Raw genomic sequence first — 101,031 nt, 5'->3', positions numbered from 1 at the left:
CAGCGGAGGCAGAAACAAGGACTCAGTACCGAACCCTCCGGCTGAATTTCAAGCCCAGCCCAGTTCCTGTGGAGATGCGAGGCGTGGAGGCCAGGCTGTGAAGCTTCCCGGCCCTGCTCTCCACTGGAGACTGAATTGGTTCTCCCCAAATGCAAGGGGCAAATGAGTTAGGAGTGAGTCCACATGGGGGACCTGGGAAGGGGGCCGGGGACGGTCACCTGCCCCCACTCAGGTGGGGAAGACACAGAAGGGCCCCTGGGGTCTGCGAGGGGCGTGGATGGTGCCTTGCTTCTTGGAAGAACCCTGGAGGCGGCGGGGGCCTTTCCTTTCCCGCTGCCACGTGCTCCTTAGTGTATAGCAGGGTTCCTCCTACAGGCATCATGGACGGTTGGGTAGTTCTCTGTCGGGGACCATCCTATGGAAGGTGGGGCGGCGCCCCTGGCCCCACCCACTGGATGCCAAGAGCACCCCCAGGCATGACAGCCACAGATGTCCCCGGCGTCGCCCAGTGTCCCTGAGTGAGAACAACGCACCAGGGTTACGGCCTGGTGTGGTCCGTCCGCTGAGTAACCGTGGGATGAAATGCACTCCATCTGCTCCTGTCTAAAACAGCAGAACATCTCTCGCATATTGAAGAAGCTTCCACTCCAAAGGGCACTACGCTTGGGTTCGAGTACTCGGACCCTGATGAGGGGAGTCTCCTTTTCTCCCACAGAGGCAGCGGTTTCGTGGCTGCAGCAAAGACCCAGGAGAATTTCTTCCTCCCCAAAGTCGGGGTACCTGCAGCCCATGCCTGCCCAGCTCGAGACAGAAGGGGAGACGAGGCTGGGCCCTGTCCTCTGGGAACATTTTTCCTTTTGGGTGTCCAATACCACGTATCCTAAGTGTAGGCCTTTTCACAACAGACCACAGCCATGTAACAGCCCCAACGCCCCCAGACCAGGGGTCCTCAAACTTTTTAAACAGGGGGCCAGTTCACTGTCCCTCAGACCGCTGGAGGGCCGGACTACAGTTTTTAAAAAAAACAACTATGAACAAATTCCTATGCACACTGCACATATCGTATTTTGAAGTAAAAAAACAAAACGGGAACAAATACAATATTTGTATTTGCCTGTGGCCCGCGGGCCGTAGTTTGAGGACCCCTGCTCAAAACTATGTGAGATTCCTCCATGTTCATTGTCACCGCTAGGGGGCATTCCACTGAGTTGAATGGCTACACCATGACGTTTTTGTCCATTTCGCTGTTCAGAGGAACTTGGGTTTCCAGGTCTTGTGAGCTCCTGACTTTGGAAGGCACAGCCACCCTTGCTCACATCCCACGGGCTGGAACTTAGTCACAGGGCCATGCTTGGTTGCAAAGGAGGCTAGGAAATGTAGTCTTTTTTACACACACACACACACACACACATACACACACACAGGCTGGAGTTCTATTTCCAGGGCAGCTGGATTCTGCTCTGTAGATACCTCTGACAGCAAGCAACCGAAACGCCTGCCTCTGATGGGCTTAAGTAGAGAAGCAACGTGTTATCTCCTCCTAAAAGAGGCTCCTGGACTCCACTCTGCTGCTCTGTGCTTGCTGTGGCTCTGCCTCCTTTTACACTGTCTTCGTCCTCAGATGGGCATCAATATGGCTGCAGCTGCTCCAGACAGCTCCTCAGGAAGCTGCAGTGGCCACAGGCAGAAAGGGACCACTTTCTTGGGCCTCCCTCTCAGGACCAAGGACACCTCCTGTGGCCTGCAGGTTAACAACTCTCAAAGGTGTCCACACCTAACTCCCCAGAACCTGGCCATCTGTCCTGTTGCACGTCAAAGGGGAATCAAAGTTGCAGATGGAATTAAGATTGCTGATCCACTGACCTTGAGATGGGAGATGATCCTGGATTATCTAGAGCAGCGGTTCTCAACCTGTGGGTCGCCACCCCTTTGGCGGTGGAACGACCCTTTCACAGGGGTCGCCTAAGACCATCCTGCATATCAGATATTTACATGACGATTCATAACAGTAGCAACATTACAGTTATGAAGTAGCAACGAAAATAATTTTATGGTGGGGTCCCAACATGAGGAACTGTATTTAAAGGGCCAGAAGGTTGAGAACCACTGATCTAGATGGTCTCAGTGTAACGTGAGGGCCTTTCTAAGTGGAAGCAGGATGCAGAAGAAAGAGAACAAGAGAGAACAGCACAAGGAACGAGTCCGCGTTGTTGAAGGGGTCACGAGCCTCAGGATGCATGGGGATGCAGTGATCTCTAGCAGTTGCTCCCCTGACCTCACTCACATCTCATTGGCCAGAAGGGAGTCACATGTCCACACATAAATGAATCTTCAGCAAAGGGGTAGGACCCCACTGAGGATTCTCAGCAGCACCAGGTAGGATGGGTTTCCCTGAGTCACACAGGGTGGCGAGTGGACACCCAAGCAGTATCCAAGCTCTGTCCACAAGGAAAGTGGGGGCTGGTGGGCAGACAATGACCCTAGAAGCACGAGGGATGGAGCAAAGGGAGGTGTCATCACGTGCGTGGAGCAGCCATGGGGGGCCTGCAGGACGCAGGGCAGCTTGGAGATGCCTGATATGGACTGATTACTCGTATAACTGCAGACCAGATGCCCACGGCCTAGCCCTACGGTGTCGCGGCTAATGTCCAAACCCCGTGGCCCCAGGAATTTAGGCTGCTTGGATTGGCTTGAGTTGTTTCTCCCCCAAGACACATGTTTTAAGTCCTAACACCTCTCTCCCTCACTGATCTAAGAGGACCAGGAGGTCCTCTTCACTCTTTGTGGTCTCCAAGGCTCCATTAACCCTGACTTTCCCACAGCTCGGCGGGGGGTGCTCGCCCCATCCCCGCTGGCTGGGCTCTCTCCTCTGAGCTGTTGCCTGCTGGCCTGGCTGCCACCGTCTGTTGTCGTGGCAACCTGCTCTGTACCAAGGTCCCTCTAGTCATTGGGTCAGATATGAATACTGTTTCTATGTGAAATTTCCTAATCTTAATAACTGCACCAGGTTAGAAAAGAAAATCTTTTTTCCCCCCAGAAAATATGTGGTCTGTGTTTATGGATGAAGAGACGTAGCACCTCCAACATCATCTTAAGTGGCTCAGGAGATGCATATCAGTATATGTATATGCACATAGCTAACGGATGGATGGAAACCCAGGTATTGCTAAATGTAGATGCAGAATATAACCAAGCAAACAGGGCTACACGCAGCCAATTGGGGAACCTGGACAGAATTGACAGGAGTTTATGGTCCTTACCGTGAACTTTTCTGTGTGTTTGAAATTATATCAGAATTTAAAGTTGTGAAAACAGCAACCAAAGGGCAGAGTTCTGGACCCCCAGGGACTCGAGTCTGCAGGTCTAAGCAGATCTAGGGTCCGATCTAACCAGCGGCGGAGGACCGCAGTGTGTTGTGGGCTGAATTGTGTTCCCCAAACAGAAATGTTCAAGTCCCAATTCTGTGACTGTGACCTTATTTGAAAACAGGAAATTTTCAAATGTAATCAAATCAAGGTGAGGTCATCCTGGAGTCAGGTGGCCCCTAAATTCAATGACGGGTGTCCCCCTAAGAAGGGGAAACACGGACACAGACACACACACGGAGGAGAAGGTCATGGGAGACAGAGGCGGAGACTGGAGCCGAGGGATGCCAGAAGCCCGAGGGGACCTGGAATACATGGTCCCCCACGCCCCCCAGAAGGAGCAGCCCTGCCAACACTTTGACCTCAGACCTCTGGCCTCCAGAGCTGTGAGGGTTTCTGCTGTTTAAGCCACCCAGGGCGCAGGCACTTGGGATGGTCACCCGGGAGCTGAGTACAGAGGACATTCCGGGCAGGGAGGCAGTGGCGGGACTCCCTCACCCCCTAGGGTCCCACTCAGCCCACGGGGGAGCACTGGCCAGGTCCAGACACTTCCAGAAAGAGCTGGCCGTGGCCCTGGGCAGTCACTCATTCATTCCCATCCGCTTTAAGCATACATTGGGCACCTACCCTGTGCACACTGGCAGAGGGCGGACCCAGCGGTGAACAAAACTGATCAAAATCTCTGCCCTGGAGCTGATTTCTTTCTTTTTCTTTTTTTAGATGAAAAGGCATTTTATTATTATTTTACTATATGCCATAGTAGTGAATATATCTGATTGCATTTTCTCAAATGGCAAATGAGAACGGGACAGCATTTTACGGAAAACCTCAGTATCATCTGTCTTTTGGAGGATTCCGTTTCCTAGGGCGTGTCTGATACTGCCCATAAAGATACCAGCGGTGCTCAGTAGTAAAGAACATTTTGCTAAGTTGTTCTATCGCGGGTCCTTGCTCCAAGTGTTCATCTTTCACTTCTGATCTGGTTTTCAGTATTTGATCCTGTGTTTCTTCATAATTATGCACGGGACCTGGCCGAGGGATAGGCTTGGTGTGTTCACACGGAATATCCACAGAAGGATGGTAGCAAACTGTCGTCCTGCCACCAGATGTCAAAGCAAGTTCTACTTTGCAATTACAGTCATCTGGAAGAGAAGCGTATGTGGATTTATGACAAACACAGTATAAAGCTCCATTTTGGGTTGGAAATAAATGTTTCAAAATAGTTCTGTTTGCTGTCGCCCATTTCACTGCTGATACGGCCATGGTGAACCAAGAGGTTTGATGTCTGCTCACTGCGAGCCCGCCATCTTCCTCCAGCCGGGTCCTAGGACCTGGAGCTGACTTCTTAACAGGAAGATGACCACACACACACAAGGGGAGCGTGAAGGAGGAGAGAAGGCCAGCAGGGATGAAGGGTGGCATGGGTGCAGATACATAAGGCGGTCATGGGGGCCTGGCCCTGACAGGGAGGGAGGAAGCTTTGGGGTCCGGGGGACAGGGCACCGGCAGGGGGCACAGACAGAGTAAAGGCCCAAAGGTGAGGGGTGTTGAAGCCTGGAGGGACCTCCTGAGAACAGTGAGGCCAGAGTGGCGTGAGGGGGGTGGGAGGGCATAAGAGACCCCATTGTATTGCAGCTGTGATTTTACAGGACCCGCCTGCCACCCCGTGTGTGGGTGGATGCCCGTACCAGGCGGACACCTGCATGGGAGAGCTTCCCTGGCCTATGAAGGGGGTGTTGCGAGTGTTATGGAATTCAGGGGGGCTGCCGCTTTATTTACTTGCTGCGAGTAAAGAAGACAGGGACTTATATCCAAAGCTCTGACTCCCAGAAGGGAGGCCTAGCCATTAGTTACAGATACCATTTGGTCAATTACAGGTTGCTTTCTTCTTTGTAGTTGGCTACTTTCATCCCAGTGAGGCCCCTTCAGCTCATTCTGTTTACAGCTGGTCTGCAAAATACTGCACTACGTTCTAACACTTAGCAGGAATAACATTGAGTAATAACATTTAGAGCTGCCCTGACCTGGGGACCCTAGTCCTAGCTGACACAAGGGGGAACATGTGAAGGACCATGTGGGCTGAGCAGGCACCCACAGATCTGCTGCTTGGGCGTGTGATTTTTTGTTGGCTCACCCATCAGCTCATCCTTTATTATTGTGCAGCGAAAACACTCAGGTGGGCCATCAAGCAGTAAAAAATAGCCCTTCCCAGTCATCCAGAGAGAGAGCCTGAGAGTGTGAGCGTACGTGGAGGGTCTGCAGCTGCCTCTGCAGGTGGGAGGAGGCCCGCCTCTGCCCCTCCCTACCCTTGCCGACTTCTCGGGAAAATGCAGCATCTTAGCTTCTTTTTTGTTAACTCTTCTCGACCGAGGTTATTTTTTTCCATTGATTTTTTTTTTGAGAGAGAGAGAGAGTGGAAGGGAGAGAGACAGAGAAAGAGAGAGAAACATCGATGTGAGAGAGACACATCAATCAGTTGTCTCCCACACGCACCCCAACCAGGGCTGGGGATGGACCTGCAACCCAGGTATGTGCCCTTGACAGGGAATGGTACCTGAGACTCTGCCACTCTACCACTGAGCCACATTGGTCAGGGCACACCTTAGCTTCTTCTTCTTTTTTTAAATATATCTTTATTGATTTCAGAGAAGAAGGGAGAGGGAAAGAGAGATAGAAATATCAGTAATGAGAGAGAATCATTGATTGGCTGCCTCCTGCATGTCCCCTACTGGGGATCAAGCCCGCAACCCAGGCATGTGCCCTTGACCGGAATCGAACCTGGGACCCTTCAGTCCACAGGCCGACACTCTATCCACTGAGCCACATCAGCCAGGGCACGCCTTAGCTTCTTGATCATCACTCACTGGGTCATTCATTCAGCAAATATTTGTCAAGCACCTACTATGTGCCAAGCACCCTCTAGTCCTGGGACTAGAATGTCTCTCCTGGAGTGCTAGGAAGAAAATAAAGAAGGGTAGGAAGGAAAGGGGTGGAGGGATACCCAGGGAAGGCGAGGGTACTATGGAAGTCTGGGGAAAGGGAGCACCCGGACAAGAATACAGCCCGTGGAAAGGCCATGAAGGTGGACAGTGCTGGGCGTGTTGAAGGAACTGCAGAAAACCTGTGTGGCTGGAGTGGAATGAGTGAGGGAGAGAGGGAGGAGGTGAGGGCAAGGAGGTGACAGGGCAGGTTGTCCAGGGTCCCGTGGGCTCGAGACGACTTGGGCTTTTACCCCAAGAGACATGGGAGCCACGGAGGGCAGTGGGCAGAGCAGGACCGGGCGGGTTCAGTGCTCACTGTCGCCCTCTTGTATCTACTGACAGTAGGATAGGCTGTGGGGTCCAACACCAAACCTGAGTTAGGTGCTCCCAGCGCTCTCTGGTGGCTACCAGGGAGAACAGACTGTAGACCGCACCAGGACAGGGCACCAGGGTGGAGGGCACTGCGCTGGTCCAGGAGGGATGGTGGGGGCAGGTAGTTGGGCCCAATCCCAGCAGGGACCGAAAAGCGGGTAGAAGCAGGCAGGTTCTGGGAAATTGTATATCCTTTTAAAAAATATATAATTTATAGTAAAGTGTTCAAATCTTAAATGTATCAAGCACAGTGAACTTTTTTAAAAAATTGAAAGAGTCAGAAAATTAAACATTTTAAAGTGAGTAACTCAGTGCCATTTACCGCATTCACAATGTGTAACCAGCACCATTATCTAATTCCAGGACATTCTCATCATCCCCAAAAGACGCCCCATCCTCGTCAGTAGCCGCTCCCCTTCCCCCTTCCCACTCCTGACAGCCACTAACCCACTTCCCATCTCTGTGGATGTGCCCGTCCTGGACATTTCACAGAAATGGAATCACACACCGTGTGGCCTTTTGCGTCTGGCTTCTCCCACTGAGCATATGTTTCAAGGTTAATTCATGTTGTAACAAGTGTCAGTGCTTCACTCTTCTTTAAAAATACATATACATTTTTAACAATATATTTTGTTGATTTCAGAGAGGAAGGGAGAGGGAGAGAGAGAGAAACAGCAATGATGGGAGAGAATCATGGATCAGCTGCCTCTGGCACACCCCACGCTGGGGATTGGGCCCACAACCTGCAGAGTCCTGACGCAGATGCAGTGGGTCATCCTCTCACCAGTGCGGGTCCTGTAGTGTGTGTACATACCTTATAGAACCCTGGAGGGAAGTGCCTGTAATGTCTCCATTCACCAGGGGGAGAGCCAGGCAGCCCGCTGTGAGCAGTGGGCCCAGGACTGTCGCTTTTGCACCTGGTGTCAACCCATGGTCATTGGTGCAATTCAATACCAAGAGGAACCCCCTCGTTGGGGTGTGTTGAAGGAAACTTTATTCAATGCCAACAGCTCTGTAGTGTGACAGCTCAATAGCTGGACAGCACCAGAGTAAGGTGGCCATCCACAAGGTGGCTGTCCAGCTAGACAGCTCTGCTCCATCCAGACCCTGGGTGGTTCAGCCTCAACCAAGGAAACATAGTCCTCAAGTGAAAGTATGCTCCCGGGCTAGCCAAAGGGAAGCTGACTTATATAGACAGAAGCCTGGCCCCTGGTTCCAGATTGGTCCATCCTTATGCAAATAAGGACTTCAAATCTCACAGTTTGATTGGTCCTAAAAGCCCTGTCCTGATTGGTTGGAATGGAGCCACTCTGGTCAGTGAAGATGCTACTGACATAGAGCTGTGCAGCTATAATTGGACAGGGAAAACCTCCTACTGGTTGAAATACAATGCCAGCAACTCCTGTATAAGAGTGGGCTCAGCCAGCAGGCAGGCAGGCCAGTGCAGGCGTCTCCCTGAAGGGCAGCCTGTCTGAGAGGCCCAGGTTTAGCAATGGTTGCTAGGCTCTGTTTTTACATTTGAGCCACCAGGAGCCCTTCTTGGTAGGCATCTTCTTTCTCCAGGTCAACACTGGACACCCGCCCCGTGCTCCTGACCTCCGTGAGGGCCTGGGTTTCCCCCTGGTGGGAGGGAGGGCATGCACATGCAGGCCTCCCTCTGCAGCGGTTCCTTTTTATTGGAGTCATTTTTTCTCCTCCTGTCAGCAGACCCAGCTGCAGACAGCCCCTCCCTCCCACTCTCAGAAGAGCTGAGAAGAAAACAAAAGCTTAATTGAATCCCACACTGGAGGAAGGGGGTGCAAGCAGCTGGACAGAGGGGCAGGTGCAGTGGGGAAAGGCCCCCAGCGCAGGAGGACCAGGGAAGCCACTGACCTCAGTGGGTCTGCTGGCAGCCTATAATTACCACCCTAATGTGATTATGTTATTGCTATATTGTGCCTGCTTCCACAGAACATGAGCTCTTTCCACACATGAGCTTGAGCCTCATCACCAGGGCTGAAGCGTTGCTCGTGGGGAGCCTGAGACCCACACAAGTCACATGACTCGCCCACGGCCACACTGTGCTGCAGAGTGGAAAGTCCCAGGCTGGAATTCCACCATGGAATGCTCACCGGGCACGGTCAGGGTTCAGGTGTGCTGGAGAGATGGGCACCACACAAGCAAAGGCTCCAGGAAGGGTGCGTGGGCTTCCCTGTGGGGCATGCACAGGGTGGGGGGCCATGATGAGCCATGGAAGGTTCCCAAGCTGGACAGCAGGAGAAGGCAATGGACAGATTGGGGCAGGCGCTGTGGCCGAGGCTGAGGGGGAGTGGGATGGAGGCCCCAGTTGGCTGGACTCCTGAGCCCCTTCCCTTTACCTCTGGAATGTGCCTGCTACCCCAATGCTTCTTCCCTATTTCAGGTTCTGTTCCTTCTGCAAACCCTTCCTTGATTAATGCTCACTCCCTCTCCCCAGGCCCACATTCCCCAGCTCTCCAGGACCTACAAATCCCAGGTTCTAGGATATGCCTTCCTTCCTACCAGACTGGGGCACCTCGCTTGGTGCACTTCCTCCTTCCTTGTACTGGAGACTCGCTGTATCGGTGCCCCTTGGCTGCAAATAAATAAATAAAAAGTCAAGCTAGGAAAGGACGTTAGCCCTAGCCGGTTCGGCTCAGTGGATAGAGCATCGGCCTGCGGACTAAAGGGTCCCAGGTTTGATTTCGGCCAAAGGCACATGCCCGGGTTTTAGGTTCGATCTCTCCCCACCCCCAGTAGGGGGCACGCAGGAGGCAGCCAATCAATGATTCTCTCCCATCATTGATGTTTCTATCTATCTCTCTCGCTTCCTCTCTGAAATCAATTTAAAAAATATATTTTTTTAAAAAAGGACTTTATTGCTTCTCTGAACTGAAATGGTGAGCAGTTATGGACTTCAGGTACAGCTGGATCCAGGTGCCCACAAGGTCTCCAGGCATCTAACTCCTCATCTTTTGGCTCTCCTGTCCACTGTGCTGGCTCCACTTTGGGAAAGGGGCACCATCCTGTGATTGCACCAAATGAGGTGCCCACGGTTAGTGGTGGCCCCGGATGCCCATGGCCCTTCTGACAGTAGGAAGCCCCAGATGATAGCCGGGCTGGAAGGAGAGTGCAAACGTCACCTGTGTTTGCACCATGGGCTGAGCACTGGGACAATGCAGGTGCAAATAACAGATCATTCTGATCAGGTCGGTAGTACAAGCCGGTGTGTTACACTAACAAGCAATCTAAGAAAGGGTCTGACTTTGTCGGGTTGGGGGCTGCCCTGAGGAAGAGGCAGTGGGTCGAGACCTGAAGTCTGAGTGAGAGGACAGAGGTGAGGGTGTCCCCAGTGAGGAACCAGCATGGAGAGAGGAGGGAGGGGGCCTTCTGGAGCCACTGGTCCGATTATGTCCTTTTGGACATTGTGAGGCAGAGGGCAGCCACAGCACACACACACAAGCACACACATGGTGACACACATGTGCACAATTACATAGTGATACTTATGCACACTCACAAGGTTATATACATGTACACAGTTACACACAGAAAAACATGTGCACAGCCCACATGGAAATGCAAGCACACACACACACACACACACTTGCTGACACACATGGCTACACTTATGTGCATTCTGCACTCACATGATTGTGCCCACACTGACACTTGTGCACAAACACAACTGCACTCGCACGTGTACGTCACTACACTAGCATGCACATGCATGCATGTGCATAAGGTATACATGTAGTTACACATGTGCAGAAGCCCACTGTTGTGTGCATGCACACACAGACGGTCCACACAGACACACACAGAGACACGCAATCCCACATGCACACACACAGGCTGCCCAGTGATGAGTGGCTGGTGGGAAAAAGGAGAGAAGGCGCCCGGTTGCCCTGGCAACACATCCTGGGTCCCGACCAGGCCTTGTTAGCGCAGCTCATCTGGCAGTTGTCAGCCAGTGGAGGGCTGTTTAGGACCCCAACCCCACACAAAGGCTCCTGGTGGCTCTGTGACAGCCCTGACAGCCTGGACCCCTGGAGAGAGGAAGAAGCAGGCCTGGGGTCAGGGCAGGAAACAGGGCCCTGAACTGGGGGCTCTGTGGGGAGAGATACAGCCTGACCTGGGGGGGGGGGTGAGAGGGACAGAGGGGTGGGGGCTGGCCTCCTGGCTGACATACTTGCTTTCTGATTCCTGTCTGATCGCAGGGACTTGGGCAGACCAGATGAGGATGAGGGTAGGTCAGTGGGGGTGCTCCTGTGTTGGCAGCTGATGGGATCCAAGGGGGTCCCCATTAATGATTGCACCACATGTCCAGTCTCTGTCCCCAGGAAACAGAACCCGGAAGGGGCAAATCCTGCCAATTCTCTCCGTGGTGGCCACAGTGCGGGCGCGAGTTCGAGTCCAGACTCCCATTGACGAGGCTGCCTTGACAGGTTACCGAACCTGCGAGATGAGGATGTGGACAGCCTTCTCGGGGGCTGCTGTGAAGGCCATTCGTGTAGATCAGTGGTTCTCAACCTTCCTAATGCCACGACCCTTTAATACAGTCCCTCATGTTGTGGTGACCCCCAACCATAAAATTACTTTCGTTGCTAATTCAAAACTGTAATGTTGCTACTGCTATGAATCATAATGTAAATATCTGATATGCAGGATGTATTTTCATTGTTACAAATTGAACATAATTAAAGCATAGCGATTAATCACAAAAACAATATGTAATTATATGTGTTTTCCAATGGTCTTAGGCGACCCTTGTGAAAGGGTCGTTCGACCCCCAAAGGGGTCGCGACCCACAGGCTGAGAACCGCTGGTGTAGATGGAGAGTAAGAGCAGTGCCCACAGACACCTGCTGAGCAAATGTCAGCAGCTGTTATAACAGGGCCTGGGGGTGGGGAGGGAGGCCAAGGCGTCGCCCTGGGCAATCTGGCTTCCTCCCCACCCCAAGCAGAGGGTCTGAAAGTGCTGAGGACTTCACTGACCGTGAAGGCGCCCGCCATCCTCCTTGGAATTCAAGATTCCTCTCTTGTTATTAAACAGCAAAGAAGGCAAATCTCCACCCCCGCATTCCCGAAACACCTTTATTGCACTAAAAACAGCATTTATAAACAAACACACTTGGGAAGGGTGTCATAAAGGCTTACCCACTGTCAACTTCGAACACAAAGGTCTGAAACAGCGCACGGGGCATATGAAAATGGGAGGCCCCAGAGGGAAAGCGGGGGGCGGAGGGGGGGGGGCGGGAGGGGAGGTCAGGGTCAGAAAGAACAGGAGGGGTATGAGCTCCAAGCATCTAGCTCCTTGCAGGGCCCTCTGTTGCCCACAAGCCTGGCCCTGGTGGTCTCCAAGTTCCAGAGTGAAGGGGGAGCCCCTATGAAGGCAGGAGCAGGAGCATGAAGGAGCAGGCACAGGACAAAGACCAAAGGGGGCACTAGAAGGGACCCCAGCTCCAAGGGCCCCTCCATCTCAGCGCAGGGTGCACTGGTGCTTTCCCCAGCCCTGGGGGAAATCTGCCTCTTCACCTCTCCCCTCGTGGGGCTGGGAAACCTAGAGTCGAGGGACAATGTTTGAACAGGGAGGGGCGCCCCAGGATTCAATGCGCTGCCCTGGTCCATCCATGCCCAGCAGGCAGCCCAGGAGAAATGCAGGGACAGAGCTGGCCTGGCCGAGCTGGCCCCTGCTTCAAACTGTACCATTTGTTTCTCTGAGCTGGAAAACCTCCTCAAAAATTAAGCAAGGCTATGCAGCCCCCTAGCAGCATGAGAAGTCACACCAGGGTACCCCCCACACACACCCAGCCCGCCCCTTTGTCCCTTTATCCCACCTGCCCTAACCAAAACCTATTTACACACGTGGAGTAAAAGCCACAGCCATCAGTCACTGGGCATCACTCCCTGGTGTCCAGTTGCCAAGGGTGCTGGGCAGGGGAGGGGGGAAGGGGGGTAGCGTGGGAGGGAGGGGGGAGGGGAGTCATGGGCTGCCCTCTGGTGCTTTCAGAGCATCCCTCTCCAGGGGAGGGAGGCTCCAGAACCCCAGCAGCACCAGGGCTCCCAAGCAGATGCAGTGGACCAGCCAGGCCGGCCTGTGCCCGAAAAGCAAGCCAAGAAGGTGCCGGAGGGAAACGGCCCCGGGAGGGCTGTCTGGCTCCAGGGACAGAAGCAGAGCCATTGTTCCCATCATTGTTCCCATTTTCATCCTCTGGGATTTCCTGCACCATGAGCTCCTCGCTCTGCTGCCTCCCACAGCCCCATGGGGCACTGGCGGCAGAACCTGGGGCCTGGCACTGATTTGGTGGGGGCCAGGGGGGGGGGAGCGTCTGGCAGACCTGGGGGATGAGGACACTCGTGCCACACAGGAAAGGATTCCGCCCAGGCTCAGGGCTGGAGACCTCGAGGTCTTCCATCCACCTCGGCCACCTCCTGGCACAGGTTCCCAGCCACCTGAACTCTGTCAGTGGTGAGGCCACACCGAGGGACATGGAACTGGGGGCTCAGGGGTAGCGCTCAGGCCTGCAAATGGCCTTCTCTTCCCTGGCAGCCCCCTCTTCTCCTCCTCCACGTAACTTAGTCCCTGAAAAGCGGTATCCTGGCCACCATGCAGCATCCCAGAAGAGGCCCCGCAGCTGCCCAGCCTGAGCTTAAACCCACCTCCTCCTCCCCCCCCCCCCCCCCCCCCCGGGCCCTGGCGCAGCCAATGAGCCTCCTGCCGCCCGCCCGTCGGAATCCGAGTGGGGAGGGGAGGTGGGTCTCCCCTGGGCACCTGCGGGAGGCACGGAGGGCGGCAGCCGGGGGGCCTTTACAAGAAGGGGAGCAGGGAGGTCAGGGGCAGCTCCTTCTCCCCCAGCAGCGTGTCCCGCTTGAGGCTGCTGCCCTTGTTGACCACCTTGATCCTGAGGGCCAGTTTCCGGGCGCTGGCCGGCCCGAGGCCGTCGAAAAAGAAGTCCTCGTTGAAGACGGGGTGGCGGCTGTTCTTGATGATGGTGCTGCGCTGCTTCTGGAGCTTCCCGGGGACCAGGCACAGGCCCACGCAGCAGTTGATGCTTCGGGCATCGCAGAGGTGGTCGTACAGACCCTCGGCGGCCAGCAGGCGCACCCGCAGCCGCGCCTGGGCCGCCTCGTACTCGGCCAGCAGCCGCACGCTGCCCCGCGGGCCCATGCGCACCGCGTGCTCCGCGCGGGGCACCGGGCCCGGCTCCGCGCCGCCCGGCTCCGGGGCGGCCCGGCGAGTGAGGCGGCGCCGGGCGCCCGGGCTGGTGTCGGGCGTGCTGTCGTCCGCCGACAGGGAGCCGTGGCGGCCCACCGAGTGCTTGAGCTGGCTCACCTTGGCCTGGCTGTCCTGGGCGAAGCCTTTGAGCAGCGACACGGAGCGCGAGAGCAGCGGGGACCCGAACGGGGACGACTCGGCCGAGGACCCCGTGTCACTCTCCCCGCCGCTGAAGTAGCGGCTGGGGCTCATGAGCGCGCCGCCCGCCTCCCGGGACGCGCCGTCGCCCCCGTTGGCCTTGCCGCCCCCCTTGCGGCGCCGCGCCCCCGGGGAGCCCACCTGGGCCAGGGCGCCGTGCTCGCTGTGGAACAGGGACTCCTTGCGCCGCGTGTGCGGGCTCTCGGCCAGCGTGGCGAAGCCGTAGGACGTGTGCGCCTTGGGCACGGAGGGCAGGGACATGGCCCCCTGCGCCTGGGGGTCGGCGTTGGTGGCGGCCTCCTCGGCCGGCCAGTCCTCGGCGCTCTCGATCTGGATCACATGCCGGGTGGCCGCCTTCAGCAGGCTCTTGCTCTCGGCCGCCAGCTTGGCGGGCAGCCGGGGGCTCCGCGGGGCGCGGCGGGGCGAAGCCGCGGCCGGGGTCGGCTCGGCGGCCGGGCCCTGCTCCGCCGGCCCTTCCGGCTCCGCGGGGCTGGCCGGCAGCTTGGGGGGGATGAAGAAGTCGGGGATCTTGTCGGGCGTGAGCACGTTGCTGTACAGGGGCCCCTTGGAGGCCTTGTCTCCCGCCTCGCCCCCCGCCGCGCCGTTCTCCCCGGACCCCCGCAGCCGCTCCAGGAACCACATGTTGGTCTTCTTCATGGGGGCAGCGCAGGAGGCCAGGAGCGCGCAGCGTCTGGGGAGGGAAGCGGGGCCAGGAGCTGCAGGCCTGCAGGCACCGGGTGCCGACGGGGGTTCCTGGCACCTGTCCGGGGGGCCACCTGGACGGGGCCTGGGCCAGCAGGACCCGGGGGGGGGGGCGGGGGCGGGATGGGCTTGACCCCCCCGCCTCCCCCAGAGGTCGCGCTTAACTTACAGGCACAGCCGGGGGAGGCGGGGGTGCCCGGACTCTTGGGGAGCTCCCAGGGGAGAGCGGCCCCTCTCCGACCCCCACCCCCGTTTTGAGGATCTCAAAGCGCTTTTTAAAGGGTTTCACGCTCTGTCTACAGGGACCACACCTCGGGGTGTGGTTGGACCCCCGCGTGTCCCAGCTCCGCCCCCCCCTCGGGCTCCCACCCACCTGTGGCTTCTCCCAGGGCTGAGGGTCCAGGCAAGTGGGGTGGGGGCAGGGAGAGGGAAGGAGTCTGGGGGCCCACCGCGCAGCCGGCTGATCCCTCCCCTCCGACCCTCCCCTCCACCCCCCCACCATCCCACCCCTGGGTTAACTCAGCTGGGGGTGGGGGTGGGGTCCGAGCAGCCCCCGCGGATCGTGGCGGGGTCCCTGAACTCACCTGCCAGGGGTGGTGTCCCGAGGCCGAGGCTGTCCCGCGGGCTCGCCGGGGTCTCGGCGCGGAGGCTCCGGGTCTGGGGTGGGGGCCGAGGCTGCTGCTTCCACCAGGGCGGCGGCGGCAGCGCAGTCGGACTCATTCACCGGCCGCGGCGGGAAACCGCCCAGCCCGGCCGCCGCGCCGCCGTATTCTCCCTAGTACCGCCGCCTCCGCCCCCGCCCCCCGCCTCGCGGCGCACCCCGCGCCACCCCGGGGCCCGGCGCACAGGAGCCTCGCGGGCACCCAGGGGGCCGACGAGGGCAAGTGGGAGGGAAAGCAGGTGGTCGCGGTTTGCTGATGGACACCCCTAGCGCTGGTCCCTGCGGACGGGGGAGCAGGGGGAGCAGGAGGAGCAGAAACCCCACGCCTCTGCTTCAGTTCATTTGGGGAGGAGCGCAGACCCATACTAGCCGTGGGCCCTTTCCCTGGTGAGCAGCTTTCCCGACTTACAATGAAGAATAAAATAATAGCAGCAATAATAACTGCATCTGAATTGACTCCTGAGCGCTCTCTCAGTGCCAGGCTCTAACTTCCTTCCCCCAGCTCTCCCCCTCCGTAGACGTGGATGAGGAAGGTGAAGGTTTCCTTCTAGAAATCAGGACCCAGCAGCTCCTCCTGGTGAATGGGCATCCCTTAGCGAAGCCGCCCCAGACGCCAGAGAAGGAGCTGCTCCTCCATGTCATGGGCAGATGTTTATTGAGCACTTACTGGATGTTGGGCAATGACACAGACGCTAGGGACACAGCTGTGACCAAGGGATGCAGGGCCCACCTTGTGATGCATCCCACAGAGGCGGTGCCAACTGAGGGACACAGGTGAACAGAATTGTAACAGGAAAATGTGATTGGAGGAGAGCAGGGAGAGCGCAGGCGTGCTACCCACAGAGAGAGAAACCAAGGCAACCCCTGGCCGGCAGCTTCCTAGATCTCAGGGTCCCTCTGGGGTCCCACCCCGCTGCCTTGTGACCTGCCAGCCCTAACCCCCCTGCTTCCTCACGCTCTGCCCTCCCTCTCAGCCTCACTTTCCCCTTCTGGCACCCAAGGCCGACCAGTCCCAAGTCCGGTCTCAGTTTGTGGGGAGCCAGTAAGATAATGTGGCCAGCTGGAGGCCCCGCCCCTCCAACAGATCCACTGGACCTTGGAGTGAGGTGGGGTTTAGAGCCCCGTGGTCCACATGGGGAAAGCGAGGCTCAGAGGAGGCCATGACTCCAGGAGGCCTGTCTCAGATTTGCTCACCCAGCAAACACTGAGCCCCGTTTTGTGCTGGGGTGACACCAGCATGCCAGGGGAGGCAGATACCAGTGGATGCATCACCTCACCACTGCCTGGGCCAGCCCCGTGTTACAGCCTGACAGAGCCCCCTGAACCCCAACTTGAGCTGTCATGAAGAGTGCCCTAGAGCAATTACTTGTGTGATTCTACTGCCCCCCTGGGCTTGGAGCTGTGGTTGGAAGGGTGGCACCTGCCGTGTCTCCAAGACACTGGGGTCTTTAATGAAAACTTGCCAGACAATTGGGCAGATTACAGGGAGGATGACTTCTGGAACAGTGCTCCTTTCTGCAGCGGGGGGCCGCCCCACCTTCCTCCATTGACAGGACAGGGACAGTGGGGCCCAGGAAGGGGAAGTGACCAGCTAGGGTCTGCAAGGAAGGGCAGTGCCAGGCTGACCTGGGAATTGGGGGCTTCAGTCCCCACTCACCCTTGCCCAGCTGGGGGCAGGGTCTCTATCCCCAGTTGGGTTGAAAGAGGATGCAGTGAATTTATTCTGTGCTGATTCCTGTGCTAAGCAACTCAAACATTAATCTGGAGCCACTTAATCAGGGTTCGAATCCTAATACCAATATTTCCTGCTTTGTGACTTCTGGCAAGTGTCCAAACCTCTCTGCCTCCTTCTCCTCTGTGGTCCACGGCCATCACAGCATCAGAGCTACTGTTTGCAAAGTACTTAAACATGTGTGATGTGTTGGTCATCAGTTCACGAAAGCTGCTGCTGGTGAGGACAGAGACTCAGCCAGGGGGAGGTCTTGCCAGGCCTCAAAGTGAACCCCAGAACCTTGACCACAGCCCCGCTCAGCCAGAAGCCCCACCCCATCACATTTGGGGGCTGGGGAAACTGAGGCCAGAGGGAGAAGTACCTGGGGATAGATTCCAAGCACCTGTCCTGTGGGCCACCCTGGAAGGGACCAGGGCAGGGAGGCCACCAGCTCTGACTCCAAACAGGAACCTCCCCAAGTCAACAAAACCTTCTGCTTCTTCTGCAGAGCCCTGTGACTGACAGGTGTGGCAGCCCCCACCCCTCCACCAGGACTCCCCCAAACCCTGAGCGGTGGCCTCCCTGGAATCAGAGATGAGGAGGCTGCGGGTTTCAGGCCCAAGCTAGGGAGGGGGCCCAGACGGCCCTCACCATCCCCACCCACCCTAAGCTGTGCCCCTCATGCTGTGGCCTTGGTGGCCACCCCCTCCCGCCTCAGTCCTCACCCTCTCCTCCATTCCCAGGAACATACTATATGGACAGGGGAAAGGGGCAGGTCTCCGAGGAGATGCGGGAAGGTGGTACTTCCCAGGATTCAGGCCTGAGTCATAGGCTGCCCCCTGTGGCATCCAGCGGACAGACTTGGAGGACACACAGGGAGGCGGCTCAAAGACAAAGAGCCTGCCATCCCAGCGCCAGGCCTGAGGAGCCACCTTGTGCCCAGGCAGCTCCGGGCTCTAAGCTGCCTTTTCCTTTGAAAACGGGAGGAAAGGCCTGTCTGCAAGCTCCCAAGGGGGACCAGGCCCAATAGGCACTGAGGGAGGGGGCAGTCTTCCCGACAAGGAAACGGAGGCATGGCGGAATGGCCTGCTTCTGCGGAGGCCCGGTTCAGGGAAGGGAAGTAACTGGTCCACGGCTGCACAGCAGAATTTGAACCAACATTTCTACTACCTCCCACCTAGCTCCCTGCGAGGCTAGGGCAGGGAGCATTTGCTAACGGAATAGCTGCAGATAGAATGGACTGGAGACAGGGTGGGAACCCAGCTAGAGCCAGGCTCGTAGCTCCTGTCACCATGGGGGCTCCCCCGACAGAGCTTTCCTGGGTCCAGGAGCAGGATGGGGGAGGTAATGAGGGTCGAACCCCGGCTCTGCCACCTCCCAGCGGTGTGGCCTTGGGACGCCTCCTCACGCCTCTGAGCACCCTGAGTTTGTGCACATGCCTAGCAGGAGTCCTAGGTAAAACTTTTAAGGGGGTGGTGCCGGGCCTGGAAGGACCCAGGGCTATGAATGAATGAATGAATGAATGAAGTGCATTTAGACCTCTTTCTGGCCTACAAATCTTTGGAATCTGACACTTCTTCACATTATTTGGTCCAACCCTAAGAGCATTCTCTCAGCCACCCCCATTCCTATCCTGCCCCCAACAGTATGTCTCCCACTTGGGAATCTTATCACCTCTGTGCTTAAAAGGCCCCTGGCAGCTCTCCCTGGCATCCAGCTTTGCCTCCGCTGTGTCCACGCCACAGCTGGCACTAGACACTCTGTGATGGTTTGCTGATTGATGTCATCTGACTGCTAATTCCACGAGGACAGGTCCGCCTTGGTCACTGTTGCATCCCCCTAAGCCACCAGAGCTTCTGGCAGATAAGAGAAGCTCAGTACAGACAATTAAAGGCTCTTAGGATGCTGGAGGAGGGGGTGTGGATGGACAGACTGATGAATGAATGAATAATGGATGGATGAGTAGGTGGGTGGATGGACAAATGGATGGATGGGTGGGTGGATGGACGGACAAATGGACCAATGGGCGGACTGGTGGCTCAGTCTCCATGTCACTGAAGTAAGAGACATGACATCAGAGTCCCCTTCTGGCTCTACCTTTGGATGGTTTCACCCCTACTTAGGGGCAGAGCAGAGTGGCTTTTGCTCCCCACACCCTTACTAGGCCCCCCAGGTCTGCAGACCCGAACCCTGGGCAGGGATGTGGCCCTGGTGGGCTGTGGAGAGGGCTGGGGACACCTTTGGGAGAGATGCCTCCACGTTTGGGGGCGGAGTTAGAGGAGGGTCCCAGGAGAGTGTGGTCTCTGGGAGGGAGCGTCCCAGAATCCATGTGCAGGAAGTGCTGGAAGGTAGGAGTCGGTGCTGGAGGAGGAAGTGGGCATCAGGGAGAAGTAGGGGCTTTGAGGGTGTGGCTGCATCTCAAGAAAACAGGGAGGAAAGAAGCTGGGATCCCTGAGGGATCAGACCGTGTTCAGGGGCAAGACAGGAGCAACTGGAGGAAAACAAGGAGCCTTCTGTCAGATATATTGGGATATCTCAAGAGAGAGGCTTGTAGCATTGGGGAGATAAATAGGTGTTTCCAAAGAGAAATTAGGGTGCATTTAATAGAGAAATTGGGGTATTCTTATCTCTAAAAATAGAGGTATTTGAGAAATGCTGGGGGAATTCTAGGAGAGCGAACCACCCTTTTACTCCCCCTAACAGGACCTCAGCCCCCCATCTCCTCCAGCCCCCAGGAGGCCAAATCTGGTGCCACCTGGCTTTCCACTGGGGAGACTGACTGCAGCCCCCAACCAAGAGGGCCCCTTAATGTGCAGTCGGCTCACGTTCCTCATGGTCATTCCCAAGTTTAATTACAAACAGATTCGAAATGTCCAGTGCAGGTCAATACCCCCAAGACTGCCCCCCACTTCAACATCAGCGTGTGTCCTGGCCTGAGGACCCAAAGCACCTCAATTCTCCCTCAAAAACTGTGCACCCATTTTTCAGGTGAAAACACTGAGTTGGGCCAGAACAGGACTCCAGCTCCAGGCCAGGGACCTGGGAACCTTCCCCTCCCAGGGAGATGAGCTGAAGTCCAGCCAGGAAAAGAGACTGTGTCTCCCTACCCCACCAGGACCGCACCAGGACACCGAGGGATTTCTTTTATATATTTTCGTTAAAGGCGAGAAACGGTTCTGTCTTTGGTATGTACACCCTCACTCCAGGCAGAAGAGAGGAGGCAGGGGGCTCGGTGAGAGAGAGGGGGGTCTTGGGCCCCCATCTCCTGGCATGGTTGACCTGGCCCAGCAAAGAGTGGGCTGGAGAAGAGAGATTCAAGGCCCACGTGGAGGAAAGAGAGACTGCAGCGGTTCAGCCTGACCAGGGTCCAGGGAAAGGCTGTAAGGCCACAACAGGGACACCTGGGGAGCAGGGACAGGAGCCCGAGGCGGGAACCATCACCTGAAGGAGAAAGCGGAGAAGTCAAGGGTCAGCGGAGACAGCAACCAGAGACCTGGGTTCACGTGTTAGGGACTCCAAACCTTGGTTACACTGCAGCAAAGTGACACAGCAAGGAGGCTCAGGCCCAGGGGCCCGGGTTCAAGTCCCAGCTCCTCCATTTTCTGGCAGTGTGCCCCAGGGGAGAGTCTTAATCTCGGTGCTGTTTCTTCTGCAGAATGAGAACGCTGATAACAGTGCCTGCCTCAGAACCTCGTGGGAGACGTGGGGAGGTGAGCACAGTCCTTAGACACAGCAACGGCTGCATTAGCAACTATGATAATTGCCATCGGCGTCATTTCTCAGGCCACAAACAACTTCGGGGACAGAAGGCAATCAGATCGTACCCTGGCACATGCCCCAGAGCACTGCAGATCACTTCAGGCATTCCACAGGCCCACCCCCGACTCCTGAAGCCCTTCCCCAGACTGGGAACCCCAACTCTGCCAGCAGCCAGGCCTGTCTGGGGGCAGGGAGGAGACCTGCAGTGAGTGGGGAGGAGGCAGGAAGGAGACCTTTGTCATGGGGATAGGAGAGCAGCCCAGCCTGGCCCAGAAGCTCCTCTTGCTCAGCCCTTGGGGGAAATTCAGCACCTTCCTTCCCCTTCGGTCCCTCCCTCCCTCCCTGAGCCCAGCTCCAGCTCCCAGATCCTGGGATGCCCAGGCCCTGTCTCTCCCTCCTCCACAAATGCAGCTCATGTCACTCTACCCCTCGCACCCCAGCTCAACCATGTCCTCTCCTGCCTGGCCCAGCCCTGAGTTCACCCCAGAGCCCTCCTCTCTCACCAGAGAGGTCCTATATCCGCCTGGCCCTTCCCCACTCAAAGCCTTCCTGTGGCTCCCCAGCACCAAAATCGAAAGGCCAAGGGTGCACCTTCTCATCTCACCACGCCCCTGGCACTCCAGCCCACAGGACCCAGGCCACACTGGTTCCCTCTTCCAGGGTGGCCAAATGCTGCCTCCTCCTGGAGATCTTTATCACCAATTAAACAGTCCCCATAACAGCTTAGCCATCCCACTCCTGGGTAGAGACCCACCCAAGGGCAATGAAGACACAGGCATACAAACACCTGTACACACATGTTCACCGGGGCCGATGGTGAGTGGATAAATAGAGCATGGCCCATCCACACACTGAAATATTCATCATGGAAAGGAGGTAAGTACTGACTCTCTACAACATGGATGAACCTTGAAGACATGAGGCTCAATGAGAGAAGCCAGGTAAACAAAGCCACACAGTGTGATTCCCGTTTATGTGAAATGTCCAGAACAGGCCCATCCACAGAGACAGGAAGTGGGTTAGTATTTGTCAGGGGCTGGGGGAGGAGGTGGGGAGTGACTACTAAGGGAGACAGGGCTTCTTTGGGGGGTGATGGAATGTTCTGGAATTAGACAGGGGGACGTTGCACAACTCTGTGAAGATACTAAAAACTACTGAGGTAGCCACTGTAATGGGTAAACTGTGTGGCATGTGAATTCTTTCTCAGTTTTTAAAATGAGAAGCGTGATGGATGGGTGATGGCCAGAAGCCAGCAGGGCCAAATACACACCTGGCTCAGGGCTCCCGCTTGACCACACCTCGCAGGTGCAGCTCGCTCTCAGCAGCTACAATGGGCTGCCCATTCTGCAGGTGGTAGTCGATCAGGTGGCTGATGCTCTCAAACAGCACATCCTTCGTCCGAACCTGTGGGGACGGTCTCAGCATCAGCACCGCCAGAGAGCAAGCTGGGGCGAGCCCGGCCTGCTGAACTGGAACCTGCATTTTCCAAGCCTCCCCGTGGCTCTGGTGCACTCAGGTGTGAGCATCACTAGATCCAAGATTTAAAATTGGCCTCAGGATTCCAGAACTAATTATGGTTCTGGAGCCACACTTCCTAGCGGGTTGAATAGTGGCCCTAGAATGATATGTCCACGCCCTGACTCCTGGAACCTATGAATGAGAATGTATTTAGAAAAAGCATCTTTGCAGATGTGATTAAGTGGAGGGTTTGAGATGAGCTCATCTGGGGTTACCTAGGAGTCCCCAAATCCAGTAACTTGTGTCCTTAAAAGAAGATAATAGCCTGGTTGGCATGCTTAGTGGTTAGAGCATCGGCCTGTGCACGGAAGGGTCGCAGGTTCGATTCCCAGTCAAGGGCACATATCTGGGTTGCAGGTTCAATCCCCAGCCCCTGTTGGGGTGCGTGCGGAAGGCAATCTCTCTCTCTGTATCTCTCGCTCTCCCCTTCCCTCCCTTCCTCTCTCTCAAAATCAGTGGAAAAAGTATCCTCGGGTAAGGATTAACCAGAAAAAAAAATACAAAGAAGAGAACAACTTGGACACAGAGACACAGGAAAAACATGTGAGAAGATGGGGGCAGCGATCAAAATGACGTGTCAACAAGCCAGGGACTAGCAAGGACTGCTGGCGACCATGAGAAGCGGGGAGAGGGGCATGGGACAGATCCTCCCTCAGAGCCTCAAAAGGAACCAGCCCTGCCAACACCCTGATTTCAGACTTCTGGTCTCCAGAGCTGAGAGAGAAGAAATCTCTGTCGCTTTAAGACACCCAGTTTGTGGTCATTTGGTAGGGCAGCCCTCAGAAATGAATACCCCTGGAATCTCAGAGACACATCTGAAAATCAGAATCACCAAATCCAAAAACCATCTGCGTCTTATGATGAGAAAATCTTAGCTCACAGCACAGAGACCCTCCGGACCCCTGCCTGCCAGACCTTGCATGGGTAATGCTGGGCTCACTGAGCACATGTCACCTGGACCAGTGGTCGCCAACCGGTGGTCCGCGGACCGCTGGTGATCCGTAAGGTCCGAAAGGTTGGCGACCGCTGACCTGCACAGCAGGCTTAAATGCACCTTTCTGGCCACACAACCACCTTCCACCTGAGTCTGCCCTGTACCAACAGACAAGGAGTATATGCAGACTGAGGGCAGTCCTGAGGATTCTTCTGGACAGGTAAGAGCAGTTGGTAAGCTCTACGGCTTTTAACTCCTCCAAGCACCTACCAACTGAGAAATAACTTTTAAAGCCCAAGGCCCTTGGATGCTGGAAAATATTTCACAAATCTTAGAACTGCTTGTAAATTGGAGCATGTTCTTTTTTATATGTTTTTGTTGATTTTAGAGAAAGAGGAAGGGAGAGGGAGAGAGAGAGAAACATTGATCCATTGCCTCCTGCACGCACCCCAACCTGGGATTGCACCTGAAACCTGGGTATGTGCCCTGACCAGGAATCGAACCAGCGACCCTCTGGTGCATGGGATGATGCTCAAACCAACGGAGCCACACTGGCCAGGCTGGAACATGTTTTGTAACAACTGAAATGCTTTAGGAACTATAGAAGACCAAATCTCATTGACTCAAAGCAGCTGTTAGATGCATCACCATTTCATGAGCCATGGTGGTGGAAGGGGAACATGAAAAATGAAATAATAATGTGTTCAAAGATGCAACTGATGGGTAAAATAAATAAATAAGTAATTCAGGCCCTGGCCAGTGTGCTCAGTTGACTGAAAGATCCCAGGTTCAATTCTGGGTCAGGGCACACGCCAAGTCTGGGGGCTCCATCCAGGTCGGGGGTGCATGTAGAGGCAGCTGATTGATGTTTCTCTCTCTCTCTCTCTCTCTCTCTCTCTCTCTCTCTCCCTTTCTCTCTCTTAAAAAATCAATAAAAATATTTTTAAAAAACACAAATTTATTATCTAAAAAGGGGAAATTTTTAAAAATAATTCAGACCTCAAAAAAAAAATAATTCAGACCTCAGAGATGTCAAAATGAGAGGAAAGAAAAGTGTGCATCAGAGGGCTGAAGCATTCAGTAACTTCAGACCTTAAGACCCTTGTAAACTGCAACCTGCTTTGGAACCCTAAAATGCACTAGAAACTGAACTTTTCGTATTGATCAAAGACATCACTATTTGTAAGATGCACTGGTGATAATAGAATATGAAAAAAGTGCATCTTACAATTGTTGAGATATGATATTTTGTAAACCCTGAAAGGCCTTGAAATTGGAAAAGATTTTGTAACCCCATAACGCCTTATAGACTAAGAAATACTCCGAAAATCCAAAAATTCTTAAGCTGGAAAATAGTTTGTAATTCTAAAGTACCTGGTAAACAGAACAGAATCTGTAAAGGCTTTGTAATCCGAAAAAATACTTCATTAAACCTAAAGGGTGCTAAGAAGATGGGCACCTCCCACCCCGCCACCCCACACCCCCTCAACCCTCCCACACCCCACACCCCCACACCCTACTAGCCAGCCCTCCCGCGCCTGGCCCTGCATCCCAGCCAGAAGCCTGGCCCGGCTCCCAGACGCCGCCCGGCCGCGCCCCCACCCGCCCCGGAGCGTCGCAAACCCGGCTCAGCCTCCAGCCCCGGCCTCGCCCCACCCCTCGGCCCACACCCAGCCCCGGCTCCCGCCCACGTCCACCTTACCACGCCCTCGGGGTCCACAAGAAGCAGGTGCTTGGGCTGCCCCGCGTGCATGCCTGTGAGCACGTACTGCCCGGGGTTGGTGACGCTGTCGCGCACGAGGAAGTCCCCGTCGGCTCGCAGCAGTTTCTCCGCCGCCCGGCGGCTCATCTGGCCGTGGTACCAGGGCTCCTGCCGCAGCTGCTCCTCGGTGGGGGCAATGGGGGCCCTGCGGGTCGGGGGGCTGGGCCACTGGTCCTCCAAGGGAAGGGAGGCTGCTGCGCCCGCGGCCGCGGAGCACTCGTGCAGCTTCAGCGCATCCTCGAAGGGTCCTGCGGGCAAGGACGGGGTGGGGTGCGGTGCGGGAGGCAGAGGGTGGGCAGCTGCCTCCTGCTGGGAAGGAAGGGGGCTGGACCGGAGGAAGGACCCGCCCTCGGGACCCGGGTAACATTGATGGAGCACCTACTGTGCATCACACCTGCACTGAGCCCACCGCAGTGGGTCATTGGCTGTGCACTGTGTGCGGGCCAAGCGTGTGCTGGTCTGCGTGCTGTGTACTCAGTGTGCGCTGTGTGTTGTGTGCTCTCTGTGTGTGTGCAGTGTGTGTGCTGAGTGTGTGCTGCATGCTGTGTGTGCTGTGCTGAGGGTGTGCTGCATGCTGTGTGTGCTGTGTGTTGTGTGCTCTGTGTATGTGCACTGTGTGTGCTGAGTGTGTGCTGCATGCTGTGTGTGCTGAGTGTGTGCTGCATGCTGTGTGTGCTGAGTGTGTGCTGTGTGCTATGTGTGCTGTATGCTGTGTGTGCTGAGTGTGTGTTGTGTGCTCTGTGTGTGTGCACTGTGTGTGCTGAGTGTGTGTTGTGTGCTCTGTGTGTGTGCACTGTGTGTGCTGAGTGTGTGCTGTATGCTGTGTGTGCTGAGTGTGTGTTGTGTGCTCTGTGTGTGTGCCCTGTGTGTGCTGAGTGTGTGCTGTATGCTGTGTGTGCTGAGTGTGTGTTGTGTGCTCTGTGTGTGTGCTGTGTGCTGAGTGTGTGCTGTATGCTGTGTGCCGAGTGTGTGCTGTGCTGAGTGTGCTGTGCTGTGTGTGCTGAGTGTGTGCTATGCCGAGTGTGTGCTATGCTGAGTGTGTGCTGTGCTGTGTGTGCTGAGTGTGTGCTGTGCTGAGTGTGTGCTGTGTGCTGAGCATGTTCTGTATGCTGTGTGCTGAGTGCATGCTGTGTGCTGAGCATGTTCTGTATGCTGTGTGCTGAGTGTGTGCTGTGCTGTGTGTCCTGAGTATGTGCTATATGCTGTGTGCTGAGTGTGTGCTTTGCTGTGTATGCTGTGTGCTGAGTGTGTGCTGTGCTGTGTATGCTGTGTGCTGAGTGTGTGCTGTGCTGAGGGTGTGCTGTGCTGTGTGTCCTGAGTGTGTGCTGTATGCTGTGTGCTGAGTGTGTGCTATGCTGAGGGTGTGCTGTGCTGTGTGTGCTGAGTGTGTGCTGAGTGTGTGCTGTGTGCTGAGTGTGTGCTGTGCTGAGTGTGTGCTGTGTGCTGTGTGTGCTATGCTGAGTGTGTGCTGTGTGCTGAGTGTGTGCTATGCTGAGGGTGTGCTGTGCTGTGTGTGCTGTGTGCTGAGTGTGTGCTGTGTGCTGTGTGTGCTGTGTGCTATGTGCTGAGTGTGTGCTGTGTGCTGTGTGTGCTGTGTGCTATGTGCTGAGTGTGTGCTGTGTGCTGTGTGTGCTGTGTGCTATGTGCTGAGTGTGTGCTGTGTGCTGTGTGTGCTAATGGGAGCCTGGCAAAAAGCACCTCTTTCTCCACAGGGGTTGCTGGGCTCTGTGGTGACCAGAGGGGACAGCCTGCCTCCCAAGGAGCTCACATCCAGCTCCTCCTTCCCCATTGGAGGATTGTTGTGAGGAGCCAGTGGGGCTGCGCTCTTAGTCCGGTGCCTGGCTCACCAGAGGTGCTCAGTAGAGCCACCGCATGTCATTATTGCAATAAGATAGCCAGTTGTCAGGTGGCAAACATTGTGAAGAAAGACATTTCCAGCTGGCTTGGGAGGTGCTCAAGGAAGGCCAACTAGGGAGGTGTCCTGAAGGACGGACCACTCTGCCTGGCCAGCATGGGCACCACACCTCCCACAGTGCTGTGGGAGAGGATGGGACTGTGGGGGGGATAAGAAGGGCATTTTGAACACAAGCCTCCTCCATCAGACTGAGCCCTCCCTCAGGCCCAGGCAGAAGGAAGGAACAAGCTCCACCATCGACTATCAGGACCTGATTAGAACCCCCTCATTGGACTAGGGATCCCCCAGAGAGCAGACAGTGCCTCCCCCATCAGGCTGGGATTCCCATCAGAATGGTTTTGGGCCTCCTCCCTCCCTCAAACCATAGAGTCACATGAGGATGGAGCTCAAATCCCTCCTCAGACCCAATGGTAGGGAGCTAGGCCTCCCCCAACAGACTGAAGAGTCCCCCCAAAGAAAAGGGGCTGAGCCTCCCCCATCATACTAGCCTCTTTCTAGTTATATGAACTAGGCCTCTTCCATCAGACTGGGGACCCCCATTAAGAGGCAGCTATGTTACCCCCAAGAGACTGGGGGCCAACAGAGGGGGAGGCTCACCTCCCTATCAGACTAGGGAGTCCCGTAGGAAACAGACTTCCCACCCCACCAACATCAACCTGGAAAGTCCCAGGGGGAGAAGTCCCCAGGGGAGGAGGCTGTGCCGCCCCCCTAAGACCATCCCCCTCAGAATGGCTTGTCCCCACATACGCATGTCAAACAGGTCCTTCTTAGGGCTGTCCTCGGGCTGCAGAGGCTCTGAGGCGTCCAGGCCCTGCGTGTTGACGTACAGGTGGTCCTCGTAGTCTCGGGGCCCCTGGGCATCTGCCTGCACGTAGCCATCCCCTGGCGGGGCTGGGGAGGATAGAAGGGACGGTGAGGTCAGCTGGTGGAGCCAGGGGAACACTGAGGCCCTAGGGCACAGAGGAGGGCAGGACGGGACCCAACCTGGGAGCCCCACCCACACCCATCTCACTCCTAGAAGGAAGCCTCATGCCCATTTGAGCAGCACCATCAAGAGCGAAAAACCTCCAAAGATACCCAATCAGGGGTGGGGGGCACCAGAGTCCCTACTCTGGTGGGACAGCCAGAGGGAACAGCCACCCACCCAGGCTGCCCCCATCCGCCAGGCAGGAAAGCGGCCCAGGGGGCCCGAGCTTTCCAGTTTCCAAAGAAGCCAGAAACCTCGATGAAAAAAGAAAAAGAGCCAAACCGGTTTGGCTCAGTGGATAGAGTGTCGGCCTGTGGACTGAAAGGTCCCAGGTTCGATTCCGGTCAAGGGCATGTACCTTGGTTGTGGGCACATCCCCAGTAGGAGGTGTGCAGGAGGCAGCTGGTCGATGTTTCTCTCTCATCTATGTTTCTAACTCTCTATCCCTCTCCCTTCCTCTCTGTAAAAAATCAATAAAAATATATTTAAAAAGAAAAAAAAAAAAAAGAATTAGCTGGTGCTGGGGAAGCGGTCTCTCCAGTCTGAAAAAAAAAAGAAAAAGAAACTGATGCTGTCAGATCTCACAAGAGCTTGTGGAGTGACTACAGTCTCGCAAGTGAAAGTGAAATGATGCAGAGAGGAGAATCGGTGAAGGGGGACCCAGGCACCCAGTGGGGGAGGGGCCGGGCCACTCCTATGGCCCAAGGGCACCCTACCCTACCTGAGGGGCCCAGCTCCCAGTGCAGGCCATGGGTGTCTCTTCGAGGAGGAGATGCTCCCTGAAAAAGAAAGTGAGAGTTCCTCCTGCAATATGCAAGCCCCTCTTCCAGCATTCCCACCCAGTGATTATGCCTAAATCACTGGGGACATAAGTCAGATGGGAAGCGCAGCTCACACCCTCTAACCCAGTGGTTCTCAACCTTCCTAATGCTGCGACCCTTTAATACAGTTCCTCATGTTGTGGTGACCCCCAACCATAAAATTATTTTTGTTGTTACTTCATAACTGTAATTTTGCTACTGTTATGCATCGTAATGTAAATATCTGATATGCAGGATGCATTTTCATTGTTACAAATTAAACATAATTAAAGCATAGCGATTAATCACAAAAACAATATGTAATTATATACTCCGAGTATGTGTTTTCCGATGGTCTTAGGCGACCCCTGTGAAAGGGTCTTTCGACCCCCAAAGGGGTCACGACCCACAGGTTGAGAACCGCTGCTCTAACCCTTCCCCCAAGCCCTGGCTCTCCAACTGCCGGGTGTCCACCAAGCCCAGCTTCGCATCCACGGCCCACCTCTGCTACAGCTTCATAAGGCCAACTCCCCTCCGGAAGGTGGCCTGCATGCACTCTCCTGCCACCCAGCACATGCTATTCTCTCCTTCCCTGCACTGCTCTCCTGGGCAACTCCTATTCACCCGTCAGAGCCCAGCCCAAACACGGCTTCCTCAGGAAAGTGCACCTGACCACAGACAAGTCAGTCTCCCTTTCATACATTCTTGTTACCTTCCTTGTAAGCCCTTTGCACAGCCCTGATTAAATCACTGATATAATTATTTGCTCAGTGTCAGTGTATACGTCTGAAGGGTCTAGAACAGATCTGTGCAGTCTGGTAAGGAGGGAAAGGTAGGGGGTCTGAGAGACCCTCCTCTAGGATCGAGAACAGGAACAGAAGGAAAAGCTAGGGACAAGGCCCAAGGAGTCAGCATGTGGGGACAGCTTCCCATCCCTCCCCCATGAGTCCACAGGCACTGACCTGGCTGACAGCTCCGAGGGCCCCGAGGGCACAGGGCTGTGTCAAGGTGAGCCTGGAGTCCACCAGTCCTCCCAGGGGCGGCTCCTTCCCTGGGATGCTATTGTAGTAATTGTGTTCCATGTCCTCCTCATCCCCCCAGGCCGACTCCTCCAGCCCGGTCAGCCTGAAGACAGACAGCAAGCAGGAGCATAGGCAGCGGCCCGGTACCCAGGGCACAAGGAACAGGGACGCCAAGGCCTGGGGGCTGGAGCTCTGAGGGGTGGGTGGGAAACGCCAGGCCCAAGGGGACTCTGCTCACACCTCCCATCCGCTGAGCCTTCACCCAGGAAACGCTTGCTGGGTACTGCCTTTCTCTTCCCTCCCTTATACAGTGGGACATGGCACAGCTACAGCAGGTCCTCAGAAAAGGTGGTCTCCACGTCTTTCTATCGGCTTCTGGCCTGGCCAGGCAGCCAGGACACATCAGACTTGCACCCAGGACCGGGATGCCTGCTGTGCGTGATGGTGAGACACCCTCGGCATTTAAAACGCCGTCACCGTCTGGCCCTGTGGTGGCACCTGCAGAAATTTATCCCACTAGCGCTCGTTCAAGTAAGCATGGTTCCTAAGAGCAAAACGGGGGAGACCACCGCCTGCCCCTCAATCAGGCACAAACCACAGGTTCCAGTTCGGGCAGCAGAGCAGCACTGTGCCGCCCATCGAGGCGGCAGCAGCTCCAGGTGCCCAGCAATGGCAGGTGAAAGCCACCAGGCACGTGTGACAGATGTGCAAGCCCATAAGAAAGGCAAAGAGGCCATCGCATCCCGGGAAAGGCCTCGCGCTGCACTGTGAATTCCTCTTCCTTAGTGTGTGCTTATTTGAATTTCGAACAATTAATAGGTGTGTAAGTAGCTGAGAGCAGGGGTCGGCCCAGGAGCCACACAACGTTTAAATGGTTAAGAAAACAGCCAAAGAACAATATTTGGCGGCATGGTGAAAGTTCATGAAATTCGGATTTGGGTGTTTATAAATACCGTTTTGCTGGCACGCGGCCCATCCATTGCTTTATTACCCTCCACAGCTGCTTTCACAGACAACAGCCAAGACGCTGAAAATATTGACTGTCTGGGCCTTTGCAGAAGCGTTGACTGCCCCTGTCTGCACTAATGACAATAGTGACGGCAGCGCTGACTGGCTCCTGAATCCTCACCTCAGCCCAGGGAGTAGGGGCTGCTTTTATCTGGGTTTTACAGCCAAGGGAATGGGGATCCTGTGATGAGCTTGCAGGGAGCACAGGGGGGTGGTGGTGGGACAGAGTAGACCCAAGCCCAGGAGGAGCGGGTGGGGGCTGGTACCTTTCAGGGGGGACGACCACCTTGGGGGGGCTGTGCAGGTACTGTTTGAAGCGCAGCTCGAAGGCTTGGCCCACAGTGCTGATGACGCTCTGGGCGAGGCCCTCGCAGCACTCCAGGATGTGGCAGGCTGGGGGGGTCGTTTGTGACAGCATCAGTGTGGCCTGGCAGCTGACTCGGTCTACACCGGGGCCCCCCCACCACACCCACTGGACCTCACCTCTCTGGTTGATGGGGTCCTTGGCGACATAGGCCACATAATCTGTCATGTCCTGGGGAGAGAGGGGAGGGGTGAGAGGGGCCGGCTGGACCTGCCTGGGCCCACTGACCAGGATTCCTGGCTGCCCACCTCCAGCAATGCAGGGGACAGAGGTGGCCAAGGCCACCCACCCAGCCCCTTACCGTGTCGCCACCCGACGCGAAGGAAATGGACTGCATGTGGTGGTTGGCGATGATCTGCCAGAGAGACACATGTGGTCACAGGCTGTCCTGAGGTCAGGGACCTGAGGCTCGGGCGGGCACTAGACCAGGGCCACAGGGAGGGGACTGGCACATACAGACAGACACACAGACACACACAGGTACACACTAGATGCCAGGAGCACCCCCAGTGGTGACAGCTGTGGGGCTCTGTGAGGGCAGCGGCTGCATCCCTCCTGGGCTCCAGGGTGGGGCCTCAGCTCACCTCCAGGTGAACGTGTCACTTGAAGCCCTGCACCCACCATCCCTCCGGGCTTCACCTCATGGGAGTCCACGGAGCCTGCCCTTCTGGGGCTGAGGACAGGCCACATGGCCCTCACCTGGCGTGTGGCAGGCACAGAGAGGTTGAGGCCATCAGTCGAGATGCTGACGGCAATGCTCATGCCAGCGAAGCGCAGGTTGCTCTTGCCCAGGATGGAGGCCAGCGCCTTGTTGGGGGCCTGAGGGGGCAAAGGGCCACAGGGTGGGGGACCTGAGGGAGTAGAGGGCTGTAGGGTGGGGGGCTTGGAGGGGCAACACAGGGTCACAGAGCGGGCAGGACAGGGCTGCAGGGTGGGGGGCCCAGGCTCTCGGTGGGGGCTGCAGAGGGGCTCCAGCTGGGCAGGGAATGGGGAAGGAGACGTCCCCTCCAGCCCCACTCGGAGACCATAAGCCCCTCACCAACCTTCCTCTTCCAGGAGCCCCGGACTCCAGGCACAGCCTCATGGAGTCGGTTGATGGCCTCCCTGTGGGGGGACGGGAAGGGAGCTTAGAGATCTTGGGGAGAGGGGTCTGGGGAGGGGCAGGAGCTCAGAGAACGGTGGGGGTCAGAGGGTAATGGGCTGAAAAAAGGGGTGCAGTGGACCCTGAGATGAGGCGGGCTCAGAGGAGGGAGGGGATGAGAGGCAGGGGTGCTGGGGTACCTGGGGAGAAGAGGAAGGGACAGGGCATGGAAGTGGGTTCCTGGGCATCTGGCAGATACCCTCCTCAGCTGCTTCTCTCAGTGGGTATCAGATTCAACACAACCCCTGAACTCAGACCCCAACTTCTGTGTGGCCACAGGCATTGAGAGGATGGCCTCTGCTAAGGGCAGAGCCAATGAAACCAGCTTCCTGGCCCCCTAACCCCATCCTGGCTTCCACAGCCGTCCGGAAGGCTCACCTGGTGACCTGGGTGCGAGTATTGAAGTCCAGGGATCGCATGGAGCGTAGCACCTCGATGCAGCCCATGTACTAAGGGAAGAAAGAGCGGGGTGAACTGGTGGAGCCCATAGAGCCAGCGGAGGAGCCCAGCTGGGGCTGACAGATGAGCTCTCCGCCTCCTGTCCTGCACCTGCTGGATTCCAGTCCTTCCTTCTGTCCTTGACAACGTCCAGCCTCAGGGTCTTTGCACCTGCTGTTCCCTCCCATCTATTTTCATACTGATTCCTCGCGATCCCAGACTCGGCCTCACCTCCTCGGAGCCGGCCTCCCTGGCTCTACATAATTTGTTCCACAGAATCTGGTTGACTCCTCCAAGCTCATTAAACTATCTGTTCAGCCCTAGCTGGTTTGGCTCAGTGGATAGAGCGCTGGCCTGCGGACTGAAAGGTCCTGGGCTTGATTCCAGTCAAGGGCATATGCCTGAGTTGCAGGCTCGATCCAGAATGGGGGGCGTACAGGAGGAGGCCGATAGGTGATTCTCTCATCATTGATGTTTCTCTCTTTCTCCCTCTCTCTTCCTCTCTGAAATCAATAAAAATATCTATAATAATAGAAGGGTAATATGCTAATTAGACCAGACGTCATTCCGGACGTCCTTCCAGAAGAAGCCAGGGCTGGAGGGAAGCCCTCCCAGGTGCCAGTTGGAAGCAGGTACCAGCAGCCAGGGGGAAGGCCTACTCTTGCACGAATTTTGTGCATCGGGCCTCTAGTATTTAAAACAAATAAATAAATACAGTAGGGCCTTGACTTAGGAGTTTAATTCGTTCCGTGACAGAGCTCATAACTCAAATTACTCGTATGTCAACTCAAAAAGTGAACGAGTGAGACACGTGATGCTGGGCTGATGTTGTGGCGTTCACTGTGACGTTCGCTGCGCCAACTAGCGTTGTGGTATCTGAAGCTGGCTCGTAACCCGAATTTTAGCTCGCAACTCAAAGCAAAATATCGGCCGAGAGACGGCTCGTATCTCTAAAAACTCGTTAGTCGGGACACTCGTAAGTCAAGGCCCCACTGTAAACTATCTGTTCAATCTCTTTTTCTGTTCCACTACAACACAAGCCCAGGAGGACCAGGATGGTGGTCATCTTGCCCACTGTGTGTCCCAGAGCCCAGCACAGGGCCTGCAAGCAGACAGGATGGAGACCGTCTGGCCTATGAAGCCCAAACCACGGACTATCTGTGATCCATTACAGAAAAGCGTGGTCCTGCCTAGATCACCATTTCCATGGAAAGGTAATTCAGGATCTCCAAGAGAAAATGCTGAGGGACAGAGGAGGTGGAAATGACCCGCAGAGTTCCCAGGCAGCTTCTACTGCTGCCAAGGGTGGGGGCATGGGCAACAGACGATGGCCATAACCATCCCCCCAGATTCTAGGCTGCTGTAGGGTAACTGGTGCAATTGGAGAGCGACATGGCAGCATCACAAGATCCCATTGGCATGAAATGTCAGAAAAGGCAAATCCACAGAGACAGAGAGTGGGTCTGCGGTTGCCAGGAGCTGGAAGGGGCGAATGATGGGGGTGACTGTTCATGGAGACAGGGCTTCCTATGGGGCTGATAGAATGTTCTGGAACTAGATAGTGGTGATGGTTGCATAACCCTGTGAATATACTAAATGCCACAGAATTGTACACTTTAGGATGATTCATAATTAAATTTTTCATGTGAATTTTACCTCAATTTTTAAGGTAAACTATGGTGATAGAAGCTGGGATAATGGGAGTGCTGTGGGCGGTGCCAGCGAGGAGGACACCAGGCAGATGTCTAGCTCAGTGTGGGCTCCAAGCACCTGAGACTTGCTTACACACTGTGCTATATGTATGTTGTCCCTCAATTTTAAAGTCTGACCAAGGAAAAAAGTACATCCCACAGATACTTATTAATTACTAGTGGCCCAGTGTACAGATTCCTGCACATTGAAAGGAAATTAATTAGAAGACTCATGTGGGAATTACATTACTGCAAAAAATTACATGTCAAAATAGTATATAGAATATAGTATTATAAATTTAAAAACAAACTATCTTAATATCGTTATTTGCCCTTTATAATAGAAGTGTCAGAGATGAAAGAAAATTAGTAAAATGTATGTGAAAATAATATATAAATTGATAAATAAATAAACCATATTCTGTCGCCGCCGCCGCTTTCTTTCAGCTTCAGAGGTATGTTGTGCCAATAGCTGGTCTTCGGATACACTCTGGCGTCGCCTGTGATTGGCACCAGTGAGAGCTTTATATGCATTGCGCATGCTGAGTCAACATTTATTTTTAAATCGCCAGTGCGGGTCATATGTACCAGCTGGTCTGACAGACGGACGGCAGGTCACTTAGCCTTTTATATATACAGACAGATAAAGGAAACACATGGTAACTTTGCCAGGGAGACATGTCACCTTAACCAAGGTGTTAGTTTCCTGGGACCGCATAACAAAGCACCACAAACTGGACAGCTTAAAACAACAGGGATGTATCCTCTCCAATTCTGGAAGCCAGGCGTCCAACGTCGAGGTGCTGACCAGGCTGAGCGCGGATTGGAGAATCCAGAGAGGGCCATCCTCGTCTACTCCAGCTTCCCATGGTGGTGGCCAGCAATCCTTGATTTGCAGACACATCAGACCAGTGATTGCCTCCATCTTCACATGGACTTCTCCCTGCATATCTACATCCAAGTTTCCCTCTTTTTATAAGGACACCCGTCATATGAGATTTAGGGTTCCTAACATAGTATGATCCCATCTCAACCTGGTAACATAGGCAAAGACTCTATTTCCAAATAAATTCACATTCTGAGGTTCTAGTGGGCATGAATTTTGGGGGACACCATTCTCCCCAGTACACTAAGTGATCACAGTTTCCAGTATGAGTATTGGGCCACAATGGCACCCCAGCCTCCTGATTCGAAACACGGAGGAGATACAGCACGCCCCTGTGCTTCCTGCCCCAAGTGCACAGCCTGAGCAAACACCAGTCTGAAGCCAAATGGTGTGCACTCGTCAAAAGCTGGGACACCCCTGGCGTTTCTCGCACTGACGTCAGGCCATATTCCTTTTGTGTTGTTGTCCAAATTTTCCTCTTCTTATAAAGACACCCGTCGTTGCATTAGCGCCACCTCACTCCAGGATGACCTCATTTTAACTTGATTACATCTACAAAGACCCTATTTCTAAATGAGGCCACGTCCGCAGGTTCAATGGGCATGACTGTGGGAAGGACACTCCTCAACCTGTTCCAGAGGAGGGGGATTTGGTAAAGGCAGCAAAGGCACAACTAAATGCAAACATCACTTTGCAGGGTGCTGGTTCCAAAAGGCCAGCAGAGACGTGAATACTGCCCAATGGTCAGTGACACTCTGGGATGCCTGATAACTTCCGTACATGTAAAGATGAACTGTGGGTGTGCAGGAAGACAGCTAGCTCAGGAGACCATGGGGAAGCATTTAACAGCGAGTGTCATGCACTGGCAGCTCACTCCTAGTGGTTCACCAGGGATAGATAAACTGCGCCTAGAGAACGTAACATTTTAACAGTCATAGGTGCAGGCGCACAGGCGATCCATTCGTCCAGCGTTTCCGTATGTTTGAAAGGTTCATTTAAAAAGCTGGGATAAAGACCCACTCCTCTACTACCCCACGTTCTAGGTCCCCAGCCTCACATGTCGAATCCTGAGGTCTGGCTGGGCGCCGCCCCTTTGTAAATACCCCTTCCCTGCGCCCCCTACCTCAGGCCAAGGTCGCGGCGGGTTCCGACTCTGCTGCCTGCGAAGGAGCTTTTAATGGGGGTCTGGGTAGCAGAATGCCCCCACCTAGTCCCCTCGGTCCAGACTCTCCCGCTGGACCCGAATGAGGTGGGGGGGGGGATGCTTGATCTGCGCATGCGTGTCCCCCACCCACCTGCGGGCCTCTGCCCGCCTCTCCACACGTGATGCCGTGGGAACCCCGACCCCAGCGCCTCCCGGCTGGGGGCGCCCAGCGGAGATCGGGCGGGAGATGGGGGCCTGGAGTGGTGCGGAGAGAAGGAAGGATGGAGAGGAGACACCTGGCCCTCAGGGTCCGGGGTGTCCCAGAGAAAGAAGTGGGGGAGGGGAGCCCCAGCCCCCAGTTTGAAGTGCCCGAGGATGGCACCCCCTGCAGACCCGGCCGGCGCACTCACCCGAACGATGTAGGAGACCCCGGGCCCCAGGACCCTGGCGTCTGGGTGTAGCCAGCCGTGCGCTGGCTTGTGGATGAAGCTTCCTTTGCGGATCCACTCGTCGGCGGCGGCGTCTGGGGCCCCAGCCGTCCCCCGCGCGCCCCGCGACCCCCGCGTCCCGGCAGTCCGGCAGCGGCTGAGAGTCGGCAGGGGGCAGGGCGCGGAGCAGCGCGGCTCGCAGGCGCCCAGGACCGCGGCCGCCAGCCCGGGGACGCTAGCCGGGCCGGCGGGTTCCGCCGGGGGATCGGCGCCCCCGGCAGCTCCTGCGCCCCCCGCCGCCCGCGCCGCTGCCGGGCCGCGGCCCAGGAAACCGGCCGGAGCCGCGAACTTCCACTGTGGCATGCGCGGCAGCAGCGCGCAGAAGGTGGTGGGCGCCTCGGGCTCCGGGGGCGCTGGAGGCGCGGGGGGCGCGCGCCCGCCGGGACCCTGCGTCATGGCCGCGGCCGCCGGACCGAGCCCGACCGGGCGCTGAGCCTGACGCGGAGGAGGCCCTCTCTCTCCCTCCCGCTCCCTCCCCGCCCCCGGCCCGGTGATGTCATCCGCCCGGCCCAGCGCGCAGCCGCGGGGGGCTGCGCCCCTGGGACCCCGGCCCTCGGCGTCCCGGCGCCTGGCGGGGCGGCTGGGTAGGGAAACTGAGGCCCGCCGAGTGCAAGGCGCTAACTTCGATCTGGCAGTCAGGGAGGGAGATGTTTCCAACCCAGGACCCGGGCGTGGATCCCCTACTTTGCCCCCCACCCGTAGACCAAGTTCCTGGGACAGAAGTGGGAGAGACTTAGAAATCACTTCCCCTTCTTCCCTTTTTGACTGATGGGGAAACTGAGGCCTGGAGAGGAGCGGAGGCGCGGTGAGAGAAGAGAGCCCCAACCCCAAGGTCAGCCCCCTCCATTTTCACTGCTCCAGCCGGAAGGCACTCCAATAGGGAAACTGAGACCCAGGGAGGGAAGGGGTCTGCCTGGAGGCCGTGCGGAGACGGACTCGGAGCGCCGTGCCAGGCTGGGTTGGCTGGGTCTGCAGTGGGAGGCTCAGAGCGAAGCTTCGCGTCCACTCTGCAGCCTTTCGCTGAGTCTGTTTCCCAGGCTGTGAGCCAGGAGCGCGCGCTAGAGGGCCATAGGCTCCCGCATTTCTGGGGAGCCCTATCGCGCAACAACCCCACTGAGCCCTTGGGCCTCTCCGGCCCCAGCCAACTAGACCCCACCCAGGCCTCAAGGGTTGTCACGGTCACCCCAGCACCCAGCTGCTCAGACGGCCTCTGCGGATCCTCCTCCCCCTCCGGCCCCACCCCAGCAGGGCGGACTGCTGGGAAACAAAAGGAGGGGGCCGGGCGTGCGGGCAGGTGAGGAAGGAGGGGCAGGATCGATACATCAGAGAGATGAGATCACAGCCCAGCAGCCACGATGGGGGATGGGGGCCCAGCATGGCTGTGATTGGCCCATAACCGGTGGGAGTGGGGGGCGGGGAGGCGGTGATGCTGCCCGAGTGTCACACTGTAGTCGCCATTGTGAGTCCACGTCCACGGGTCTGGGGTGAATGAGTGCAGAGGGCGTGGCCTTCGGGTCTGTGTAGAGGGGTAAGGCTTGTCGGGGTGGGGAGCCCCTATCTGGACTTGTGTGTGCTGTGTGTCTCTATTGTGGTTTACATGCATGTGGACTGCGTGAGGGTCCGGTTGTGTGTATATTGTGTGCAGATGTGAACACGCAGAGGGGTTCTGGGCTCCCCCACCCCAGGTATATGGTTAGGGGGTCCGTGTGCATTTCGGTGTGGGTGTGTAGGGTCCTAGTGTGTGTCCCTGTGTGTGTAGGGGTTTTGGTGTGTGTCCAAGGGGTGTGTGTTCAACTTTGGCACCCCCAGGCTGGGGAAGGGGACAGAGTTAGGAGAGAGCTGACACCCACCCTAGGTCCCCTCTGGGGTCTCCCTGTGGTGCTGTCCCTGGGGCCATCTCCTCCAGGAAAATGCAATGGCAGTTTGTTCCTCCCAAGTTCCTGAGTTAGGGTCTTTCTGGGTCGGAGTTTTTAAGGCCTAGGCTCCGGTGTCATCACACAGAGGGCTTGGTCACATGACATCATCCATATGTTTCCTTTCCGTCCCTAGGAGAGAAGGGCAGGAACAGAGCCCAATGGCCAGAATTCAAATCCTGGCATCAGACAAACACTAAGCTTATAGTGTGTCCTTAGACAAGTGTCCAATCTCTGAAGCACCATTTCCTTTTGGTAAACATCACCTAACTCCTGAGTTGCTATGAAGCTTAAATGATCTTTATCAACATCTGGCACATTGTAGAATATATCAAACTCCTATGTATCCTTCAGAACCCAGCTTCAACGTCCCCTCTTCCAAGAAGCCTACCTGGCTCCCCCCACTCCAAGCTCTGCCTCCACCTCTGGGCTTCCCCCAGCTCTGGATCCCTCCTCTGGTCCCATCCAGACTCCAAGGTGCTGCAGAGCTGGGGGTCTGGATGCTGAGAGCAGTGTTTCAGATCTTCTGTGATGTAAACAGACCCTGGGCTAAAATGAACGTGGGTGCGTGTGCGCTGCTGACAGCTCTTGATGCCACAGAGATTTATTGGCAAACAGCTAGAGGAGGGGACGGGGAGGGGAGGGCATCAGGACTACTTCCAGCCTGATTTTGGGCTGGGATCAGGGCAGGAAGCTGTGCTTCCATGACAAACAGTTTAGATCCCAATTTTGGCAGAAACCTGAGCTGTGTTGGGGACCCAGGTCCTAGCAGCGTGGACACCAAGTTCTAGGACACAGGAAGCTCCGTCTCCAGCCAGCCACTGGGGAGAGCCAGGGTGTCTCTTTCTCTGCCTGGCCTTGCTTGGCCTGGCATGACCAGGAGAGAAGAAACTGGGGCGCTGGAAGGAGGCTCACCCTGCACAGGGCCACGGGGTCACGGGCCCCAGGGACTGGAGGACGTAGGTGGCCTAGAAGGACCTCAGACAGTTCAGAAAAGTGGAAGGAAGGAGGCCCCCCCTCCCCCAGCTTCTCTAAGCCATCTCACCCCAGCCAAAGCCAGGCCCAGGCGGGGCCCGCCCACACCCCACTTCAGGGGGTAGGAAATATGAGGCCTAGCCCAGGTGCTGGCCTGCATGCCTGCATTCTGTCCCCCAAAGGCGGAAGGGTGCTGGTGTGTCCGGGGCCATGGTGGTGGCCCGTTTGGAGTGCCGGATACCCATCGTGAATGCCGGGGCTCTGGCTTTGGTCACAGTGACCCTCTCAGGGCTGTGGGTGCCAGGGCCAGGAGTCTCATCCAGGGGATGTGGGGCCCGGGGCCGCCCCAGCATGGTGAAGGCAGGCGGGCGCTGACGGTAGGCATTGGGGTCTGAGCTCTCATACTGGCCTGGGCCTGGTATCTCAGTGGGGTCCTGTGGGGGGCGGGCAGGGGGTGTGCGGCCCACCACTGTGTAGCTGGGGCTACTGGGCTTGATGAAGATCTGGGCACCCCAGAGAGACGGCAGAGTGTAGGCATTGGGGGCAGGGGCTGAGGTGTCCAGGGGCGGTGGACGCAGGCGGGAGCCCAGGGTAAAAGCCGGGGGGGTCCGCTGGCGCACAGGGGCCACCTTCTCCGGGCTGTAGGCCCCAGGGCCGGGTGTCACCTCCAGACCTGCGAGAATGGGGCAGGAGGTTTGGCAATGGACAGAGGGCTCACCTGATCAAAGACCTTACACGGCTCCCCATTGCCCACATGCATCCCGGAGCTCACAGCTCTTCTGAAGAAGCCACGAGTTACTTCTCCTCTTCCCTACCTTGCCTCACAGTGTGTTCTCCTTCAAGCCTCCAGGCCTTTGCCCAAGCTCAACCCTCTGCCAGGCAAGCCTTCTGTTTCCCATTCCCACCTCCCAGGAGCTGCTTCTCATCCTTCCAGAGCCCCAAAGTCCCTCCTCCCGGCTGCCTTTGCCACAGCCCTTCTAGGGGTCCCCTGGCCTGATTCTTCCCCTCTCCCCAGACATGGCCACACTGACATGGGATGGTCCCCACCTAAGTCTAACTCCACCATTCTGAGATCTCATAAAAAAGCAAGTACCTGTCAAATCTATTTCAACTCCCAGCAGTTGGCCTAATATATGTTTGGGAGGATGGGTGATGAATGGTTGGGTGAGTGTGAATGAGTAGATGAATGGATCCATGGGTATATAGATAGATGGATTGATAGATAGATCCTGGATGGATTGATCAGTGGATGGGAAAATGGATCAATAGATGGATTGGATACGAACAAGTGAATGGGTGGGTAGATTGATGAGTAGATAGCTGGGCAGATGGATGGATGAATCTGAGTGAATGAGTAGATGGGTGATAGGTGAAAAGATGAAAGGGTGGGTGCATAGGAGACTGGAGTCAGGTGACTAAATCTTTAGGGGACAGTAAGCTGTTTGCAGCCTGTGAAGGGGATTTCCACATTTGCCACAGTCCCCACTGCACCCTGCTGTCTCCTTATGCCGAGGATGAGCCCCAGATGCCCAGGTCACCATCACCTTGGCCCACTTCACTCATTCAAGTTCTCTTAAGGCCCCCAGCCCCTCTTCCGAAGTCTTCCATTTCATCATTGCAAAGACACTGAAGTTCTAAGAACTTGGGGATGGGAGGGGGAGAAGAAGACAGAGGCAGGACAGTCACTGAGTTCCTGAAGGGACAGGGTCCTCTTGGAGTAGCACAGGCCAGATACTCACCTCGAGATTTGCCCCTGCCCTGCATGGAGTAGGCAGGAGCGCAGCTTCGGCCAAACCGGGTGACTTTTGGGTCCAGGAAGTAGACTGGCCCAGGGCTGGAGTCCTGTGGAGATGCTAGAGAGAGGAGTCCAGGGTCCTGAGTACATCCCTGATGGCCCCGCTGCTCCCACTCAGTGCCCCTGGTTACCCCTAAGGCCCTTCCACCCTCCACACACCCAGAGCCCCAACTTGGAGAGCAGAGACCTCAGCCTCCTGAGGCCTGATTGCCCTGACCGCGGACCTGGATCTCAGCTTGACTTTGTCGTGAGCACTCCTGTGCCTTCCACCCCTCCACCTCTCCTCTGCCATGAGCTAGGGGAGCAGTTCTAGAGAAACCAGCCCATGAGTTGGTTAGAACTGTACATAAAGTGAGAGTAACTAGGCTCTGACTAAGGTTCTGAGGAGGGTCTTTTAATGCCTTGGCTTGTTGGCACGTGACCAGCTTAAGGGTAGGGCTCTAGGTCACATTTAAATCCCAGCAAGGCCTCTGTGAGCTGTGTCCTTGGGCCGGTCAAAGCCTCTTTTTCCTCAGTCGTAGGATGAGAAGCTTGACAAGTGAAAGCATCCATGGGAGGAGTGGTCCAGAGCCTGGCACTTAGTAATTGGGACCAATGACTGTGATCGTCATTACTAATGATAAGCACAACCCGATATAAGTGTATAGTAGGTTTGACAAGTATTAATTGGTTTGCATGTGTATGTGCACACAAATGGCACCATGCACACCCTGAAGCATGTTCTTGATAAATGAGCACATCCCAACCCATCTCATTTCCCACCTCCAGGCTTTTGCCTCTGCTACAGACTCTGCCTGGAGTCCCCTTCTCCTCCTGGGGCCTCCAGGGAACTCCTACTCATCCTATAAAGCCCAGATCCCATGCCTCCACCTCCAAGAAGTCCCTGAACATTCAGCAAAGTCTACACTAACCACCCCCACCCTGATTTCCCAGGTGTGTCCTAGAAATAGAGTCGGGGACACAGGTTCCTCAGGGTCATAGGCTAAGTTTTTAACCTTCTGGGTGACACTGACTCCCTCACTTGCCTTCCGGGCCTTCTTGCACTTCTTGAGTTCTCTCTCTTTTGGTTCGGGATGTTTGCTGATTCTGAAAGTGTGTCTGCCAGCTGCTCCCTCCCACCAAGCCTCTGTCCATGTGAATCAAAGTCCCCACACGGGACCCTTCTGGGCCCTGACCCTGGCCTACTTGGGACCTCAGAGCAGCTCTAGAAAACGGGCTGTTGGGGTTTGTGGTCCCTGATATGAAGGGTACAGGCTTGCTGGATGAATGATGGAATGGACAGCTGGGAGCCACCCACATCTCTGCACTTGGTGTTCCCGCACACATTCTGGCCGGGAGAAAAGTAGACGTCACAGAGGTCAGGTCACCCACTGACTAGGTGAGCCCCACTTCCTCTTCTCTCCCCACCCTGGGCTTCACAAAGGATTTTCATTCTACTCTCACCTCACGCTGCGAGGTAAGCAAGGCCCGGAGAGCCCCTGGTTGTTGATGGAGCTACCGAAGCGGGCGCTCACTCTCCGGGGCCTCTCTCCTGCGCACTGACCAGATAGCCGGCATTGTAGCTACTCTTAAGGCATTTAACCCTCACTGAATAAACGTCTCCAGGCGCCTGACGTTTGTTTAATCCTGACAACTGTGTGTGCAAGAAGTCTATTGTCATTGTTTACAGAGGAGGAACCTGAGGCACAGAGCAGTCACGTGGCAAGAAATGTGCCAAGTGCAGCAGGCAAATGCAGGTCCTAACCACCACACGATCCCTTCCACTCTCCTCCTCCGCAAGGAAGCAGGACCAGAGAGGCACAGCAGCTTCCTGAAGCCCCACAGCAGCCCACCGGATCCCGCCTCACTCATTAGGGCCTAGATCTATCCAGTGAGACAATGCTCCCTGATTGGGGGGGTGGGGGGGAGTTTGGGGTTTCAGGAGGCCTCTCAGAACCCCTTCTCCCACCCCCACCGCCCTGCCCGCCGCTGGCCTTACCCTCGCTGGGCCTCCGGAGGAGGGAGTAGGCAGGACTGGCCACCCTGGTGCAGTCGTGGTTGATGTAGCCGACAGTGGACGGCAGGGCATACAAGCCTGGCCCGGACCCTGTGACCAAAGCCCCCAGATCACGGCCTGGGCCTAGGTCCCCTGAAACATGGTGGGGAGCTCAGGGCCCAGCCCTGTGCCCCCACCCAGGCTCCCAGCCACCCCCCATGGCAGGGGTGGGGGGAGCAGGGGCTCCTGCTGCGAACAAGCATTGTGAGCCAAACATGCATCACAGGGGGAAGGGCTGCGGAGCCAACAGCCTCCTCCCACCTAAGGGATGACTGAGACCTAGACCCAGAAACGTGCTGTCACAGGTGGGGAAACTGAGGCCCAGACCCAGACAGACACTCACAGGGAAACTGCGAGCCAGATACAGAGAGACACTGTCACAGGTGGGGAAACTAAGACCCAGACAGGGATATCCCGCTGCAATGTTCGACGGCCTCTGCAAGAACGTCAGCGCTGCAAGAGCCAGGAAACCCAGCCATGGAGGCTGACTCCAGACAGGGAAACTGAGGCACGATCCAGGACCCAAACCGAGATCCCACAATGAGCGTCACAGTCGGAACGTTCAGCTCACTGATTGATACACCACTAACGCCTCCCAGTGCTTTGCCTGGGTCCGTCCCCCCAGGGCCCTCGGCTGTTTGGTTCATGGCTGTGCCCTCAGCACCTAGAAGGGTACGTCGCCCATAAAATGCTCAGTTCTTGGTGGGCGGGGGCATATGCAGGGTCCTGGAAGCACTATGTTCACCCCCATTCTACTGGGCAGAAAACTGAGGTTTGGGGAAGGGCAAGGATTCCTAAGGGGCTCCCAGAAGGGGTCCCACCGCCACGGCCCCCCTCCTCCACGGCCTGCAGGTACCGTTCTCCAAGGTGACCATCCTGCAGGTCTTCCTCAGGCCGGTCTCTGGGATCTGGCACTCTGTGCACCGCCGACCCAGGGGCGCCGGGGTCTGCCGCGGAGTGGGGTCGCAGCTGAGGGTCCCCATGGTGAGCAGGGGTGGGCTGCAGGGAGCCCAGGGCTGGGCAGCGCCGACACTTGACGCTGTCTCCTCAGCTGCGGTGGCTCTGGGTCGCAGGGTCCAGCACCGTCCCCAGTCCTCGAGGCTTCTGCCTGTGTTGGCAGAGCCCTGGCCTTACCACACCCTCCCAGGGACCGCACAGACGGCCCCTTGTCCTTCAGCAGGGAGTCTTGGGGCCCTGGCCCAAGCGGGCTGGTCGGCAGACGCTGGCCTGGAAGTGGGGCTGGGATCGAGTGTCGGCCAGATGGCTGGACAGTCCAGGAAAGAGTCCGGTGTCAGCAGAGCGGGTCCCCTGGGAGACGGTGGAGCTGGGCAGCTGGGGCCAGAGCAGGCCCCGGGGGAGCTGGAGCCACAAACACAACACCCACAGCCTTGTAGCGGGCGGGACTGGTGAGGTCATGGACTGCATGGCCCCATTTCTACACCTGGGGAAACTGAGGCACTGCCCAAAGTCATACAGCAAGTCTGCCACTCTGGGCCAGGAAGCTTACCTCCTTCCTTCCTTCCTTCCTTCCCTCCTTCCTTCCTTCCTTCCCTCCTTCCTTCCTTCCTTCCTCCCTTCCTTCCTTCCCTCCTTCCTTCCTTCCTTCCTCCAACAGTTACTTAATGAGCAACGACTGTGTACTAGGTTTTGTTTGGGTTGGTGAGGACACAACAGGACAGACAGACAGGGAGCTGATGTTCTTGGAAGGAGAAAGAGAAAATAAACAATAGCCCAGCCGGCGTGGCTCAGTGGTTGACCAGGAGGTCACGGTTCAATTCCCCATCAGGGAACATGGTTGCAGGCTCAATCCCCAAGGTGGGGCGGGCAGGAAGCAGCCAATCAATGATTCTCTCTCATCATTGATGTTTCTAACTCTCTCTCCCTCTCTCTTCCTCTCTGAAATCAATAAAAATATGTTTTAAATGATAAATTCATAGATGAGCGTAGTATATTACAAGGTGTTAAATGTGTTGTAAAACACAGAGCAGGGTCAGGAGTCCGAGATGGCAATGAGGGAGCCGCCCAGTGCTATTAGGGTCGGATGAGAGGTCACTGCATGGAGAAGGTAAGAGAAGAGGATACAGAATGGCTGTGCAAAGGCTCTGGGGCAGGAGCAAGGACGGCGAGGAGGCAGCATGGTCCTCCAGAACAGCCACTGCCTCCCAGGAGCCCACAAGGATTTACTCCCGCCCAATCTAGAGTTAATCTAGAGTAACATTCCTGCTCACCGAAGGCTGCTACTATGTCAGGCTGCATGACAGGGCTCAGGAAAACTTGGCTGAACAGAATACAATCCTGTCTCTTCCATGGCATCCTTGTTTGTGGCTGTATTGTCGGGCCCTTTTACACTGTAATGTTTTAACAGCTTTATAGAGTTACCAGAGGCCCAAGTGCATGAAATTTGTGCATGGGTAGGGTCCCTAGGCCTGGCCAGTGATCAGGGCCAATCTGTGGGGTGACCAGTGGGGCGATGGGGTGGAGGGGTCCTGCTGGCACCCGCCTTAGCCAGCCTAGGGCCTACTGGCTATGGGCAGCTCCTGCATTGAGCATCTGCCCCCTGGTGGTCAGTGTGCATCATAGCGACCAGTCATTACACCAATTGTTCTGTGGTTCAGTTGATTTGCATGTTAGACTTTTATTATATAGGATAATTCACATCCCATACAATTCACTCTGCAATGTAATTGTAATACATTCTGTAATTTTAAACTTTTTAATAAAAATGTTATTGTCTATGTAAAAGGTTATAAAACAAGTCTTAATTGCTTGTATTAGTAAAGAAAAAAAATCTTAAAATCAATGACCAAAGGTTCCACCTTAAAAATTTTGAAAAAGGCCCTGGCTGATGTGTCTCAGTTCGTTGGAGTGTCGTCATCCCATACACCAAAGAGTGGCGGGTTTGATTCCTGGTCAGGGCACATGCCAGGTTGCAGGCTCAGTCCCTGGTGGGGGCATGCAGGAGGCAACCGATTAATGTTTCTCTCTCACATCAAGGTCTCTCTCTCTCTCTCTCTCTCTCTCTCTCTCTCTCTCTCTCTCTCTCTTTCTCTCCCTTCCTCTCTCTATAAAACCAATTTTTTAGAAGTTAGAAAAAGAAGAGTAAGTGGCAGGAAGGGGATCAAAAACATAACAGCAGAGCCCTAGCCAATTTGCTCAGTGGTTAGAGCAGTGGCTCAAGGACTGAAGGGTCACAGGTTCAATTCCAGTCAAGGCCACATACCTTGGTTGCAGGTTCAATCCCCAGCCCCCGCTTGGGGGTTGTGTGGGAGGCAACCAATCGATGTGTGTCTCACACATCAATGTTTCTCTGTCTCTCCCCCTCCCTTCCACTCTCTCTTAAAAAGTCAATAGGAAAAATATCCTTAGGTGAGGATTAACAAAAAACACACAAAACAAACAAACAAACAAAAATGTAACAGCAGAAATGCATGAAATAGGAAATGTAGAAAGAATTAACTACCCTCCCCCCGCAAAAAAAAAAAAAAAAAAAAAAAAAAAAAAAGCTGGTTCTTTAAAAGAATCAACAAATTTTATAAACCTCTAGCCAGACTGATCAAGGGAACAAGAGGAAGGGATACCACATCAGGAATACAAGAGGCACATCCCTGCAGACCCACACATGGGAGTGAGCACACGGCCCACACACACATTCTCTCTGAGCATCATCTTTCATTATCACAGCATCTCACTGAGGAAGGCGCTGTGACTGAACCTCATCTGTGGTTACAGACGGAGGAACAGGCTCAGAGAGTGGACGTAACATGTGTAGGCCCCTCAGTAACTCATCAGCAGAACTGGGACTTGAACCCAGGACTCTAATCAAAGCTGAGAGTCGAGGCTTCTTCTAGGTTCTAATCCCAGCTCAGCTTTCTGGTTGTGCCCAAAAGCCACAGTGGATTCCTGTGGCCCTAAGAATAAAGGCCAAGTCCTCACTGTCACACAAGGCTCTCTTGTCCCCTCTGCCCTCGCCTCCACCCCTCAATCCTCGCTCCTCCACTCCCACCACGCCAGCTGGCTTGTTATTCCATGAACCACTAAAGCAGTTCCCACCTCAAGGCCTGTACCTGCTCCCTCCCCACCTGGATTTCTCTACTTGTCCTCCCTCCACCTGGATGCCTTGACCAGCAAATGAGCCCACAGTCCCCTGTGGACCCCCCACATTGGACGGGCCATTTGATTTTTTCCAGAAGCAGCAGAAACTCCAGAGCTGTGGACAGAACTAGGCACTGAGGAGGGAGATGACAGAAAAATACCCCAAACTCTCTCTCTCCTCCTGCCAGTCAGAGCCTCCCATGAACCAACACTGGCCAGAAGTGCAGGAGCCCAGGGACCCCACCACTGAGGTCAGCCAGGCACGGAAAAGACAATTGTCCCTCTGCAGATTGCTCCCCGAAGCCAGCCAGGCTGCAGCAGCCAGCATGGAGTGCAGATCCCTGGAGACACTGGTTCCAGCCGGAACTCGGACCCAATTGCCTCAGCCTCCCACTGAAGGGAAACTATGACCGCCTTCCAGGACTCAGCTGGGGCTTGGCCCTCATTGCCTCGGTTTCCCCACTGTAACTCGGGAAGGAACCAAGAGCAAGGGCAGCGTGGAATGGCCACCTGAGCCTGTGAAGGGCAGCTTTGAGGACCTGAGGGCCCAGCCACTCACCAGACAGAGACCAGCCCCACTTCAGTCCTCGGGTCCCCCACTGATGGCGCCCGATGGCACCCCTTCTCTCTGTGGCTCACATTTAGCTCAGAGCCCTTCCCCAGCTGCCAAAGAAATGGCATGCAAACGAGCTGCTATTTCATTTAAAGCATGGTGGAGTTTTTATTATTGATTTCAGAGAGAGGAAGGGGGAGAGAGAGAGAAACATCAATGATGAGAGAGAAGCATCTATTGGAACGGACCACAGACGAACCCCGAAACCCGAGCATGTACCCTGACTGGGAATCAAACCTTAACCTCCTGCCTCATGGTCAGTGCTCAACCACTGAGCCACACCTGCCAGGCAAACAAGCCATGCTTTTCATTCAGTCTGACTCATTGACAGAAGAGAGCTAATCAGAGGAAAAGACAAAAGGAACCTGGATGGGGAGTGAGTATGAAATACAAGGGAGGAACGGCACCTCCCTGGGCCTCAGGATTCTGAAGGATTGATACAGGTGGTGCTCCCTAAATTATAGCCTTATCCTAGTTCAGGGGTGGGCAACCTTTTTGTGAGTGCATGCCAAAACCAGTAAAATCTCTGATTCAAAATTCTTCTGCGTGCCAACCCTAATTTTGTGAGAACATGTTACGCCTACTTGATATCTCTTAAGGTGTACATATGTGAAGAACCTTGAAGAAATAACAAAATTCATTCGAGTGACAAAAACACAGTATATGATGATGAAAAATACATTTATTTCTTAATGTATACATGTACACTGATAGTCCGACAGAAAACTTTATGACTCCGTTTGATATTATCAGTGGGACTTTTGCTGCTGCATCGCTGATGACAGAGATTTTACATCAGGTTTATATTTCGTGACCTTCAGAGATATGCACAAGCTACTACTTTCATCCATCAAACTACTCCTATTACGAGACTTAACAAAATTCATCACTGAGAACAAAGATTCACAAGCATATATGAATGAAACCAAAACACTGGTCGGATCTAGGAAGGCAGGGAGAGTTAAGGCAGAGTCATAGAAATTGCTCTTCCCCTCTCTCATCAATCCATGTCTGTAGTCTTTAAGATAACTTGTTATGTGAAATTATTTATTTATCTAAGATGCACCTACACTGAATTTATCTGAAAAATAAAAAGTCGATATTAAGAAAAAAATTGTAAATGGAAGATTATAAGAGAGGGTTTTGCGTGCCAGCAAAAGTTACTGGGGTGCCATGTTTGGCACGCGTGCCAGGGGTTGCTCATCCCTGTCCTAGTTACTAATTCAGCCAGGATGTATCTGTCTTCCCACTATGCACTGGGCACTGGCAGGTGCTGGGGAAACGGGTCTGAACAAAACACGTAAACTCCCTTCCTCACCGTTTTGTTGCGAGTGGCGAATAACTGAATTTCAGAATACTTTGGAAGGTAAGGAGTGCCATGACAAAAGATCACGGACAAGGAGGGTTGGAGGTGTGGGGAGTTTGCAGTTTGAAATGGGTGGTCAGGCCCTGGCCTGTTTGGCTCAGTAGGTAGAGGAACAGCCTGCGAACTGAAAGGTCCCAGGTTCGATTCCGGTCAAGGGCACATGCCCAGGCTGTGGGCTTGATCCCAGGTGGGGCTTGCAGGGGCAGCCAATCAATGCTTCTCTCTCTCATCATTGATGTTTCTATCTCTCTCTCCCTCTTTCTTCCTCTCTGAAATCAATAAAAATATATTTTATAAGAAAGAAAGAAAGAAAGAAAGAAAGAAAGAAAGAAAGAAAGAAAGAAAGAAAGAAAGAAAGAAAGAAAGAAAGAGGTGGTCAGGGGGAGCCTCGCTAGGAAGGTGGCATTGGATGAGAGACTGAGAGAGGTGGGGGCGGGGGCGTCTGGAGAAAGGGCTTGCTGAGCAGCGGTCACACAGCCGGTCAAAGGCCCGTGCCTGGCCTGTTGGAGGAACAGCAGGAAGGCGCAGGTGGCTGGAACGGAATGAGTGAAGGGGTGAGAGGGAGGAAGTGAGGGCAAGGAGGTGACAGGGCAGGTCGTGCAGGATCCTTTTGGCGCGGGAGGACTTGGGCTATTACCTGAGGGACGTGGGAGCCATGAGGGCCGTGGCCAGAGCAGGGACCTGCCCATTCGGTGCTCATCGCATCCTCTGGTGGCTACTGCCGGGAGGACAGGCTGTGGAGCCCGAGGACCAAATCTGACTCAGCTGCTCACGGGCGCCTCCCGGTGGCTGCGAGGGAGAACAGGCCGTGGGCGGCGCCGGGAGACCGCGGGAGAGAGGACGGCGCTGGCCCAGGGGGGATAGTGGGGGAGGTTGGGGGAGAGTTTAAGAGGACCCGGGGGAGAGTTTAAGAGGACCCGGGTGGGAGGTTGGAGGTGAGGGGGGAGAAGGATGGTGGGTTCCTAGATGGAGGTGGAGGATGGGGGTGATAAGCAAGTGGGTTCTGGGTGTGTTCTTAAACTGGAGCGGACAGGTGTGCGGTAGATTCCGTGTGGAGATTGAGGAAACCAGATGTATTGAGGCTGCCTCCAGGATTTGGGCCTCAGAACCAGGAGGATGGAGCCCTGTGAGGAGGCGGGGGAAGGTGCCGGAGGGGCAGGTTTTAGGAGAAGACCCAGAGTCCAGTTTTGGAATTGTACGTTTGGGCTTTGCTAGGAGGTGCCTGTGGACACACAGTTGTCCATGCGTCTATGCTGCTTGTCTATGCGTCATAACAAATCTCCCCAAAAGCAGTGGCTTTAAACAACGTGTATATTATTTATCTCAGTTTTCAGGCTGCAGAGCTGGGTGGTCTGCTCGGGCCGCATTGGTGTTGGCCAGCCCTGGGCCTTACTAGGCTGGACTGGGGAGGGGTCCCCGCTCGGCTTCCTCAGGGTGTCCCAGGATTTGTTTACATATTGTCATTGGACTGGGGTCCCCCTCCTTGCTGGCTGTTGGCTGGAAGGCACGCTCAGCGTCTGGCCATGTGGCCTTTTGTCCTAAGTGAGGTGGGAGCCATGGAGGATTCCAGGCAGAGCAGGGGCGTGGTCCAGTGTAAGAGGAAGGAAGGAGTGAAAATGGCTGTTGTTTTCTTCAGTTGTTCATTATCCATTTCTTCCATGTAACACACACACGCACGCACACACACACACACGCACGCACGCACATGCACAGGAATAGGCAGAAACCAAACCCCTTGTGTCCTGAGGGTCCAGAACATCACTTGCCCACGGCAGGTGCACAACAAATACCTGTTGAAGAGAGGGGTGAAGGGGATCTCTCATCAACATTGCTGCTACTGCTGGTTTGAGTTTTCACCTCCCTTTTCTAAAATCATTTGGGGCTGCAAGTAAGGGACACCCCCCACCCGCGCCCAGGAGGCTGGGTTTATCGGGTGACCTGTTGTTTTCTGCCCTTGGTGTACAGGAAGTGGTGTACAGGTGTTCACAAGAGCTGCCACCCCAGCCAGTGTCGGCTCATGCTTGATATGTCACTTCCCACCTCCCCAGTGCCTCAAAATAGTCCTTTGTCCAGTGGCCAGTCTCCTGACTCAGACTCACGTGCCTCTGTGGCCGCCTGCCCCTTTTTCCGTGAGGACTCTAACAAGGAAGCCTTGTTCTTCCCAGAGGACTAGGACGCAGGGAACCCGCCAGCCACCCCACCCCCTCTATCCTAGAGAAAGCTGGCTCGGCATATGGGCCGGAACGACTCTGTTCCATTGGGTGCCCTGCTGCGGGGCTGCCAAGCCCCCAATTTACAGATGAGGACACTGAGGTTCGGAGGAAGAAGTGGCTCACACTCAGAGACTCGGGGCTGAAGAGGGGTCCCAGCAGGCTTCCCTGGAGCCCACAGAGTCCCACCTGACCAGGTTCTTTCTCCTCTCTGGCTTTATCCATCCCTCTGGTACAGCCCCTCTGGCCCCTCACCCTCTTACCCACCCCCCTTTTTTTGAGAACAATGAACACTTTTATTAAATTAACTAAGAAAGGAGGGAGGGGAATTTATTTGTCTTTCTGGGCCTTGGTTTTCCTCAGCTAGAACTCCAACGCATAGCCATCTGGATGGCCACACTGGTCTGCTTTTTTTATCCTTACCCAAGGAGTGAGGATCTTTTTTCCATTTATTTGTTACAGAGAGTGGAAGGGAAGGGGGAGGAGGAGGAGGAGAGAGAAACATCAAGATAAGAGGGACACATTGATTGGCTGCCTCACACACACACACCTCACTGCGGTCCGGAAATCACCCACCCAGATATGTGTCCTTGACCAGTGCCCAGGCTGGCACTCTAACCACTGGACCACACAGGTGAGGCACTGGCCTGGTCTTGAAGCAAAGCATGCAAGAAGCTTGCCCTGCTGGAACTGTTCGTCTAGAAAATTGCTGACTTGTGCATGCTTTTCCCTTTCATTCTATTTTTTCTGAATTTTCTTTGACTTTTTGTTTGTTTGTTTGTTTGTTTGTTTGTTTGTTTAAAATATCTTCCTCCTCAGTAGTTAGCTTGGCCTCCTTCTTGTAGCCCAGGCGCAGTGCATAGTGGGACTTGTACCACTGTCAGTAGGGTGTGCTGTCAATGAGCACCAAGCAGTTCTTTACTAGGGTTTTGGTGCAAACTAGGTCATTGTTGGATGCATTGTAGACAACATCAATAATCCCTGTTTTGCACAGACAACACTCTGAGCCCCAGAAGAAGTTGCCCATGTCCAGCCTTAAGGCAAGGTTCTTGTTGCCTCCCTGCATGCAGTCTGTGCATATTCAGTAAGGGCCAGTCTTCGTGGCAACAGCAGGGTGCCCAGCTCATATATTCACTTTTTGTGGCAGGGCTTTCTCTTGCCCCTGGTCTTATGGTGCTTGTGCCAGTTGTCCTCAGAGATGCCCGTGGCGCAGCATCCCCTAGATCAGCGGTCTCGACCTTGGCTGCACATTAGAATCACCTGGGAATCTTTTTAAAATCCTGATTTCTGGGCCTCATCCTCCGGAAATTCTGTTTCTTTGTTATGGGGTGGGGCCACAACATTAGTAACAAAGAAACAGAATTTCCAGAGGATGAGGCCCAGAAATCAGGATTTTAAAAAGATTCCCAGGTGATTCTAATGTGCAGCCAATGTTGAGAACCACTGCCCCAGAAAGAGGCGGCCCACTTGCTTTTTAAAAACACACCAGGCAACCCAGCCAGGCGTGACTCAGTGGTTTAGAGTCGACCTATGAAGCAGGAGGTCACGGTTCGATTCCTGATCAGGGCACATGCCCAGGTTACGGGTTCAATCCCCAGTGTGGGGTGTGCAGGAGGTAGCTGGTCAATGATTCTCATCATTGGTGTTTTTATTTCTCTCTCCCTCTCCCTTCCTCTCTGAAATCAATAAAAATTCAAAACAAAACAAAAACATCAGGTAGCCCTGGCGAGTGTGACTCAGTCGGTTGGAACCTTGTCCTGGGCACTGAAGTGCTGTGGGTTTGATTCTAAGACAGGGCACACACCCAGGTTGCAGGATTGATCCCGGTTGGAGCGCCTGGGGGAGGCAACTTATCGATGTCTCTCTCTCTCTCTCTCTCTCTCTCTCTCTCTCTCTCTCTCTCTCTCTCTCTCCCCCCCCCCCCTTCCTTCTTCTCTCTCTAGAATCAATAGAAACCTATCCTCAGGTGATGATTTAAAAAAAAAAAAAAAAAAGCTCCAGGTAGCTCCGGCCTCTCAGCCTTCGCACTGACTGTGCCTTCTACCTGGTACATCCTTTCCCACACAGATGCTTGCTAATTCTCTCCCCTTCCTTCAAGTTGTTGCTCACACCTGTTGATCTAAACAAATCTTCCTCTGACCATCCAACTTGATTCTACAACTTGCCCCAACTGCATATTGCCAACCCCCCTTCCATTTTACTTTTTCTTTGCCTCGTAGCTTATCACCAGCTAAGTGTGTATTTGTAGTGTAGTTACTTGTTGCACAATGGTGGGCTGGAATTTGTCAGAGGTGTAAAATGTGCAGTTTTGCAAGCTGGCTGATGTAGCTGTGATGCAAGAATCAGGACCCACTACAAAGCAGGGCTTTTTGCCCTGAAGGGCCAGTCACTCAACATTTACAGTTGTCTGTCTATTATGCTTAATGTTTGTGGTTACCCTGGGCCCCATTGGAATGTAAGTTCCTAGGGCACGGGTCTGCCCACCTTGCTCTCTGCGGTCACCCTGGCACCTAGGACAGTGCTTGGCAACTAGTAGGCACTCAAAAATATGCCAAGGTTGAGGGTTCGATCCCCAGTCAGGGCACACACAAGAATCAACCAATGAATGCATAAATAAATGGAACAACAAATTGATGTTTCTCTCTCTCTCTCTCTTCCTCTCTCTAAAAATCAATAAATAAAACATTTAAATATTTGTTGAATTAATGAGTGACCCTCATCCCTAGCCACTGATACTCACAAAGTAGGACCCTCCTGACAAAATCACTCCTCAGCACACCCTGGTCCCTAGCACCATTATGTCAGTTCCCAGAAACATCTGTTCAACCTTGGATCAAACAGTGGCTGTTCCCTAGCACCTGGACCCTTGGCCAGGCATAAGACTCTGGGTGCCTTAGCAACATGACTCCATCCAAGCAACAGGACCTTTATCATCATCCCAGCCCCAAAGCGAGATGCCGGATCAGCTCCCGGTGTCCTGATCCCAGCCCTGGGCGGGGGTAGGGGGTGGAAGTGACAGAGAAGAAACACTACACTATGGCCTCGGACTCAGGTCCCAGGGGTCATCTCCTGTGCGTTCATCCAGCACCTTGCGCACCTGCTGCCGTCTGGGTTGAGAGATGCAGTACCTTCTTACCTTCCCCGTGACCTCCCCCAAGGCAACACGACCTGCCCCTGTCCCTGGTTCTAGGCAATGCATTGCAGCAGGGAACTGGGGGACAGGACGTTGGTTTAAAGAAGCACGGGGTTCTGTAAAAGCGGGGCGCGGGGGCGGGGGGAGGAAAGTGCGGTGGCGCCGGGTATGCGCAGCGCCTCGAGCCCAGTCCCCGAGCCGTGCACGTCGGCGGCGCAGGGTGCGGGTGGTAGGCGAGCGGGGAGCGGGGAGGCTGGAGAGGCGCTGCGGTGCGCGTGGCCTTGTGGGAACCGAAGCCCCTGGCCGCAGACCCGCGGCGCCCGTAGCATGCTGGGAGGTGTAGTCCCGCCAAGGCGAGGGGGGCACCGGAGCAGCCGGGAGAGTCAGGGAGCGCGAGTGCGCGGCGATGGCAGCGGAAGCGGCGACTGAGTCCGGCCCGTAGTTGCTGACCGCGGTGGAAGCCAGACCCGAGCTCCCCACCCCACCCCCGGGGCTCCGGGCTGCAGATACGGGCGCCCCACAGGGCCGAGCCGGGGACCGCGGCCGGGGCACCATGCCCGCGAGAGGACGCGGATGAACCGCAACGTCCTGCTGGTCAAGAAGATCGTCCAAGGATGGCGGTGCCGTGAGTACCGGAGGGCCGGCCCGACACGGGACCCCGCCCCCGCCGCTGCCCCTGGCAGTGGGCACCCACAGCCCATCTAGACCAGCTGGGGCTCAGCGTCGACCTTGGAAGATGAACCCTGGCCTCATTCCCTGCTCAGGACCCGCAAACCCAGCCTGGTCCACCCAGGCACAGCCCTGCAACCCCGACCCCCCACCTCCCTGCAGATCCACCTCCAACTCCCCCTTGACCCTTCTCTGAATTTGGCCCCACCTCTTCGCCCAGCCTGGCTGCCCGCCTCCCATCCCGCCTGGTCCCCCTGGGCCCCCTCATGTTGCAGGAGCAGACACTGCAACTGGAAGAAGCTGCTTTGGCAGAGCACTTCCCTGAGGGGCTCTGGTCTGGGCGCTGACCGAGGACACACACCCCCGCCCCTCCCCTCTACAGTCAGGCCTCTCCCACGCAGGGTTTCCCAGCCTCTGACACTCCCAGCACTGCTGGCATTGGGACCTGACTATTCTCAGGGCATTGTGGGGTGTCGAGCAGCACCTTTGGCCCCCACCGCCCTGATGCCAGGAGCACCTCCAATCTTGACAACCACTGATGTCCCCAAACATCACCCAATGTCCGCCAGGGTGGGGAGTGGACAAAATTACCCCCAGGTGAGAACCACTGTCCCAACCCCTTCCAACAGCAGGGGTTCCCAGGTCTCAGCCCGAGGTGAGGTGGAGAGGGGAGCTCATCATGTGACCAAGAATATTTCCGTTCTGCCAATCAGAAATGGAATTTGAGCTACACAAGATCATTTAAATACTCCAGCAGCCACGTTGAAAAACACAAAAAGAAATGGGTGGCATAAATAAAGTTAGTTTTAGAAAATATAAAATGAAATGTACTTTACTTAACCCATGTTGACCCGGAGAAGAATATACCTGGCCAAGAAGGAATCCTTGTGGTTTAGTGGACCCAATTTCATAGCCAGAGTCTAGAAGCCATTGTTTACAGGGGCCTTTCAGCCAAGCTCCATGTTAGAGAAAAGCCACAGACTGGGCTGTCAGGCTCCTGCCCTGTGCTTCTGCAATGGAGTCGCTCTTATGAGAGAACTCCGAGGATCAAAATTTGACCAATAGGACTAAGATATTCCCCACCTAATTGGACCTGTGCAGCTGTAGCATTTGCAGCTTACTGACCAATCAGAGCATTTCATTCCAAATACTCCGTGCAGTGCCTTTGTAATATATCTATAATAATAAAAACACAATATGCTAATTAGACCACATGTCCTTCCAGGCGACCTTCCAGATGAAGCTGGGGCTGTGAGGGAAGCCAAGGTCCCGGGTGCCAGAGGGAAGCCAGTGCTGGCAGCGGGGGGGGAAGGAAGGCCTACTCTTGTAGGAATTTCGTGCATTGAGTCTCTAATATATACATATATAGAGAGAGAGATTTCAAAGAGGAAAAGAGAGGAAGAGATAGAAACATCAATGATGAGAGAAACTCATTGAATGGCTGTTTCCTGCACGCCCCCTACTGAGGATCCAGCCTGCAACCTGGGCATGCGCCCTTGACCAGAATCAAACTGGGGACCCTTGAGTCCGCAGACTGATGCACTATCCACTGAGACAAACTGGCTAGGGCCATGCAGTGCTTTTTGGACCAATCAAACTGAAGATTTGGAGTCCTCATTTACATGAGAACTGACCAATCAGGTATGGGCTGGAACTCTTGTTTATATAAACCAGCTTTATCTCTGTCTCCATGGAGGACACTTTCAGTTTTCATTGAGGACTGTGTTTCCCTGACTGAAGTTTTCCAGTAACTGAGTTAAGTATCTGTTTTTAAGTTGAAATTAAAATTAAAATTTACAGCCTTGATCCGTGTGGTTCAATTGGTGGAGCATCATCCGAAAGATTGCTGGCTCCATTCCCAGTCAGGGCACATAGATTCCATCCCCGGTTAGGGTGCATATGGGAGGCAACCAATCCATGTTTCTTTCTCACATTGATGTTTTTCTCTCTCTCTAAAAACAAAATAAGCCCTAGCTGGTTTGGCTCAGTGAATAGAGCGTCGGCCTGCAGACTGGAGGGTCCCGGATTCGATTCCAGTCAAGGGCACATGCTCGGGTTGCGGGCTTGATCCCCAGTAGGGGCTGTGCAGGAGGCAACTGATCAATGATTCTCTCTCATCTTTGATGTTTCTATCTCTCTCTCTCTCTCTCTCCCTTCCTCTCTGAAATTAATAAAAATATATTTTAAAAAAATAATAAGTAAAAATAAAATATAAATTTTAAATGACATTTCAGGTGGTCAGTAGCTGAGAGTGGCTGGTGGCTGTGCCCTGTCCTGTTTGTTGTGTGACATACCTGGTTGTTCTCTGATGGGTCAATCATCCAGGGTGCAGCCAGCTGGTCTGGGACAGGAAATTGCACACATGGGGCCCAAAGCTCTGGTAGCCTTGGTACCTATGCCAAATCCTCTATTTTAATTCATCACCACCACCCACTCTCTCCAAAGTAGACCACATGTAGGTCACTCTTCCTCTTCTGTACCTGCTCCCAGGGCCCCTTTCATCTACCAGCACAACCACCTGGCCCTGTGGCCCAACACCCACAAGAAGCCCAGTGATGGGTACCCTGAGGCTCCTCTCCCCCCCACCCCACTCCCGCAATTCCCCAGTAAGGAACTGCTTCTAAAAAACAGCATGGCCTCAGGTAGCCACAGGGCCTGAGGTCAGGGACCAAGCTTCAGATCCTCCTGCCTCAGGGTGATGGAGCCAGCACTCCCAAATCTGCTCTCACCAAGACGGGCCTCCCTGCCCTGTGGGGTAAGTGAGGGGCCTTGGCACCCTCAAAGCTCCTCCCACCTATCTCCCTTGGAGTTGCTCCCCTGAACCCTGTTCCCCAATGGGGGACCAGCTGAAGTCTCTGGGGAGCTTCTAGCCACTTCCAACCAGTCTGAACCCAGGTGTCACCACTCAAAGCCTTCGCTCCCCTTGACACTCCTGGTGACTTAAATCTCAGGCCCCCGGATGGCCGGAGGGGCTGGGCAGCATGCAGACCCCCGGCTCTGGCAGCCATAGGATGGCCACCTGCCACCACCTGTTTTGCCAGACTTGGGTTCAGCTACGCAAACAGATTCATCAAACAATGTTGTCTTCACAGGCATTCTGTTAGTTATTTATTCGGGGCCCTGACCCCCCAGCTTGGTGCCCTGGGTGTCACTCCTCCTGCCACGCCCCCTCAGCTTAGCTCAGGGGCCAGCAGGGGATGGAAGACCTGATGAACTGCAACAGCCCTTCCTGCTCCAGAGCCTTCTGTGTGGTTATTTATAAAACCGACCCACCCAGCCTTCCCCCCTCCCCCAGACTCACCAAAACAGGGAGCTACCCCAAGGGGCAGGACTTGGGCTGACATTTCAGGTATGGGGTCTCCAGCACCAGAGCTGGGTGGGGGGACCTGACAGGGGTCCCAAAGGACCCAGCCCTGCTCTCATCGCTGCAGCCCACTCCCAAAGAAAGAGCCTCGAGGCCCCCAACTGACCAGTGGTGCCAGTGAGGGGAGCTGGCCCAGGCTGGTGAGAAGGGTGTTCCTGGAGGGAAAAGGCATCTCCAGGGCGCCCTCTCCTGGACACCCTCCCGGCCCAGGTCCCTGCAGAGCCCCAGTGTTGTCACGGGCAGGGAAGGCCAGGATGTTGGGTCTTGGAGAGGGGGCTGGGACCCTCCGTGGGAAGGCGGCTTCCTGCCGTGCCGCTGAGGACTTCCTCCCTGGTGGGGACAATGCCGGGAAGGGGATCCGAGGGCGGTCTGCAGGAAGCCCAGGCCAAGGGTTGGGGGGAGGAGGGATTGAGCAAGGACCTCAGCCCCAAACCAGGCGGCTCCCATGGACTGAGCCTTCCAGGGACAACACCACATGTCCCAGATGCAGGTGTGAAACTGGTTCAGCCCACAGCTACTGTTGCCCTCAGGCTTCCAGGGGTCTCCCCCTCACCCCTCCCTGGGGTCCACCCAGACTCCTGCCCCATCCCTTTCTTCTCTCCCCCCTTACCCCCCCCCCCCCCATCGTCTGTCTCTTCTCCACTCCCTTCTTATCCCTTTCCCCAGGCTTCACCTCTGCCCAGAACCTCCTTCATCTCTTCAGCCCACCTGTCCTCAGGGTGGTGGCACCGGCCCCCCCACCCACCCCAGGTCACGGGGTCCTCCTCAGTGCTCTCGTACAGCGATGTGAACCTGAATGTGAAGATGACCCACCACTTACACAGACAGAGCGCAGATCTGGGAGCTTGGGGTGGGCAACAGTGGGGGAGGCAGGGCCCAGAGGGCTGGTCACGCCCTGCAAGGGGCCGCAACTGCCAGGGCCGCAGGAAGTCGGGTCAGAGCCTGGGAAGAGGCCCATTCACCAGGCCAGTGGGTTAAGGGCCCAGCTTCCCGAGAAGGGCCTGCACCTCTGGGCTGGGGAGGACAGAAACTTGGAGTCCATCTTCCTGTGTGGCCATTCCCGGCACCGGGGCAGGAGGGGAGTTGGGACCACGGAAGATGGACACTGAGTTCACACACATGGACCCTTGCCTCTTGAGGCCTCAGTCCCTCAGCCTCCGTGTACCCCTTCTGTTCCCAGCCCCTCAGAGCCTCCGTTTCTGCCCCTGACAAGAGGCTGGGGAGACACAGACAGGCAGAATGGTGGTGCTTAGAAATCCCATCTCCGGGCTGCCCAAGGGACACAGGCACAGGCCACACCTTGAGTTTGGATACCTCCGTTCCTCCTGTGTGCCTGCTCTGATGGGGTCTGGGGTCAGGGGGGCCACGGCAGACAAGATCCCCCGCCTTCAGTACGGGGAGTTCCGGGCTCTGGGGAAAGCACAGCTGGACTGAGTGAGACAGAGGAGAGGGCTGTGGGGAGGTGGCAGCATTCGGGCAGAGGCCGAGCAGGGTGAGGGCACAGCCGTGCCAAGGCCTGATCCCCAAGGGCTCTAGCGGGCACAGAGTTGAGCTCTTCCCTTATGCCATAGGCAGCCTTGGGGTGTCTGTGTGTGAGTGGTGACCGGACAGGAAGGGCGGACGGGGAAAGGGGAGCCGGGCTGAGCGCGGGGAGTTCGGGCGCCGGGAAGATGAGGTCTCAGGACTGGCTGCTGACCGCTGTGGTGGGAAGCCTGGCCCGGTTCCCTTCCCAGGCCGCCTGCGGACCCCAGGCGCTGGTCTCCCTATGCAAGGGGGTGTGGAGGCACCCTCCGGCCAGGGGCTCCCGGCCTCCACCAGCTGCCCCTTGGCCAGGCTCCTTGGGCCTACCTTCTCCCATGCCATTACATTTACCTTTCCTTCCTCAGAAAAGCATGGACATACTTCTTGTATAAAACGTTCTGTCTGACTGGGAGTAACCTTAATTCCTCTGCTAGCAAGCATATATGTTAAAAGATCAATACAGAGTCTTTTTTCTTTAGACTCAGTATGGCACATCTTCTTAATCTAAAGATCAATACAGAGTCTTTTTTCTTTAGACTCAGTATGGCACATCTTCTTAATCTAAAGATCAATACAGAGTCTTTTTTCTTTAGACTCAGTATGGCACATCTTCTTAATCTAAATTCTGTACTATCCACCTTCTTACCCTATTTATCCTCTATAGGGGGGTCTGTAGCACCCTGGTGGAGTCCTATCCATCCCGAGTGTGGGGTTCTCAATGGGGGAGGGGCTTACCTAAGGGAATCCTGTTCCAGGGGTTCCCAAAGGTGTGGACGGAGTCGGCGAAGACTATCCACCCTCTTCCTACGGTGGAGTCCGATCCGTCCCAAGTGCGGGGCGCTTACCTAGGGGTCCCTGTTCGGGCGCCATATGCCGGGGTCCAGCGCCAGCGGGTCCAGGGGTCCCCAAAGGTGTGGACGGAGTCGGCGAAGACTATCCACCCTCTTCCTATGGTGGAGTCCTATCCATCCCGAGAGTGGGGCTTATGTAGGGGTCCCTGTTCGGGCGCCATATGCCGGGGTCCAACCCCAGCGGGTCCAGGGGTCCCCAAAGGTGTGGACGGAGTCGGCGAAGAAGGAACGATACAGAGATAGCGTTCAGTTGATCATCATAGCCGTGTTCGCTTGTCAGGGTCTCCAGCCAGGTTCTGTACAGGTACTCGAGTCAGGTTCAGTCACCAGGTTCTAGTCAGGCTCTCCTGCCAATCCCCGCAGTCAGGTTCAGTCCAGGATCTTTTGCCATGCTCTCTTGCCAGGCTCTGCCGTCAGGCTCCCAGGCCAGTCCCTGTCCAGGATCCTCCGGCATGCCCTCTCCAGCGAAGTTCTTCTGTCTCTAGGCTCCGTGTAGGTTCTGTCTTCTTGATTCTGTTCTAAGTTCTGTGTGTTTCTGTCTTGTTACAACTGTATTTATACCAGTTGATTCAATCCTATCAATCTCTATTACAAAGGTTAGGGCGTTTCTTATCTCCATTCCAGGGAGAAAAGATTATGTAGTTTAAGCATGATTGTTCATAGTTAAAGGGATTAATTACCCACCTGGCACTTAGTTGAGGGGTTTTATTCCCTCCCTAACTTCAGGGGAAAATCCCTACCTGGGGAAAACAACCTTTCTCAGAGACCTTGGTTAAAACACATAGTGCCAAGAAGGTGAGCAAACATATTAAGAACAGTATGCCATATATGCCAGGTCCCTTGAAACAGCAAGCATGGACCGGCTCCCGGCAGCCAGAGGGGAGCACGCTCAGAGGTCGGCCCTGCTGTGTCCCAGGCACGGGTGGGCCTCAGCTCCATCACCCCAGGAGACCCCCACCCCCCCAGGCCGCAGGCTGGAGCGGGGAGGCGGCTGCTCTGCACTGACCCCGCGCGGCCGCTCAGGGCAGTGAAGGCCGAGATTCGCCCGTCGGGGCGCGCGCGGATGGCGCCGACCCTGGGCCCCGTCGGGTTTTCCATTCACTTGACCTTGCGGTCTCCTTCCTCTGGCCCCACCTCCCGATCTTTCCGTCTCTGAGAGTGAGCCCTGGAATTGGCCCAGATCTCCCCACCACCACCCCCTTCATCTGTGTGACCTCGGCAGCCCCTGGCCCCCAGCCCCAGCCTCTCTGTCGCCTCCAGGGTCGGGGGTCAGGGTGGGAAATCCCGGAGGAACAGCTGCGGGCGGGGGAGCAGCAGGGTCTTGGGGCGGCAGGAAGGAGCCCGAGGCACCACTATTTAAGCCACTTTTCTCGAGGGCCATGGACAGAGCAGGGGGCCCAGCATGGAACGGGGCCTGGCCTTCCTGCTTCCCCTCTTCATGGGGCTCCTCCAGACAGGCCGCGGTGAGCCCACGGGGCGGGGGGGGGGGGGGGGGCTCCGAGAGGGCAGGGGGCTTAGGAGAGAGCGGGGAGTGGCTGCGGAGGGCGCTGGGTGAAGGGCGGTGGGGAGGTTCAGGGAAGGTGATGGGCGTCCTACAGAGGACCGCTCTGGAGGGGCTGAGAGGCTCGGTGGCAGGGAGGGAGCTCGGGGCAGGGGTCTGAGGCGGGGGGCGGGTTGGGAGGGGGTGGGACTGAGAGCGCAGTCTGCCCGCAGGTGGGCGCCTGGAGGTGGAGCCCCCCGAGCCCGTGGTGGCAGTGGCCGTGGGCGAGTCGAGGCAGCTCACCTGCCGCCTGCCCTGTGCGGGCCCCAGGGCCGCCTCGGTGCAGTGGCGGGGCCTGGACACTAGCCTGGGTGCGGTGCAGTCGGGCGCCGGCAGCAGCGTCCTCTCTGTGCGCAACGCCTCACTGTCGTCTGCGGGGACCCGTGTGTGTGTGGGCTCCTGCGGGAGCCTCACCTACCAGCACACCGTGCGACTCCTGGTGTTTGGTGAGCCCCCGCCCCTCCTCCTCTCGCAGCCTTTGCACCAGCCAGCCCCCCCCGCCCCCCAGCAGCCCTGCTGTATCTGTTTCTGTGCCACCTCTGCCCGGGAGCCTTCCCAGATTGCCCACCCTGCTCCAGCTCAAACTGAAATGCAATCCACTTGGTTCTCTCCACATCCCCACTCCAGGCTCCCAGCCTTCACTCCCACACCCCCAACCTACCCCCAAACCTTCCATACCTGACCCCCAACACGCACTCTTTCTGCTCTGGACCCCCCTCCAGCATCTTTTTTACATTATAGCCATGCAAGGTGTGCCTACTGGGTCTTCCCTGTCTCTCTGCACCAGCAGTCCCTACTCCCTCCTGCTTGGTCCCAACTCATCACCCTCCTCAGGGCCCAGTGGTTCCCAAAAGGGCAATTTGATCTTTAAGGGGGGCAATTCGATCTTTAAGGGGGGCAATTCGAGAATGGGTTATTAACAGTGAATTTTTTACATTTCTTATGGTGCTAGGGGCCTCATATACAGTATATAAATATACATATATAGTGACATATTTATGCATTTCAGTTCTCTATTATATGTTTTGAAACTTTATTTGCTATTTTTTCATATCACTTCATATTATTTTTTAACAATTTCTTAGAGATTTCTTCCTCAGTACTTCAACTGTCCTTTCATTCTTTTACTTTTCTCTTTCAGGGATACCATGTTCTTTGGAAGCTTGTTTAGACCAAGTTAATGGCCTTTTAGGCTTCCTCCACAAGAATAGGGTTCACTTTTTGAATTAGAATTATATGTAACAGGAGGGGGGACATCAGGATTTTAGAGATGCTTAGGTGGGCCGTGGCCAAAAAAAAGGTTGGGAACCACTGCTCTAGGCTCAGCCCATGCCCCTCCAAACCTCCCTACACAGCCTTCCCGAACCAGCTGACTGTCTCCCCAGTGGACCTGGTGGCCGGGCGGGACCAAGAGTTGGCCTGCACAGCCCACAACGTCACGCCTGCCAGCCCTGATGTCCTCTCCTTGTCCCTGCTCCTGGGGGACCAGGAACTGGAGGGGGTGCAGGAGCTGGGCCAGGAGGAGGACGAGGAGCCCCAGGAGGGCGAGGACGCGTTGTTCCAAGTGACAAAGCGCTGGCTGCTTCCCCCCCTGGGAACACCTGCTCCACTCGCCCTCCACTGCCAGGCGACCATGAGGCTGCCGGGCTTGGAGCTGAGCCACCGAAAGCCCATTCCAGGTGAGTCTGCAGGGTCCTGACTGCCCTGCACCTTAGTGTCCCCAGGAAGTGGGTGAAGTCACACTACCCAGTGCCTAGGAGCCTTGATGAGTGGTGTACAGCAACTCTTCTGTAATTCTGATTCTGCCCCTCACCTGCCGGGTCCCCATTTAGGGGACCTACTCTAGGTCAGAGTCCCTAGGCCCGTGGGAAAATTGCATTCCATCTTGAGTCTGTCCCTTGAGGCAGCCAGAGAGATACTTCTAAATCATTTGTTTATTCATCCATTCAACAAATTTACTGAGCACCTACCCTCCATGCACTCTGGTACCAGCTCTGCCCTCCCCCTTGGTCCCTGGCTCCCATCCTCATCCCCACAGTTTGTCTTCTTGGTAGCAGCCACCAGAGGGCGCCTGTGAGCACCTGAGTCCCACCTGTTCTGCTCACAGCCCTTCAGGGCTCCCATCTCCCTCCAAATAAAAGCCCAAGTCCTCCCTGGGGCCCCCAAGGCCCTGCACAACCTATACCATCATCTCCTGCCCGCACTTCCTCCCTTTCTCCCCCTCACTCTGCTCCAGCCACACAGACGTCCTCACTATTCCTCCAACAGACACGGTCCAGCCTCAGGGCCTTTGCATATGCTGTGCCCTCCACTGGGAATGCTCTTCCCCCAGATTTCTCCTCACTCACCTCTCTCGGGTAACCTTCCCAGTGAGGCTTCTCCTGACTTCCGCTTTCCCCTCACACATGGACATGTTTACACACACACACACACACACACACACACACACACACACACAAGCCCTTTCTCTCTTGTTGAATGTTTCTTGACACATTTTTATTAACATCTGACCTCCCATATGTTCTTTTAATTTTTTCCCCATTATCTATCTCCCCTGCTCTTGGCTTCACCAAGATAGGAATGTATTATTCATGGTTGTGTTCTCACTGGCTAAAACAGTGTCTAGAACATAGGTGTTGAATAGCTACACTCTGAATGAATGAATAACTGTTATAGTGCCTAGCGCATAGCAGATATACAGTAAGCAGGTGCTGAATGATGAAGAATAACATTTAACATGGGCCCTGGCACACAGTAGGTGCTCAGTTTGTGTCAGATGCATCCTCCCTCTCTCCACCACCCAGTCCCATAATAATAAAATCCAATGCTTGCGCTCGCTGGCCCTACGCTCTGGGCGCATGTGAGGGCCTAGGTGGTAGGCTCTCGTCTCCTTTACAGTTGAAGAAAGTGAGACCAGGAGATTCAGAAGTTCCCTTAGGGTGGGGAGGGCCGCGACAGACCAATCCCACTCCTACCCACTCGCATACATTGCAATTCACCAAGTGGCCCAAGGTGGGAGTTGGGGCAGTTCTCCTCCAACCCCATGGTCCAGATGGGGAGACTGAGGCAAGAAAGCAACTGGGGTGACAGGAAGAAAAACGGCTGCCCTCTTTTCCAGTCCGGCACAGCCTGACCTCCCAGGAGACCCCGGTCACAACCTCCCTAGAGGCCATCCTGGAGCACAACTCCACCCCCAGCCCCTGGAGTCCTGGCCCCACACCTGGGAACAGCTCCACCAGGCCCTGCCACCCTGAGATCCACCAGTCGCCAACACCAGGGGGTCTGGAGCTGCTGTGTAAAGCGGCCTGTGGCCCGGGCATAGCTGTGCATTGGACCCGGGCACCCGGCGATCTGGCAGCTTACAAGAGGCGGGAGGACGGGGCCCAGGCTTGGCTGAGCGTGCTGTGGGCTGGATGCAACCCCGAGGGCTGGTTCCAGTGTCGCCTGGACCCAGGGGGCCACACAGCCAGTCTGTACCTACTCCCAGAAATCTGTGAGTTTGGCGGGGTGGGGCGGGGTGGGGCGGGCCCTGGGGGAGCCTAGGAGGGAGGAAGCCTTGCACACAGGCCTTAGACAAGGAAGTGCCCTGCCCAGTCTCAGCTTCCCCAACTGTCCAGTGGGTTTTCTTGACACACAAGATTACAGTTGCCTGGCATTGCCATGACAACATTTCAGGAACTACAAAGATTTCACAGCAGTCTGTAAACTGAACTTTATGACTACAACAGCCTGTGGAATAAAAATAGAATACAGCCACTTAGGTCACTTCAAATTTTCTAGTAGCCACATTCAGAAAAATAAGTAAAAATGACAATGTATTTTTTTAAATGTTTTTATTTATTTTAGAGAGGAAGGGAAAGGGAAAAATAGAAACATCGATGATAGAGAAACATCAACATCAATTGGCTGCCTCCTGCACACCCCCCACGGGGGATCGAGCCCCAAACCCAGGCATGTGCCCTGACCAGGAATCAAACCAGCAAACTCCTGGTGCATAGGCTGACACTCAACCACTGAGCACGCTGGCCGGGCTAGATAATATATTTTATTGAACCCAATATAACTCAAATATCATCACTTCAATGTGTAATCTGTAAAAAGGTATGAGTGGGATATTTTATGTGTATGTTACACTGCCAGCAAGCACTTCTCTACCCAGACAAGCCACATTTCAAGTATAAACATGTGAGTGGCCGCCTCCCTGGACAGCCCAATTCTAACTCTAAGGTCCTACATACCTTTCAAAAGATTCACTCCAGCTCTACCCGGTTTGGCTCAGTGGATAGAGCGTCCGCCTGCGGACTCAAAGGTCCCAGGTTCGATTCCGGTCAAGGGCATGTACCTTGGTGCGGGCATATACCCAGTAGGGAGTGTGCAGGAGGCAGCTGATCGATGTTTCTCTCTCATCAATGTTTCTAACTTTATCCCTCTCCATTACTCTCTGTAAAAAATCAATAAAATATATATTTAAAAAAAAAAGATTCACTCCAAAGTCCTTTGGATATTCCAGTGGTTTTTATACATTTCAAAAGACATTCTAAGCCAGTGGTTTTCAACCAGCGTGCACAAGAATTTTTTAAACATGCAATACCTCTTTAGTCAGGGGCACCGAACTCTTTTCCCTTACATTGTTCATTAAAAAATGACAACAGCTCTAGCTGGTTTGGCTCAATGGATAAAGCGTTGACCTGTGGACTGAAGGGTCCTAGGTTTGATTCCGGTCAAGGGCACATGCCTGGGTTGTGGGCTCGATCCCCAGTGTGGGGCATGCAGAAGGCAGCCAATCAATGATTCTCTCTCATCATTGATGTTTCTGTCTCCCTCTCCCTCTCCCTTCCTCTCTGAAATCAATAAAAATATGTAAAAAAAATTTAAAAAAATAAAAAATGACAACAGCCAACACAGCAATAGCCATCCCGTGTGAATGAATAAAAATTATACCTATTTTTTAATATTTTTTATTGAATTCAGAGAGGAAGAGAGAGGGAGAGAGATAGAAACACCAATGATGAGAATCATTGATCGGCTGCCTCCTGCACGCCCCCCAATGGGGATCAAGCCCGTAACCCGGGCATGTGCCCCCGACTGGAATAGAACCCGGGACCCTTCAGTCCCCAGGCTGACACTCTATCCACTGAGCCAAACCAGCTAGGGCTATACCTATTTTTTTGTCATATCGGCAAAAAATATATGTTTTGGTGTGCCACTGAATTCTAATAATCTGTTTATGTGTGCCAGGGAATGAAAAAGGTTAAAAATGGCTATTCTAAGTCATTAAGTCCTTTGTTAAATTCTAGGGTACTTGGTAAATTTGGAAGCCCTTTGGCAGGTTCTGCTGGGCTTATCCCCACAACCTGCAAAGAGGGGTTCAGGCTCCCGATACTTCTCCCTCCAGGCTCCCCACCAGTGTCCGAAGCCCTGTGGATGGGCAGCCTGGTGCTGGGGCTGCTCCTCCTGACGGTCCTCACCTACCGCCTGTGGAAATGCTGCCAGCCCGCCAGGGGACCGCAAGGCCCACCAGCACCTCTGAAGTGGCCTACCTTTCCTTCCACCCCATTGTGACCAGAGGACGATTGCAGGGTTCTGGGCAGCATGAGGGCTGATGGGGTGTCCTCTGCCCTGAGAGCCAGAACAGCTAGGCCGGGTTTCCCCTGGTGGGACCCCTGGGGACCTGCCCCTCCCTCCAACTGGAGAATAAAGAGCCTGTTGTCTGACCTCACTGGCTTCTGTTGTGGTGGGAGGACCCTGGACTTCTCTGCCCCGGTCGACTCCCCCAAGAAACAGGATAGACAGACACCCCAGCCCCACTAGCCTGGGGCAGGAGGAGTGTGCACTTTGCCTGGGGAGGGAGAATACAAATACTGTGCCTTTCCCTGGATACGGGGAACCTGGAACTCCAGAATAACTAGGAGCCATCAAAAGAAATGGAGAATGTATGGGGGTGGGGGGACAGTGTCGAAAAAGACACAGAAGAGATGGCTTATTAAGGGAGCTACGGAGGAGACAGCCGAGAGAGAGGCTAGACTTAAGATCAGCAGGTGCGGGGACAAGCCTGTGGGCCCTGGGGAACGATGCGGGTGTTGAGAGCCCTAGAGGGTACAGTGTGAGGAAGGTCACGGCCTGGGGTGGGGAACTGGGGGCTGTGGGTGGGCTACTCACTCCCCAAACACGCACAGGGGTCTAGGGGCCGTGGGAGCCCCGAGCAGACCGCAGCCTGGGGGTGGCTGGGGCCGGGTCCCCACGCGGTGAACTATAAACTCAGATCAAGACTGGGTTGGGCTGAAGGCCAGGCTGAGCACAAAGACAAAAATCAGAAAAATGGGACAGGGCGGCGCTCGATCCTTGAATCCGGGTGGGTCCATCCCCTCTCAAGCACAGCCAGGGGCTCCGGTAACCGAGGAGACTGGTTGCTAGGGAACCATGCAAGGAAGGACGCGCCCACTACCCAGTTGGCAAGCAGTCCGGCTTCAGGTCGGAAACCAGGCCCTTCCTTGGGAGCCGTTTTTCAGTCTGGCAAAGCTCGGGGCCTAAGCCAGGAAAGGCAACCAGTACGCGTATAGAGGGAACTGGAGGGGGAATGCCAACTAGAACCTAACGGAAAGGGCGGCCTGCATTACTGATTTCCCAGTCGCCCAGAGGTACCCGGCGTCCTCTGCCCTTAACCAAGATGGCCACCAAGAGGCGCCGGCGCGCTGTGGAATATGACGGCACTTCCGGCCCCGTTGCCCTCAGCGAAGATGGCGGCAGTGGAGAAGCGGCGGTTGGCCATGGCCCCGGCGGCCAATTTCACAGACAGCAGCCGGCCATCGGTGTCCGGGGCAGCGACCACGACCGAGAGCGAGGAGGACTTCCTGCAGCAGGTCGGCGTGACAAAAATGCTGCGCGCGGCCCTGTTGAAGGTGCTGGAGGCACGGCCCGAGGAACCGATCTCCTTCCTGGCGCACTACTTCGAGAACATGGGCCTAAGTACGCCTGCAAACGGCGGCGCCGGGGAGCCCCCGGGCCAGCTCCTGCTTCAGCAGCAGCGCCTGGGCCGCGCGCTGTGGCACCTTCGCCTGGCTCACCACTCCCAGAGGTGCGGGACTGGGGCGGGACTGGGGCGGGCCTGGGCAGGGGTGGGGCGGGGTGGTGTGTCGGCCTTCAATTCCCAGCATGCTCCGCGCGATTCTTCGCCCCGGGTCCCGGCGCTTGAGTGCGTGGCATGCTGGGAACTATAGTCTACAGTGCCTCCCTGACGCTGGATGCACCCAGCGTATGCTGGCAGTGACCTGCGTGCTATGCGCCGGCTTCGGCTTTTGTGATGCCTTTTTGTAGGTAATGAGTTCCCCTTGCAGCCCACCCAATTTTTTTAAAATCATGGAGCCCAGAAAGGACTTTGCCCAAGGTAGAGCCAGGTCCCTCCTAGCTAGCTCATTACGAGCATAGAAACTCTGTCCATTGAGCCAGAAAAGCAATATTTTATAGGGTTGGGCTGTGGAGACAGAAAGCACCTAGTCACCCAATGCCCCTATCCTAGAGGGAGGCTCCCAGCGTGCAGAAGGGGTGTCCAGGAAGAGCCCTGAGTGAGCACAGAGAAAGGTGGTGCCCCAGGTGCATCTGCCACAGTGCATACCGGTGCACTGTGGGACTCACTGCCTTCTCACAGCTGAAGCATGGTGGGGTAGAGGGGATGGCGCCTTCCCACTCCCCTCTAGTCCCTGCTTACCCACAGTTGTAAGCCCATGTAAGGTGGTTGAGGAATATGTGTTGAATGCATGGTCTGCATCAGGTGGGTTGGGGAGAAGCATCATCAACTGGACAAAGTCACTGACTGGATGTGGGTGGACTGGGTTTTGGCTTAGGGGCGTCTCCAGCAGCAGAGCCTGAGGCAAGCACTCATATGGGGTGATTTTATAAGAGGGTGCTCCCAGGAGACCCCAGGAAGGAGGAAGCCAACCAAGGGAGCATTTCAGCTTGATTCCCAAGCTATTCCCAGATGCTTCTGGGCAGACCTCCAGAAAGAGTCACAGGTGCAGACCACAAGAAGGAAAGTACAGAGATGTTGGGGAGGGAGCTCAGCTGTGGGAGTCGTGTGGAGAGCAAGCATCTGAGCAGAGCAGCCACATCACCACAAATTAACACAAACTTGGTGGCTTAAAACAACAGAAATATACTCCCACAGGAGGAAAGGGAATGCAGGGTATCCAAGATGACAGCCAGACAAGAGAGCAGCTGGGTATCTGGATGCTGGGGCCACCCCTGAGATAGGAACCTGGGAAGAGGAGCAGGTGGGACATACATGGGCTCTGGACATGCTCTGAAGGCCGAGCTGGTGGATTTGCTGGGGCCAGGGTGGACGGGGAGTGTGTAGGGCAGTCCCAGGTATCTACTGAGATGGAAGGTTACTGGTTTGGGGGAAGTTGCCAGAGTCAGGGAGCTGGGAGAACCTTGTAGCAGGAAAGTGGACAAGTAGGTTTGCAACTGAGATGTGCAACTGGGACAGGAGGTTGTCAACTGGGAAGAATTGCGAAGGCCTCAGAAGAGCTGAGAAGAGCCCAGGCTCCAACTTTGAGGAGCCCCAGCCTCAGAGAACCCACAAAAAAATATGTGAAGACAGATCAGGGGTGAAGGTGGGAACCAGACGAGAGTGGCATCCCAGGACATCTTCCCAGGAGGAAAAGTGGTCAGTGGCAGGGCCACCGTGTACAGTTGTTCAGGTCAAGCAATGCACAAGCCACTCTCCCGTAGACATCACAGCAAGGATGTCTATATGAAGGCTCTTTGTAGAGTTTTTTCCTAATTCACACAAAGTCACCGTGTGGGCTGGCAGTAGCCCTGTATCCAGTGGTCCAGTAGATGAAGGCTGAGAAGCATCTTTTGGATGTAGGGTCAACAGGAAAATGTATTAGTTCCCTCTGGCCGCTGCAACGAATTACCACAAACTTGGTGGCTTAGAACAACAGAAATATATTCTCCCACAGTTCTGGAGGCTGGAAGTCTGAAATCAAGGTGTTGCAGGGCTGAGCTCCCTCCAGAGGTTCTGGGGGAGGGTCTTTCTTGCCTCTCCTAACTCCTGGGTGTCCCTGGGCTGGTGGAAGCCTCATTTCAGCTGTTGTCTCCTGTGTCTTCTAAGAACATTTGGCATTGGATTTAGAGCCACCTCACCCTATCTCCAGATCCTGAACTAATTACGTATTAAATACCCTATTTCCAAATAAGGTCACACTCAGAGGTTCCAGGTGGATGTACATTTTGTGGGGACACAAGTCACTGCAGTGCAGGGGAATTGGGGCTGCTGTTGTAGGCAATTGGGAGCAGCAAGGGCACAGAGGGAGAGCAGTGAGCAGGGGGCCCTTTACCACGCCTGGTGGGTCAGGAGTAGAATCGTGACCAGGAAGTCCCAGGTGTGGGAGACAGGTGCTCCCAGGTTGGGCAACTTTACCTGATGCTGCAAGGTTGACCAGGCTATCATGAGGCTGTTCTTGAGCATGTCATCACAAAAGGTTTAGGGAGAAGTCAACAAAACCCCCTGTGCAGGTGTCTCGAGAGGTCAGCATTGCTGGCCTGCAGGACTGGTGATGGCATCCCATCGCCCCCCTGCTGGCCTCAGGACCCTGGGTTTCCTCGGGACTTGTGAGCGCTGCATGGCCATGAGGGGACAAAGCCAGAGTCAGACCCAGGCAGTGTGGCTCCAAGGACTCCTAAGCCATCATGTTGCTAATAGTAACTGCAAGGATGCCATCCCCCACAGGTCCCTGTGACCTGGGAAGACATGCAAAAGGCACCAACAGGTCCAGGCCAAGGCTCCTGAGCTCACGTCACCTCTGAGGGCTGTCCTGGGTACTATGGCGTGCTGGGCATCATTCCTGGCCCCCACCCCTCGATGACTGGAGCACCCTCAGTGTGACAACAAACTACAAATGTCCCTAGATATTATCCAGTGTGCCCTTGGGGCAGGATTACCCCTATTAAGAACCCCTGGTCTAAAGTGAAAAGTCTAACTTTATGAGACATCCCATAAATATATTCTTTTAAAATATATATATATATATATATATATATATATATATATATATATATATATTTTATTGATTTTTTTACAGAGAGTAAGGGAGAGGATAGAGTTAGAAACATTGATGAGAGAGAAACATCGATCAGCTGCCCCCTGCACACCCCCTACTGGGGATGTGCCCGCAACCAAGGTACATGCCCTTGACCAGAATCAAACCTGGGACCCTTCAGTCCGCAGGCCGACGCTCTATCCACTGAGCCACCGGTTAGGGCTGTGTTCTTTTTTTGTTTTAACAAATGCTCACACATTTCACAAATTGCTGACAGGAATGGAGCCCTCAGTAAGTGCCAGACAGGGACACAGGCCCAGAGTTCCATGGTGGAGCCAAGATGGAGCCCAGGCCAAGCCCAGAGCCGGCTGCCTTCTTGCCCGCCCCCAGATGGCATGGTTGCCCTCCTGATTGGGAAGCACCTGGGGAGCCCCCCACAGGGGCAGTTATGAAGCCTCGGCCTAGAGTCGGTTGCTGCCTTCTGGGCTTCTTGCCCGGTTCTCCTCATAGCTCTGATCTCACTGCGCTGAATTACCCCTTTGCGTGCCCTCGAGGCCGGGAGTCTAAAGATAAACAGCTTCTGGACAGCCCGGCTGCACTGCAGCCCAGGTTATAGCAAATGACAAGCGCACATGGGGCCCCTCCCACGTGCTGGCACAGTCTTGAGCACTGACTGGCATAAGATCTACCCTTCTGTCCTCCCAAGCCTCCTGAGGCTCCGATTACAGCCCTCGTTCTCCAGATGAGGAAAGTGAGAGGCAGTGGCTAGAACTTGCGTGCAGGTCTGAGCTGGGGCCAGGAACACCCGGGGAACCAACAGGCACCTAAATGTTTGCCCCCTGATGGGTCAACCAGATTCCTGGAGGAGAGGCTTCAGGGCCCAGTGTTGGAGGGATCGTGGGCCACTTATGTACCAGTCAGGGTGAGCCGTGTCCCACCAAATGAACAAATACCCCGGAGACCTCAGTGGCCTCAGCACAGCTAAGGTTTGTGTCCTCACACCACGGGACTGCTATGAGCTTACACCGTGGTAGTGGAGAGTGAACCGTGGGGAATGATGCGATGGCTCTGAAAATGTCCATTAAACATGGCCCTCGCATTGCTCACATGCACACTTCAGTCACCAAGGCAAGTCAGAGGGCTCAGTCACAGCGCGGAGAGGGCTGGACAGCACAGCGCTTTCCAGTCTTCAAGATGCCCCTGGAGGCCCTCACCTCTTGGTACTCACACCTGCATGCACTCATCTCCCACATCTACAGGATGTGTCACCTCTAGGTGTCATGGACGTGACAGCTACTTCCTGAGAGCACACACTCCATGTGTGGAGGTGCTCAAGTCATCCCATGGGGACACCCAGGGCCGGGACCCAAGGCCTCGTGTCTGAACCAGCAGTGAAACACCTCCACTGTCCAGCTTCGGAGGACCGTGGCCACAGCTGACATCCTGACCTCCACCTTATCAGGGAACAGGCCAGAATCCTCCAGCTAAGCCTCTCCCGAGTTCCTGCCATACAGAAACCTCATCATAGCTGTTGTTGCCATTTTAGGACACTAAGTTTGGGGGTAAGTTGGTATGCAGCAATGGGTAACTGATACCGGCACTCATGGCCGCCACAGTTACACCAGATTCCCCAACTTCCTTCTTCTGGTGAAAGGAGCTAATAAAAGCTCCTACAGAGGGTTATTGTGTGGTAACAGTCGTAATCATGGAAACGAATGTTTGTTGAAACTGTATCTGGCACCCGTTCTGCTTCCCTGGATGGTCTTACTCACTGCAAAGGGCCCAATAAATGGGAAGACAGAGGAGTTGATAGCCAGGTGGGTGGGAACTGGTTCCAAGCTGGGAGAGAGACCTCCCAGGCTATTGCCCTCACTTCTGCGCCAGTTTCCTATGTAATGGGGTTTTGACCTACATAGCTCATCAGGTCAGCACAGCCATTTATAAGCCTCGTGCTGAGTCGACCAGAGTATAAGTTTACTGGACACCTATATGTTGGCCAGCACTTACTGGGCACCCACTGTACACTAACCCATAGAAAGGTGAGGTGATGTGCCCAGGTCACACATGAGATAAGAGTGGTGCTGCAGCCCTGGTCAGGTGGCTCATCATTGTCCTGTACACCAAAAGGATGTGGTTCAGTTCCTGGTCAGGGCACCTACCGGAGGCAGCCCCTCAGTGTTCCTCCCTCTCCCCCTCCTCCCCTCCCTTCCTCCCTAAAACATATCCTTGGAATTGCTTCTCAGTCTTTTGCCTAAGATCAAGTGTAGTATCTGTTCTTATCCGTTTGAAAGATATCCTTGAGTGAGGATTGGAAAAAAGAGTGGTGCTGCAATGTGAACCATGGAGCTGAGCTCCCAGAAAGGATGAACATTAAGGCCTAGGGTCAGGCCCTTCCTCCCTGGGATCCTTGGCCCTGAACCTCACTTCCCAGCTGTGACTATGAAACTAGTAACAGGCCACCAGCCACACTAGCCCTGGGCCACAGGCCAGGTACCGGGCTGCAGATGTGATGACCGTGAGACATGGGCACCCACTGTACACTAACTGGTTAAGTGTGTGGGCTCCAGACTCACCCGGCAGCTCACACACTTAGCCAGTGCTCCCCTACTTTGCTCATGAAGCTCACAGCACACATGGCCGGGGCACATAGTAGGACCTCGGGTTGCTCATGGGGCAAGGAACCATACCCACCTCATAGCCCCCACCTTATAGCTGAGCAGGGTTGACTTCTGTAAAGGTGGCAAGTTCTCCCAGCTTTGCAGGCTGATTTCTGTTGTGAACGTTGGACTCTGCCATTGCAGCAAGGAAGCTGCCATAAGAAACATGTCAATGGATTAACGTAGCTGTGTGCCAATAAAATTTTATTTACAAAAACAGGCAGTGGGCTGGGTTTGACCCATGGCTGTAGTTTGCCGACTCTTGGCCAGTGGGACTCGGGGAATGGAATGAGATAGGCAGAGTGTTTGGCCAAGAGTGGCCACCCTGTAAGTGCAAGTGTCATCCTTAGAAGGGCAGATGGAGAGTCCCGGGGGCAGATGCTGGTCAGCTGATTTAGCAGGCCTTTATTGAGCACCTGCTGCGGGCCGGGCACTGGTTTTGCACAGTGACTGACAGATAAACCCTGATGTGGGCTCCTGGACATGCAGGCCGGAAAACATAAACTCATAAGGACACGATATAGTGAGTCTGATGGTAGTAACTGTTAAAAAGAAAAATAGAGGAAAAGGTTAGGGAGGGGAGGGCCCCACCAGAAAGGTGACTTGGGGAGCCATGGGGAGAGCTGTGGGAAGGGCATTCCAGCGGGAGGTCACAGCTGTGCAAAGGCCCTGAGGCTGGGCCAGGCCAGGCATGTTGGAGGAAGAACAAGGGGGGACAGGAACCTGGACTAGGCTGGTGGGCATGGGGGTGGAGGGCCCTGCTGGGCTGGCCCAACACCCCTGTCCGCCTGCAGGACAGCCTTCAACAACAATGTCGGTGTGGCCTATGAGTGCCTGAGCGCCAGTGGGCGCAAGAAGAAGCCGGGGCTGGATGGGCGTACCTACAGTGAACTGCTCAAGCGCATTTGCCGAGATGGGGAGGCCCCTGAGGAGGTCGTAGCACCCTTACTGCGCAAGATCCAGTGCCGGGACCACGAGGCTGTACCACTGGATGTCTTCCGCACTGGCATGCTCACCTGCTTTGTGCTGCTGGAGTTCGTGGGGCGGGCTGGCGCCCTCTACCAACTGCTGGAGGACCCCACCCTGGCCGTTGCTGACCGCCGCATGAGCCAGGCAGTGCTGGACACCCTGGAGGGGGCCCTGCAGGCCAGCAGTGGCGCCTCTGCTCCCTCCCACTACCTGGAGGCTGGCTCACGCCTGGGGCCTGACAGCCTGGCGCAGGCCATGGACCGTGCTCTGGTGGCCCGGCGGTCCAGTTCCCCCATGACCCGAGAGGAGTTCCTGGAGAAGGCTGCTGCCCTCTTTATCGCCAAAGTCAAGCCAGTGGGCTGAGCCCCTCCTCACCTGCCTCCTCCACCCAGACAGCTGGTATGCTGTGAGGTCTGGCTCACCTGCTCCTGGGCAGAACCTGGGTGTGGGACCAGGGGACTGGGGTTTCTGCATGCAGGGGGAGGTGCGGAGAGCCCTCACCCAGCTCCAGATCTGGAATGATATTCTAGCCCCCTTCAGGGGGTGGCCAAGGGTACTCTGAAGTGGACACCCCTCCCCACATACCTGTAAAGGCCCCTCTGCTCAGCAACAGTAATAAAATCCGTATCCAAAGCCGACCTGACGTGCGTGCTCCCCACACTCCAGCCCTGTGCCACAGAAATGTTTCTCCACCCAGCAGGCCCCCCACTGCCCAGAGGCCATATTTGCCACCTGGAAATGCCAGGGTGCCCCTGAACGCAGCTTTATGGGAGCAGCGGGCAATGGGGTATTCAGTGAGGGGCCCCAGACCCAGGAGGCCCTGCCTCAGGGCTGAGGACCTGCATGACCAATTAGTCCCCAGCCCTGCTCTCTACACATGCCCCCCCCCAAGCAGTTCCTCCCTGAGCCTCAGTTTTCCCAGCTATCAGAGGAAGAGTTCACAGCAGATACTAATGGCAATGACAGAAACAGCTAGCATGTTTGAGACCTGCGATGTCTTGACTCACCACAGCCCTATGAGGAAGGTAAGTCACTACCCTCATTTGACAGATGAGGAAACCCCACGGGAAAATCGGGTGCTGTGGTCAGAAAACAGGAGGCAGAAACTCCAGACACCGGCCACTGCAGATTTCAGAGCTTGAGGAGCAGGCTTTCCTGAGGGACCAGGCCCCATGGACCAACCCAGGGCAGGGGGCAGAAGCCCAGCACCTTCCTTTACATTGGCAGCACTTCCCAGTACATAGGGAGAGACTTTGGGAAGCCTCTCTGGAAAAATCATGATTAATCTAATAACTATTTATTGACGAGCTGCCACATGCCAACACCATGACATCAGTTTTATGGGCAGACAATGAGGGTAACACCTGGGCCATTCAGCAAAGGCAACAGCCCATTTGACAGATGAGGGGGCCCAGCCCAGGCCCCCAGGGTGCAGGGCACAGGCGAAGCCTAGAGCTTTATGGTTGAGAAAGCCAAGGCCCAGCTCTGAGCAGCCATTTGAGCTGCTGCTCTGCCGGGGCTCTGACTCTTCTGTCCTTCCCACTGTTGACATTTTATTTGCCTTTCCCAGAAGGTTGACCTGCCTGCCAGGTGGGGCAGGGCAGAGGGTCAGGTCCTGGGCATCTGGGTGAGGGTGTAACTTTGGTCCAGCCTGCAGCTGTTGCAGGTGTGGGCTGTCCGAGACACCTGCCAGGAGGGCCACCGGCACAGCAGGAAGCCTGGGCCACAACAACATGTTGGTCACCCTCACAGGGAGCTGTCACCTGCGGAGGTGGAGGAATGGAGACCAGGGCACCACACCTCTCTCCTGGCCCAGGGACTCAGCCAGATCAGAACTCCGGCAGGTCAGGGTGAAGCCCTGGGTCAGGACTTGGGCGGGGTCAAAGGTCAGCCTAAGATGCGGCCCAGCCAGGATCAGGGATCGATCAGTCTGGGGATTCGGCCAGGATGGGTGCCACATGAGTGCTGAAGGGGGAGTGGACTGGCTGACTCCCCAGTTTCTCCGTGGAGCAGCGTTTTGTCCATCTCTTCTGATGCCACTCGGTGGATCCAAATGGTGACTAAAGCTCTGCTCAGGCCTCCTCACCAACCTCACGTCCGCATCTGCCCGGAGCTGGGCCCAATCCTCACCCCACCGACGAGACAGAGGCACAGCCCGCCCAGGACCGGGTGCGTGAGCTCCAGCGGGGCTCTCACCTGTCCTCCCGCCTCACCATCGGTGCGGCGTCCCTGCTGGGCGCTCCAAGCGACCCGGGAAGGGAATCCGCCAGTCCCCCTCACTTACAGGAAAACAGTATCAGGACGGTGGGGTCACGACCCCAACACTCCGCCTCGCGGGGAACCCGCCCTGGCCCGGCCCACTTCCCAATTCCCCGCCCCTGCTCCCAATTCCCCGCCCCGGCCCCGCCCCGCGCCGGGGACGTCACAAAAAATGACCCCAAAAGCCCGGCGTGCGGGGCCGCGGCGGCGCAGCCCAGTCTGCCCTCCTCTCTGCGGACAGGCTTCAGGGGTGCTCGCCGAGCGGGGGGCTGCAGCAGCCTCCCACAGGTCGGAAGCACCAAGGCACTGGGGCGCTCGGCCCCCTCCCTCCCGGCTGTCGCGCTCGGCGCGCGCCCGGCGGCCCGAGGGAGGGGGACTCCACTTCCCGGCGTGCCCCGCGGGGGAACGCAGGTGTAGTCGGGACCGGGCCGCGGCACGCAGGCGCGGTCGGAACCCGGTGGCGGCGCGCAGGCGCAGCCCGGGGCGGGGCGCGCGGGCCGGGCCGAGGGGAGCGCCGGGCAGGCGGCGGCGCCAGAGCGAGTGGAGCGCTCGGGGGTCGCGGGCGGCGGCGGCGGCGGCGGCGTAGAGGAGGAAGGCGGCGGCGGCCCCGGCGGCGCCCCCCCGGCCGGCGCGCGGCCCGACCCGGCCCGCGCCTCCGCGGCGGCCCCGCCACCCATCGCGCCCCCGCTCCCGGGCTGCTCCTCCGCCGCCGCCGCCATGGCCCGGCCGCTGGTACCCAGCTCACAGAAGGCGCTGTTGCTCGAGCTCAAGGGGCTGCAGGAGGAGCCGGTGGAGGGCTTCCGGGTGACCCTGGTGGACGAGGGCGACCTGTACAACTGGGAGGTGGCCATTTTCGGCCCCCCCAACACCTACTACGAGGGCGGCTACTTTAAGGTGAGCCCGCAGCCCATTCGGATGCCCCGACCCTTCTCGCATGGTGATCCCCCTCTCCCTTTGCCCAGGCTCTCCGCTGTCACTCGGGGTTCCTCAGTCACCCCTTCCCAGGCCCCAGGAGTCCCCGAGAACTTAAACTCAGACTCCCCCCCCCCCCCCCAGTGGAGGCTCGGGGCGCTGTTTTGTTTGGGTGGGTTCTTGTTTACTTCCCTCCTGGGAGGTCTCAGCCCCTGGTGCCCCCTTCCCCGGCCCCTCCCTGGCGAACCCAGCCTTCAGCCGCTTTCCCAGCCCCCTGCCCGGAACAGACAAAGGCCTCCCCAGAACCAGCAAGCACTATTGTTGGGGAGCACCGGCCTCGGGGAGGGCAGCAGGGAGGGAGGGTGGCCGGCGGTGTGGGGGTAGGGGTCTGGCTCCGCCACTTGCTCAGATGCTAACAAAGGCCTGGATGGGTTTGGCAGCCGGACCTGCTTGGAAAGCAGCCACCCTTGCCGATAGCAGCGGGCCAAGCCCTCGCAGCTTTATCCGGAGCTTTACAAAACCTGTTCTCTGGGGAAGGTTGGGGCGGAGGTGTCACTCCTACCTCCCCTGTCCTGGGAGCCACACTCCGGGGGGAGCCCCGTGGGCCTCCAGGACCCTCGCTTCAAAGCTCCAGCTCCTCTCACCCCAGCTGGCCTTGCTCAGGTTCCACTAAGCAGATGGCCAGAATCTCACTCTGGGCCGTTTCTTCTGTGGTTTAATTCCAAGCAGTTCCCTGTTGTTGTTGTTGTTGGGATCAGGAAAGGGAAGTAGGTGCTTTCCCTGGGACTGGTGTGACAAAGGACTCGGGCAGCTTTCTCATCCTCATGATCTTAGTCCAGATGTGGCCTAGGAAGGACCCCTTTCAGGTAGCAGGCCTTGACTTTTTGAGCCAGAGGGATGAGGCAAGGGGTCTCCCTGTGGGAGAGGTGAGAAATGAGCATTGAGCTTAGGAACACACCCCATCACAGCCTGCCAAAAGCATGGCTAGGACCTGCCAGGTTTTGCCTGGCTGGGAGGCCTGGGTGGGGAGCAGAAACCACAGCGAGGCCAGGCTGGGGGGTGGGGAGGGAGGGGCAGTGCTGCCCAGACAGATGTCTCTGTTTGCACTTTTGACTAATGTTTTGGTCTCACCTGCTCAGTTGTCTGTGAGGGAGCCGCCTGGCCTGCTGCGGGTGGGATGAGCGGAGGAGTGTGAACAGCCCTGGTCTGAGTTGTGAATTTGGAGTCAGACTGCCCCAGGCGGGGAGCAGATTTGGGGCTGATTGCTGAAAGGTTTACCCTGCCCCCTCCCTAGCCGCCTTTGTCTGCTTGGAGAGCAGCAGGCTGCGAGGATAAGGGCTCCTTCAGAGCCAGGATCCCACCCTTAGGCGAAGCCAGGCCAGGACTAAGATTGCGTAGAGTGGTAAAGGATGGTGGTAAAGGATGTGATGTCTGGCTATGGCTTCCTCAGTGGTTGCAGGGATTGTGAGGAGAGCCTCCCAGGTTTTTCTGGGGATAATCTCATTTTCCTAGAAAAGAATGGATTGTGGAGGGAGCCTGCCAGACTTTGATCACATCTGCCATAGGGTCTATCCTCAAGGAAGCCAGTATGGAGTCTAGGGTGGTTCTGCCACCCACCCAGTCCTCCCATTCCGGTCTCCATGTGGTCAGGTAGGGAGTGGGTTTAACCCTCTTCCTCAGGAGATGTGGAAATGCCCATGGGCCACCGTCACTTCCCAACCACTTCCTCCACCTTTTCGAGGCCCAACCCAGCTGCCCCTAATTCTCCTTTATGAGACAGGCCCCCGGGCAGTATAGTGTGCTAAAGGGTGTCAGAGAAACCAGGTTCTGGAGCCCCCTCCATCCTTCACTTGCCGTGTGCCCTTGGGGAAGGTGCTTTCATTCTCAGAGGTAAACAAGGCATGATGAGGCCTGGTGGGTGCTTGGTGCAGGGAAGGCCTGTCCCCCCTGCTCCACTGAGGGGGCCTCAGCCATTTCTCAGGTCGTCACTTAGAAGCCCGGCACTGGGCTTGGGGGACCCGGGTTCCAGACTTGTTCTGCTGCCACAGCTAGTGGCCTCATCATTTAGCCGAGACCAGAAGGACTTGACCCAAATGGCCCCCACCAGCAGAGATGCCCTGTTCCTCTGTGGCCCCTAGCCTGCTCTTCGCCCCTGAGAACCTGAGGCACTGCCAGGATCCTGGGCCAGATGTCCCGAAACCTGCGACTTGGGGCTTAAGCAAGCAAAAGAAGCTTCCTCACCTACTGAAACTGGGTAGCTCTGTCACCCAATCGGTCAGGTGGCCCTCCCCGTCTCCCACGTGACCTTCCTGTCTGCCTCTTGATCTCCCAAGATGGACACCTGTGGGCAGAGTGTGTCCACCCAGCACTGACTCATCTCCCACAGGGCCCAGGCCACAGAGGTGTCGGGAAGACCTGCCAAGTGAACACACATCTATTTTAATCCTCCCCACAACCTGGGCACTGAGGCAGGGAGTCCAGCACTGTACTGAGGCGCACAGCTCCCAGGGCCAAGGCCTAGGCCCCTGCTGGTCTGTGGAGCTGTTTGCTGGTGTGAGCCCACCTTGGGGACCAGCCTCCTGACCCTCCTACAGGCCTGGGCCAGATGGGCCTGGAGCTGCTCCTTGGGCAGGTGCCCACACTCCCCAGTAGCAGGATGGTTACCGGGATCAGCTCAGGTGACCCCAAAAAAGCCCATGGCAACCTATTGTGCACCTGACCCCAGATCTATTAGGGGTTTGTGCGGCATGTGCAGGATTCCTTGTGCACACAAGTGCCCGTCCCAGCTGAGCAGCCCTTCTGTAGAGGGTGTCCATCCCAGCCTGATGTCCTTGTTCGTGTGTTTATGGACGGAGTCCTCAAGAGGTATCCTGTCCTATCCAGCCTGCACCCATACTCGGCACTGATGGGACAACAGGGCCAGCCCTTGTTGAGTCCTCCTGCTCTCTGCCCACCCCCCAGGCACGCCTCAAGTTTCCCATCGACTACCCTTACTCCCCACCAGCCTTTCGGTTCCTGACCAAGATGTGGCACCCCAACATCTATGAGGTGAGCCTGCCTCTCCCCACTTACCCCTCCCGGCCTCTCTGCAATGGGGGCGGGCAGGGGAGGGGCACTGTGTGGCCTGACATGCTGGTATGGGCACTGATCCCTCCCTCCTGTCCCTGCACAGACAGGGGACGTGTGCATCTCCATTCTCCACCCCCCAGTCGATGACCCCCAGAGCGGTGAGCTGCCCTCGGAGCGGTGGAACCCCACCCAAAATGTCAGGTGAGGCTGGTCAGCAGGTAGACGTGCCCCCCCGACCCCCAGCATTTCTGACTTCTTTGCTCCAGACATGGGGAGACACACCTGTGTCATCCTTGGGGTCACAGCTCCTTGCAGTGCTTTGGCATCTATTGAAACTGGTCTTCTGTAAGCGTGCTGGGGCCCTGGGGGTCCGGGGCCATCTCTGCTGGCCTCTCCCCTCGTTTCTTGACACACACTGCCCCAATGGGAATCCTGTGTTCATATCTTTCTGCCCACAGGCTCTCCCCTCTGCCTTACCCTGAGGTCGCCCCTCCTTTCTCATCCTCCACTGAGCCTAGCCAAGCCCCCAGGCCTGCACCCCACCTCTTCGCCTGCATATCCTTAGTCCTGCCCAGGCCATAGTAAGAGATGGTAGCACAGAGGGACCCTTTTGCCAGGCAGGGCACTAGGGCGTGGAAGAGGCGTGTTTCAAGTGGAAGGAAGGTGCTCCTGGGCTTGACTGCCCACACATATCTTGTCCAGAGAGCTGGGCATGCAGCAAAGGGCAGGAGTAGTCAGGGAAGGCCCGCTGAAAAGTCTAGACAGATGTTGCTTTTGGGATAGGGAGGTACAAGGGGATATCTGCGTGGGTATTGGCTTTATGGTGTGTCCAAAAACTCCCCAAGTGACATTCAGGCCTCAGAGGCTGCAAAGCTGGCACTTAGCGTGTTCTCCAATAAATGGCAGCCACCAGGGGGCTGTGCTCAGCCTGTGGCTCCTGCTACAACGTCGGACCTGGCTTCCAGGATGTGTAGTGCAGCCAGTGAACACCCCTCAGACCCTGTACCCGCTGACTTTGTGCTCCCTCCCCCAGGACCATCCTCCTGAGCGTCATCTCCCTCCTCAACGAACCAAACACCTTTTCCCCAGCTAACGTGGACGCCTCTGTGATGTACAGGAAGTGGAAAGAGAGCAAAGGCAAGGACCGGGAGTACACAGACATCATCCGGTAAGGAAGGGCTCCCAGATAACCTGGCTTCTCACATCTGTCCACAGGGTAGGAGTCACTAATGGGGAAACCTAGGCCACTGGACAGTGGAAAAGATCCAACCAGATTCAAGCCCAACCCATTGGTTCTTTCCTCCTGTCTTCTCTCTCTCTCTCTCTCTCTCTCTCTCTTTCTTTCTCTTTTTCTCTTTCTCTCTTTCTTCCTCTTCTCCTCTTCCTCCTTCTCCTTTTTAAAAGAAAATTGGGTGTTTTTTGCAATTTCAAATATCTTTCATACAAGTCCATGTATTTAATGTAGTAAGTAGACATACTGTGTGTGTGCATGTTGGGATATGGATGTATCACATACACAGGCATAATAGTGCAGCACAGAAATAGATACCCAGGTGTCCAGCAGCGAGCTCCAGAGGTCCTCCCAGTGTTCCCTTTACCCCTTGCCCCCCCTCTCTCCAGGGCAGCATCTCTGAGAATGGGGGCGTGTGGTAAGTGTGTCCAGCAAATGGGGGTATGGCTTGCCTGTCCGCTTTTAGGTGCTTCATGACCCATATCCAGGCATACACGTGTCCTTCCACTACTTGTTTCTGTTCCTCATCAGTTTTTCATATGGTCATTTTTCATGTTACTGAGATTGTGCTTTGTGTAATGTTTTCTTTCCCACTTAATAATTTGCTGTTGCGAACATCACTTAAGTTTGTAATTTTGAAACTTGGAATCATTATTTAAAGGCAGAAAAACCATATGGTATCAGCATATTTAGAAAATAGCCTTCTTTTCTGAAAAGATAATTTTTTCTTGGTTCTAAGAGCAATGTATTACTTAAGGATTTGCAAGAATTAGCCTCTTATTCTTGTAGTTGTTCCCAGTGCTCTTCCCTCACAAATGAGCAGGCAAACATCTTCCAGACTTTATATGGTGGATTCTCAGCAGTGCGGGTGCCAGATCGGGGACTGAACCTTGTTTGGGGCTCTGAGTGTGCAATCCATTGGCTTTCTGTCCAAGCTGTGTGACCCATTCTTTTGCCTATTCTGTTTGTCGAATTCTGTGAGCCCTTGTGACCATTGTCCATTGTCACTTTTTATCATGGAGTTTACTGATTTGTTTCATGACAAACGGCCCTTTATTAGGTTTTTTCTAAATACCTTTCAGTTTGTCATTTACCTTTTATTTTTTATTTATTTATATTTTTATTGATTTCAGAGAGGAAGGGAGAGGGAGAGAGAGGTAGAAACATCAATGAGAGAGAATCACTGATTGGCTGCCTTCTGCATGCCCCCTACTGGGGATCGAGCCTGCAACCCGGGCATGTGCCCTTGACTGGAATCCAACCTGGGACCCTTCACTCTGCAGGCTGACGCTCTATCCACTGAGCCAAACCAGCTAGGGCTCATTTACCTTTGAATTAGAAAAGCAAATAAGAAGTTAAACACACCCCTGCCTTATGGCCCAGTCATTCCAGGCTTAAGTACTTACCCAAGAGAAACAGGCACATTCTGCACCAGCATCCATGCAATGTTCAAAACAGCACCAACTCGCCCAAAACAAACAGCAACCCAAATGTACATCCACGGTGAAGGATGAGCAAGCTATGGCCTGTTCACCAGCCATGTGGACACATCTCCAGGTGTTAAGCTTCGTGAAGGAAGCCCGGCAAACAAGGGAGCACACTCCTCGACAGGAATCCTAGGAAGAGCATCTGTGGCCATCGGGGATATGGGCTTTAAGAGGCATAGGGGCCATAACGGTTTGGCTCAGTGGATAGATCGTTGGCCTGCAGACTGAAGGGTCTCAGGTTCGATTCCAGTCAAGGGCACGTGCCCGGGTTGCAGGCTCAGTTTCCAGTGGGGGGTGTGCAGGAGGCAGCCAATCAGTGATTCTCATCATTGATGTTTCTATCTCCCTCTCCCTTCCTCTCTGAAATCAATAAAAAAATATATATATATATTTTTAAAAAGGCATAGGGGCTCTGGCTTGTTTTGCTCAGTGGCTAGAGCATTGAACCGCATCCAATACAGCCAGGGGTGAACCTGAGGAGGGGTAGTGAAGGTTTAAAGAAAATAGACAAGAGAATACAGCTGGGGCTAGGTAGGATCACTACCTAGATTAGAAATCAGTGACAGCTTGTAAGCGAAGCTTTATTTTATAGTCAGATCACACAAAGCAAAACAAGGGGAGTTGTCAGCATGTTTACAATGTTCTTGCGAGTTTCAAAATCTATTTTGTTACTCAAGCCTTGTTTTGGCAGCACTTGCTGCACCTCCCACAGCTGATTAGCTACCTAGGAACAAGGGAGGACTATAAGGTCAAGCTTAATTGTGCTAGGAGGGCTCTGCCCTCCAAGCTGGGACTTGTATGTGGCTCTGCCACAGGTGAGTCTGAGGCTTGACTCTATAGCCCCTCCCTACAGAGCGTCAGCCTGCGGACTGAAGGGTCCTGGGTTTGATTCTGGTCAAGGGCACATGCTCAGGTTGCAGGCTTGATCCCCAATGGGGGGCGTGCAGGAGGCTGCCCATCAATGATTCTCATCATTGATATTTCTCTCTCTCCCCCTCCCTTACTCTGAAACCAATAAAAATATATTTTAAAAGTAAAAATAAAAGAGGCATAGGGGCGTCTGGGGTGATGGGTACATTTGTGATCTCATTTGTGGGGTGCTTTCAGGAGGCACATGTGGGTCAGAGCTCACTGCTGACACATTACATGGGTACAGTTCGTGTTAATAAAGCTATGGACAAATCAAATAACGAAGGCAAAAACATTTATGTACAAATAGAAGCAAAAACCCCATGATCCTAATACCTAATGGTTAATGTCTGGGTGTATCCTTCCAGATGTTTATCCAAAAAATGGGACCATGCTATATAGGCCACTTTGTAACCAACTTTTTAGTCAGGTTTGTTGAGATGTCATGTCCAGTGGAGCTCATCCTTTTTGGAGTCAGTTTGGTGAGTTTTGATAGTTAACATGATTATCTCCTTGCTGAGGTGCAGATCCAGCTCCACCACCTGAAACTTTCCTCCCACTCTACCCCAGCAGCCCCCGCTCTTACCTAGAAAGTAGGAAACAGCCTTTAGTAGCTTCCTGGGGCCTGATCTTTGAGGCTGTCCATGTGTTTACTTGTCATAACTTGCTTTTCCCTTCCTAAGAAACCAACCATTTTTTGTCTCTAAACAGCCCTCAGCTCTCCGTTTCACCTCATCCTGCAGTTTGACGAGTCCCCTGTCTTACCCACATGTGTGTGCACCTGTGAGCAGATGTACGCGCACACATGGCATTGGTGGCCTTGCAGTGTCAGGTCTTCTACCTGTCCTGTGGTGCCCCTCTCTATCAACTTCTGTTTTCTTTTCCCTTACTAAATTCTGCCGGCTTCTTTTAGTCTGGCCTGTTTTTGCTGGTTGTTCTGTAGTGGTTTATGTAACAATTTTCTAAACCACTTTGACACACAGAGCCCCCAGGGACCCATGAGCAACAGGGTGCACCCTTCTCTGTATCCCCCTATGGTCCCAGGAAAGCTGTCCTTGATGCTGGGCAGTCATAGTTTCCAGTCCGTGGAGCTGATGAAGAACTGTGATGGACATAGCAACACTCGTCCCCCACCAGCCGTCCTAGGAGGTGCTTGGCAAGCACCTGCTCTGCCAGCCTCATTTGATACTTGTGCACAACCCTCAGGGTCTCAGGGTGAGTGCTGGGTGGCACCTTCAGAGTATCCTGCCCACGTGGCCCGCTCCTTTGCCAGTTCTTCCCCGCCACCTCCCACATGGTGCCGAAATAAAATCCAGACTATTTTTATCCCTCCAGACTCCCTGTGGGCCAGCTCACATGTGCCCACGTGGGTAGCTGTGATGGCTGCTTTCTGCCTGTGTGCTCACCCCCATCTGCATTCCCACATGTTCTGTCAGCGTGACCAGGCAGAGCCCCTGGTGGGCTTAGAGGTTTTAGCATCTGTGGATTGGTCCTGCGAGGTTCCAGTTTCAGATGTACTTGGTGCTGGGGCTAGGGTGTTGGCGGTCAGGTGTATTTCCCATGGGATGTTACTACCCGGTGTCACCTCATTTGTCCTCCCTTTCACTGTAAACAGGAGCATTTCCCAAACCTCGCCTGCTGCCTCGTGAGCAGTGCAGTGCTGAGTCCACACATTCCAGGGTGAGCCCGTCCCATCCTTTCTCTCTCTCCCAGGGTGCTGTCCCCACCGTCCACTTTTCCTCCCTCTGCCTGCCTCCTAGGCTCCTCAGCTGGTTGAAGTCCTCAGCTGTGGCCCTGGAGGACTAACCCCCCTTGATATTTTGTCAGCTGGGTTAAGTGTACACTTTCGTGGCAACCTTTTAAACCTAGTGTAGCAATCTTCCAGGATCCTTGGTCCCTGCTGCAGTGTCCCCTATGGCTTGGCCTCGGGCAGGCCCCTCCCCGGGGCTTAGTGCACGAGTCACACTCCACAAAGCTGCCTGGTCACCTCCTTTCCTCCAAGGGCATCTGGCTATGGATTCTGACAAGGCCATAGCTCGCCTGACTCCCTGCCTGTCTCTCCCCCAGGAAGCAGGTCTTGGGGACCAAGGTAGACGCGGAGCGGGATGGTGTAAAGGTGCCCACCACGCTGGCTGAGTACTGCGTGAAGACCAAGGCCCCGGCGCCCGATGAGGGCTCGGACCTCTTCTACGATGACTATTACGAAGATGCCGAGGCTGAAGCTGACAGCTGCTTTGGGGACGATGAGGATGACTCTGGCAACGAGGAGTCCTGACACCATGTCCCGCGCCGAATAAACTTACAGATTTTACCTCACCAGGCCCAGACTCTGTGGGCTCTCGGGCACCTCCTGACGCCGAGACTACCTCAGGGAGGTGGCTCCGCTCTTGCCTTGTCTCCTTGGTCTCGCTTTCCTTTTCCCATGTTTGTTCTGGGTTTTCCTCTGCTTCAGAGAGGAGGGGCCCCATTAGTGCTGGGCACCTGGTGGGCCTTGGGGCAAAGGTGGCCTGAGGGGCCCGGACTCCAGCCCTGTCTACTGGAGCCAGAGACTTGGGGCTCCCAGCTCATGAGTGGACAGATTAACTTGTCGTCACCTCTTCTCTCGGCTTTGGTTTGTTTGGAATCTAAATAAAACAACTTTATGAGAAGCCCAGAGACCAACCTTTCCTTGGCCTCCCCAAGGACTACAGGGTACAGTGGCCGGGCCTGATGCCTGCAGCACCTAAGTGCATGGAGCCCAGGGGCAGGCCTAGCACCTGGGTGCACTCCTGAGGCTGAGGATGTGGGCCCAAGGCCCTGAGCCCTAGGATGGAAACAACCGGCAACCTCCAGCCCTCAGGTGGCTCCACCCTACTGCCTGCAGACGCTGCACCCAGTGTCACCCAAGCCTCTGACTTTATTTCTGTGTAACTGAAAAGCCTGGAGCAAGCTGGATCCAGGGTCCGATGGTGACATCAGAACAAAGGCCCGAGTGAGCCCTGGCCTGACTGGTTACTGTGCTGGAGCCTGTCTGACCCCCATGCAGGTGGCGGACAGGTGCACCTGGGCCCTGGCAGACCCCGTAGAGCCTACGCACTTGGTCTGCTTCCTGCTCCATGAATGCACCACAGCCCCAGTGCCACAAGCACAGCTTTTATAGTTGGCCCTCACAATTTTGTTTGTTTGTTAACATGAATGATTTTCCTACATTAAAATGTGCAAAGTTTCACCCAGTTGTTTTAATTTCTTGCTTTCCTTAAACTCAACTGGTGGGCAGCACAGGGCCAGTGAGGCTCCTCTACTCTGACGAACACACCCACTCACCAGAGTACTCAACTGGATTTGAGCAGAGTTCCCCCACCCCCATGGCAACCACACCCTTCCTCCTCCCTGGGCCTTGTCTAGGAGCCTCTGAGCCCCACTGTGCATTACAGGTGAGGCAGCCCGCAGAGCACCCATGAAAATTCTTGGACCCCCACATGTATGACCCTCTGCAGGCACCAAGGCCGGGACAACAGCCTGTGTTTTTAACTTGCAGGCACCTCCTGCTGCTCAGGCCTGGGGATGTACCGCCTCTCTTCAGTTCCTCTTTTAAGTTAGAGGCATTTCCTGAGGGGGAAGCTGAGTCAGCCTCTGCACCTTGCGGGTGGTGAGGGGGAAGATGTCACCCACAGTGCGAGCTACACTCTGGCTGTTTCCTGTGAGCCCGGCAAGTTGGTGGCAGCCTCCAGAATGGCAGTGAAAGGGAAGGGCCTCCTGGGGCCCAGGAGCCACTAGCCTGCACCAGAAAGCCTTGTATTAGCAAACCAGGACCCTTGGCCAAACTAGCCACACCCACTTTACCTGGGTCTGGCTGTTTATGAGCTGCAGCTTCAGTACTGAATAATGTCCCAAAAAGCCAAAAGTACTTAGTTTGGCCATTTATAGAACATTTTGTCAACCTCTGTCTTAGAGTCATGCCAGCACCCACTGCCACCCTCTGGCTTGTTGGTTCAGCTTCTCTCCTTTGGACCTCTTCCCTGTCTCCACACTCCCAGTGCTACAGAACAAACCACCTGAACTTAGTGACATAGAGCCACTGACACTCTATACTCCGCTTCTGTGGGTCAGGAATCAGGCAGCTTGTCACCTCGTCACCAAGTCTAGGTGACTTAAATCCTGGGACCTGGGGTCTTCTGGAGGCATCTTAACTCAGGTTGGGTGCCTGGGCTGGGGCAACTTCAAGCCCAGGCTCAGAGGGGCTGAGTGGCCCGCACATGCCCCCACACCCATCACCAGGGCTTCCTCTCAGCATGGTGGCACAGGCTCCAAGATGACGGTCCCAGGAGCCAGGTCGTTTCTGCAGCCTTGGAGGTCACACCACGCCGCTTCAGCTGCACACAATTGGTCTAAAAAGGCACAAACCCACCCAGATTCTAGGAGGGGACACACAGACCCTACCTCTTGATGGGAGCATGTCTGAGAATCGGTGGCCATGTTCTAAAACCCCCGCAAGCCCAGTCACCGTGGCTCAGTTGAGTGTCAACCTACGAACCAAGAGGTCATGGATCAATTGCCGGTCAGAGCAAAAACAGGACACATGCCTGGGTTGTGGGCTCAATCCCCGGGGGGGGGGGGGGGGGCGGGGGCGGGTGGAGGGGGCCCATGCAGGAGGCAGCCAATCAATGATTCTCATCATTGATGTTTCTATTGCCCCCTCTTCCTCTCTGAAATCAAAATATTTTTAAATAAATAAATAAAACGGCCACAATCTGCCCTGGCCAGTGTGGATCTGTTGGTTGGAGCATCATTCCATACACCAAAAGGTCGCAGTTTGATTCCCAGTCAGGGCACATACCCAGGTTTCAAGTTCAATCCCCAGCTGGAGGCAACCGATCCTTGTTTCTCATATCAATGTCTCTCTCTCTCTTTCTCTGTCCCTTCCTCTCTTTCTAAAATCATAAAAGCATGTCCTCGGATGAGGGTTTTTTAAAAATAAATAAAACCGCCACAGTCTGTCCCCTTTTCCTCCATAGACTGTACTCCACACGATTGCCAACAGAGCTTTTGCACACACAGATGTGACTAAAATATCTGAGGTCACCAGTTTTGAATCATCTTTACTGACCAAGCCAAGGACAGGTGGCTTTGACATGCAGAACTTCAGTGTTCTAAGCTGCATAATCTATATATATAAAAGTCTAAAAATGCAAATTGTCCCCACGGGAGTTCAACCGGGAGACCAATCACTCGCAATGACATGCGCTGACCACCTGGGGGTGGTGTGGAACGAAGGGAGGCCCTGGCCGGCATCCGGAAGGCTCCGATCAGCCCTTATTGCCAGCCAGGCCCAGGTACCCTACCTGTGCATGAATTTCATGCACCGGGCCTCTGGTGGGGTTAATAATTAGAGTTGAGCCCTAGCTGGTTTGGCTCAGTGGATAGAGCTTTGGCCTTGGGCTGAAGGGTCCCAGGTTCCATTCTAGTCAAGGGCCCGCACCTTGGTTGCAGGCTCCTCCCCAGCCTGGGCCCGGGTCAGGGCTCATGCAGGAGACAACCAATCGATGTTTCTCTCTGTCTCCCTGACCTGTGGTCAGCAGGATAACAGCCCCAGAGATGTCCATTTCCTAATCACAGAGTCTGCTCTGGGGAAAGGCAGGAAACAGCTCTTCCCTGAGGGTCCTGCCTACACCGGGGTTTAGCCCAGTGAGGCCCACTTGCTACTTCTAGTTTCCAGAACTAAGAGAATAAATTTGTGTGGTTTTAGGCACTGAATGTGAGGTAATTCCTTAAGCTGTTACAGCTGCAGGCAGAAACCAACATCCCCAAACTCCGCTTTCTCTGTGTGGGCCTCCTCTCACTTTGCCCCCCCCCCCCAGTCTGACATCCTTCCAGCTCCAAGTCCAGCAGAGAGTGAGGCCTGTTTCTGAAAAGTTCCAGTAGAAGAAACCTACACCAATGCCCTCAATGAGACTGCTTAGAACAGTGGTTCTCAACCTTCCTAATGCCACCTCCCTTTAATACAGTTCCTCATGTTGTGGTGACCCCCAATTTCATTGTTACAAATTGAACATAATTAAAGCATAGTGATTATTCACAAAAACAGTATGTAATTATATATGTGTTTTCCGATGGTCTTAGGCGACCCCAAAGGGGTCGCGACCCACAGGTTGAGAACCGCTGGCTTAGAACATTCTGCCCTGAACCAAAAAAAGGGGGAATGGAGCAATATGATTGGCCAATTTGGGTCACATGGATAGGGAGGGAGGACTGAAGCCCCTGGGAGCCTTCATAACTGCCCCGGCCATGCCTGGCCCAGAACAGACATCACTGCTCAATATAGCACTCCATGCAGGTGAGCCTGACTAGGACCCTCAGATTTGTGGTCATCCCCCAAGTGCTCATAGCACACGAGTGTTCCTATCATCTGTATCCAGAATAACCAAAGTTTGGAAACAGCCCAGATGTCCACAGAACGATGAAGGGATAAACAAGATGCGGTCCATCCATACAATGGAGTGATTCAGCCTTACAAAGGAAGGAAACGCTGCTATGTGTTGCAACATGGATGAGCCTTGAGGACATTATGCTCAGAGAAATAAGCCAGACACAGAAGAACAAACACTGTGCAACTCCACTCATACGTGGTCCCTAGAGGAGTCAAATCTGTAGAGACAGAAAGTAGATAAGTGGGTGCCAGAGACCGGGGGTGGGGGCAGGGGAAGGTTTAGTGTTTAATGGGGACAGACTGTCAGTTTGGGAAGATGAGAAAGTACTGAAGATGGATGGTGGGGTTGAGTGGCTACACAACATGAATGAGCTTAATGCCCCTGAGCTGTATATTTAAAAATGGTTAGTTAAGATGGTACATTCTATGTTATATATGTATTTCGTCATGATAAGAAACAGGGGGCCAAGAAAACAACCACCTTAAAACCACACACACAGAGGTGTGAGATGGGGGTTGAACATGATGGGATATTAGATGATGAGGAGGAACTTTTGTTAATTTTTCAGGCGTGATGTGTAGTGTGGTTTTTCTCTTCAGAGAGACTTTTCTGAAATGCTTCTGGGTGAAAAGCAACTAGCTGGGGGTGGGGTGTGTGCTGTGGAGAGTGAAGCTGTGAATGCGACCTCCCCTATAGGAAGGGGTGGGTGAGGTGGGAGGTGCTGGGGGCCCAGGCAGCACCCAAGGCTGAGTTCCCCAGCGCCATGGAGGCCTCCTTATCTCTGCTGCTGCTGCTGGCCCCGGGGGTCCTTTGGGCAGGTGAGTGGGAGCTGAGCAAGGGGGGAAATGCCTGAAGGTTTGGGCGCCTGGTGTTCATGGGTGGACATCACAACAGATTGGAAACAAGTCCGCTGTCCCCAGAAGGTGACTGATGGAAGAGAGGTCGGCCACTCCAAAAAGGAGGCAAGGCTGAGCCGGGGCCCTGAGGTAGAAAAGTCAGGTCACATCAGGACACTTTCAGATTTTTTCATTTGGACTTAACTTTGATCTTACAGAAAAGTCACTAGAATCCTACAGGTAACTCCCATCTCCTCCTCCTAGATTTCTCAATTGTAAACCTATTGCCGCGGTTGCCTTATCAGCCGCCTCTGGGTGTGTGTATAAAACATAAATATATGTGTTATTGTTATGAACCAATAGAGAGTAAGTTTCAGGTGCATGGCCTCTCACTCTTAAATGCCATGGGGTGTTTTCTGTGAGCAAGGATGTTCTCTGCACAATCATGGCAGGATTCTCAACACCGTGCATTCATATTAGCTCACCTAGAGACCTGACTCAAAAGTCCCTATTCGCGTTCCTCATGGAGACAAACCACCCGACCTCCTCCTCCTCCACTACGAGCAGTTTCTTCGTTTCCCCCTGGGTCTTGTGATGCTGGTATTTGTGATGCCTGTGGGTCTGCCTGCTGTGTCCCTGAGGATGGGTTCAGGTTGTGCATTTTCTGCAGGAATCACAGAGGGTTCGCGCCTGCTTCTTGGTGCCATTGTCTAGATCACTTGGTGAAGCTGACAGTCACCAGATGTCCCCAGAGTAAAATCATTAATTTCCTCTTGTAGTTGTTTTATGGGGAGACTCTGGGACTCTGAAAATATCCTGTGCCCCTCACATCTCACCCTGGAGCTGGATTCACAGAGCACCACAGAAGGTGGGGCAGATGCAGACTTTTTGCTTCCTGGCAGCACCCGACAGGCAGGGTCCTGATATACATACTGGGTTGCAGAGCAAGAAACTACAACCTAGTGAGTGAGGCGACCTGCCCAGCATCGCCTGGTTGGAAGGACAAAGCTGGAATTTGAGCCCCTGCTAGCTGCCTCGCCAAACTATATATGTTTGGCCAGGACTCGATGCCCAGGAGCTTAAGAAAGAAGGTGGTGGGAGATGGGCATCGCAGAATTCTAGCAGGGCTGGATGAGGATGACTGTGATGAATTGGGGACCCAGTGGGATACGTATTCAATCACCCACCCATCATCATTTCTCTCTCTCCCTTCCTTCCATCCATCCATCATTCTTTCTCACTTTCTTCCTTCCTCTTTTCTCCCTCTCCCTTCCTTCTATTACACATCCATCCATCTTTTTTTTTCATTACCACCAAACCAGCACTGCAAGAAATGCTAAAGGGACTTGGAAGAAGAAGAAATAGAAAGAGAGGGAGGAAGGGAACATCGATGTGAGAGAAACACATGGATTGGTTGTGTCCCACACATGCACCCCAACTGGGTGCTCTACCCACTTAGCAACACCAGCCAGGGCTCTCCAACATTCTTTCTCTCATTCTTCCTTCCTGCCATCCATCATCCATCCACCCATCATCCTTTCTCTCTCTTTCTCCCTTCCTTCTTCCATTCATTTATCAGCCATCCATCATTCAGCCATCAGCCATCCATTCATCTATCGCCCATTTATCCATCATCCATTTACCATTCATCCATTCATCAGTTGTCAGCCATCCATCATCCATTATCTATTTTGTCATTCATCCATCAGTATTTGCTGAGCACGTACTGTTCAGGCCTTTTGTAAACATGACAGACTAGTGGGGTAGACAGTCAATGAGCAAGTCTGTGTGCGACACACTGGCAGGAAGGGCTGAGTGCTAGGGAGAGAACAGAGCAGTGGAAGGGGAGGAGGGTTATATTAAGGAAGTTGGGGCGCAGGGGTCTCTGAGGAGATGGCTTTCGAGCAGATACCCAGGGAGGAAGCCAGAGTGGGGAATGTCTGGAGGAAAGGCTGCCAGAACAGCGTGTGCAAGGAGCTGAGGCGGGAATGAAGGCAGCACACTGGAGGAGTCGCCGGGGGTGGTGTGGCTGCAGTGGAGTGAGGAGGTGTGGGAAGGAGGCAGAACTCGCTGATATGGCTCTTGTGAGTCATGGGGAGTTTGGATGTTTAAAGCATGAAGGGGAATCATAGGAAGATTTTGATCTGCTTTACATTTTAAAACTTTTAAAAATATATTTTTTATTGATTTTAGAGAGGAAGAGAGAGGGAAAGAGAGATAGAAGCATCTATGATGACAGAGAATCATTGATTGGCTGCCTCCTGCACACCCCACACTGGGGATCGAGCCCACCACCCAAGCATGTGCCCTGACCAGGAATTGAACCATGACCTCCTAGATCATAGGTTGACGCTCATCCACTGAGGCACACCAGCCAGGCCACTTTAAAACTTTTTATCAACCTCTTAAAATTAATGATTGGCCCTAGCTGGTTTGCCTCAAGTGGATAGAGCGTCGGCCTGCAACTAAAGAGTCCCGGGTTCGATTCCAGCCAAGGGCACATGCCCGGGTTGTGAGCTGGATCCTCAGTAGGGGGCGTGCAGGAGGCAACTGATTAATGATTCTCTCTCAACATTGATGTTTCTATCTCTTCTCTCCCTCTCCCTTCCTCTATGAAATCAATAAAAACAAAAAAATAAAATCATGATTGATTTTAAAACAATTTTTATAACATTTTTCTTTTGTTTGTTTTTAAAATATGTTTTTATTGATTTTTAGAGAGAGGAAGGGGAAGGGATAGAGGGATAGAAACAATGATGAGAGAGGATCATCATTGATGGCTGCCGCCTGCACTCCCCCTGCTGGGGATCGAGCCCGCAACACAGGCGTGTGCCCTGGCCAGGAATTGAGCCCTGACCTCCTGGTTCCTGGGTCAACGCTCAACTGCTGAACCACACCAGCCAGCCTATAACATCTTTATTGAGATATCAGTCACATGTCATACAACTCACCCTTTTAAATGATATAATTCAAGTGTTTTTAGTGCATTCGGAGTGTTTTGCAACCAGCACCTCTATCTAGTTCCAGAACGTTCCCATCACCCCAAAATGCAGCCCCATCCCCATTAGCAACCACTCCCCATTCCCTCTCACAGCCCCTGGCGTCCATTAACCAACCCCCTTCTGATCTCTGTGAATTTGCCTGTTCTGGACATAAATGGAATCACAGTGTGGCCTTTGGTGTCTGGCGTCTCTCACTGAGCATCATGTGTTCAAGGTCCATGTGTAGTGAGTGTCAGGGCTTCACTCCATTGTTATTCATCACCTAATGCTGGAGATTTGAACTGTTCCCACTTTTTTGCAATGTATGAGCCCCACTGCCATGAACCTGTATGAACAAGATTTGTGTGGATGTATGTTGTCATTTCTCTTGGAGGGGAGTTTCTGAGTCGGGTGGTAACACTTTTAACCTTTGAGGAACTGCCAGGTTGTATCCACAGTGGCTGCACCATTTTATATCCCATGGAGGGGAAGTGAGGGTCTAGTTTCTCCACTTTATTTATTTATTTTTAATATATTTTTATTGATTCAGAGAGGAAGGGAGAGAGAGATAGAGATAGAAACATCAGTGATGAGAGAGAATCATTGATTGGCTGCTTCCTGCACGGCCCCCTGGCATATGCAACCCGGGCATGTGCCCTGACCAGGAATCAAACCCAGGACCCTTCAGTCCGCAGGTCGACGCTCTATCCACTGAGCAAAACTGGCTAGGGCTAGTTTCTCCACTTTAAACAGCTCCTCCGCTGCTGCAATAGGCTGCTGCTCTGTGGTGCCCAGGGATGGAATGTGAATGCCAGATGGTCACCTGCTGGTAACCAGGATGTGGGGGTGAGGGATGAGGAGGGATCAAGGGCAGCCCTGCCTGTCAATCTGAATGTCTCGGGTAACAGAGGGGGCTGTGTTAGGGTCCAGGCTTCTCGGGCTTGGGGTGGAAGGGTCATGGTGGGGATGGGGCACCCAGCCCTAACCTGGCACTCTGTTCCTCTCCCCAGAAAGTGTCGCATTTAAGACCCACATCATCGGTGGTCATGAGGCTGCCCCCCACTCCCGGCCATACATGGTCTCGCTGCAGAAAGCCGGCACCCACTTCTGTGGGGGAGTCCTCGTACACCCGCGGTGGGTGTTGACAGCTGCCCACTGCGTGGTTCAGCCGTGAGTGACCCTGACCTGCCCAGCCCTCTGTCGCCCCAGGCATCCCTATTTTCACTAGGGAGTGGGTCCTGACAGATTTAAGCCAATTATAGGCTCATAGGGGTGTCCCCTTTCCCTCTCCTGTGATTGCTATGGCACGTGTGCGTGACATCGGCCTGAGGCATGCGTAAGTGACATGAGGCTGCAGGATTCCTAGGGAAGCTTTACTTGATACCACAAAGCACCTTCCAACTGGGCAGTTAGGCCTCTTGTGACACCCAGGAATGTGTCTCCCACTGTGGCCATGGGGAAAAGCTGGTCTGTGAGAGTGGCAGAACCAACCCAGGAAGCCACCAAATAAATCAATCTTGGAGCTGCCCTACCTCTGGACTAGCCGCTACTAAAGATCCCAGATCAAACTGGTCAAAGTAACCAAAGGGGATCTGTTGGCTCGTGTAACTGAAAAGTCTAGGAGGACATAAGGCTTCAGGAACAGCTGGATCCAGGTGCTTGCACGAGCTAGTCAGGAGCCTGCCCCTCAGCTCTTCTGTTGTGTCCCTCGGCCATATAATCAGGAAGGTTCTCACAAGGTGGCAAGGATGGGCCCCCTTAGATCCTGTGGAGAGTTTGTTTCTCTATAGTTGGGGCAAAGTTACGAGGATCGATACTGATGAGCCTACCTAGGGCTTGTGCCAGCCGTAGAACAAATCACTGTGGTTGAGGTATAGCGTATGCCCTGGATGGGGCTGGAGCCCCTCTGAGGGCAGCGCCACACTGAAGGTCATCATTTTGGGGCACACAGCGCCTACCTCTGGTCAGGAATGAACTGGCGTCTGGGGCAGGGGTGGCAGCAGGGATAGCTTCCTGGAGAAGGTGGAGAGGAGGCAGTTGAGAAGGAGCAGGGGAAGGACCAGGCAGAGAGAGGCCTGGTAAGGGAGCAGGGGGAGGGGCAGGATCGAGGACCCCTTGGCCTTGAACTCAGCCTAGATGGACCCTGGAAGCAAGGCTCAGGGTACGGGGTGGGGGTCCGGAGACTGCAGGATGGCAGCCCGTACCCTGATCCTGCCACCCACAGGACCCAACAGCTGAGGCTGGTGCTGGGGCTCCACAAGCTCAGAGACTCTGGCCTCACCTTCCGAGTCAAGGCAGCAGTCCTGCACCCCAAGTACAAGCCGGCCCCCAAACTGGACAACGACCTCGCGCTGCTTCAGGTGCGGGGCCTGGCGGGAGGAGTGACAACTGCACCCAGTTCCCGTCTTCCCGCTGCCGCTGCCCCACTGTCTCTCACTCACCTGTCTCTTTCTGTCACCTGTAGCTGGACGCTAAGGTGCGTCCCAGCAGGACTGTTCGGCCCCTGGCCTTGCCCCGAGGGCGCCAGGCAGTGGCAACAGGAGCAAGGTGCAGTGTGGCAGGCTGGGGGCTGACCCAACAGAGCGGGCAGCTGGCGGGAGCGCTGCAGGAGCTGGACATGCATGTGCTGGACGCCAGGATGTGCAACAACAGCCGCTTCTGGAAAGGCAGCATCACCCACAACCTGATCTGCCTGGAAGCCAAACCCAAGGATCAGGCCCCCTGCAAGGTGAGGGGCAGCAGCAGGGAGGCGAGGCAGCCTGGCCTGAGGGGAGGGCAGAAGCCTCGGCCAGGGGGGACCTGGGCCCCAGTTCTGTCCATTCTCTGGAGAATTCTGGAGATTGGTACTAGCATTACTATTTCTCAGATACAAAAACTGAGGCACAGAGAAGTTTAATAATTTGCCCACGGTCACAGAGTCAATGAGCAGCAGGGATGTGCTTTGAGCCCTAGCACCAAAGATAATTATAGCATGTGCAAAGGTCCTGGGATGGGAAGAAGAAGCAAGGAGTGTTTAAAGAACAGGAAGGAAGGAAGGAAGGAAGGGAGGAAGGGAGGAAGAGATGGGGTGGGGGAGTAAGATGTGTGTAGTGACATATGGGACCAGGGTACACAGTCAGCCTCCCACCCCCAGGAATAATCATGCTCTGTCCAAGTGACAACAAATGTAACCTGTGTCCTGTGGGTCTGGCAGGGGGACTCAGGCGGGCCCCTGGTGTGCAGCAAAGGCCGGGTGGCTGGAATCCTGTCCTTCAGCTCCAGAGCCTGCACTGACATCTTCAAGCCCCCCGTGGCCACCGCCGTGGCCCCCTACATGTCCTGGATCAGGAAGATCATCGGCCGCTGGTCGGGCCCCCCACAGGCCTGATGCTCCACGGGTGACCCTGGCTCCTTCCTTTCCAGGACCCTCCCTTGCAGGATTATGGGGAGGGGCAGAGAGGGGACCGGACACAGCTCAGAGAACCAATAAATTGTAATAAAGAAATTGTAAGAGTCCTGCCTGGATTCTTTTATTATTATTATTACTAGGGGCCCAGTGCACGAAATTCGTGCACTGGGTGTGTGTGTGGGGCGGAGGGGGGGGTGGCCCTCAGCCCAGCCTGCCCCCTCTCACATACTGGGAGCCCTCAGGCGTTGACCCCCATCACCCTCCAATCGCAGGATCGGCCCCTTGCCCAGGCCGGACGCCTCTGGCCTAGGCGTCCGGCCCAGGCAGCGGGGACCTGCAGTGGCAGCGGGGGTGGGAGGGCCGCGATCGCGGGGGTGGGGGGGCCCGCAATCGCGTGGGCTCCACCCCTGCCTCTGCAGGATGCCTCTGGCCTAGGTGTCCGCCCCGGGCAGCAGGGACCCACAGCTGCAGCAGCTCCGCGATCGTGGGCTTCGCTTTAGGCCCAGGCAAGGGACCCCTAGCTCCTGGGACTGCCAGCTTCGACCATGCCCAGCTCCCATCTCTGGCTCCACCCCTACTTCCTGCTATCACTGGCCAGGGCGGAAAAGGCACCTGATTCTCCAATCATGGCTGGGGGGCAGGGCAAAGGCGGCCCCAGGGCCGCCTTTGCCCTGCCCCCCAGCTCTTAGCTCCCCCCTGGGTTTCCGATCACTGTCAGTGGCAGGGGGCTTCTTCCTGCTTTCCCTTTCGCCTCCCTGCATTGTGCC

At 55.0% G+C, this 101,031-nt stretch overlaps 7 protein-coding genes and 1 non-coding gene across 14 annotated transcripts; 5 read left to right on the top strand and 3 right to left on the bottom strand.

The window, feature by feature from the left end:
• Positions 1 to 13,394: 13,394 nt before the first annotated feature.
• On the bottom strand, positions 13,395 to 15,537 carry C2CD4C (C2 calcium dependent domain containing 4C). The gene is made up of 2 exons (XM_059695269.1): positions 15,418 to 15,537; positions 13,395 to 14,822 (listed from the first exon to the last, which is right to left on the bottom strand). Exon 2 carries the CDS (start codon positions 14,786 to 14,788, stop codon positions 13,526 to 13,528), a length of 1,263 nt encoding a protein of 420 aa, XP_059551252.1. The 5' UTR covers positions 14,789 to 14,822; positions 15,418 to 15,537; the 3' UTR covers positions 13,395 to 13,525.
• A 4,498-nt stretch (positions 15,538 to 20,035) lies between these two features.
• Positions 20,036 to 37,790, bottom strand: SHC2 (SHC adaptor protein 2). The gene is made up of 13 exons (XM_059697495.1): positions 36,965 to 37,790; positions 32,774 to 32,844; positions 32,298 to 32,358; positions 31,954 to 32,073; positions 31,556 to 31,609; positions 31,374 to 31,425; positions 31,157 to 31,283; positions 29,823 to 29,985; positions 28,782 to 28,839; positions 27,841 to 27,984; positions 25,119 to 25,426; positions 22,235 to 22,368; positions 20,036 to 20,646 (listed from the first exon to the last, which is right to left on the bottom strand). The coding sequence occupies exons 1-12, from the start codon at positions 37,436 to 37,438 to the stop codon at positions 22,240 to 22,242; spliced, it is 1,761 nt and encodes a 586-aa protein (XP_059553478.1). The 5' UTR covers positions 37,439 to 37,790; the 3' UTR covers positions 20,036 to 20,646; positions 22,235 to 22,239.
• Positions 37,791 to 39,385: 1,595 nt separating this feature from the next.
• On the bottom strand, positions 39,386 to 45,285 carry CIMAP1D (CIMAP1 family member D). 2 transcript variants are annotated; one of them, XM_059695267.1, is made up of 4 exons: positions 44,617 to 45,285; positions 43,704 to 43,853; positions 41,670 to 41,783; positions 39,386 to 40,603 (listed from the first exon to the last, which is right to left on the bottom strand). In XM_059695267.1, the coding sequence occupies exons 1-4, from the start codon at positions 44,741 to 44,743 to the stop codon at positions 40,068 to 40,070; spliced, it is 927 nt and encodes a 308-aa protein (XP_059551250.1). In that variant the 5' UTR covers positions 44,744 to 45,285; the 3' UTR covers positions 39,386 to 40,067. The 2 variants fall into 2 exon arrangements, with proteins under 2 accessions (XP_059551250.1, XP_059551251.1); XM_059695268.1 differs by having other exon boundaries at positions 43,704 to 43,811.
• Positions 45,286 to 62,879: 17,594 nt separating this feature from the next.
• On the top strand, positions 62,880 to 68,813 carry MADCAM1 (mucosal vascular addressin cell adhesion molecule 1). The gene is made up of 5 exons (XM_059697486.1): positions 62,880 to 63,042; positions 63,293 to 63,565; positions 64,475 to 64,798; positions 66,238 to 66,612; positions 68,515 to 68,813. The coding sequence occupies exons 1-5, from the start codon at positions 62,982 to 62,984 to the stop codon at positions 68,679 to 68,681; spliced, it is 1,200 nt and encodes a 399-aa protein (XP_059553469.1). The 5' UTR covers positions 62,880 to 62,981; the 3' UTR covers positions 68,682 to 68,813.
• Positions 68,814 to 69,820: 1,007 nt separating this feature from the next.
• Positions 69,821 to 77,423, top strand: TPGS1 (tubulin polyglutamylase complex subunit 1). The gene is made up of 2 exons (XM_059697487.1): positions 69,821 to 70,194; positions 76,611 to 77,423. The coding sequence occupies exons 1-2, from the start codon at positions 69,821 to 69,823 to the stop codon at positions 77,146 to 77,148; spliced, it is 912 nt and encodes a 303-aa protein (XP_059553470.1). The 3' UTR covers positions 77,149 to 77,423.
• On the top strand, positions 75,391 to 75,576 carry LOC132236391 (U2 spliceosomal RNA). The gene has a single exon (XR_009453302.1). It is a non-coding gene; the product is annotated as a U2 spliceosomal RNA (small nuclear RNA).
• A 2,056-nt stretch (positions 77,424 to 79,479) lies between the features above and the next one.
• On the top strand, positions 79,480 to 92,612 carry CDC34 (cell division cycle 34, ubiqiutin conjugating enzyme). 6 transcript variants are annotated; one of them, XM_059697491.1, is made up of 5 exons: positions 79,480 to 79,938; positions 82,840 to 83,004; positions 83,129 to 83,226; positions 84,059 to 84,193; positions 92,414 to 92,612. In XM_059697491.1, exons 1-5 carry the CDS (start codon positions 79,762 to 79,764, stop codon positions 92,538 to 92,540), a joined length of 702 nt encoding a protein of 233 aa, XP_059553474.1. In that variant the 5' UTR covers positions 79,480 to 79,761; the 3' UTR covers positions 92,541 to 92,612. The 6 variants fall into 6 exon arrangements, with proteins under 6 accessions (XP_059553474.1, XP_059553475.1, XP_059553477.1 ...); XM_059697492.1 differs by lacking the exon at positions 92,414 to 92,612 and adding an exon at positions 88,688 to 88,968 and having other exon boundaries at positions 79,494 to 79,938; XM_059697494.1 differs by lacking the exon at positions 92,414 to 92,612 and adding an exon at positions 88,268 to 88,639 and having other exon boundaries at positions 79,494 to 79,938.
• A 911-nt stretch (positions 92,613 to 93,523) lies between these two features.
• Positions 93,524 to 100,350, top strand: GZMM (granzyme M). Its single transcript, XM_059695266.1, has 5 exons — positions 93,524 to 93,877; positions 97,887 to 98,046; positions 99,101 to 99,236; positions 99,341 to 99,604; positions 100,070 to 100,350. Exons 1-5 carry the CDS (start codon positions 93,823 to 93,825, stop codon positions 100,241 to 100,243), a joined length of 789 nt encoding a protein of 262 aa, XP_059551249.1. The 5' UTR covers positions 93,524 to 93,822; the 3' UTR covers positions 100,244 to 100,350.
• The last annotated feature ends 681 nt before the right edge of the window (positions 100,351 to 101,031 follow it).

The sequence above is a fragment of the Myotis daubentonii genome, chromosome 5 (assembly GCF_963259705.1).
Source record: "Myotis daubentonii chromosome 5, mMyoDau2.1, whole genome shotgun sequence".
Lineage (NCBI taxonomy): Eukaryota > Metazoa > Chordata > Mammalia > Chiroptera > Vespertilionidae > Myotis > Myotis daubentonii.
The sequence above is the reverse complement of the archived record's forward strand: the minus strand, read 5'-3'. Positions and strand labels throughout refer to the sequence as shown.

Excerpts from the sequence above, each read along its gene's own strand:
- GZMM (XM_059695266.1), top strand. The coding sequence starts at position 93,823 with ATGGAGGCCTCCTTATCTCTGCTGCTGCTGCTGGCCCCGGGGGTCCTT. Across the intron at positions 98,047-99,100 it reads GCCCACTGCGTGGTTCAGCC|GACCCAACAGCTGAGGCTGG; the intron begins GTGAGTGACCCT and ends TGCCACCCACAG. Across the intron at positions 99,237-99,340 it reads ACGACCTCGCGCTGCTTCAG|CTGGACGCTAAGGTGCGTCC; the intron begins GTGCGGGGCCTG and ends TGTCACCTGTAG.
- CDC34 (XM_059697488.1), top strand. The coding sequence starts at position 79,762 with ATGGCCCGGCCGCTGGTACCCAGCTCACAGAAGGCGCTGTTGCTCGAG. Across the intron at positions 83,005-83,128 it reads GGCACCCCAACATCTATGAG|ACAGGGGACGTGTGCATCTC; the intron begins GTGAGCCTGCCT and ends GTCCCTGCACAG. Across the intron at positions 83,227-84,058 it reads AACCCCACCCAAAATGTCAG|GACCATCCTCCTGAGCGTCA; the intron begins GTGAGGCTGGTC and ends TCCCTCCCCCAG.
- C2CD4C (XM_059695269.1), bottom strand. The coding sequence starts at position 14,788 with ATGAAGAAGACCAACATGTGGTTCCTGGAGCGGCTGCGGGGGTCCGGG.
- SHC2 (XM_059697495.1), bottom strand. The coding sequence starts at position 37,438 with ATGACGCAGGGTCCCGGCGGGCGCGCGCCCCCCGCGCCTCCAGCGCCC. Across the intron at positions 31,610-31,953 it reads CTGTGCCTGCCACACGCCAG|ATCATCGCCAACCACCACAT; the intron begins GTGAGGGCCATG and ends TCTCTCTGGCAG. Across the intron at positions 31,284-31,373 it reads GGACCCCATCAACCAGAGAG|CCTGCCACATCCTGGAGTGC; the intron begins GTGAGGTCCAGT and ends CGACCCCCCCAG.
- CIMAP1D (XM_059695267.1), bottom strand. The coding sequence starts at position 44,743 with ATGGGGACCCTCAGCTGCGACCCCACTCCGCGGCAGACCCCGGCGCCC. Across the intron at positions 43,854-44,616 it reads GATGGTCACCTTGGAGAACG|GGGACCTAGGCCCAGGCCGT; the intron begins GTACCTGCAGGC and ends ACCATGTTTCAG. Across the intron at positions 41,784-43,703 it reads CCTCCGGAGGCCCAGCGAGG|CATCTCCACAGGACTCCAGC; the intron begins GTAAGGCCAGCG and ends TCCTCTCTCTAG.
- MADCAM1 (XM_059697486.1), top strand. The coding sequence starts at position 62,982 with ATGGAACGGGGCCTGGCCTTCCTGCTTCCCCTCTTCATGGGGCTCCTC. Across the intron at positions 64,799-66,237 it reads CCACCGAAAGCCCATTCCAG|TCCGGCACAGCCTGACCTCC; the intron begins GTGAGTCTGCAG and ends CCTCTTTTCCAG. Across the intron at positions 66,613-68,514 it reads GTACCTACTCCCAGAAATCT|GCTCCCCACCAGTGTCCGAA; the intron begins GTGAGTTTGGCG and ends TTCTCCCTCCAG.
- TPGS1 (XM_059697487.1), top strand. The coding sequence starts at position 69,821 with ATGACGGCACTTCCGGCCCCGTTGCCCTCAGCGAAGATGGCGGCAGTG. Across the intron at positions 70,195-76,610 it reads CTGGCTCACCACTCCCAGAG|GACAGCCTTCAACAACAATG; the intron begins GTGCGGGACTGG and ends GTCCGCCTGCAG.